A 144,179-nucleotide genomic window follows, 5' to 3' on the forward strand; every position below is an offset into this window, starting at 1 on the left:
CATATATGTTCATAAGGGTTATATCTTCCTGATGGATTTTTCCTTGAAGTATTATGAAATGTCCTTTTTTGCCTCTTTTTTATGGCCTTTGCTGTGTAATATTTTTTATCTGATATAAGTATTGCTACCCCAGCTTTTTTTTTTTTTCATGTCCATTTGCTGGAAGTACTTTTTTTCATCCCTTCACTTTCAGTATGTGTAGATCTTTTGTTCTAAGGTGGGTCTCTTGTAGACAGCATAAATGTGGGTCATGTTTTCTAATCCATTAAGCTACCTTATGTCTTTTTATTGGAACATTTACTCCATTTACATTTAAGGTTATTATTGATAGGTACTTATTCATTGTCATTTTCTCCCTTTGTACTTGTGTTTTTCTCTGTCTCTCTCCGTTTCTTCATCTTCTTAAAGCAGACCCTTTAGCATCTCTTGCAAAGCTGGTTAGGTGGAGATGTATTCTTTTAGTCTTCCTTTGTCTGAGAAACTCCTTATTTCACCTTCCATTTTGAATGAGAGCCTTGCTGGGTAGAGTATTCTTGGTTGTAGGCCTTTGTTTTTCATTGCTTGAAATATTTTTTGCCATTCCCTTCTCGCTTGTAGGGTTTCTATTGAGAAGTCATTTGATAGCCTTATTGGAGCTCCCTTGTATTTTATTTGCTGTTTTTCTCTTGCTGCTTTTAGGATTCTCACTTTATCTTTGGATGTAGCCATTTTAATTATGATGTGCCTTGGAGTGAGCCTTTTTGGGTTCATCTTCATTGGGACTCTCTGTGCTTTCTGGACTTGCATGAGTTTTTCTCTCATCAGGTTAGGAAAATTTCCTGTCATTACTTTTCCTATCAGGTTTTCTATCCCTTTTCCTCCTCTTCTCCTTCTTGTATCCCTATGATTCTAATGTTGTTTAGTCTCATATTGTCCTGCAGTTTTCTTTATCTCTCTTCATTCTTTAAAATTTTTTTTTCATTTTGTTGTATTGTCTAGGAATTTTTTTCTACATTGTCCTCTAACTCACTGATCCAATCCTCTGCTTTGTTTAACCAGCTTTTGATTGATTGTACTGTGTTCTTAAGTTCAGAAATTGTATTCTTCACTTCTTCCTGGTTCTTATTAATAGTTTTTATGTCTTTTTTTAATGCTGGTGTAGTTTTCTTTAAGTTTCCTGTAGCTTCCCTGTGATTCTTAATAGTTTCCTTGGAGTTGCTGGTAATTTCCCTGGAGTTTGTTGTAGTTTTCTTTGAGATTGTCAAGGTCATTGAGCTTCTTTATAACCACTTTTTTGAATTCTATATGTGGTTGTTGGCTTATGCCTATTCCAACTATCTCTCTTTCTGGGGATTCTGCTTTTCCTTTCATTGGGAGATGTGTCTGTGTCTCCCCATGTCGATTTCTTGTTGTTTATTTTTGTTTATTAGATTTGTCTGCTTTGATTTCCTGCTTTTGTGATATGAGATTCTTTATAGGAGACCTGGGGAATTCAGTGGTGTAGTCTCTTTGATCTTCTGAGCCTAATGCTCTTGTGTTGCCCTTTATGCTGCTTGTTTAAGCTTTTGGTTGTATTTCAGTTACTCTTTGGTGGATCCTTTCCTCTGGCTAGTTGACTGAGAGTCACTCTGCCCACCTTGTCTTGAGTTCTTTTGTGGAGATGCTGTTAAAACATAAACACACAACCCAGGCAAGAAACCCACACCTTCCAAAATATTCCCCACCCACAATCCCACTATCAGCAGCAAACAAGCCAGTATTAATATAAATGTAGAGAGGTTAAGACTATTATATATTATAGGAGAAACAGATAGAAGTTGTTTTAAATGAAAGAAAGATAATTTTTGAGAGGGAAGGTGATAGAATAATAATAGTAGCATGTAGGGTCAAGGCTATGCGAGACAGCAAGTAATATTTACATTGTATGTTTAAAAAAGAAAGGAAGAATGCAGAATGAAGTGAGAAAGTGGAAGTGTAGTTTTAGTTTTATATAGCAGTTATATGCTATATGTTTAGTGTGAGAGGGAGGATGAATAAAACAGACAAACAAACAAACAAAAATTAAAGATGAATGATAGGCGGGATAGAAGGTAGGAAACAGATTAAAGAAAGAGTTTTTAAAAAAATAGAAAAAAAGAAAGAAAGAAAAAAGAGAGAAAGAAAGAAAAGAAAGGGAAGGGAAGAAAAAAAGAAAGGAAAGGAAGGGAAATGAAAAAGGAACAAAAAAAAAAGAAAAGTTTTTACTCAGTTCAACCTTTGGGTGCAGTCTTCTTTTCTCTGGATCTGCCCCTGGTCAAAATTCCAAGGGTTTCAAATCTTTTCTGGCTGGTGGCTGTGAGGAGATCCAGCTTGATTCTGGGGTTGCTAGTCTCTTACTCTTGGGCCTGCTGCCGCTCTGCTGTGAGCCACACTTAGTTGAGTCCTCTCCTGCGGTGCCCTCAGCCCTCTTCAGGCTTGTCTAGAAACGTTGTTCTGCTGGTGGTCCAGTGTGTGCATGCCAGTAGTCTCTGCTCTGCCTCCTGTTCTGTCTCTATCCCTGCCTATATGCCCACGTGCGCCACCTGCCAGCCTAGGGGTCCCCACCGAGTCTGCAGTTCTGCCTCAGCTTTTCCATATGGGCCCCTCTTCATGGCTCAAATCTGCCCCTTTGCTTAGTGGGGCCCCGGAGCGAGTGCAATGAGTGCCCAGAGCACAGAGCTTTCAGTCCCCGGTTGCAGCCAAGGGGGTCCCAACCTCATACAGTTTCTCCCAGTCTGAGTTGTTCACTGTCCTCCCACGCCTCCAGCCTTTTCAGCCAAACCCTCTCGCTGACTTCCTGCGAGACTTCGCTGGTCAGTGCGCCCCTGGCAGGGGGAAGCCTCCAAGCAGCTCCTGGCTAACGAGCTGGTCAGCAGTTGCCCCCCTTGGGTGTGGTACGGCAGACACACCAGTCCCGAAGGCCCAGCGACTCAGCCTGGAGTGCGTTGCTGAACTTTCCTTCCTTCTTCACGCTGCTCCCACACTCCCTTCCCTGTTCGCGCTGCCTGAAATCTGCACTCACTCACTCACTGCTCTCCGTGTTTGCACCCCAAGTCCTTCCATGACGGGAGTGAGCAGACAACACCACTCCTACTCCGCCGCCGTCTTCCCTTTCTATAAATTATTTTCATATGTATTCTTAGGGCAGCTTAGCCTTTGGGAAAACATCTAAGAAACTTTTTTGTTTGTCAAAATTCTGTTTGGCTCCAATGATTTTCACTGACACATTTACTTATGACCTCATATTACTAAACATGTTTATATTTTTCTAATATGCACAGACTAAGAAAGCACCATGAAGCAAAGGTGGTGAGCCTGCATCCTCATAGATTTCTATGATTAAAGAAAGCAGACTACATATGAGAATTAATAACAATGATAAAATAATGATAACAGCATTAATTGCATGCTTAATGTGTGCCAAGTGCCAAGCTGAGCAGCTCTTTATGATGTGTTACTTATATACAGAGGTCAACAACAGTTTAAGGTAATATCTGAAATTTAAAGATAACTTTTAAACAAAGTATTTAATAGTCAGTTTATATTAGTAAATAAGATCATATTGCATATAGTGCTCTATGGTCTGCATTGTGCTTTCAGATCGTATATGGTCCACATCCTTGCATGTCAATATCTCAGGACCTAACATTTGGATGATACTTCATTAATATAACTTTTACCTTTTCCATAAAACATGCTTAAAGTAATAAAAAAATACATAAGTGTAACAAATTTGCTTATTCAAACAGATATAAATCTGGCTATAGATATAGATATAGAGGCAGACATAGATAAAAATTATTTTATATTCCATAGCCTTTAAGAAAAGATTTAGGGTGGCAGTAATTTGAACAAAGAACTAAAAACAACTATTTAGTTACTTCATTTTAAAACATATCTTTTTGTAAATAAATAATTTCATAAAGGTGATTAGTTTGTAAATTTCAAATTGTGGATCATTATTTTTATAAAAGCTGCAAAGTGTCCATCAAAATAATCAAAAGGTATTATATGCACACACATTCTCATACATATACACAAGTTCAGGAAGCTCAGAGAGTCCCAAACAAGTTGGACTCAAAGAGGCTTACACCAAGACACATCACAGTTAAAATAACAAGGCTTAAAGACAAAGAGAGAATCCTAAAAGCCACAAGAGAAAAGCAGGTAGTTACCTGTAAGAGAACACCAATTAGACTGTTATCTGATTACTCATCAAAAACATTTTAGGCCAGAAGGGAGTGGCATGAATATTGAAGGTGATGAAATGCAAGGACATATAACCAAGGCTACTTTACCCAGCAAGGCTATCATTTAAAATTGAGGGAGAAATAAGGAGCTTCCCAGACAAGAAAAAACTAAGGAGTTTGCTAGCACTAAACCAGCACTGCAACAAATATTAAAGGGCTTGTTTTAAGAAGAAGAAGAAAATGAGAAGGAAAGAAAGAAAAAAAATGGAGGAAAACAGTCTAACAATAAAATAGCACTACAAACATATCTATCAATAATCACCTTAAATATAAATGGCTTAAATGCTCCAACCGGAAGGCAGGGTAGTTGAACGGATAAGAAAACAAGACCTATATATATGTTGCCTCCAAGAGACCCATCTCAGATCAGAAAGATACACACAGACTAAAAATAAAAGGGTGGAAAAATATATTTCATGCAAATGGAAAAGAAAAAAAAAAGCTGTTGTAGCAGTATTTGTATCTGACAAAGTAGACTTTGAAACTAAGACTATAGTAAGAGACAAAGAGGGACACTACATAAATGATAAAGGGAACAATCCAACAAGAGGATATAACCTAGTAAACATTTACACACCCAACATAGGAGCACCTCAAGATGTAAAACAAATCTTGATGGACAGAAAAATACAATCATAGCTGGGGATTTTAACACCCTAACTGACTTCAATGGATAGACCTTCCAGACAGAAAATCAACAAGGAGACAGCAGCCTTAAATGACTCACTAGATCAAATGGATTTAATTGACATCTTCAGAGCAGTTCAGCCTAAAGCAGCAGAATATACATACTTTTCTTTTTTAAAAAGATTTTGTTTATTTATTTTTAGGGAGAAAGGAAAGGAGGGAGAAAGTGATGAGAGAAACACAATGTGCAAGAGAAACAATGATCTATTGCTTCTCTCATGCCCCCAACGGGGGATCTGGCTCACAACCCATGTGTGTGATTTGACTGGAAATTGAACCAGCAACCTGGTTATCATTGAGCCAGGCAACTGGCTATCATTGAGTAATCTTGTGTTCACCTTGGCAGGGACAAAGCAATTCCTTCTTAGAGAGACACTTCCCAAATTAATAGCCATTATAATCTCAAAACCACAAAGGAATACAGGGATGAGAAAAGTAAAAGAAGAATGTTTTCCTCAAATATTGATGTGGGAGGGGCAGAAAATTTTACATAGAATCACCATATTCATTCATACTTTATTTTTAATGCAACATTAAAAACATCGTAAACAGCTTGATGTCCTTCTCACATGCACCTGCTTTTAATAGTCATTACAAGTACAGCAGAGTATTTAAGTAGTGATTAGATACACTTTTATCTGAAATGCAGTACCACTGAAATGGCTTATTCTTTTTCAACTTGCATTCTATTTAATTTCAGCCAACAATAAATATCTACAAGATGAACTCTTGTCTAACCTAAGGAAAATATTGAATTTTTGCTTTTTTAACTCTTCACTGAAGATCAAAATTTGTTTAATCACAGAGTGAGTTCCCGAAGTTAAGTGGAATTATATTTCAAAATAGCTGCAAGAAGAAAAAGGAAAAAACCTACTAAATCCTATTAAAAAAACAAAATTCAGCTGAGTAAACTGGAAGATCTAATTGGTGTTATTAATGGATTCACAGATTGGGCAGTATCCCATCTAGCAGCTAGAAGGGTGCTCCTACAGGTTGTGAAAACTGGAAGATTTTTATGGAAAGAAAGGTGGGTCAAGAGAGCTACTAATAAAAGAAAGTATTATTTTTAGACCAGGACCTCTTTTGGGGGAGGAGGAGAACTGTAAAGGTTTTTATCATGCAGATTGCCTCTTTTTTCTGTAGGGACTAGAGAGGGCCCATGTGACAGATTGCCTCATGATTTGATCAGCAAACTCCAGACTGGTCAATTAAGTTTTTGTTTCTGGGAGAGATTGAAACAACAATTAGGTCAGGTATTAAATCTAGGTTTGGAATCATGGGCTTTTGCACAAGTGACACCATTTGGGGCCTGTGGTTTTCTATTTAACAGTCCTAAAGCAGGATCGCTCATTCTCCTGCCCCATCCCCTCCAGCCTGCCCTGCTTCGGGGAAGAGGATGTACCAAGGAAAATGACAAGGAAGAGAGAAAAAAACTAGTGAGGAGCCTCAGGGAATCTAAAACTACAGCCAGAAAAACTATACCTACCCCAAGTCTGAGAAATATTTTGAAAAGATGTTCTGGTAGATGAGAGCATTTACTACAGGAAAGTATTCTTCAAAATGTGTACCTTCTAGGGGAAAAGGTAAAAATGATGTGAGAAGTGTTAAGTACTGAAAGAGAAAAGAAGCAAAGAGGGGAAAGTCTTTATCCTGGAAGATAACCAAAAAATTGAAGGGGCAACTCCATCTCCCACCAGCAAAACAGTCAACAACCCACTGAAGTAGCTGAACTGTGCAATTCTGATGAATGAGGGTGACACTAATTCATGATCAGCCTCTGCCTAATCCACAGGGGACCTCTTAAACTCTTAGGGAAGCTGGCGCCAGAGCATGAACCATACTCTGCTTATCTTACTATCAGAGCTTTCTTCCAATAGTTAACAGTGGCAATATTTCCCTTGCCAGCTTTGTGCTAATTACTCACTTTTTCCAAACTAATGTATATTGTTCAGGACATACAAAGATGAAGAAGCTATAAAAATAAAGTGAAGAGAATATTTAACACAAAAACCAGATAGTGGTGTAGTGGTCACTTGTTGAAGTGCAGGGAGAAATTAGTGATTCAAAATGGGCAAGCAGAGGTCTTCAAAGTTATCAGATGGTCTAGTGTGGTCTTGGATGAGTGGTAGGGTGGGAGTTGGTGGGGGGCAGATAATTAATTTTATTAATAAACTTAAAATTGTAGTTCTCTTCAGCATGCATATCACAATAACAAAAACAAGATTTAAAAATGAAATATGACACCTGCAAGTCTAAGTTTTCAATCTTGTTTTACCATTGTTATAAGTATGAACTTAAGAATTTTCTATGTAACAGAACTATTTCCAGGCATTGTAGAGAGTTTATTTTTAGAGTATTCAATGTTATCTTTTTTCAGCTCTATTATAAAAATAACACTTTTCCTTATGTATATCAACCCTGTTTTGAATCAACCCCCAAACATTTTTTTCATTCGTGAAGTGGAAGTAGCAAAGCCAACTTTACCAACTACAGTGAAAAGTAAAATAACATTGATAAAATGACTCACACATAGTAAACTTTCATAAATGTCAGTTCCCATTCTCCCAGTTCTCATAAAATTAAGTTAATATAGATAGGTTCCTAAGAGTTTATCCAGTAGTTTTGTTTATAAAGCGAGAGAAATATGGACATGTATATAGTGAAATTGTAAGTTCTTGATTCACTAGTATGCTCAAAATAAAAATATGAAGTTGCCATATTTTATTTTTAATTAGGATGGATAAATATTTTGAGTTAATGGTGAGAAAAATTACTGTAAAATACTGTAAAATAATAACAAGACTATTTATTGAACACAATATTGTGAAGCAGTAAATGCTTTACATTATCTTCACCTCAATAAAAACAATAAGACTATATACTGCACAAGGGTGTTAAGAACATTAATTAAATTAAGCACTTAGTATTATGCCAGGGTTATTAGTAATATTTTCTAAATAAATTACACACACTATTTTAACTCTCCCACCAATCCGGTGAAGTAGAAACATTATAATCCTTATTTGGAGAAAGCCAGAAAGTCAACATATGGCTAGGACTGGAATCCATGTCTTGTTACTTAAGCATCTGTGCTTTTAACCACTGTGAATCTGGAGTATTTGATGGAAATTATGAATTTGGGTGCTGGATGAGGAAAACAATTGTGGAGCTTAAAAACATCTGATGTTATGATGCTAGGAACAGTATAAAGGACAAATTTATAGAATGTAGATGATTTTGAAAGTCATTGGGCAACATTTACTACTTACAATGCTTTCTAACCCTTTGCCCTTTGTTTCAAAGGCACCAGCCCATTTAAAAGAGGGCATTGTGAATTATTAAAAGATTTTAGTTCTATCAAGTTAATATGTAAAAATTGGTTTATTTAGTCTTGAAACCATTTTCCTATTGAAGTACAAAATTATTTTTCCCCCCAGAGGTCCATGATCTAAATACTGGTGTGTTATTAATGAGATTGCATCCCTCTGGGAGGAGAAAATCTAAATGAGCAGACTGTCACTTTGTGGAAAGTGAAGCAGAAGTGGTTCCATCTACATAGTGGTCTGCCTACATTGCTCTCAGCCAGCTGCCGAGTGATGATGGAACATTATGAAGAGTCATGTTTACTTCTGTGTGAATGAAGCAAACTTTCCTCTTCCTTCAAGGTTCTTATAGCTGGTCTAATAATCAAATAGACAGGAGACAGATTAGCAGGAGAAAATAACCAAATTTAATACATACATATGTATGGAAACCCTGAGAGAGTCAGAGAGCCTACATACATGAGGAATTCAGAGACAGAAAGGAACATGAGTATGTAAGGCATTCTGAGTTAGGGATGAGATAAGGTGTCTTGGGGCTTCAGAAGGTCACTGAGGGGAGAGCACATGTTGAGAAATTATTAGTTTGCCCTGCCATATAGATAGGTTAAAAAGTCAGTTCTGGTTATAACTCTTATCATGGACCAAGCTTCTAATTTAAATTCTTCTGGATAGTTAAGTTAAGGGCAGATGTTTCTCTTGAGCCCCCAGGGTTTCAGTTGCCTTTAGCTCAAAATAATCCACATACCACTGAGGCACATCTTGGGGTGACTTGTTCTGACCCCCTCCACTTCATAAATACAGGATACACTTTTTTTTTCCTTCAAAATTTAACTCTCTAATGGTGAGGTAGTTTGTGTAGTATGGTTGGTACACATTAGTTATTGATGATGTGACATTCTAATTGTATAGTAAAAAATGAGTTCTTGATATGTAATACAATAGTTTGGGAAACACTTAAAAATGTCAAACACAAGATGCTCTCCATTTATTTATTTTTTTGAAACCCTTTTCTTTCTATTACTTATTCATCCATTTGCAGGTTCCTAGGACATTTTATGCCTGGCCTTGTACTTAATACTGGGATATGAAGAGTTCAGATTTGAAGAACCCATGTATACAAGAAGGGTCAGAGAAATATTAATATGCAATCGGGGAACAAAGAGAAAAGAGTGGAACAAAGATTAAGAACAATGCTAGCAAGGCTGAGACACATAATATGTTGAAGATTAAAAAAACAGTAAGACAATTAAAATTGCTTTTTAGCCATGTTGATGTACAAAGCAAGGGAAAAAAAGAAACAAGAAAGAGTCAATCTGTTGTTTTGGGCACGTGGTACAAATACAATAGATGGTATTGGGGAAAGAGAAGCTATTTATTTATTTATTTATTTATTATTATTTTTTTAATTTTATTTTTTGTTATTCAATTACAGTTGTCCCATTTTTCTCCCATTGCTCCCCCCTCCCAGCCCATCCCTTCTCCCACAATTATATCCTTCCCCGTTGTCCATGTCCATGAGTCATTCATATACGTTCCTTGACCTGACCCTTCCCTTACTTATCCCCCTTCTCTCCCTCCCCCCTCCCCCCTACTGACTACTATTCTAGTCTTTGCTTATTTAGTTCGTTTGTTTGTGTTGCTCTTTAGTTTCCTGTATTGGGTGATATCATATGGTATTTTGTTTTCTTTGCCTGGCTTATTTCACTAAGCATAATTGTGGATCAAAAAACTGTGGTACATCTACACAATGGAATACTATGTAGCAGAAAGAAAGAAGGAACTCCTTCCATTTGCGACAACATGGATGGAATTAGAGAGAATTATGCTTAGTGAAATAAGCCAGGGGAAAGAGAAGCTATTTAATAGCTGCTACTTAGCTTTCATTTTGTTTATTAGGCAGAACATCTTCAAACTGCAAGGCATTGAACGAATATGATTAAGAAGGATTTAAAATCATAATAAATGAGGGATCAAATTACTTTAAGCTGAATTTCACAATCACCAATATCATAGTAACCCTGCAAAATAACTACTATCCCTCTCCTGCCTCACCCATCCATTGTATAACCAAGAATCTGCGGCTCAGAGAGGGGACACAGCTCATTTTTGGCAGAGTCAGGACTCCCAGCAAAGCCTGTCTTTCATCAGAACTATATTCTTCCCAATATTTCCCATGGCTCCCCAGAGTTGCCTCAAGTCTAGATCCCTAAGGACTCAGTTCTCAGCAACCCTAAATTTATTCTTAAGTTTTCTAAACTCAGGACCTTGAATTATAGAAGCTCCAAAAACCTCATAACAGAACTCCTTGAGCTGAAGACCCAAAACTTGAGTCCTGAAGTTTGAATCTCCTAAACTGGAATCTTTCAGCCCTAAGGAGTAAGTCATAAGTGCAGAGCTGAGAACAGCAATGGAATCCAGACTCCAGCTTCTAACCCCGGACCTTCAACTTTCAGTTAAATTGAGCCAGGAATCAGAAGGCCCTTTGGGGAGGAAACTCCTGTACATTCCAGCTGTAATATACATCTTTCTGTTTTCTCTGGATTATTGATTTATACAAGTGTGGTTCTCTCTGCCTGGAGGGTTTCTTCTTGTCTTTCCTCTCTGCTAACTTCTCCCTCATTCTTGGAATAAGAGACATCTATTCGTACTTCAAACAGTTGGATCTAGCCCCTGTGCTAGAGGTTGAGAGCATGTTCCAGAGCTATCATTTAAATCCATTTATTTAGCAACATTATCTCTGACAGTCAGCAGTTTGGCTTGTGCTATATGCACACTTTTAGTAATTTTAAATGTTTCTATGACATCACACCCTCCTTCTCACCCTCAGAATCAGAGTTGTTCATTTTAAGTCTCATGTGAGCTTCAACATAAAGTGCAGATAAATGAATCTTAAAGGCTTGTTATTTAAAGATAATGGACTGCTTGAAGTTGAATGTGGGTGTCTTTCCTGACAGCTTAGAGAAGGGAAAAAAAGCTCAGGAAGGTGAGAACTGATGATGCATCAGTGACTCATAATAAAAAAATTTATATACTTATCATTTTCTCTGTGCAAATGTTTCATCAGTGATTTTGAAGGGATTAATCATGGCAGGCCAATTCTCTGATAGAGTGTGTGCTGAGTGCTGTTTTCTTGGCTTCCTGGTCCACTCTCCACCATTTGCATACTGTCCTCTGCCTGGGCAGATAGCAGACCTGTGTGGACTACATGAATATGCTCCAGTGTCCCCAGATTTTGGTTGCAGCTGTATGCAGCTCATGGGAGGCCCCTGTGGGATAGTAAAGGACAGGAGAGTGAGGTCAGGGTGTCAATTCCCCTGGCTCTCTTCTTGAGTGTTGGTTATTACCCTCTTAAATGTCAGACACTCTGTTTAAGTACGCTGTTTAACTTCTGGTAACTACTCCCTCCTTATGCCCCTTTTAGATCTACTCTTATACTGGCCTAGACCTGAGTATTGCAGGCCACCATGCTGAATTTCCCTAACTTCTGCCCACATATTCCTAGAATCTCTTCACTAAACTTCTCAGATTACCCAATTTAGGTATGCTATCTTTTTCCTGCCTGGAATCTGTCTTACACAGAAGTTATCTGTGGAATGGGAAAATATGCTTTATGATGGCTTTTGATAATAGAAGCAAAGGGTTTAAATCTCTTTCTCTGATGACATAATTGGGATACATTTTGCTTATAACACACACAAACTTTAATATTCCCAAGAGTCCTCAATTAAAATAAACGTACGCACCCAGAGAACTACTCAAGAACATTTCAAAGGAGGACTATGTAACACATGAAATAAATTAAACAAAACAGCAGGCTGAAAAGAAACAATGATAGTTCAGACTTTTGTTGTTTTATAAAAAGTCATGTTTCTATAACTGTCCCATTATTTACTCATGTTTTTATTCTCTCACATAGTTAGGTTTCTAATTTATACACACATTGGTGATAAAAATAAACAAGGTAAAAATATGTAACATGCACAAGACATTTTTCAGTCACACTTTTGCTGGTTCCCAACTAAAGGTGACGAACAGTTCAGGTTGATTTGCTTGTAAAGTAATAAGGCGTTCAGAGTGGTGTGATGCATGACTGATCAAATGGAAACTTAGTATTTGATGAAATGGGAGGAGTCCATTGGGAAAATCAGAGCTGATTGAATAAAGGATTGCTATCAAGAAAACTATCTGAGGCTGAAAGAGGTTTAGTAATGTGCTGTGAAGATGGGTGATAATGCTCTGTAGTCAATGTCAAGGGTAGGCAGAAAGAGCAGGAGAGATGAGAGAATACGAGTTCTGCCTTTAAAGACAAGAAAATCTCCATTTCTGGATCAAAGACAAATCAGGAAGATGTCATTTAAAATATGCCTTTTAACTTCCTGCATTTCCTGTTGAGTTTGCTGCTTATTTTAAACGAGTATAAAATACTATGTATACACCAGGAAATTCTGTGTTTCAAATTTTACGTTTTGTTTCTTTTTGTTTGTGTGGTTGTACATAGTAATGATTTGCTGTCAGTTTAATAGAGAACAAACAGGCTTTGAACTTTATTCCTTTGACAAGAGAGATTCATGCATTTGACAATTATGTTCAAAGTACTTGCAATGTGTCTTTCTGTGCATTGGATATCCGGTGGTGAATAAGGCAAAAATATTCTTTGCTCTCAGGAGACAAAGGAAAACTACTTTAATTGGTTAGTGCTCCCTCACCTTGGAGAAAGGGAGACAGGTATGTGACCAGAGGTTAAGTAGACAGTAATAATGGTCTCATTTTTATAAAATTAGAATAAAACTCCTTTTATCATTCAACTCCCTAAAATAGTCTACAAAACTGCTAGTTGTGTTGATTGTTAATTTCTAAATATCCAAGTCAATTTCTTTTCCATGGATAATGTGTATGTAATAAAATATGTTTCCTTTATTTTTCACCTTCCTAGGATGAGTTTAAAAGCCTACTCTTCTGGCTTTTCCATGCTGCCTGGAATAGTTATGTGCCATATACATTTCTAACAGTTCTGCTTTAGTAGAATTGTGGCTTAATTCAGGTCTTTTTAAGTATTCTTGAGGAAAATAATAAAAGTAAGGCTAGATGCTTCATACAGAGTTTAGCTTGTATAGGAGGAGCAGCTTCATTTGGTAAAGATGCCTCATATTTGAACAGCAAGTACAGGAAATTACTGCACATGCTCTGGACTCAAGTACACAATCCATTTGACTCAGAGACTAACTGGTGTTGCTGGAATTTTCAGTAGAGATGGATTATTCCATCTCTCACTATCTGGCACAATAAGCACTATTTTACCAGCAAAAAGATTCAGGAAAATGAGGTATATAAATACTGTTGATTTTTCATAACCTAATCAATATTTGAGTACCATGGGGCAGTAGCTAGTTACACTCTGTTCTACAACTGGTATTTATATGTATTTTGTGTGTGATTAAACAAATTTTAAAAATACAGACATGAAAATGTATGTAACTGAACATTCAACCATGCTAAATATGGCTACCTGGATGAAGAAAAATTCTTAGTAAATATTTTTCTTAAATAGAAGAGGCGACTTTGTAAAAGTGTTCCTTTAGCTGGAATGAAACTACCTCTTTTATAGGCATAGTGTTTTGCACTGTTTTCTAGTAGATGATTTTCTAGGTTGCATAGGTAATTAATGTAGAATGCTATAATACATAACCTTATGAAATTCATTCTCAGAGAGGTAATATAACCTTGTGATGTTTAGTATTTTCTTGAAAGGCTTTAAATATTTGTTACTTAAAAGGTTGTTTTACACATTTTGCTTTTGCATCTGAAAGTTGGGGTTTAAGCAACAGCACTTGTGACAAAATAGTATACATGGAGCCTTTTGCTCTTCTTAGGGAAGACAAGGAGTAGTCATCTTCCTAACTCAATCATAAATGCCTCTATAAACATTCCGCATCTTGTTTTACTGTTGACAGTGTTTGAGAGGATGATAATTTGGGTATTTTTTAAAAAAATCATGATGTCACTGCATATGATTAATATTTGTGGTCCCAACGAAATAGACAGGAGATGCTTTAAAACTGAAGATAATATTTTCTATGGAAATGTCTTTGCTGTTCCTTCAAAAGGATGAAAGTTATAGATATGAAAGTCATGATAGTTTAGAAGGAAATAGGAAAGACTATTAAGATTAGTGGGTTGTTAAAACAGATTTTGCCATTATTCAAATAAATTTAAATCATATATTGTTATTTTAAGATTTTAGAATTAAAGATTTCAAAACTCAGGCTTATTCTACCTCAGTGTAAATTTTGAGGTGTTATATGAACAAATAAAACTTTGGGAACCAGATTAAAAATTAAGACATGAATATAGCTACTGATTATATTTGTTCTTTCCAAAAAATAAAAAATAAAAACCATTTATACCAATTACCATTGGAATTCTTGCCTTTTCATGGGTTTTCTAATTGAGTAACAGCTAAAAAATGATAAAGTCACTGTTTTCTTATTTATATAAAGGCACATTCCTTTAGTTATAAAAAACAATAAAACCTAAATTTAAGCACTTTCCGTATGATAATTTCAATGGACCCTGTAAATAATTATGTGACATAAGCTGGAACAATTATTTCTCCCATTTTTAAGAAGAAAGAGAGCAAAAAACAGGCTTAGTTCTTGGTCTTTTGGTACTTTGTATTATTTTGTGTCAATTTTATGTCTTTTTTTTTTAGTTACATGAAAAGTTTTATTGCAAGTGCTCATTCTCATCACTTTCCTCTCACTTTTATAAATTCCCTAATCCTTGCTCTTTTCTCCATTAATTTTAAATAATTTTTATCAAAGCATTATCTATGTTCAGCAGACAACCCCCTTCCAATTATTGAACTTCCTCTTGTGTACAACCCAAACTATAGAATCTAATATATACAGAAGACAAAAAAGGAAGTGAAAGGTGAAAGAGGTTATTTGTAGCCAGAAAAGTGACTGACAGAGAGAAAGGAAGAGAGCTCAGAAGTTCAGGGGTAAGATGATGGATGGTTGCTCATGTAACAATTTTGGGGGACTTCTCATCTCTTCTACCTCATCTATCTTGTTAACTCAGAAATAATGCTGCTGTTCTGGAAACTCACCTCTTAAGAATCACCTACTAAAATCAACAGTAGAATCTGGCTAATTCTGAGGGAAAATTCTACTGTCTTTGAAAAATATTAGAATTAATAATTATTTGTTTAAATGAAAAGAATAGTATAGAGAACAAAGAAAACTAACAAAAAGCAACTTAGGAGTAAGTTCTCTGAAGTATTCTGATCTGTGTACTCTTTATCACAATATCTCCAGAATTAGATAGGACAAGATACTATGTTTTTGAAGGTAGAAAAAGTGTTATATAAAGAAACATTTAAAGAACAAAAAGATGTTTTTGAAAAATAAAAACATAAGATATATTAGGATCATAAAATTAAAGCAATACCCCAGAGTATAATGTAAAACAGTAAGTAATTAGAAAATAAGAAAAAAATAAAAAATTTAGAAGTAAGTCCAGAGTGTCCAACATCCAAAAGAGTTCCAGAAAAACCACTAAAAGCAGGAAACAAATTAATCAGAAAATAAGCAAAAAATGTTTCTCAGAAAAGGACGTATTTTTCCAGATTAAAAGGTTTACTGCATGTTCAGAACTATGGAGGAAAAGAGATCCCATCCAATAAAAAGATCATGTAATTTTAGGTCAACAAAAAGAAAATATCCAGAATCATACTTCTCAATGGCAACTACAAAAACTAGAATCTAGCAGAACAAGACTTTCAAAGTTATTGTCAACCTAGAATTCTCTACCCAGCCAAACTATTAATTAAGGTTGGCAATAAAGTCATGTTTGGACTTGTAAAATTTCAAGAAATTTACCTCCCATGTATGCTTTCTCAGTCAGTTACTGGAAGATATGCTGTACTAGACCACAGGAATAAACTAAGAAAAAGGAGGATCTGGGGTACAGAAAACAAGAAACCCAACATAAAAGCCAAACAAAGAGAATCCTTGGAATGATGCCAAAAGGAAGATTCAAAGAGAACATACACTCATCAAATCTAGACAGCAACCAGTCCAGTTAGCAACAGATCAGAAGATTACAGAAGAGATTCTTCAAGAAGCTAAAACTGAAAAAACACATAGTATGTTGAATATATTAAAGGAAGGTTTACAGAAGAATTCTTCCCACCTACAATCTTGATCACAATTGCATCAAATTCCCAATAATGTTTAGAACAACACCTAGCAGAATCGAAGCATTAATGTTCCCTTTTAATGAAATCTATGTTGTAGCATATGATTGATCCCTGTCCTGGAGAAAGCTCTCCACCTGCACCTGATCCCTGTTTTACCTTCCTGAACACACTCTCACATGACTCCTACTCATCCTTTTATTTTTGACAAGTTACCTTCTCCTAGAAGCTAGGCTAGATGACCCTGCTATAGGTTTATCATGATAATTAAATAGCTGACAACAAGGTATTGTGGTAAATGTCCATTTTCCCTTTAGGCTACAAGACTTATAAGGACGTAAAACTTTCTCTTTTTTTTTACACATTGGTTATTCTGGGCCTTATATAATGTCTAACCCTGGCATAAGGACTCAAGTCTGGGTTGATTTGAATGGATTTACTATTTTCCTGCTTTCAAAAGAATATTTTCACACTCTATATTATAATGGTGACCGATTGTGGGTCTTTTGTATATCTACACCATCTGTGATTGAAAAACACATATTAATCTCTGTGTGATTGGCACAAGAGATTATGGGAATTGCTGGTCTTAACCCTAAATTAGAATGTTAAAATGTGCAAAGTGCTTGGCTTTCTTAAAGGAAAAGTTCTTGGAATCCATTAACTAGTAAATGCATCTTCATTTTATATTATAGCTGGTCTAGAGACAATGAGACAACATCTAATATACTGCAGGATTGCATTAGATGGTAAGTCATTTGGCACACTAAATTGCTCTTAATATGATTTGTTCACAATTTTTCTATGTTATTACAGCCGAGGCACCGACAACAGACTGGCCCACCGGCGGCAGACAATCCTCCGTGAGAAGGGGAGAAGGCTAGCTAACCGAGGACCAGCATACATGTTTAATGATCGCTCAACAAGCCTATCTGCTGAGGAGGAGCGCTTTTTAGATGCGGCTGAATATGGCAACATCCCAGTGGTGAGAAAGATGTTGGAAGAATGCCTCTCACTCAATGTTAACTGTGTTGATTACATGGGCCAGAATGCCCTGCAGCTGGCAGTGGCCAACGAGCACCTGGAAATTACAGAACTTCTACTCAAGAAAGAAAATCTCTCTCGTGTTGGGGATGCCTTGCTTCTAGCTATTAGTAAAGGCTATGTACGGATTGTGGAAGCCATTCTCAATCATCCAGCTTTTGCTGAAGGAAAGAGGTTAGCAACCAGCCCCAGCCAGTCTGAACTCCATCAAGATGATTTTTATGCTTATGATGAAGATGGCACACGGTTCTCCCATGATGTGACGCCAGTCATTCTGGCTGCCCACTGCCAGGAATATGAAATTGTGCACACCCTGCTACGGAAGGGTGCTCGGATTGAACGGCCACATGATTATTTCTGCAAATGCAGTGAATGCAACCAGAAACAGAAACACGATTCCTTTAGCCATTCCAGATCTAGGATTAATGCCTATAAAGGTCTGGCAAGTCCAGCTTACCTGTCATTGTCTAGTGAAGATCCAGTCATGACAGCTTTAGAACTTAGTAATGAGCTAGCAGTGCTGGCCAACATTGAGAAAGAGTTCAAGGTAAGTCTTTCACATCAGGACTTCACCCTCCATAAGTCAAGGTATACACACTTCCACTGTGTACTCAGTATGGTGCTAGTTACTGTCGTCAGTAGGTAATTTGATATTTTTTTCAACAAGCTCCTTGTTATAATTATATGCAGTAAAAGTGATTGCTACCATTTAGAGATATTCTGTTATATACTAGACATTTTACAGTTATTATGTATAATCTTTATCACAACCTTGAAAAGATATTAGTTCCTTTTCAGATGGAGAAATGGAGGTATAGAAAGGTTAAGTAAGGCCCAAGGTCAACAACTGGTAAATGACAGAGCTGGGATCAGAATCCAGGTGTGCTGTACTCTAAAACCCAGGTTCTTTCGCCTATAAAACCCTTTGTGTATTCAGAGCACGTGATCCATACTGCTGAGGTCAGAAAGATGAACAAGCTGAGGAAACAACCTCTTCTCTAACGTTCATAATAGCTACAGCTTTCCTCTTTCTGTCTAATTTCCTCCTCAAATGTGATTCCTAATGTTATTGCTTTCTATCATAGTCTTTCATAATCATTATATATGTGAAGCTTTATGTATGTATATATGAAATATACATATATATAATTTTTTACTTTAATTTCTTATCACCATTAGGCTCTGGGTATTAAAATATTCTGGAAAGAATTAATTTTACATCTTTTTGTGCATTTGAACAAAACTACATAAATCAAACACCATTTTTTAATATAACAAATATACACAAATCCTGAAAAATAAACTTGACTGTTATGACACAAATTCTTATCGGAAATAAATTTTTAGTGGGATTAATCATGTCTACACTTTTGTTATGTATTTAATGAAAGAGAAAGGCATATCCTGCTAAAAATATTTTGATAAGTAAGCCAGCATGTTACTTTAGTTTTTGCTAATATGCTATATAAATTATTTTTAATTTTATGGTATAAAATTAAAAGAGGGTTTACTGTAGGTAGAATAAATATTTCTTGGTATGATTTGATAACTACCTTAATAAATTACACATATTGAATCTGAAAAAATCACCTAAAAGTTTTATCTATGTGTGTTAGCCAATGTCCTGTGAAAATTTTGAGTCTGGAAACTATTCCAAGTCACATTAAAAAGAATCATCCTTAGTAGTCTTTTCCTATGTTGGCCATTTGAGATGATTTTCATTCTACCTAATGATACATCCTAAGTATAAGTATTCAGACTAATTTAAAAGATTCACACCCACTAAATAAAATAAATAACAAATAAAAGATTCACACATTTAAGTACATGAAAATTTTATTTTTGTATTCAATATACCTTATAGTCAATATTCACTGACTGTCACTTAAGAGGGATGCATTTTTTGACAATTGTTGGATAATGAAGAGGAAAATACATTAAACAAAAGTTGTCATTGTTCCTATTACCACATGGTGCCATATTTCTAAATTCAGAACATTCTAACATGAACCAGCACATTGTATTTCCATCACTGAGTTTTACTTTCAACAGAACTGTGTACTAGGGTTTGTACGAGGGCAGGGAAATTCAGGGACCTTTCAGGATGTGTGGTACTGGGATTAATCATTAAAGGGAGATTACTTATTGCTGCCTACATGGGTGGGTAAAAGTGGGGAGATTTTTGGAAAAGGGCAAAAGATATATTTTGAAGGAAATTACCTTTAGGAAAGTTGAGGATCTAGAAATTGATTCCCTTAAAGCTATCAATGTTCTGGGATCCCATGGAAAGTCTTTGCATATCTGTTTGAAGGCATCTGATCTACTTTGTGAGTCAGAGAATGTGAACTTTCACAAAGATTTCTGTAAGATCTAACATATAGCTTTTCTAAGCTCCTCCCAGGTTCTTTCTTTCCATTAATGAAAGAGGCCAGAGTTGTTGCTACTGAGTATCATGGGCAATTTAATCTTGCTCCTTGAATCTCCTAAACCAAATGAATTGCATTTATCACTAGGTCTGTAGCTGGTTCCATGCAGAGACACAACCAGACTACAGCAGAGAAATCTAACAATTAGGTGAAGCCATAGGAATAAGAAAGAAACTAATAAACTTGAGGAATTGCATGTCTTTGAAGAGAATGGGGAGAAACTAGATTCATAATTTTTCACCCATTCAAATTCAATTTTTGTATTGAATTTTTTTCAGCCACCTTAAACTTTGGCTAAGCCTAAATTTTAAAACAAATACCAAGTCAATAAAAAAAGGAACACCCAGAACATAACTTTTTGATAACAAGAAAGCATGACTGCTTGGCTTCTCTCCTTGACTCAAGATGAAGTTCAGATAAGGTAGAATAATCTTACAGATAAAGAGATCAACACCAGAGATGGTTTTGTCAGCAAATTTATTCTCCCAAATTTCTAATTTCTTTCGAGCATCTCATTATGTACATATGACATATCTCTAAATTTTTTTTGAACGTATTGATATTTTAGGTTGCTTGTGGCAACAATGTTTTCTTTACCCTAAAGTCACCTCTTTTATACTTCAGGGATTGTCATCTTCCCTGTCACTCTGGAGAAGCAGCTTTTCTGGAGCTTTTGCAGATCTTTCATGTCTTCCTGGGATCTGTGCCTAAACCTGCACATGACCCTCCAGATGTCTCTGCTGTTGACTTTGAGAAAGGGGAAGGTAGAGCAACTCCTGCTTCGTCTGTTTTTAAACTGTTGCTAATGTTCTGGTATTCAGATGTTCAGAAATGTTTGGCATTGTTTGAAAGAAATATCCTTTAAGAAATTGATTGAGCTGAAAAGTAGTTTTTGTTAGCAAAAAGGCAGTATGACTGCTGTCAAACCTTAGCAGAGTGACAAAGGTGTCACTTTAGCAAAAGTCCTAAGTAACCTACAAGGCAAAGCATAGCATCAGAAGCCCAGTGCTGGTATCCAGACCAAAGAGGAATGAGGACATGTACCGTTCCTGAGCTGTATGAATTATTCTAAGTGAGTTACACTCTAACTTTATGATACAGCAACATTTAAGTTCTAATTAGGAGGAATTAGCAAAAACCTAGAAAATATAGTGACCTTTCTAAGATTATATAAAGTAGTGGAGCAAAAATGAAAATCCAGGTATGTTTTGTTTCCAGCCATGTTCCTATCTTTACATCACTCAACAACATTTTTGATTATCTACCATGTGCCACACGCTGTTCTAGGATGTAAGGGCTCAAAGATGATTAAGATCTGTAGTAGTCTTTGCTCTGAAGGATATTTGAATCTACTCAAGAGAGGCAGATATGTAAACAAATAAATGCACTAAAGTGTATGAGTGTGTGTGTATGTTCTTGCTTTTAAATTTCCTATCCTAATTTGAATTAGATGGACAGAGAAAATCTCATTGTGACAGAATTTTAGATGTAAGGCAAGTCAGCACTAATGGAGGGAAGTTCAGTGCAGCAATTTGCATCATAAGAGGCCTCAGCCCCGGAAACCACATTTACTTCATTGCTCCTTTGCCAGCTCAGTGGGACCTGAGAATTTTATGCTAAGGGAACAAGAAAAGCTGGTTATCAAATACTGTGTTAAATTAGATATGTAGCCACAGATGATGGCAACAGTCAACATGCAAATCAGTAGCACCTGCCATATCTAATTCACATTTGAAATTGTATCTCATCTCTTTACCTTTTCTCTAGAGTAGTGTAACGTTTATATACCTTGCAACCCTGCCTGGAAGGTCCTGTATAAATACTTGCTAATCATCACATCCGCTGTAACAGAGCTCAATGATCAATGTGACGCTTAGTGACACTAATTCTAAGAACAAGAAAGACCCCATGTTACATGTGATCCCAAGAAGCATGGCTGGCTAACAGATAATAATATTCAATATATACCTTAACCTTCAAGTATATAATGCTATATTACAAAACACCTGTCTTAGTAAGACTATGGTGTCTATCACACAACTAGTGCATAGGATATTTGTTAAAGAATGCATGAAGATGCTGCCCGGGAATCCCAACATGCTCTATATTTGTTAGCACAACGTTGTGCTGAGGGAATGAGAACACCTGAATGTTGTTTATGGATACAATAATAATCCTAATAATTACCAGGAAGTTGGCATCTATATTTGGTATAATTTTCACAGCACCCTGAAAATGGGCACTGGTGTTATCCTCATTTTACACATGAGAATTTTGAGAACTTAAGGGGTTAAGTCATTTGCCTAAAGCAATGCCATTAGTTTCAAAGTGGTTGCTCCTAATTTCAAACCCAGGTCTGCCCTTCTCCAAAGCCCAGAGTGCTGATTAATAAAAGAATTAAGGCATGCTTTTTCCCTGTTAATTTTTATGAAGTAAGCTTCATTTTTTGTATAGAAGGAAGAGCCAGACATTAGAGTACAGATCTTAACATCTACTATGTAATATGCAATTAAGATGAACCTTTGAAAAGATAATTTTAACAGGGACATTTTTATGTCTTATAATCTCTAAGTTCTGTCCTATGAGCCCTTTATCAGTCATCTTTTCTCAACTCAAAGGTTAATAGGCGAGCACCCTCTTCTGATTTTATAGGGTATGGTGTGGATGTGTGACCCAGAGACATGACCCGGCATTAAACCAACATGCCAGCTTCACTTCTCTTTCCAAGGAACCAAAATCACTGCTGCATCCGGCTAATGAACTGCTGCCAGCCTTTCATTGTAAATGAGTTTACATGTCCACTTGAGAGATCTTAAAACATGAAAACCTTTGTAAATGGATTTCCAAGGTGAAAAAAGCATTTATTTCTAAAAGCAGAGTCTTATTCTTCCCTTTTTTTTGTGAAAATGAGTTTTGGGATTTTATTTTCCTTGAGAATTAGCAGTAAATTGGAAACAAGGTATTAAACAACACAAAGCTCCTGCAGTTTACTTTTTCCATCAATGTGGCTTCTCCTAAAAAGCATTACCCCAAGTTGATGGATCATATTCTCTTTTTCAATGTCTAATTTCACCATTAGCCTTTTTAGAATTTTACAGAGTATTAATTTTGACCATTACATTTTTGACTTTAAAATGACTAAGGATACATCCAAGACTGAAAACTACATAGGGGAGAGGTTATGTGCATTCGATTTTGTCATAGCTTCATGGGTTCTCATGAATGTCAGGAAATCACCTATTTTCAGATCCCGCCTTTGATGATATAAAATAAAATAATTATGTTTTATTGAATGCTTGCTATATGCTCACCACCATGTTATGAACTTTGCATGTATGATCTGTTACAGTTATTTAATTTCAGTTTTCTCATCTTAAAATGAGACCAATAATAGTACCTGCCTCATAGAGAGGTTTTAACATATTTAAGGTCACATGGCTAAAAAATGGAAGACTTGGGATGTGATTAAAGGTATACTTAGCTCTAAAAGTCCAAGTTTTTAACTAGAGTATAGTGGACATGTGCAACATCTGCACATCCACACCTCAAAATTTGTCCCCATGACCTTACCTGACTATTTTATGGAAAGAGTGAAGCTGTTTTCCTTGTAATTCTGCTTGTGCTGTCTGATCAGTTACCTTTTAAAACTGGTTTGAGCCATTCTCAGCTAAAAGATAATTTTTTTAAATCAATTTGCTTTTATAGAAACTGTTTTGACTTGCAGTTAGCAAAGTATAGTCTGTTAGTAAGTTCCTAAATGCATTCAATGGTCACTTGGCATGATTTACAGAGAGGAGCCCTAGTAGATGCTTTTCACCTACCTGGTATGAGGCTATTTTCTTGTGGACTTCTCTAAAATATTACCTTATTGACTGACGCCCAGAGCTTATCCTATTTCTCCAACATATTTCGCTCTTGATCTTGCCAAGGGATCTTTTCATTGCAAAACATATTGGTGGCTCCAGGATGGAAGAGACAGCTAACTGAATCTGCAAAGCTGGCTTTAAGAGAATACTCTGCCGCTGCAGCTGTAAAGCTCAGGGGACCTTAGTTTTCTCATGTGCAAAATGGGAGTAGTATTTGCCCTGCTTGCCTCCTAGTTCCTCAAGATAAAAATAGAAAGCATTTTACAAAAAACAGACAAAGTGGCATAAATCTTAAAGGCACAGGATTTAGGGCCAAATGGAATTAGTTTCAAAGCCTGATTTTGATGCTTAGTGGCTGTAGGATGTCGGACACATTATTTGACCTAAGAGAGCAAGAGACCGTGAAAATTAAATGAGATAATATAATCCACTTGCAATGCAACAAGTGCTAGCTAGTTGGCTATCTTGATTAACATTGGGTTATAAATGGTCTTATTTCAATGTAAGATAATAAAGAAGAAGGAACTATTAGAAGGACCTGAGTGAACATGTGAATTCATGCTGTATATAAGTTTGACATGAGTTTTGGTATTTAAATAAGATCTGCATTCTCTAAATCTTGCCAGCATTATACTAGGTATTAGCCATAAATTACAATAAAAGCATTTTCATTAAACTTTCTTTTCTCTGAAGAAAAGAATCTGTAGACTTTACATTAGACTTGCCTTTTGACCATGTGTGTGGCACATAAAATTCCTCAGTAACTGTTTATTAAATATATAAGTGTTATGTGTTTTTCTCCGGAACCTCTCCAAATGTCCTGTTTCTTAAGTTAACCAAAGCAGTTCACAAAGTCTTCCAAAGATCTACCAAATGGCTCTTCAGTGCCTAGCTGATGAAGTTATGAACATAAGAAATATGATGTATGCAAAGTAGTGGGAAAAATTGCTTATTTTAAATTTCTCCTGACTCAGCAGGTAAATTTGACCATGCTCTAAACAAATTTCCTTTTTTAGAATATGAAGAAAATCCTTAGGATGCTAAGGTATTTCGGAGGGCACTCAAAAGATTAGCGATTAAAGCATATTAAAAGAACCGCAAACCTAAAAAAATAAATTTTCCCTTTGTTTTCTCTGCAAACCAAGTTACTGATAAATTCCACTGAGTATCATAGTAAAAGGTGCTGCTTCTACATTATTATTATTTTTTTGTTCTTCTTTGTCTTTCCTAGAATGACTACAAGAAACTGTCCATGCAGTGCAAAGATTTTGTCGTTGGGCTCCTTGACCTGTGCAGAAATACCGAAGAAGTCGAGGCCATTCTGAATGGGGATGTTGAAACACACCATAGTGGTGGAGATCACAGTCGTCCAAATCTCAGCCGTTTAAAACTTGCCATTAAATATGAAGTAAAAAAAGTAAGGTCAGGCATGAAGCCTATTTACATTATTTCAGTTTGTATTGGCGCTAAATAAGGATGAAGGATTGGCATAGTTAAATGAGCTGGGTATTTCTAATTAGCAGTTGCATTAGGCAGATGAATCCTAAGAACCTAATTATGAGGTGTCTCACCTACATTGAATGACAGTCTTTAAAATCTAGATTTCCTTATGCAGTGATACTACTTACCTGTACTTAACTAATGACATAACCATGACTTTTGTACATCCAAATAACAAGGTATTCGTTATATGATGGCAACATCATTAAGACCCAATTCCATTTTTCCATTTATTGTTATATTCCAGTTCCCTCTTCAGTACATTTGAATCTCCTCCAATTGTATCTTTATTTGTGGAATATTTTTACACTTTCTCTATGAAGTATCCTCCTCCTCAAATCCTTGACTACTTTCTTAGGTTATGCATGCCACCTTTAAAATTTTTTTTGAAGCTAAGTTTTATAATAAAGGTAATGCATATTTATGGTAAGTTTTCAAACAGTATAGATGTACCTCCTTTCTGTCTTCCCAGTTCTTATAGGAAGTAGTCAATCACTAGTATATTTCTCTCAACAAATGTATATGTTAGACATCTTCACATATCAGTAAATAAACATCCACTTCATCTTTTCAAAAGATGCCTTGTTATATCATTCTGTTTAAGGGTGTTCATTATTTTGTTTAGGTTAGTTATTGTTATTACAGGATGCTACAGTAAACATACTTGTTTGTATAGCTTGCTGACTTGCATGAGCTTTATCCACAGATAAAATTCCCAAGTGTGCAATTAGTATGGAAAATTTTTATTTTTTAATTTCAAAACATTTGCTTAGTTTCCCTTCAAAAAAGATGTACCAGTTTATACAGGCCAGTAATGGTGTTTGACTGAGCTTATTTCTTCCTCTCACAATGGGTATTATTAAACTTTACCATTTTGAGAAGATAAACATTGGATATTTTTTAATCTTCAAGGTTAACCATCCTTAGGAATTATTCGTAGTTCCTTCATGTAACCTGTCCTTTATTAACCTTTCAATATTCTTTATCAATTTTTTAAATTTTAGGTTGCTGGTTTTTGTATATTAAATAATGTTGCCCTTTGTCCTATGTAGAGATCACTTTTGAAAATAAATATGTAAAACAAATTCATAGACACAGATAACAGTATGGTGGTTATCAGGGGTGGGGTGGGGGTGGGGAGAGGGTGAAGAGAATAAAGGGGTATAGTGATGGAAGGAGACTAGACTTTGGGTGGTGATACACAATGCAATATATAGATGATATATTATAGAATAGTACATATGAAACTTATATTATTTACCAGTGCTACCACAATACATTTAATTTAATAAATTAAATATATGAGAATAAAACCACTCTGTAAAAGCCTTTTGATTGAAAGTTTATAGCCTAGAAAAAGAATAGGCCATCCATAAACAAATATATAAAATGAAAATTTAGTATAAAATAAGTTTACTATTTTATGTCAGCAGAGAAAAGATGATATAACTCTTTAAAAAATATTTAAATATCTGGACTAGCAGCATTGTTTCTAGATGGAAAAAACACATCATTATAAAAGTCCTGTGTAAAACATTGATGAATCTTTTTTTAATATTAAATTTCAGAAAACTTTCTATGCTTTGAAAGAAAGCTCATTTGTTATAAAGGAAAAGTTTAATAAATTGGAATCTTCTAATTTGTATAATACATGTAAGAACATCCTGCCATCCTGCTGGGTGTCTGTCAGCTAGATGTTCTATGTTTGTTCCTTAATTCTAACACTACCTTTCATGGGAAAGCACAGAACAAAACATTAGAACAAAAGAAAATAGTTCATGTTGAACATTTCTTTAATTAACTGTTAAGTGTTTTGTCATTTTCTTATTAGTTTGTAGCTCATCCAAATTGTCAACAGCAGCTTCTCTCCATATGGTACGAGAACCTTTCTGGTTTGCGGCAGCAGACGATGGCTGTCAAGTTCCTCGTGGTCCTCGCCGTCGCCATGGGTCTGCCCTTCTTGGCTCTCATTTACTGGTTCGCTCCATGCAGTAAGGTATGTCTGTGAAGTCTGGACCTCTGAGATCTGCTAGAAGTACGTCTACTTGCATATATCAAAGCTAGTTAGTTATGCATAGAAAATTATAGCTCCCAAATGAAAATTTTATGAAGGTCAGATTGGGCTAAATAATGTTGTTATTTTTAATGTTGCAAAAATAGCATATATTAGCTAGGAAATAGCGAAAGAAATGGAAAGAAGGGAAAATTCACCTGTAATATCATCACTATTATTATGTAAAAGGAAGTCTCAATTCCCATGCTGGTGTATTTCCTTCTTGTCTTCTCTCTAGTCATGTCCAAGCATGAATTTTTATTTGTTTAAATGAAGTTAAGTTATAGTGTGTATTGAGAAGATATTTCAAATAAAATCCTAAAAGATAAACATGCTTTCTCTATTTGTCCTCTGGCAAATTTGAGATGAAAATTTTTGTTTTGCATTTGCTTTAGCTAGTATGACCAGATAAATCTTAATTTAAATAAAAGACAATCATATCAAAACTAATGTAATGGTAGTTTTAGTGCAGAATATTTAATTTAGGAATGGAATACTTTGTAACCTGACAGCAAAAACAGCCTTTCCCCGCACCCAAAATTTATCTGCTCAGGCTTTGGTGAAAATATGTTCAAATGGACCTAGACTTTCTTTAGTGTGACAGAACAAGTTTGAAATTATTCAGATGTTTGAATTCTGTTAACAGGTGCAGACATTTATTTGTCCTGCATTGCCAATGATCTTGTTTTTCCATGCTTTTAAAGCCACATTTCTGGACCTATTTAAATTACAGCTCTGAGAGTCAGACTGAAACAATTCTGAAGTTATATGGCAAAATATCTTCTGGACCATCTATTTATGAGCTCTGCAAAAATGTCAATCGAATCACTTGCTGTTTTTAAACATGGGCATGACACATTTTCAAACATTTGTAAATGTGTGGGTACAAACACAAATATCACCATTACTAACATACTATTTTATTACTTAGTCACATATATGGTACTTTAGCCTTATAGGGACTTTTATCATCACCTTTTGGTCGATAACTGGTGCAAAATCTTTTTTTTTTTTTTAAATATAGTGTGAACTTCATAATTACTTCTAGTGATGATGATCGGAACTGCTGGAAACTGCATTTTCTTATGAGTATAGAACCTATCACCACATTTTCCCCCTTAAACTATATAAAGCCCAAAATTTATCTCTTGTAAATAAAATATAAATGATGAAAATAGCGAGGTTTATTAAATAAGAAATTTAAAGCATAGATTTTCTTCTAGAAAGTTACAATTTTTTTCTTTCCTCTTCATAGCAATCACAGATTCCACTTTGAAAAAAATTCTAAATTGTCCTTATTGGAACAAAGACTACATCTGTGTACACAGTTTCTGTTCTGATTCAACTAATATCTCCTGAGTCTTCAGAGACTTAAGATGAATTAAAAGGGGAGGAGTTTCTGAATTATATCATTCTGTGATCAATTACATTATAATATATTTTCTAAACTGAATAATTGTCCTTTCCCATATCTATTGAGTTCAAAAGCATAATGTCTCCCAGAGTGTTTGGTGTTTTGACACAGATTATTTTTGGCAGTCTTTGGAATTACACGTTTCCTAAATTTTGATTGAATCCTAATTAACTTGATTTCCTTCACTATTTCTTCTTCCCTGGCCATGTTTCTTTCTGGCATCTGTTTTCCATCCTCGTTTATGAACACTGAGGCAAATAATCAAATTTAAAGGACACTGTCAAGGTATTTTCTTCTCATATTACAATCTTTTACTGACTGATATTTAGCCTTTGAAGCATGATGATAAAATCTATTTTATAATTTTTACATTTAGCAATGAACATAAACATTATTTGTATGTTACAGAATTGATTTTTATGGGTGAAGATTGCTTAACATATATTAATGCTTTTATTAAAAGTACTATTTTAAATATTTAAACATTTCTAATACATCCATTCAAGTTTAGCCATATCAAATGGTAGGCCTATGCACCTTGACAGAGTCTTGTTTCTTTTTGGAGTTCGTTTTCTTTCTTCAAATTTGCTTTCTTCTCTTTTCAGAAACTATTTTTGTCCTAACTTGTTTTCTTTTTCCACTGTAACCCAAATGTCAATCATTTTATGCTCATTACAATAAAACAGATCACACTATGATTTCAAATTATTTTAGTTTAAGTTAGTGTCAGCCTTTTTCTATTTTGATATTTAGGAGTTAGGTATTTGGTCATCAATAAATACTTCTAAGAGTACAATATATAATACTTAAAAGAAGTATTTCTTTCAGTGCTTCTACTCAATAATTTGTCAGGTACATTAATTATTTATCATGTTCAATTGACAAGTCCCCTCCTTTACAATTATTTTTGATAAATTTGTTTACATCTCAGAAGATGTAACTGACAAATTTTACTAAAATGGAAAATCACTTAGATTCTTAAAGTCCATGAAATGGTGCCAAAATCTGCCTTTGTTTAAAGAAAAACACTACTCTCAATGATTTTGTTAGCAATGGAAACAGGTGTTAACTTTGGTTCATCAACCTCAGTTCTGTTGAGTTTTTGTTAGGAGAAGAATGAGATCCAAAACTGAAATGATTAGAGAAAGTTTACGTAGGAATGTCACAGAGGTAGAAGAAGAGAGCCATAGAAGATTAGAGGGAAGGGAGAGAGGAAGGGAGGGAGAGAGAGAGAGAGAGAGAGAGAGAGAGAGAGAGAGAGAGAGAGAGAGAGAGAGAGAGAGAGAGAGAGAGAGAGAGAGAGAGAAAGAGAGAAATCAGTGGTTTCCTTCCTTACATGCCCAACAGTCAATTGAACCTACAACCTAGACACGTGCCCTGACAGGGAATCAAACCCATAACCTTTTGGTCTATGGGACAACACTAACATTCTAACCAACTGAGCCATACCAACCAGGGCAAACTTTTTATTTTTTAGCTTTTCTTTTTGGAACTAGAAAGTTTAATAAGCAGCAAAACCACCTGATTTGATTCTCCTTTCTCCCTTCTGAATAAAATAAAGGAGTAATGTTACATAAAGGCCAGTAATTCAATGAAGAAGTCATGCCAGCCAAGTCAGGAGTGAGGCATAGTTCAGAGACCCTGCCCTGAATAAGTGAGCATTGACTCTGGATGTATCCAGGATAGCAACACTCAAGTTCCGGAGTTTTCAGACTTATGGTGCACTCTAATGTAGATAGCTTTATTCTCATCCCTGTTCTATGTTCCCAACATTTTCTTTTCTTCTCTTTCACCTTTTCATTCTCCTTCCCCTTTTTAAATTTGTGCTTTCTGGTGTTTTGGGTAACTTTGTGCAATACTTTGAAGGCTGCCTCTGATTCTTTCTGGAACAAGGCAGAAAATGAATAAATTTTCTATGGATTTCACTACTAATAGTCATTGCTCTAATCAGTTTTCCAAAGCAGTCAAATAAATTGAGAATTTAAAAGAATTGGTTTAATATTTACAAAAACTGAGCAAGATGGCAGCATAGGTAAAGACGGTACTTGCCTCCTCCTGCAAAAACATCAAAATTACAACTAAACATCATTTAGTACTGCCTGAAATCTGGCTTAATGGAATTCCTACAGCTAGGGAATTAAAGAAGAAGCCACATTGATTGATAGGAGGGATGGATACGTGGAATGAGCTGGTCTTATACCCACATGTGGCAGATAAAATTTGGGAGGGATATGTTGGCTGCAGAGGTCTTTTCTGTGGAACAAGGGGTCCCAGCCCTACACCAGGCTTCCAGTGACAGGAAGAGAAATCTTCATAACTTCTTACTGGAAATATCAGCAGCTGAGTAAGACAGAGGGCTTCTGGAGTTATAGGTTTTCCTGTTAAAGGGCCCATGCACAGACTTGATCAAACTCACTCTTTCTGAGCTCCAGCACTGGGGCAGCAGCTTTAAAGGCATCAGAGTCATATGGGGAGGAACTGAATTGTCTGGCATCAGGGCTAGGCTGAGGGGCAACTTTCTCCCAGACAGAAGTGCTGGCAAAGGCCATTGTTCCTTTGATGAACCCTCCCTCCATATAACTGGCAGGCAAGGGCCATTTATGAGACTATCAATCTGGCTAACACCTTTGGCCTTGCCTGGGTGATACCCTGAGATCCCACTCCACCCAACTTTCAGGCTCACCCAAGTTGTTTCCAGTGGCTTTTTCATACAAAAAGCCTTAGACTTTACTAAAATCTCTTAAACAAGCAGCATCTGGCCTCAGCATGCCCCATACCTCTCATTCAGTGGCCCTAGCCCTGGCACTAGTAGCCTTGTGTTGCAGTTTGGCCTGCAGCTTGGCCTTGCCTGCCATCTCCAAGCTCAGCACAAGTAGCAGCTATTTGAAGATCGCTTTGTAGCTCATGGTGGGTGGCCCAGGGCAGAACACAGTCAGAAGCTGACTTTGGGCTATGCCTCCCAAGAGTCCCAGAGCCAGCACACCCAGTGGACATCTTCAGACCATGTCAAAGCATCACCACACAACCTCCTCCACAAACACACATTCAAGAGGCAGAGTCAGTAGGCACTAGAGTCCCACTGAAGTAAGCCCTGGTTTGTGGAGTAAGCCCCTGCGTTGCTGATCCTCCACGGTGGTAAGAGGTCTGTGGCCAGCGATTGTAGCCAGTCCTTGCAGCTGATTGGCCTGGGGGTAAATCCTTCCCATTGATGTGCAAACAGCAACCAAGAAGCAAGTACAAGAGGAGGGTGCACACAGCTGACATGGAGGGGCTGCACCTAAAGTGCCCAGCTTGGGTGATAGGGAGGCTGTGCCACTGGATCCTATGGAACACTTATTATTTTAGGTCACCCTACCAAGCAGTTCTTCATTGTAATATGTAGAAACAAACATAGGGAGGCTGCCAAAAGGAGGAGACATAGAAACATGTCCCAAATGAAAGAATGAAACAAAACTTCAGAAAAAGAACTAACAAAATGGAGACAAGCAATCTGCTAGATGCAGAGTTCAAATCACTGGGTATAAGGATGCTCAATGAACTTAGTGAGAACCTCAGCAGCATAAAAAGGGCCAGTCAGAAATGAAGGTTATACTAACTGAAATGAAGAATAATTTACAGGAAATCAACAGTGGAGTATATGAAGCAAAGACTCAAGACAGCAATTTGGAATACAAGGAAGCAAAAAATACCCAATCAGAACAGCAGAAAGAAAAAAATTTAAAAATGAGAATAGCATAAGGAGACTCTGGGACAACGTCAAGTGTGCTATCATTTACTTCATGGGGGTTGCTGGAAGGTGAATGGAGAGAGCAAGAAATTGGAAACCTATTTGAAAAAAAAAAATGACAGGAAACCTTCCTAACTTGGTGAAGGAAATAGACATACAAGGCCAGGAAGCACAGAGTTTCAAACAAGATGAACTCAAAGAGGCACTGAGACACATCATAATTCAAACACAAAAGGTTAAAGACAAAGAGAAATATCTTTAAAGAAGCAAGAGAAAAGCAATTAGTTACTGACAAAGTGACTCCCATAAGACTGTCAGCTGTTTTCTCAACAGAAACTTGGTAGGCCAGGAGGGATTGCCAAGGAGTATTTAAAGTAATGAAAAGCAAGGAGCCATGACCAAGATCACTCTACCCAATAAAGCTATCATTTAGAATAGAAGGGCAGATAAAGAGCTTCCCAGACAAGAAAAAACTAAACAAGTTCATTGCCACCAAGCCAGTATTACAAGAAATGTTAAAGGGTCTTATTTAAGAAAAAGGGGAAGAAGAAGGAGGAGGAGGAGAGGAAGAAGAAGAAGAAGAAAAAAAAAACGAGATAAAAAGTATTAACAATAAAATGGCAATAAATATATATCTATCAATAATTGACTAAAAAAACAAATAAGCTGAACAGAAACAGACTCACAGATACAGAGAACATTTTGACAATTGCTGATGGAAGGAGTTAGGAGGATGGGTGAAAAAGGTGAAGGGATTAAGAAGTACAAATTGATTGTTACAGAACAGTCGTAGCGAACTTCCCACCAAAATGGAGGCTTAGGCTGACATGCTCAGTCTCCCTCTACAACGAGAAAGGAATACAACTACCTCAAAACAAAAGATAACCAGAAATTCCAGAAAATAAAACTACATGGAAGCCCAACGTACTAAGTTATAAACCAGCATTGCTCGTCGGACAGGTAGGAGAGGCAAAATTGGGTGGTGCTGTTTGCGGTAGCAGCAGGGGGAGCAATCCCGGCTGCAGTTGAGCCCCAGCAGCTCGCGACCCCAACGCCGGGAAAGGCAGCCCCCGCATTACCTCAGACAGTGAGGCCCAGAGGGCGGGATGACAGTCCTGGTCGCACATCAGAGAATAATGGCAGGAATCCATCTTGGACCCCCCGCCCCCACTCAAAGCGCCACAGCACAGGGGGGGAAAAAGGTCGGGATCACCGCTGGTCACAGGGTTGTGACAAGTACACAGGGCTCCGCCCCCTATAGCCGGCCCAAGAAGCAAAGCTGTCAAAATGTGGCAGACAACTATAGAAATCCCGGTGACGTGGCTCACCAGGCAGCAGATGAAGAATCTGACAGACGAACAAATAAGAAACCTTTCAGAGGCTCAATTCAGAGCTATAGTCATTAGGTGGCTTACAGAATTAACAAAAGATAAGAATACTGAAAAGAATGAAAACACATACTGTTATGGAGCATTAGCAAGCAAAGAAGACACGAGGTAATTTAGAAATAAATTTATGGCGTTTATTTACCTGGCCAGGGACAGGTCTTCCCACCTTCAGAAGCAGAAGATGGGAGAGCCCGCCCCGCCTTACAGACTAAAAGGTTTTTAAAGGCAAAAGAACTATACTCATGTCCTTGGGGTAGCCAGATAACAACAGAAAAACTACACGGGTGTGAGAAACTACATATACACACACTTTCTAATTTAGAAGGAGCTTCAGCTGATAAATACTTGGCACAAAACTATTCTCATGTCCTTGGCTACAGCTAGGGTCAGCTAGCAAAGGGGGGGCTCAAGGTTGCTAGGATACGTGAGCAAAAAAAATAACCTGCCACTGGGGTAAAACGCAAAAAATGGCAAAGAGTAAAAAATGACCCATTATACATACGAGGCAAGTGGTGAGGAAATACAATCCAGAGATCAAATCAACAACCAGAACATAGGGAAGGAACAAACAGTCAACCAGTGTGGAAAGAGGAAACAGAAATCAAGGGAAGTGAGGAAAGGATCAGAAATCTCTGGGACAGCTATAAGAGATTGAACATATGGATTATAGGATTGCCAGAAGGCAAAGAAGAAGAACTAGAAATTGAAAAAATTATGTGAAAAAGTAATGAAGCAGAACTTCCCAAACTTGGGGAAGGAAATAGACTTACAGGTCCAGGAAGCATAGAGAGTTCCAGAAAAACTGGACCCTGGGAGAATCACTTCAAGACACATTATAATCAAATTGTCAAAAATTAAAGATAAGGAGAGAATCTTAAAAGCAGCAAGAGAGAAGAAGAGAATCAGCGGATTTCTCAAGGGAGACCCTGCAGGCAAGAAGGGACTGGCAAGAAATATTCAAAGTAATGAAAATCAAAAACCTATACCCACGAATACTCTATACAGCGAAATTCTCATTCAAAATAGAAAGGCAGAGAAAGTGCTTCCAGGACAAAATAAAACTGAAAGAGTTCATTAGACCCAAACCACTATTATATGAGGTGTTAAAGGGACTGGTTTAAAAGAAGGAGGATCAAAATTATGAACATTAAAATGAAAACGGCATCACAAGAACCAACAACAGAAGCTAGGAAATTGAAACAAAGGCAAACTAAGTAGGCAACAAGAGTGGAAAAAGAACTATAGGTATGGGGAACATTTCGGGGGGAGGGCAACAGGGAGAGGGGATGGGGAAAGGGAGGGAGATGGTATAGGAAATAAGAAGCATAGTAGGAGGGAATGGAGTAGACAGGAAGATGTTGAGAAGAACTATATGCACAACCAATGAACATGGACTAAAAGGGGGGGACAAGTGGAGGGAGGGGGGCCACTGGGTGGAGGGGAGCAGAGGGAAGGGAAATTGGGACAACTGTAAGAGTATAATCAATAAAATATATTTAAAAAAAAGAAGAATAGTCGTAGGGATATAAAGTCGTCGTCGGCAGCCGTCCGTCTCGAGAGACGATGGTGTAGCTTCTTAAGAGTCTATCTGCACCGCCAAAAATGGTTGTGCAGTCCGACTCGGGAGTGACACGGTATCTGTCTCCTCCCGTGTTGAATCGACATCTTGCGATGACGCTGGAGTGTCCTCTCCAGTGAAGCTGAAGCTACAGAGCCTGGGCAGGGTGATATGGAGGGTCTGCTGTTGCCCATGCAGCAGACCCCCCCTCTCTTCGCAGCTGAAGGGTCCAAGGGAAAGACGGAGTCAATACAGCTTGGTTTCAGGTGCGCCGCAGGAGTTGCCGGTATTGACTACAACGTCAAACCGCCTTAGGGACTCCGGCTCCGGATTTTCTGTCGGGGTTTACTCTCTTAGCCTTTCCCCTGATGAGGTATGCCGCAAGGCAGCGGAGGTTTTTTGGAGTCAGTTTTCCTTCTCTGATGTGCCCTGACTGGAAGATCGAACCAGTGACACTTAGCTCGCAGGGCGACGCTCAATCCACTGAGCCAAACCAGCCAGTGGCAGGATATAAAGTACAGCATAGGGAATATAGTCAATAATATTCTAATAACTATTAGGTGTGGGATGGGTGTGAGATTTATTGGGATGATCACTTAATAAGTTATATGATGTCTAATCACTGGGGTGTGCACCTGAAACTAATATAATATTGTATGTCAACTTAATTAAAAAATAAAAATGATTTCAAAAATTTAAAAAAGTTTTATAATAGTTTTTGTATGAGGAACTTATTAAATCTTGTGCTACGTTTTTATTTTCTATATTACAAGATTAAAATAAATCAAATGTAAAAATTATAGAATTAAAATTATACATGCGATACCCCATGGAAAAATAAAAATGTATTGTTCATTCGTTTATGGTCTATATTTTTAAAAAACACAGCTAAAGACAACATGCAAAGGAAAATGAAGCATCCTTTGTTTCCCATTTGTTTTAACCTTGCCCTCATTTGATTATTTGAGAGCTCTATTTAAACAGGGTCTAAAAAAACAGTAACAAAAAATACTCTTGAAGTCAAATAATGAGCATTCTTATGGAAGTATGGTTTTTAGGGATGATTTTTATAGTGGATTTTCACAAAGTAACTATGGATTGGCTCAAAATATATCTGTCTAGATATATCCTTTGGCTTAAAACTATATAGGAATATATAGGTACACATGTGTGCGCATGCACATATACCATACATGCTCTTGTGCAAATATTCTGATATCCTGTCTGGCCTAAGATTCTAAATTCAAGAGACAAAGAACTGAACTATATGATTTACTTTAGAGTTAACTTACAAGATTTTGAAAATTATATAGACAAATAAAACTTACAGGAACAGAAAACATTGATTGAATTCCTTCCATAGTAGCATTTAGCATTTTAGAGCCTTTCTAATATTTTTATTTTTCCACGACTGTTGACATTCAATATTTTATTAGTTTCAGGTGTACAGTATAGTGGTTAGACATGTATATAACTTACGAAGTGATCCCCCCCAATAAGTCTAGTACCCAGCTGGTACCATATATAGTTATTATTCACTTAAAAAGACCTTGTTATTTTCTCTAAGAGTTTACATATAACTGTATATGTACATTAATGATAAAATAATAAATTACTTTGCAAAGCAAATTACTCTAAAACAAGAATGCCTGGGTTCAAATTTCAACTCTACCACTTATGAGTTGTGTGACCTTTAAGCAAGTTTCTGAACTTCACTTTCTCAGTTTTTTATCTATAAAATAGGCATTTTACTATTTTACTATTATAATGATTACACGAGTTCACAATAAAACACTTAAAATAGTACTTGACACATAGTAAATCTGTATTGTTGGTATTTTAATTAATTTATAAATTTTTCTGTAATAATAAACTCTTTTGGAAGGCTGTTGAAAGCTATGGGTCCTCTCCCAAGGGAAAACCTGCACACACATATTGAGTTTTGCTCACCATTTCAGTGGATGGACAGAGCTCTTGAGACACATCCTGTTCACATACTATTCTTCTGCTCCAGCTAGAGTCTGTGCGTCTCAGATAGAAATGAATCCTGCACTATAGAGGCACAAGAGGTTTTAGTGTCTCCAGATTTCATAGGAAAAAATTTGATTTTCATATAATTTAGGAAATTCACTTATTTCCACTTAGTTAATGAAGGAATGGAGCTAGAGCTTGAACCTGAAATGTTGGACTTTAAATCCAATGTCAGTCCAGGACATTGTTCTGATACATTATGGGACCTGCCCTGCTGTCCTCTCCTCAGTTGGAAGTCCTTTTCTTGGTACTCATGACTTATACTCCATTTACATCACCAACATAGCACCATCACCTGAGGCCTGATTGTACCCAAGTCAGTGAAATATACATGGGGACAACAAGCAAGGCTAATATCCAGCCAAAGATCTGTGCATTGCAAAGTAGATTCAGTTTAATATATTTATTGCTACTTCCTTAATACTTCATGCCAACTAAATTAATTTGCTTTTTATGAATAATGATGATACTATGCTTTGCTTTTTGTCATTATTATATTAGTGAAAAATTTCATCAGTGCTATGTAATGTCAGAATTTAAATATCATTTAATAGAAAAGTCAATTTATTTAATTATCAGTCCAGAACATCAACATATGTAGATGAGGAATGTGATGAAAATTTTACAACAGCATAAATAATTATTTTATTACTAGCTATATAAATATACATCATTACCTTAGGAGAATATTGCAGTACACGTGTGATTATTCTTGTGTAAATGCTTGTGTGTTTTGCAAAGCATACAAAACAAAGCTAAATTTTTCTTTTGTTGTGTGTTTTGGCAGATGGGAAAGATAATGCGTGGACCATTCATGAAGTTTGTAGCACACGCAGCCTCCTTCACCATTTTTCTGGGACTGCTAGTCATGAATGCAGCTGACAGATTTGAAGGCACCAAACTCCTTCCTAATGAGACCAGCACAGATAATGCAAAACAGCTGTTCAGGATGAAAACATCCTGCTTCTCATGGATGGAGATGCTTATTATATCCTGGGTAATAGGTAAAGACTGATTTTCTGTCATCATGTATTTTTGCAGCCTTAGCAGTTGGACTGAATGACACAGATTTCTTCACGCATCAGCTATACAAATGTATACAGCATGATACAGTGCACCACACAGTATGATTTTCTCTGTGTTTTTAAAACAGTGTTATCTTGGGTGCATCATCGGTACTAGGTCTTTTCACTTGCCCCAAAGAAAATCCAGGAAGAAAATAAACAGGATGGTGTTAATCAAACACCATCAGTGATGAAAAACCACCATTTATATTTTGGGAGAGCTATTACTTAAAGCTTAAAAACAAGCACATGATTTTACATTAAAATTTAATAAGAACCCATTTTTGGAACATTACATACCTGAAATTGTTCAAGGCACTTTATATACATCAAATCACACAATCTCTCTGCCTCTGTTTCCTATTCTGTAACATGATAACTACATCGACCTTACAGCATTTATGTGAGGATTAAGTAATTTACTTTAGTGCTCCCAGATGGTAAGTGAAACAGAGGGAATGCAGTGCTAACTACTATGCTATTTGTCAATCAGTCATACATATGACTCATCATTAAATATAATGCAAATGGAAAGGTCTTTCAATTGGATATTTATGAATGAATAAATCCAATAGCTATTGAGTGCCTTTGTTAAGTAGTGAGAATATTGAGGTGAATGAGACACAGTCCTTGTGCTCAACGAAGTTAAATCTGGGGACAGGTTGATAAGTAAATCGGTAATTAAAACCTATGTGAGAAATACTATAACTGAGGAGCTGTTTGGATGCTGTGAATGTACACAGATTGGGCATCTCAAGCTGAGTGAGGTGGAATGCGGAAGGGGCAAAGAAGGCCTCCTTGGACTGTACCTTCGGTCTGAGACCTTGAAGATAAGGAAATGTTAAGTGAGTCAAGTGTTTAGGGTTTAGGAGGGAGCAAGGGCACTGCAGGCATGGAAACGTTAGACTCGAGGCTGCGGAACTAGGAACACACCTGGTACGCTTGAGATGTTATTAGTCAGGCCCAGCTGAAGCACAGGTGCTTTTGTGGACGTGGCAGACGGGAGATGAGGGTGGTGTGGTGAATGGAGAATGGGTGATTTTCAGTATTTGTGATGTGATCAGGTCATTCATGTTTTATAGAAGTCACAGTGGTTTTGAGGTAGAGGGTGGCTTGGAGAAGGGATGAGTCTGGAGGTGAGAGATAATTAGATTCCCGTGAGGATGAGGGCTGGAAATAAGGGGGTGGGGGAAAGGACATGAGAGCTTCTTAAAAGATGCACTTCAGAAAACTCAGTGGAGAGGGAGAGCTGAGGATTCCACCTTGGATGACTTGGTGGTGACTGCAATTCTCTAAGAGGGAAAATGTAGGAGAAAATGCTTGGGTCTGGGAGGAAAAATAGCTGTTTGGTTTGGCTTGTGATTGACTTTGAAGTGCCCATGGAACTTCCATGTGAAGATGGCTACTAAATAATAGAGTATACAACCCCTGGGAGAAGTCTGGGTTATGGATAAAGTTTCAGCAACTATTTCCTAGATGGTACTTAAGGCTCTGATTGTGCATGATATGACCTATAGTAGAAATATACAGAGTGTAAAGAGAAGAGGGCTCAAAGAATCTTCATTCAAAACCTTTAGTTAATTAAACTATGAGCTTTATTTCCCCCCAGTGGTCTGGAAAAACATCTACAGTTAATTTTGTGTCACTTATGCAGGGATCCCCAACCTCGAGGCTGCAACCTGGTCCTGGACTGGGCCTGTTAGGAAACAGGCCTCACAGCAGGGGAGGAGCTTGAATGTAATGCACTTGAATCATCCTGAAACTAACCCCCCAACCCCAGTCCATGGAAAAATCGTCTTCCACGAAACCAGTCCCTGGTGCCAAAAAGGTTGGGGTCCGCTGATTAGGGCAGCAGATGTCTTCTTGGTTTACTCACACTGGAGCCCAATAGGATCATCATACATTGAAATATTATGAAGCGCTATGCAAATCACCATATGATTATTTTAAATGCACCTGGGGTAATTCAACAACATTGTTATTCAAAACTTCTGAAACATCTTATTTCTTGGCTATGTTTTAAAGAGAAAAATGGATAGTGGCTTACAATGTAAATTGTATCTTAGATAAAGTGGAGGACTTTGAATTTCCACTATTTCTTTTCTAATTTAATATTTACTTCCCACCACTAAACTATAACAGATTACATTTTATCTCCAATACTTGATTTAAAATAAGAATAAACAATCATTTGAAAATTGCCTTTATCTTATCAGACTAAAAGCCTGTGTGTTATAGTTTATTTTTTCTATGAACTAGTATATGTGAAGTACATGATACAGTGTTCAACACACAGGAAAAGTTCAATAAATTTCAGATAATTATTATTAAACTCTTCACTAAGAATTCATATTCTACTTTTAAATAAGAATGGTAGTTCCTACTGAAAACATATCAAGAAAGTTAGCCTATTTCAATGTAAAGCTTTGAAAAATTATATCAAAGATATAATGAATGTTCATTTTATTCTTTATCACACATAATTCATTCTCCTTATACTAATATTTTACTATAAACTTAGACATTTTCCCTTTTTCACATAGAAACCTAAACAAAGACTACTAGAATAATTTGCAATTTTATGAATACATACGTCTTTCTTCAAATATTAGCTGCTAACCTGTGTTTTGATTTCAAATATTTTCTTACAGTGTTTATTTAAAAGGTAAACAATTAACGACTCAGAACAGACGACTGATACTTTATAGCATATATTAGACTTCTTGTTTGCTTTCTGACACTGGCATTTTTTCTTTTTGAACTTATTCTTAAAAGAAAGTTGTACCTTCTGGAAATATTAATAAGGGATTTACTTAGGTTGATGCCAGTGTCTTGAAGGAAAAGATTCTCATTATTGGTCACAGAAAGCAAATTTATCTAATTTTTGTTGCTAAAAGTCAAAGGGCTGAATGACAGACTTGACAGTCCAGTAGATCTTGACATGGATAAATGGTGAGTCCAAACCGACGAGAGGAGGTGAAGCAAGGACATGGGGGGAGACATGCTTGATGCTGCTTCATGTGAAAAGGTCCAAAGGAGCACTTTTTACTTAATGTCCAGTGTGAGCTGCTGAGGAAGCAAGTGCAGTGCTGGCTGACTCTTCAACCAAAGGACGGGACTGCAGTCAAGGGCTGTAATTAGCCAACCCACTGCCCCATAGTCTGGCTGGGCTACACATGCAGGATTGTGTGTGACTCTGGGTACCACATGTAGGCCATGGGCACACTGGGGAGCATCCCAGGGAAAGCAACCAGAAGAGTGAGTGCCCCCCAACCCCTGGACTTCACTTGAGGGGACCAAGGAAGCTTACCCTGGAGGATGGGGGAGGAGTGGAGCCAGAGGCTGTGGAGCCTGAAGATCATTTGTTTGGAGAGCCCCACTTAGAGAAAAAGAAGACAGAACTCGGCTTTAGAAGGAGCCCAGGTGAATAAGGCGTCTTGAAATTTAAACTTCATTAGCTTCATGGTAAACCTGTCTGCTGGAGAATAATAGATTTAATGAGCACACAGGTGTTTTTATTTTATTCAAAAAATAGAAGCAGAGGGAGCAGACTTTTTCTCTACTGCCCTAGAGAGCAGAATTAGCACCAGGAGGTCCACACAGAGAGGATACTTCCTGCCAATTCAGCAATGGGATGGGCAGCCTTCAGAAGTAGTAAGTATCTCACTTACAGACATGTTCAAGCAGAGGCTTGGTCCCCATGGAGAAGCCCCTTGCTTGGAAGAGAAGTTGGACTAAATGGGGGATTTCAACTTATGATGGCAGCTCCTGAGGGCTCTCAGGGGAAATAAGACAGAGACTCTTGAGGTAGAATAGGTCACTGTAATTGTTTGTTTTTAAGCTTTGGTAAGATATTTTTATCAATAATTTTATGAGAGAAAGAGAGACAGAGACAGAGAATATGGAGAAATGAGAGCATGAAGGGAGAGGAAGCTTTGAAAACAACCAGGCAAGTTCAAATGTCCCATTAATCCCTATGCTTCTGTTCTCTAAACTATCCTTGTCTTCTATTGAAGCAACTGGCAGAATCTCAGGGGCCACAGAAAACAAAAGCTGCCTTCAGATTTTTTTCATTCCTGTTCATAGTTTTGGGGGTTAGGGAGGAGGTATGTGTTTGTGTGTGCAGATGCTGTATTTCCTGTTTTAAATTTGAGGAACTAAAATATGTATAAATTTAATCCTAGTCTCCTCAACGTGGAAAAATTCAAAATACAACAATTAAGTTGTATTCTCATAAAACCATGTACTCTGTGCTGCACTGAATGCTAATTTGGAGAAGAGCACAGTAAATTAGTGAGTAGAGACCATTCACAAGGCAGGTTCTCTGTTAGAGGTTCACGACAAACGTGAGAATTTGGGGCAGGAGGTTGCTATAAGGAAGGGGAGAAGATTAATTTCAACTAAGGGACTATGAAAGACTTCTTGATGAAGGTAGGTTTTAACTGAGTGCTAGAATCCAAAGATTTTATCCTTCGCCTGGACCTTGGAGGAAGCAGGACGTCAGAGAATAGGGTATCTTAAAAGCAGTTGGAGTAAAGTCACTCTTTATGATAAAGTAAGGTTTTTCAAATTAAGAAAGAATATACATGCAAATCATAAACATTAAAAAAATTGTAAGTGCCCAATAAATGTTAGTCATTACTTTTCCCAATTGTCAGACACTGTGCTATGTTGTTTACATGTATGATTTTATTTGTCTCATGACAATTCTATGAAATAGGTGCAAACTCCTATCATACTCAATTTACAAAGTGAGTTTTAGATTTAAGCAAGTTGCCAAAGATTATACACAGCTAACTAGTGGAGGGACAAGTTCTCAAACCCATGTCAATCTGATCCCAAAATCTACATTCTGAAATACTCCATTAAATTTTAGAAAGAACATACAATATTATTAGTAATTTTAGAAAGAATGTGCAGAAAGAGACAACTACCATTAATAGGATCCCAAATTCTTTCAGCTCTTTTATTGTGCTTGCTTTAAACATAAAGTCATAGGATACGAAGCATATTTGACTTTTTTACTTAACATGTTTAAATGCTTATGACAGACATCTGCCACCATATTAGTCCAGGGCTTCCAAGAAGCATGTGTGAAGACTGGACTAAATATATGACAATTTTATTAAGGGAAGTTGAAATTCTATTAAGGGAAATTTTATGTGAAAGAAAATGGAGAGGGAGTGAGGAAGGGTGCAGGGGCTGTCTCTGGGATGCAGGTGTGACCATGAGGGAAGGAGAGAGGGAAGAACAGTGGGGAAGAAGCATCCTCGATCATCATGCAGTTCAGGAAAAGTTCAGTAAGGTTCTCAGGAAATCCTTGAGCCAAAATCAGCCATTAGAGGACTCCCATGACTCCTCAAAAAGTGTGTTCTCAGTCATTGGCCGGGAGTTGCCCACGGGAAGCATGTTGTGGGACAGAAGTGACAATAATTTTCAGAATGCAGTAGCTGAGGTCCATGGCCAATTAAATTTCTGTAATTGGAGGTCTGTGAGTGAGGTACATTCTCGTGGCCACTACCCCATGGCAATTAAAATATCATACCAAATGGCTGCATAATACTCTACCTGTGGAAGTCCCATATTTATTTCTACTTTGAGTGTGTGTGTGTATGTGTGTGTTTTGGTTATAAAGAATCCTACAGTGAACATCTTTTCAATATATTTTTTACGTGTAGAATTAATGGATCAAAAATGTTTTTTTAAGCATCTTCATGAACTTTGTCAAATTGCTCTCAGATAATGCACTGATATTGATGGACTATGGGATTTGGGAGGAGATGGGAATTATGGATGAATGGTTGATATGGGACCAAATGTTGAAGGGTTTTCAATATCAAGATGAGAACTTTGAAATTTATTTTGTTTTATTGAAGAGCTAAGGCTGGAATTAAATTTAACTGATATTTTAATTTCTTTCCAAATGAAGGCATGATATGGGCTGAATGTAAAGAAATTTGGACTCAAGGCCCCAAGGAATATTTGTTTGAATTGTGGAATATGCTTGATTTTGGTATGTTAGCAATCTTTGCAGCATCTTTCATTGCAAGATTCATGGCATTTTGGCATGCTTCCAAAGCTCAGAGAATCATTGATGCAAATGATACTTTGAAGGACTTAACAAAAGTCACACTGGGAGACAATGTCAAATACTACAATTTGGGTGAGTTTACAGTACACAGTCAATATAAATTAATACAAATGTAGAACTTTTTAATAAAAATACAGTCAATAGTAGTTTGGTTACTATCAATTCTCATTATTGGCTAGTTTTCAGCTTCTTCAGAGTATCTGGATCTGAACAAGCATGCTTTTTGCTTCTTTGTTCTACCTTTCTTCTGGCTAGAAATCTCTCTTAACCACAAAAAATTATCTCCCTTATCTCTTGGATCAATTGGCTAACTACCAAACTCCATGCATAATGCCTGTCTTATGTCTTGGCTTTATGTTTTTCCTCTTGTCTATTAAAAGTACACATTTGAGTACCATTTCTATTTAAGACATATAAATTATTTGAAAACAAGGGAATTCTTGGATTCTCTGAAAGGGCCCCCAATAAATAACACCACTATTTCCCACTTAGGCTTTGAGCTAGTTGAGAAATAAAGCCAAAGTTAGGAAGCCAGATCATCACCTCTAATCTGCCCTGATAGAAGTTTAGGGTAGATGATACAGTTTTGAGTCATTCCTCAATGGGCTCAGCAGTACTGCTCCCAGAAGTAGGCAGATAAATCCTCCAGCATCCAGACAGTAGAGTACAGGCAGTCATCCCCAAGAGGCATATGGCAGCATGTCCCTGAGCGTGAGATCCCTCTGTGGAGGGCCCCAGGAGAATTCTCAAGAAAAAGAGGGCAGAGCTTCACCAGGTATGTTTAGTTATCCATCCTGATTTAGCAATCTGATAAGCCATTTTATCTCCACAGGAGGAAAGTGACTAAAGGATGGAAATAGGTTCAGTTATTTGCCTAAAGAAAATCCCTTCTCGTAGAAACCTGGAGTGGGAAAAATTCCCGCTGAATACTTACTTTAAATCCTCTGATAAGAAATCAGTTAACACATTCAACTGATATCTCTACAGGCTTATTTGCTATATCACATAAGAATTTTTTTATTATTAATTTAAAATATTTATTTTAACATTTAATTAGTTTTTTTAATATACAGAATTTTATAAAGTCAAAGCTGTCTATCTGTTTATATGTGGTACTTACAGTCAAAGCACTATAAAAAAAGAAACTGCTTTTATTAGTTTCTTGTATTCTTTCTTAATTCCACTTCCCAGCAAGAAAGCAAAGACAAATTTATAGTAATATTTTTCCTTTTTTTATACATTGTTTTTGTATTTTTCTTCATGATTTTTTTAATTGGGTTTTTGATAACCTGACATAATTACTATATCAGATCATCAAAATTAATAAATGAATAATTGCTCATTTTTATGATAAAAAGACTGGAGTGACCCATAAAATTACTTTAGTAAGTTTAAATAACTGCAAGTATTTCACAAGCACAAAATTACATTATAGTATATTTATAGTTTAAGATTATGTAATAAATGCTACCATTTATTTAGTGTCAAGCACTTTTTAACCACAAAATATATGTTGACTTATTAAATTCTCAAAGCAGATGAGAGAACTAAGAGTGATATCTCATTTTCAAGGATGGGAAAATAAGGATAAGAGAAGTTACATAATTTGTACCAGTTTTTCCAGTATATCTACTGCAATTTTTATATATACTGAGTCCATAGCTTGAGCTCTTAACCATTATGATATATGTACCCAGCAAATCAGGGGGTCATTTTCTCAATAAATTCACAGCTCAAATATACCTGACACTTAAAGAAACCCTTGAAGATCAGAAAGTTCCATTGGGAACTAGATTGCTAAAGTAATTACATCCTTAACCAGGAGAAGTTACCTAAATAAACAACTTAAAGAAACTCATTTTAACTCTTGTCTTTCCTTTTTTCTTAGCCAGGATAAAGTGGGACCCCTCTGATCCTCAAATTATATCTGAAGGTCTTTATGCAATTGCTGTAGTTTTAAGTTTCTCCAGAATAGCTTATATCTTACCAGCAAATGAAAGCTTTGGACCTCTGCAGATATCACTTGGAAGAACAGTAAAAGACATCTTTAAGTTCATGGTCATATTCATCATGGTGTTTGTGGCCTTCATGATTGGAATGTTCAACCTCTACTCTTACTACATTGGTGCAAAACAAAATGAAGCCTTCACAACGTATGTGATTTCAGATATTTTGATGATGATGATTGCATATTAAATAAATATGAACTTAAATGATTACAGATTTAATATATTATGTAAAACAAAATGAGACTTTCATGATGTAGGTGCTCTCAGAAGTTTTGGTGGTGAAGATTGCCAATTAAATAAATGTTGGCTTAACAATATTTGTATATATCCACAGGATAAATAATGCCTTGATAAAGATTTATTTGCAGTTCCTTTTTAGCAAAATGACAGGAATTCTAAATTAGTTGCAATAACTCAAAAATATAGGAACCTTCCTAATATAAAGTAATAACAGCTAACATTTTTAGAGCCAGATACTATAATAAATCAGTCACATGTATTATTTCATTATCTCCATTTCACAAAAAGAGGAAACTGAAGCTCAGAAAAGTTAAACATCTTGCTGTGAACATTATTTGGAAAAGCTGGAATGTAACCCCTTGTCCATGGCCTTTAGCACCTGTGCTGTTAACTGTTGCACCCTTCTGCTTGTATGATGCTTGGGATCTGGCTATGGGAAGATCTGTTTCTTAATTTAATTTGTCGGATCTTATTGAGAAGATCTGAGTTACCAACAGTGACAAAAGTTTTGACTTACATTTACCATAGGCATGTGTTTTTTTAAAAATAAAGTATATTTGTAATCGATTACTTAAAAATTAGGTATTCCGTGTCATAATCAGAGTCATCGACTGACGTGTAACCTATTGCTACCCATATTTTTTGTTGGTACAGTTTATTAGAGAAATGAGACCACCTGGGTTAAGCAGAGGAGCTTAGCTTTGGTCAGTGATTATGCCTAAAGCATTGAAATCGCTACCAAGACATTGCAGTGATTTGAGCAACAGTTTATATATATAACAATCTATATTTATATTGTCATATTTCTCTTAGGACACATACTATCAATATTTACTGCATATAAGAAGAGTACGTATAGATGAGCAGGAAATCTAAAGGGACTCTAACACATTATATTATTTGTATTAAGTAATACATTTAACTCTTCCATTGCCAAAGCTATGGGTTATTTAAATGTTAACATCTGTAGTTATGAAGTTACGTTAATAACATTTATTGAGTGCTTATTTTATGTTAGATATTGAGCTATGTCTTCATATGCACAATAATAGCTCATTCTTGCAACCATCCTGTAACTTAAAGTATCTATTTTATAGAAAAAAATGAGGTTCAAGGAAGTAAAAATTTTCTCATGAATACCTAGTAATTTGTAACAACATTAAGTTAACTCAATTTTATTTTGGTAGCACTGCCACTTATTTATGCACTTCATTATTTCTTTTCTCTCTTTATTTTTTCCCAGAGTCGAAGAGAGTTTTAAGACACTGTTCTGGGCTATATTTGGACTTTCTGAAGTGAAATCAGTAGTCATCAACTATAATCATAAATTTATTGAAAACATTGGTTATGTTCTTTATGGCGTCTACAATGTTACAATGGTCATTGTTTTGCTAAACATGTTAATTGCAATGATCAACAGTTCATTCCAGGAAATTGAGGTATAATCTCTATATATTTGTGTACTCTGTGCCTACTGTTTTAACTTTTCTAGGGACCAACTCATCAGTGGTGGTGAAAATGTGAACTGCTTTCTCTCCTTTGTTCTTTCCTTGTTTTATATAATTGTTTGACCAGTAACCTAGGAAATTTTAACTCTTTGCTTCCAGATGTAACATCAGTGTGTGTGGTGGGAGAGTAAGGCATGAGAAGGAGAAATGCTGTCTGATTTTTTATTGGTAAAAAAACTAGAAATATTATAGCAGTTTTAATTTACTCTATCCAAAAATATATTGCTTATAAATACCACTGTTCTCTGAATCTTTTTGAGTGATGTTCAAAATTGACCTTTTCTCAAATTTAGAGTGATAGTAAATTTTTATTCCAGAAACCTCGGTTTTCTCCTGAATTAATCAAATAAGTGATTTGTTGCAGAATAAGAGTGAATAATTTTTATAGTGTTTTTCAGAATGTAGGAAAATACATTTGTATCTTTCAGTGTATTTATCAACATGTGCAAGTTTTGAGATCTGTAGTCCTGTAAGCCTGATACAGTTTTAGACAGATTGCGGAAAGAGGGTGTGTGTAGAACCAACATTTTGGAAAAATCTAGGAGCTGTCTTAGGGATTGAGTGTTTGCAGCCATCGTTACTTTCATCTAGGCACACACTGTTGGGAGCATTCCAGTGATTTTGTTTATGCATCTCCTTGCTGAACTGTCATGCGTATTTGTACAGGATGATGCTGATGTGGAATGGAAATTTGCAAGGGCCAAACTTTGGTTTTCATACTTTGAGGAGGGAAGAACTCTTCCTGTTCCCTTCAACCTGGTGCCAAGTCCAAAGTCCCTCTTCTATCTCTTACTGAAGCTTAAAAAATGGATTTCTGAGCTGTTCCAGAGTCATAAAAAAGGTTTCCATGAGGATGCAGAGATGAACAAGGTAATTTGACTTGATAATTTTTTATTATATTTTAAATGATGTGGCCGTTAGAACTACTGTATTACATCCCTTTAAAAAGAAGCAGAAGCAATTCATTATGACATGTCCATTTATTCTTTTAAAAAATTTTTAAAGTATATTTTATTGATTATGTTGTTACAGTAGTTCCAATTTTTTCACCTTTGCTCCCCTCTGCTCAGTACCCCAGTTCCCTCCAGCAATCCCACCCCTCTTAGTTCATGTCCATGGGTCATGCATATAAGTTCTTTGGCTTCACCCTTTCCTATATTATTCTTAACATCCCCTGTCTATTTTGTACCAACCAATTATGCTTCTTAATCCCTGCACCATTTCCCCATTGCTCCCCCTCCCCCTTACCAGCTGATAATCCTCCAAATGATCCCCATACCTATGATTCTGTTCCTATTCTGGCTTGCTTAGTTGGATTTTGTTTTTATTTTTTAAATTCAGTTGTTGATAGTTGTGAGTTTGTTGTCATTTTAGTGTTCATAGTTTTGATCTTCTTTTTCTTAAGGAAGTCCCTTTGACATTTCATATAATAATGGCTTGGTGATGAACTCTTTTAGCTTCACCTTGTCTGGGAAGCACTTCATCTGCCCTTCCATTCCAAATGATATCTTTGTTGGATAGAGTAATCTTGGTTGTAGGTTGCTTTTCATCACATTGAATACTGCTTGCCAGTCCCTTCCTGCTTGCAAAGCATCCTCTGAGAAATCAGTTGATAGTCCTATAGGCAGCCCCCTGTAGGCAACCCTCCGCCTCTCTCTTGCTGCCCCCAGGACTCTCTATCTTTCACATTTGGTATCTCAATCATGATGTGTCCTGGTGTGGTCCCCTCTGGGTCCAGCTCACTCAGAACCCTCTGCGCTTCCTGGACCTGTATGTCCATCTCCTTCCCAAAATTTGGGAAGTTTTCCTCATTTTTTTTCCAATTCCTTCTTCCTCATTTTGCACTGGCTGACTGTTTTTTTCTTCCTTATGTTCTGAATCACTGATTTGAACCCCGGTTTTCTTCCCTTCACCATTGGTTTGTGTGGATTTTCCTTCGTTTCACTTAGCATAGCCTTTACTTCTTCTCTTATGCGTTTGCCATACTCAAGCATATCTGTCAAGTCTTTGAGCATCTTTATCACCAGTGTTTTGAATTTTGTGTCTGTTAGGTTGTCTATCTCCTCATCTGTTAGGTTGGTTATCTCCTCGTCGCTTACTTCTCCCACTGGAACCTTGATCTGTCCCTGTTTTGGGCCATACTTCTCTGTCTCCTCTTTCTGACAGGCTCCTGTGTTTGTTTGCATCCCAGGTAGAGCTGTCACTCCTGTTATGTTGTAAGGAGCAGAGCCTTAGGGATTCATCAGTACAGGGATTCATCATCACCATGTTGTGGCGCTGTATGTTGGGGAGGGGTCTGAGAGGGGACAATGCTGCCTTCCCAGAACTTGCGCCTTTTCCAGGCAACTTTTCCTCTTTTGCACCAGACTGGCACCCCTCTAGCTGCTGCCCTGGCCATCATTTCCAGAGTAGGTGGGTCTGCGGATGTTCCAGGGCCATGGGGGCCCTTTAAACAAGCAGACTCTGCTGAGATCAGTAGTTTCTTTTCTGCCCCTACCCCCACTGGTTTGCACAGTCAGAAGAAATGAGGCTTGATTTTCCCCAGTGCTGGGACCATGAACTGCTATGTCCCGTTAGGAGCTGGGAACGCTCCCCAGGTGTCCCTCCTGACCTTTTAAAACATGTGACTGCACTTTCTGGCAGCCTCCTACTGCCACCACATTGAGTTCTCTCTGCCCCGGCTCTGCCTCTCCTACCTGTCTGGATGAGTATTTCTTCTTTACATCTTTGTTTGCTGGACTCCCATGCAGTTTGATTTTCTGGAACTTCTGGTTGTTTCTAGTTTTGAGGTAGTTGTATTCCTTCTTAGTTGTGGAGAGAGATGCAGCATGTCTGTCTATACCTCCTTCTTGGCCAGAAGTTCATTTATTCTTTATGTAGTCAGCTAGCTTATGTCTGTTTAACAGGAACACATTGGACATGTCCTACTCAGAGGAATATAAGAAAAAAATTATGAAATACGACTAACGTAATACATTATTTAGAGCAGATACTGAAAGGGAGAACTATTCTGAGACCTGTTTTTTGCTGTTGTGGCTACATGTCTCTCACCTCACCTTCAATTCAAACAGCTTGGCAAAGCATCAGTAGTGGATAATGACTTGGGGGAATTTGACACTTAAGTAACTTATACATTGAAAAGTTCAGAAATCAACTGCTCACCTGCCTTATGGGAGATTAGGCTTGGCAATACATAGTTCAAGAAAAAAAGATCTAAGTGCACTAATTGGTAACAATAAATCCACAAGACAATGCAATTTCAAGAAACCATAAAAGAGGTATTTTGCTTAGATGAAGGGATAGGATGATCATAGTATGTTCATAAATGTTTAGAGCATGTGTAAAATGTTGCATATAACTGTGTCTGTGAGGTGCTTACTCTATGCAAGAAACCCTGCTGGCAGCACAACTCTACACCCAGGAGGAGTAGATGCATCCGGAAGAGTACCCTGATGGGGACAGGCATGGATAGGGTGTCTGTCATGTGATGGAAAATTGAAGGAGCTGGCTGTTTCACCTGAAGAAGGAGGATTGAAGAGGAAAATGAATACCTTTAGAATTCCCACTCACTAAGAAATACAACTGTTTTTGTCCCTTCACAAATAGGAAGAGAGGCAAGGGTGAAAGTTGCACATAGTTCAATTTTGGTTCTACGTAAAAACCAATGGTAACAAAATCTTCCCAACAGGATGGTGGGCTATCTTATGCAGTAAATAGTGCCCCATCATTGAAAGTAATCAATATGCTGGGTGACCAACCTTGGAATATATATAGATCTTCCTACACTGGGTGGACAATTGAGCCAAGTGATTGTAAAAATTCCTTGCCACTACGTGTAAGATTCTATCACTGAAGAAAAAGGAAACTTTCTAATTCTTGCCCTGTTTGTCACGTACTACTTAGGATTCTTAAGTGAGTGATAAACTCTCTGAGTCCTAGTTTTTTTTAACTGCATTAAGGGAATAAAAAATTATAATTACATCATGAAAATAAAAACAAATAAATATTTAAAGTGCTTTGATAATTCCAAAACCCTCTTTTTTTTTTCTTTAAAAAAATTTATTGTTGTTCAGTTCCAGTTGTCCCAATTTTTGCCCCATGGCTCTCCCCTGCTATACCCACCCACCCCGACTTCCACAGTCAATTCCCACCCTGTTGTCCATATCCATGGGTCCTTTATTGTTCCTTGACTAGAATCTTCCACTTTTCTCTCTCATTATCCCCCTCCCCTCACCTCTCTCCCTTCTGGTCACTGTCTGTTGGTTCCTTATTTCCATGTCTCTGGTTCTGTTTTGCTCATTTGTTTGTTTTGTTCACTAGGTTCTACTAATAGGTGAGATCATATGGTATTTTTCTTTCACCACCTGGTTTATTTCACTTAGCATAATACTTTCCAGTTCCATCCGTGCTGTGGTGAATGGTAGCCACATATTTTTTTATCTACTCCTTTACTGATGGGTACTTAGGCTGTTTCCAGCACTTGGCTATTGTAAATAATGCTGCTATGAACATTGGGGTGCATAGGTTATTTTGAATTGGTGTTTCAGGAGTCTTAGGGCATAATCTCAGCAGTGGAATCACTGGATCAAAAGGCAGTTCTATTTTTAGTTTTTTTGAGGAAATTCCATACTGCTTTCCACAATAGCTGCACCAGTCTGCATTCCCACCAGCAGTGCACTAGGATCCCCTTTTCTCCACATCCTTGCCAGCACTTGTTGTTTGTTGACTTGTTAATGATGACCAGTGTGAGGTGGGATTCCATTGTCATTTTTATTTGCATCTCTCTGACAGCTAGTGATGTTGAGCATTCTTTCATATGCATATGGACCCTCTGCACATCCTCCTTGAAGAAGTGCCTGTCCAGGTCCTTTGCCCATTTTTTAATTGGATTGTCTGTCTTCCTGGTGTTGAGTCATTTGAATTTTTTTATATTTTGTAGATCAAACTTTTGTCTGAGGTATTATTTTCCCAAACAATTGATTCCCTTCTCATTTTGTTAATGTTTTCTTCAGCCATGCAGAAGCTTTTAAATTTTATGTAGCAATTTTGAGAAAGAAGAACAAAGTAGGAGGAATCACAATACCTGTCATCAACCTATATTACAAAGCCACTGTAATCAAAGCAGCCTGGTATTGGCATAACAACAGACATAGGTCAATGACACAGAATAAACAGCCCAGAAATAAACCCAAGTCTCTATGGTCACTTAAATTTTGACAAAGGGTGTAGGAGCATACAGTGGAGTAAAAATAGGCTCTTCAATGTATGGTGTTGGTAGAAAAGGAATGGTACATGCAAAAAATGAAACTAGACCACGGGCTTACACCATACACCAGAATAAACTCAAGATGGATAAAAGACTTAAACATAAGCCATAACACCATGAAAGTCCTAGAGGAAAACATAAGCAGGAAAATTTCAGATATCCTACACAGCAATATTTTTGCTGATATATCTTTTAGGGCAAGTGAAATAAAGAAAATAATAAACTAATGGGACTACACAAAACTCTCTTTAGATATCGTTATTATTATGAGTATTTTGTGTTGGAATTTTGGGAAAATTTGCTATTTATGATATTTTTCTATATTTATAATATAGAACTCAGTGGGTTGAGTAACAAAAATTTTCCTTGCTTTACTTAATAAAATTAAGTGTATAATTTAGTTCATAAAATTAAGTTGTCACTAGAGTTCCAGTGTGAGAAAATTAAATGTTCAAAGGAAATGTCTATGCACTTACCAAAGGTAAGACCCTGGTAAAAGCATTTTCCTCTTATTGAAACTTGCTGGAGAGTTAGACCTGGTGTCTTTTAAAATATAGAATAAAGAATGAATAAAATTGGTTTTGTGATTACAACTGTACAATCAGCAATTATACTCATTTTATTATTTATCTTTAAAAGAGAAACAAAGAAAATAAATTTGGAATTTTAGGAAGTCATGAAGACCTTTCAAAATTATCACTTGACAGAAAACAGGTAAGATCATCTTTGAAAATATGAAGGCATGCATATTATCAGACTTATCTTTTCAGAGAAAAGAACAAATGTTCTGAAGTGACTTCAAGAAACAGGAATCAGACACATTAAAGAATTTAACAATGCTCAAAGAATCTATTACTGAGAGGTGGAAATAAACCTATGTTCAAATAATCAGCAAAAAGAATTATGTGTAATTAAGACATATTGAACACATATTTTTGGGAACTTATGAATGATGGAATATAGGAGTAACATGTAAAGAGGGAAAAATTAAAATAATAGAGGAACTTGTCAAGGATTGATGGAGATATGATTCAACTATTCACAGCTTAAGTGGAGCGTAAGCACATCTAGCAGAACCTCCTTATTTGTCAGTGATCAAGAAGCTGTCAAGGCACCAGGAGAACTCAATGGCTATTGTAGTTGGCATAGTTCATAATGAGCAATGTGCCTCCTAAATGTATCATCTGCCTAATTTGGAGTGGCAGAATCCCCAGTGATGAGGATGTTTGCTTCCTTCTTGCAGCATGCATATAGAGGTGTAAGAAATGCTTATTGATGAAAGGAAATTATCCATGAATTAATTAAGAGAAGGCCAATGTATCAGGTAGGACTTGCATTCAGTTGGACATAAAAAAACCCAAATCATGGCATTTTACAAGACAGTTGTTTTCTCCCCTTCCATTTAACTCTGCAGAGTTAGGCACTACAGGAGTGTTGCCAGAGATGGGTCTCTGTGATTTTCTTGGATTTTGGTTTTTTTGTGTGTGTGTATGTGTGTGTGATAGTAAGATGTAAGATGTCAGAGAACTTCACATCCAGCCATCACACCTGCTTTATAGACATGAAGACGAATAAGGGCAAAGGAAAAGTGGGGCATGCCATCTGAGTCTGCCACCATTCTCAGAAGTGCTCCCCAGCAATTTCTGTTTTTATATATTATTACCCAGAAGTATTCTACAAAGTCACTCCATGGGACTCAAATTCTGAGGAGGGGAGCTTTTTTGTTTTGTTGTTAAGCTAGCTATCTTACCTCCACCAACACAACAAGAATACTCATAAGTGTTGACATATTGATAGTAAGAACATCGAACTAAGTTCTTTTATCTCATCTCTGCCCTTTTAGCAATTTGTTTAGCTTTTATGAACTTCAATTGTCTCATCTATAAAATAGGGATGATCAAGTTATGCAATCCAACACACAAGACTGTTGGGAGGACTAAATTGGTGCTTTGTAAATTATAAACACTGTATAAATGCAAAGTACTTGTCATAGAGAAGTGGCTTTTTTGTTATTTGGGTATAAATAACTCAATAAAATTTTTGCAAAAATAGGTCAGTCTAAGTTGGACTTTATAGTTTTATAGTAAGAAACTACTTGTGCTGAAATTGTGATGAATGCATGACCCCAAAAATCATTAGACAAATATCAGAAAAATTCAAGGAGAATTTAATATTTTTTTATGATAGAAACTATGGTATCTCTCAAGTCAAATAATATTAATTTATTTGGAGTTTCTCCAAAAATGTAGAAAATTAAAATTTGTTTTAATCATCTGAAAAATACATTTTATATTTTTTAAACAAGGTGTGGATCACCTTATACTTTCCAATAGCACATACTTTAATCCTATATTAAACTCTTTAAGAGTAATACTGAGCATGTAGTATCTGACCCTGATTGTATATCAATAAAACGTTGATTCTAATATCAGTTTAATCATGTAGGGACCCTTCTGCATAACCATTTACTGCGGTACCATGGAGATGGGCCATTCCCACCTCTGTCAGAAGAGCCTGCTTCAGGTGTGGTGAGCTAACAGCCTTCAGCTGCAGCGCCTTTGGAATTCCCCCTCAGCTTTCCTACAGTGGCCATGCTCTTCAGGTCCAGGATGTCACAGGACCCCTTTGGGGGAAGTCCTTGCACTGGATTCCCCATTGGGCTGGCTGACTTTCACAGGCACTTTTTTTTTTACCTCTCCCTCTTTCACAGGGGAGCTGAGCCTCACAGTCTGAAAGCTTTTTTTTGCCTTCTCCTGCTGCCATTCTCCATTATCTTTCAGATGCAAAGTTCTAAGTACAGTTTATATTTCTAATTTGATCTTGGAGTTTGGTTCCTGGAGGACCAACTCAACAGAAGTGTCTGCTTTATTTTCCCTTATCCTGTAAGCTTGTGATGAGCAAAAGTTGAGGCACATTTCACATAGCTTGCTTTTTTTGTGATACACCAACTATACATATTTCTGAGAAAATGTTTTTTAAAAGCAACCATTTATGTGTCCAAACATTTTTGTCTATTGTTACTGAGATAGGCTCTGACATGTTCTAAGAATAAACAATAAACTCAGGATTCATTCTTTCTTAAATTCACATGGCTTTTGCTTATTCCTTTTCATTAAGTCTATGTCTAAAATAAGAGTTAAGTTTCAATTTTACTCAGTTCTTCTAACTCCTTGAAGGTTATTGTGGTTGGGTTGCACAAACACTTTCTTCACATCTGATTCAAGTACACCATGGAAATCAGTAGCACGAGCAATATAAAAGTACTTTTGAAGCAAAGCAAGCAGATCTGTTTGTTATTTTCGATTATAACCCCCTGGAGTCACTTGACTTTGGCTATTGCTAACATTAGCTTTTCAGATATATAGTTTGAAAGGACAACATACATTAAAAGTTAATCTCTGCCATCTATACTACATATGTAAACCTAAAAATGCCAAATAACTTCTTGAGTAACTGCTGTGTGCCCGGTCCAGAACAGATCACTCTCAAGTCGCCGGTGTTAGAGCAGGTGTTTGCACCTGACACAGTAAGCCAATGTGGAGCATACACACGTTATTTTAGTATTTTGGTCTGGATTGAGTGAGAAGTATAAATTTTTTAAAATCACTTACATATCCAGGAACTATATCCTTTTACTTTGAATCAAATAAGAGGCTATCTTTTTAATCCTCTGATGGAACAAGCACACATAGCGGTTTCAGTTTGTCACTATCACCAGGATCATTTCTCTGGGTGACTTTTGTACAAATTCCCAGTCCTGGTCAGGCCTATCAAGTTACAGTCTCTGGCAATGAAGCCTGGGTATGTGTATATTTTAATAAGACCTCTGGAGATTCTGATGCTCATCTGGATGTGGGAGTCACTGAATATTTCATTCCCTGCATAACTTAATCATGACCTTGGACATGTCAGTAAAAAGCAATATTTGCAGAGTGTGTCCAGAATAAATAAACTAGATTAAAACAAATCATGAAATAGGCCTAAAGCCACATAGTAGATATTTATAACTTTTATATAATAACAGCTACTGACACTTATAGAACACCTACTGTACGCCAAGCTACATATTCTACAAAACTTATCTCTTTAATCCTCACATTAGATGTATGAGGTTGGTAATACCATTTGATCTATTTCATACATGAGAAACATGAGGATTAATAGAGGTGAAATGACTTGCCCAAAGTCGCATTTCAGACAAGCGACAATTCCCATCTACTTGATTTCAAAGCGAGAGGTTTATGAGCACTGTACGTACTGCATGGCTTCACTTCATGTCTGCATTTACTGCTGCTCAATATATTGCTTATACCTCTTCAGTTCGTGGTTTTACTCCTGGCCTCAGGCCATTTCATGCTGTAGAGAATGGGAGACTCTCAAAACTGTTGCTATGGTCGGCCCCATAATAAATTCCGAAGGCTGAACGAAGCTTACTTGTTCCTCTTAATAACAAAACAAGTTTGTGTTCCTCACCCTAATTTCTACAATGCAGCTACAAAGTAATTATTAGAAAATGAAACAGAGAAAAAAACATAAAGAATGAAGGAAATGTGGTAGGAGGTATATTAAGAATAAGGATAGGCAATGGGAGTGTATATTTATGCATTAATCAGGAACAAAGCTTATACCCAATCCTTCCTGCTTCTATTCAACCAGCTTCCCCTTCCCACGCCTATCACATTATATTAATAGTTGTTGGAACAATCTATAATTACCTATTTCTTAAGGTTTAAATATTATTCATGTTGCAGGTTAAATTTCCTTAACTTTCTAGTCTACTTTAGTAGTGTACATAGAAACAATTATATATTAGAATTTTCTGCCACCAAGTGGCAATATGCTTCTTTGCACCATTGGGTAAGCTTCTCCTTGCATGCTGTTTTTGTATTATTCAATTTCTGCATGTATTCATAGAATACCTATTATGTATTAGAAAATGATTAGAAATTGTTCTTAAAAATGTTATATTTGCCTTCAAATTTGTATCACAGATTTAGAGCAGAACTAGTTGCACAAAAAATGTTCCAAATACCTTTACAACTGTTGAGTCGTATATCATTTAACTATTCTGGTGGTTCCCAACCAGGGGTTGTTTTGTCCTCCCCTCATGCCCACCAGCTTCCCTGGGGTGCATTCATAAAAGCTGGAGACATTTTTGGTTGTCATTGCCAGAAAGGATAGCTGTTACTGGCATCTAGTGGGTAAGGGGCATGGACGCTGCTAAGCATGCTATAATACACAAAAAGCCCCCCACAATAAAGAATTATCTAGCCCGATTGAGAAACCTTGAACTCTGTCCACTGAGTACACACATGGGAGAGCTGCATGTTGGGCTGAAACTGTGTGAACACACTGTAGCTATGGTCATTAACACTGTAAGAGCTATGCTATGGAAAACCCACAATCATACACATTCTCAAATAAACAGAATACCATTTTCTGGCTTTCCCGGCACTGTTACTTCTTCTGTGCGACCCAGTGTGTTACCTGCCTTATGCCTTAAAACCAGTTCACCATGTTTTAGACCTATATTTATCATGTATATTAGAGGCAACCAACTGGCTCATTAACATAGATCGCACATAATTTGCATAGCAAGGTGTCCGTTCGTGACCCAAGAGTACTTTTTCCTTTGCTTAGTTCACTGGCCAACAATTGTGAGCACTTGCCACACGCTGGGAAGTGCTGGCACTAGGGTCATTGGGATGAACTAAACACAGTCCATCGTTCCATACAGCCTAGAGAATGTAGATAATAAACATGTAACTAAGCTAGTGAATATAATAATGGTTAGTTGTGAAGTATGTTAGGAAGGAAACAAAAGGCTAGCTTGCTCAGAGCTATTTTTCACGGAGCAGGCAGGCAAAGCTTCTCTGAGAAGCTTATGTTTTAAGCAAAAACCTAAAAGATGAGACAGAGCTAGTCATCTAGGCAAAGAGCCAGAAAAAGAGTGTTCCAGAAATTGGAAACAGCAAACACAAAGACCTTAAATTAGGAAAGATCCCTGTGTGACATTACTATAATATTGTTTCAAAAAAGAAAGGATTATCTCCATAGGCATGGTGTGCCATGGAGCTGCTTTAATTGGGGAACATTGGCATAGCGATTATTAAGTACCACACATTTGCCTTCAAAATATCCCTAGGAAGCAAAAATTTTCACTTTCTTTTTTTTATGAACACCTCTGGATGTACTAGTAGCCTCTAATACATAAAAATGAGACATCACATTAATGATTAGCAACCATGAGGTGTGAATTCATGAATGGGTAGTACAGTATGTGCGAAGATATCATTTGTCTGGATCTTTTCCCTCTAATTATGAACTGGTTCTCACCCTCCATGCTTTATCATAAAAAATGGGGTTGAAAGGATCTTGAACCTGGATGTCACATTTAATGATGTCCTTAAGGTATAAGTTACAGTTTGAAAGCCAGAAATAATTATAGCATTAAAAAAATAAATGAATAATTATATTATTTTCAAATAAATTATATTAAAATTATATTTAAAAATTATGTTATTAAAATATGCTTGTTTGCATTAATTTCACATGTTCAAGAACTTGAAGGATTATAGAGGTCAAATAGGCCACTCCCTTCATTTTTAGAAGAAATAATAGTTTTAGCATCTTGCCTACTGTTCTACGGCTAACTTGTGGCAGAGACAGATTTGAGTCTTCATGTTTCCATCAAGTGCCCTTAAAAATCTAAACTGCTTTTCTTTGGTTAATTTGGTCAATTGTATAATTTCATCTTAATTTTGTTTAAAGTTAGTATAAAATAAATTAATGTACATTTTGCTGAAGTTTTTAGAGAGGGTGAAAGAAAAAGGGAAATTAGCTACGTGAAAAAAAGATGCTATCTAAACAATATTATCAAAATTATATATATTTTATGGAGTTTGTCAGCCTTGCTATTTATTCTTATTATTATAACTCAGCTAGACCATAATTGTTTATGTCCTTCATTAGTACCCATAACCTAGCACAGTGGCACCTTACGCATAGAAGACACTCAATACATACTAATTCAGTGGATGAATGTGTACATATCTGTTTTAATTCAGCATGTAGGCATTTAAAAATAAAAGTATTGAAGTAAAGGATTTTAATTGAGTCTCACTGAGCTGTACTTACATCAACTTAGGTGTCATTGGGAAATATCTTTGAAGACAGTCTTAAAGTTCCTCATCCCCTGTAAACAGTTGTATACCCCAACATACAAATTTGGAACTGCTCTGTTTCACTCAGGTTATCCTTTTCTTCCTTTGAAAAATGACTTGAAGACTTTTAAAATCATCCTCAGCATGTTAACGTGATTTGTGGAAACTTTTATTGCAGATTGCTTTAATTCTTTGTTAAATGTTTGCCTGTTCAAGCAAACATATTGCTTGAAAAGTGCTTCCTACATTGGATACTACACAGATGCTGAAAGTCAAATGGATTAATTAGTTTTCTTGGAACTGAATTGTGTCTCACAACAGTCTCATCCTGGCATATCCTACTGCTGGCACAGATGTAGTCAATCATACTGGCCTGTTGATCCTTCATCAATGGACTTCCGAGGTCATCGATATTATTTTCCCAACTCACTTGTCTCTCCCTCTATCATAGATTTGTCTGTGGGAAGGTTAAAGTGTGATTGCCATGACAACATGATTGATGCCACAAAGTCTAAAAGGCTCCGCAGACAACCTCTAACAGCCATTGAGAGACTGAACTCACCTGAAGTGCCTATGATTTGTCTTGGAAGATAGAATATTAAGCAAGTGAAGTTAAAATGGCACTATATAGAGAGAGATAAGATTATTTATACATAATATATATGACTATTCATCTATAACCAATAAATCTCATCACATTTTAAAAAGATAACAAAATCAGTTTCTAATATTTTCAAATTACAGCTTGGGCATAGTAAACAATCAAGTATAAGAAGCTCAGAAGATTTCCAGTTAAATAGTTTCAATAAGCCTCCAAGACAATATCAGGTAAAGATGACTTTTTTTTTAACAAAGAGAGGGGAAGGAAGGGAGACAAGGAGGGAGAGAAACATCTATGTGAGAGAGAAACATTTATTAGTCTCCTTCCATACACACGATGACCGGGGACCAAACCCACAACCCAGACATGTGCCCTAATTGGGAATTGAAACAGTGACATTTTGGTTTGCAGGATGACACCCAACCAAATGAGCCATACCAGCTAAGGCTAAGCATGATATTTAAAGAAATGAGATTAGTTATTTGTAATATAAAGAATATCAAATTATGCAATCAAAATGCATTAATTCAACAAATTTTTATTAATTACCATGTGCCAGGACTTTCTATTTTATTTTTTATCCTCATTAGAGGACAGCTTATTGATTTTAGAGAGAGGGGAAGGGTGGGAGAGAGAGAGGGAGAAAAACATCAGTTGGTTGCCTCTTGTATGAGCCCTGGGACTGAACCTACAACCTAGGCATGTGTCCTGCTGGGAATTGAACCCCACAACCTTTTGGTTTACAGGATGATTCTTTAACCAACTGAGCCACACCAGCCAGGTCCAGGCACTTTGTTATAAGTACTAGAGATGCACAAGGAAAGAAAATAGATGAAGTCTTGGCATCATGGAGCTTAGAGTCTCCATGTTCATTATAAAAAGTCTTTCCTTACTAAAAACATTAAGAAGTGAGTAAAATTCATCTCAAACCCTACCACTGAGGAATAAAAACTACTTATTTTGGTGAATATTCTGTCAGATGATTATATGTATGTGTAGAATTTTACATATATCAATATTCATATATAAATGTACATGGTCTGTCTGGAAAAAATCCTGCCATTATTAATATAATGAGAACTGTTAGTGCGACATCCATGTAACCTGGTAGCCAATGAGAGTGAACTGGAATGTGTATGTATGAATAATGACAACTTTAGTGTACTAGTCAGTGGGCATCGTAGATGCTGTTATGTGAGCATGTGTACTGTGTGGCCATTGCATTCAAAATGACTGAGTGAGTAGAGCAATGAATCTGCATGAAATTTTGCATTAAGCTTGAACATTTCTCTGCGGAAACTATTTGGGTGATTCAGAAGGCCACCGCTATGGGCAACTGGTGATTGGTAACTTCATCATGATAACGTGCCTGCTCCTGCATCATGTCCCTTGCAAAGTTTTTTGGTTAAACATCAAATCACCCAGGTGACTCAGTATTCCTTTAGCCTAGATTTGACACCCTGCGATTTCTAGCTTTCCCTAAAACTAAAATCACTTTTGAAAGGGAAGAGACTTCAGACTGTGGATAAGATTCAGGAAAATACGATGTGGCAGCTGATGGCAATTGGGAGAACTGTGTGAAGTCCCAAGGTGCCTCCTTTGAAGGGGACTGAGGCATCATTGTTGTATGTATAATGTTTCTTGCATTTTGTATCTTCTTCAAAAAATGTCTGTATTTTGGACTTCTGGCCAAGATGGAGGTGTAGACAGACACACTGCATCTCCCTCCACAACTAAGAAGGAATACAACCTCCTCAAAACTAGAAACAACCAGAAGTTCCAGAAAATCAAACTGCATGGAAGTCCAGTAAACAGAGATATAAAGAATAAATACTCATCTAGACAGGTAGGATGGACAGAGCTAGGGCAGAGAGAAGATAGTGTTGTGGTGGCAGCAGTGGTAGTAACAGAAGGCCAGCAGAAATCGCAGTCACACATTTAAAAAGTTGGGAGGGACACCTGGGGAGTGTTCCCAGCTCTTCACCAGACCACGCAGCTCACAGACCCAGCACCAGGGAAAATCAAGTCTCATTGCTTCTGACTGTGCAAACCAGTGGGAGTTGGGGTGGAGGAAGAAACTGCCAGTCTCTCAGCAGGGTCCACTTGTTTAAAGGGCCCCCTCAGTCCTAGAATGTCTGCAGACTCACCCACTCTGGGAATGATTGCCAGGGCAACAGCTAGAGAGGCGTGAGTACCATACAGAAAAGGGAGAAATGCCTGGAAAAGAGGTGAGTGCTGGGCAAGCGGCATTGTTCCCTCTCAGACCCCTCCCCTACATACAGTGCCACAACGTGCTGACACAGATTGCCCTGTACTGATGAATCCCTAAGGCTCCACCCCTTAGAATGTAGCAGGAGCGACAGCTCAGAAGAAGACACAGAGGCAAACAAAGAAAGGAGCCTGTCAAGATGAAGAGACATGGAAGTATGGCCCAAAATAGGGAACGGATCAAGGTTCCAGTGGGAGAACTAAGCGATGAGGAGATACCCAACCTAACAGATGAGGGGATATCCCACCTAACAGATGCAGAATTCAAAACACTGGTGATAAAGATGCTCACAAGCTTGACAGATATGCTTGAGTATGGCAAATGCATAAAAGAAGAAGTAAAGGCTATGCTAAGTGAAACGAAGGAAAATCCACACAAAACCAATGATGAAGGGAAGAAAACTGGGGTTCAAATCAATGATTTGGAACATAAGGAAGAAAAAAACAGTCAACCAGTACATAACGAGGAAACAAGAATCGCAAAAAATGAGGAGAGGCTTGGAAGCTCTGGGACAACTTTAAACATGCCAACATCCGATTCATGGGGGTGCCAGAAGGAGAAGAGGAAGAGCAAAAAATTTAAAGTTTATGTGAAAAAATAATGGAGGAAAACTTCCCAAATTTTGTGAAGGAAATAGGCATACAAGTCCAGGAAGCACAGAGTCCTGGGTGAGCTGGACCCAGAAGGGACCACATCAAGACACATCATGATTAAAATGCCAAAAGTTAAAGATAGAGAATCCTAAAAGCAGCAAGAGAGAAGTGGAGAGTTGCCTACAAAGGTGTGCCTATAAGACTATTGGCTGATTTCTCAAAAGACACTTTGCAAGCAAGAAGGGACTGGCAAGCAGTATTCAATGTGATGAAAAGCAACCTACAACCAAAATTACTCTATCCAACAAAGATATCATTTGGAATGGAAGGGCAGATGAAGTGCTTCCCAGACAAGGTAAAGCTAAGAGTTCATCATCACCAAGCCATTATTATATGAAATGTCAAAGGGACTTCCTTAAGAAAAAGAAGATCAAAACTATGAACACTAAAATGACAACAAACTCACCACTATCAACAACTGAATCTAAAAAATAAAAACAAAATCCTACTAAAAAAAGTCTATTTTTCATATTGCATGGCTGGATACCTTCTGGACAGACCTTGTATATATAAAATATATAAATAAATTAATGCTTATGTAATGAGCAATAGCTTTTCACTTCACAAAGCATATTCATATTAATATTTATGGGTACATAATATTCCTTTGTATAAATATATGATAATCTATTAAAATAATCCCTTGATGGACAATTAATGTTTATTTTCTACTATTATATAGTACTATTATGAACATATTTGTCCATGAACCTAATTATATCCTTGGCATAACTTCTTGCAATTGGAATTTTACTGTCCACCATCTCTTTTGGGCTTAGATTGTAAGGTTTGCTTTAGCTATATCTTCACTCAGGACTTCCTGCACATGTGCTGATCCTCCTACTTTTCAAGAAAAATATCTAGTAAAGGCACATCCCCATGCAAGAAGCCCTGGAGGAGCTGTTTTACATTGTAACTGACCATTCATAAATTACTAGCAAGCATAAAATCAAAGCTGGCTACATTTTTCGATAAGGGAGAAGGGAAAAAATGAATGAGTTTTTGCCCGTTTGCTTAATTTTTCATTTCCATCTGCAGTACCACATACCTGTCTAGTGGAAATGCTGTGCTTGCCCTAATAATTTTCAAATAAAATATAGGCAATGAATCAAGGGTTAGATACTTATTCTGAACTTGCTGCTTCCTGAAAAATTAATTTTTTAAAAATTATTTATTTATTTGTTTAATTTTATTTTTTTTAGAGAAAGGGGAAAGGAGAAAGAGAGAGAGAGAAAGATCACTGTGTGGTTGCCTCTCACTCGTGCCCCTAACTGGGGACCTGACGTGCAACCTAGTAATGTGCCCTGACTGGGAATCGAACCAGCGACACTTGGCTCATAGGCCGATGCTCAATCCACTGAGCCACAGCAGCCTGGGTGAAGAATTAATTTTTGAGTCATTAGTCCAGGTGATGTGAAAATCGCTTTAAAAAATCTAGAGATAGTGTGCATTCCCTGATGGGTGGATCCTCTTAATCTTTGATAGCCTTCACTTGGAAAGTGCTTACTAAAGAGAGAATGACTCAAATTTATTCCAAATGAGAGATTTGTCATGAACTGAGATGGATTTTTTTCTCTCTGCAGAAAATAATGAAGAGGCTCATTAAGAGATATGTCCTAAAAGCCCAGATTGATAAGGAAAGTGACGAAGTGAATGAAGGTGAGTTGAACACAGGGACAAGTCGACACTGAGCTTGAACCAGAATGCAGAGCTGAGGGGGAGCTGGAAAGAAAGGCATGGGAACCCTGAGCTTCAAGGGGAAGAGAAGACAGATTCTCACCAACCCTCAATACCATTAACTTCTCAGGAAATATGCTATTTCTCCACAGTTGAGGCAGATGCCAGTAGTTAAAGTAGCTATTGTTTTTATGGGGGTCTTGGAGAGAGGAGAAAGTGGTTGGGAAAGCTGGGGGCTGTTCCTCCCAATCCCTCAAACGTTTGCCACCTGTGTTTTCCTTTAACTTACTTTCAGAGGACTTTTGTTATAATTTTTTCTATAATCTTTTAACCAAAATACTTAGCTGACAAAATAGAAACTTGCTCATTAGGAAGTTATTTCCTTCAGGAGGATTCAAAATACAGATGTGTGTGGAGTTAGGGCTGATTCCACTCTACCCCCAAATTGCTTAGTTTCTCTGCATTATGTATTTATAGTTAACTTCTTATTGCTCTTGTTTTTCAAAGGGGAACTGAAGGAAATTAAACAGGACATCTCAAGTCTCCGCTATGAACTCTTGGAAGAAAAAACTCATAATTCAGAAGACCTAGCAGAACTTATTAGAAAACTTGGGGAGAAATTATCAATGGAACCAAATCGAGAGGAAAGCAATAGATAATGCAGACTTTCCTAAAATTATATTTATTTGTCCACTTGAAACCATATTATTTTCTGATTTATTTTTTTAAGGGCCAGTGTGACCACCTTTTAAATAAGAAAATGTTTAGAAATAACTTGGGTAATACTGTCATCTGGAACAACAATATTTAATATTTTTCATGGATAAATTTCATTGAGGCTAAAGATTTCAGATTATGATAAAAATTATGCCCAGTTGTTTGGTGCTTGTTTTATTGACTGCTTTCTTGGTTATAACTATTGTGATGGTGTGATTGCTATGTAGTATCTGCCTGGGAATAATCTCAGTTGGCAAGGGACCTACACATTATCCTGTGACATTGATTTTAGGCAACTTCTTGCCTGCTCTGTGGAACCCCTGAAATCTAAAGGAAAAAAAAAAAACTATGGTCATTTAGAGAATGCTATTTAATCATCTATCCTGCTTAGCCCCCACGGAATATGATTGATAATGTCTGTGCAAAATAGGGTTAAATGTTTCCTAAACTTTTTGATTCATCTCTTTGAAAATATTATACTTACCTGTGAAAAAGTATTTCCTCCACTGAACCCTAAAACATGCTTCCGTTTGTGTTGTATGTATGTGTGTATGAAATGCTTACCCTGTTTTCTTTTGCAGTTAATATAAACCCTCAGAAGCTTTTTATGCTGTAATTTTTTATTGTGACTGAAAAATTGTTGACCAAGTAAGAACCACTTATGGAGAAGTACCAAAGCCACAAACAGTTGTGGTCATCTGGTCCAATTATAGCACAATTTTGTGCCATTTCCAAGGGGCTTTACAGGTGAATTCCCACATTTGGCATTAAATATAAAGAAAGAAAAAGTACTGAAGGAACTTGCAAATACTTATCTCTTATAGTAAGTATGTTCTACCCTCCTTTCAAAATAGAAAACAGAAATTTGCATTTGTGTTAATTCACTGAGAGGTTATTACTGACTGATGATGTGAGGCAGCAAAACAAGTAAAAGAGAAATGAAGGGTCATCTGTTCAACTACCCAAAGATCATCAATATTTAGTTTAATGCTGGGCATTAACTGAAAGTGCAGCTTTAAATTCAATAAAGGGCTTCAAGTACAGAAATATAACTTAATTTTAAAGATAAAATGGTCATAGAAAATCTGTTTAGCCTCAAATTTGACTGAATTTAAATCAAAAGACTTTTATGTAACCAGCAGTAAATATAGCTGAAATTTTGTGTTCAGTGATTTTGTATTTGTAGGTATTATTTATTAAGCTATTTAGTGATACAAGAAAAGGTCTATTTTCAAATGTCGTGTGACAATAGTTGAATTAGAAGTTGCAAAAATCAACCTCATACCAAAAACATTATCAGCGAATTAAAATAATGAAAAATTCACAAAGCTTGTGTTTTGGGCCATGTGTGAGATTGGCCTCCATGCCAAGGAGTCAGCGGATTTTCCTCGGAGTGCAGCTGGACTGGTACCTCTTCTAATTTCTTTTAATTGAAAGATGAAAAGAGAAGCCCACCATATTCTTAAGAAAGGTTTTTAGAGAGCTTAATTAAAGTCATATTGTCAAAGAATGGTCAAGAACACCATCATCCTTCATTAATCTCAAGACTACTGGCTTTAAATTTTGTATTCATGTTGCAGTCAGTTTAACCTCTTGAAATAAAGTGATTAGTAAGTTGAATATCTAAACTGCTGTCTCTCTGTCATATTTCCCCTCTCCGATTTGGTGCTTTCTGGAGGCTTGGCTACCAAAAGAGGACACAACAGTGATACCTAACACTTCGACCACTTAGCTGCTCCCTGGGGGCCAAGCCATGTTCATGCTCCTCATGACAGACCCACCACCAATGAACAAAATGACGTCCCAGTTTTTGTACATCAATGCCTACTCTTACTCTCTGCCATTCTCATTATTCTGAAACTGAGAAATAACACAAATTCAATATGATTTTACTAGGCATATAAAGTGAATTACCAGACTCTACTGTCTGATTAAAACTTTGCCAGGTACTCAAAGGAATAGAAAATTAGTGTCTGTCCCTAATGAACTTGCCACCAAGTAAAGAAATGGGAGTTAATACAACTATGAGAAATATTGACTGAACACCTACCCTGGCCCAGGCACTGTGGTAAATGCTTTCCATGCATTATCTAACTTACTCTTACTCAATGCTAATGACAACTGAATAAAGTAAAAACCATTTACCTTAGTAAATAGAGAAAACCAAAGCTTTTGGAGGTTAAGTAACTTGTACCAAGAATTATGTGTCAGAGCCAGGAACAAAACCAGGGCCTGCCTCACAGCAGAGGTCTCACACTTACTTGGAGTCTTGACTGATCACACTAGAGTGTGATTATCTCGTTGTGAAACTTACATTTCAATCTCTGAATGAGAAAAAGTGGGCTGTACATGAAAACCCTAATTTCCATTAAATAACCATTCCAGACACAGACAATAGCGTTAATCAAAGCTATGGGTAAAGAAGATTTGCTTTCAAAAGGATTGTAGGTATAAAAAAGAATGAAAGATGCAGATGTATAATGAAGGGGTGGGAATAGTGTGAGCCAGGTCAAGAGTTGGGCATGAGTAAGAAAGCTTTTCAGAGAGAATAGTATATTCAATGACTGTGACTCATGAGGAAAACAGATTGACTCTTCCAGGGAAGTCTATCCCACCTATCAAAGGTTATTCCAGTATGAAAGAATTTTATCTCCATGTAAGTAGTAAAGCAAACCAAACATCCCATTAAAATGCAGATACTATTTGGTAGTATATGCCAGCCAGGTAGACTGACAGAGGAGTTTCCTAATAGAATCACTGTCAGGACCAATTTCCAGCTTCAGGCCAAAGAAGAGATGTTTCTCCATGTGCCATATTTGAAGAATGGCCTACATCTGTTCTGACTCTAACAAGCAGATACAGCCTTCTTCTTTACTCTGAAAGTTTCCTTTGTCATAATGCTCTGGGGAGGTAATGAGAGTAATGCCAGTTGTCCCTACAACTCTGTTGAATGGCACTGAATATAAATTCCTATGCTGTCATTAGTCTCTACCCTTTGAGGTAGAGTGTGCAGGCTAAATTACTGGAGGAGCAGAAAAGAATATGAATTTCTGACCTAAACTTCTACATTATATTCAGGAAATGTCTAATTAGCTTTCTGAGTGAGCAAATTAATCAAAGGCTGTGTAGGAGTGAAGCCCAGCTTCCTACCGTGGATGGAAGTTGAAAATTATCATACAAAATATAACTCATAATCTGAGTTCTAACTTTTTTCTTTTTTAAAAAATTCTCACCCAAGGATATGTTTTAGAGAGAAGAAGATTGAGAAAAAGAGAGAGAGGGAGAAAAATATTGATTGGTTGCCTCCTGCACATGCCCCAACAGGGATCAAACCTGCAACCTGGGTGTGTGCCTGACCAAGAATCAAACCCTCAGCCTTTTGGTGTGGGGGATGATGCTCTAACCAACTGAGCCAGTAGTCCAGGGATGAGTCCTTTTGTATGTAACTAGCTGAGGTGAGGAATATACCATGAACTCTCTGAAAAACTTGGAAAAAATTTTTTTTTCTTGAATCATTAGTGTCATTGCTTGAATTTTCTTCTTTACTCTGTATTTACAACTACAGCCATAAAATCTTCCACAGACACTTTAAAAAACATCTTCCCAGGATGAATTTAATGATAACACCTCTTCACAAGTCACAAAAGGCTTTCATTTTGGATTCAGTTTTTGCAGAGATTTTTGTACAACTAAGTAGATAGCTAGAGACACTGACTAGCTATGTGATAGTTTTATTTTCATATTAATATCATTGATGGACAATCAATTTACCCAGTGTAAGTGATCATAGGAATATTGATTCATGGTTTCCAAACTCTTCATGAAAATTATGTATCAAGTTGTCATGTTATTCAAGGTAAGGAGAATTATACCTACTAAAAAGGTCATATATTAATAATAGTCATAGTGTTCCCTAAGTATAATTTTATCTAGGACATTGGAGTAAAAGCCAGCGGAAAATTGGTATGCATAGAATCCAAGGATTTCTCACATTTTTTCTCTTTCCAATGTCTACGCTGTAGGCTGTAGGCTTTTCCCATTGTCCATTGATGAAGTATTGGAACTGTGTGTAACAGGTAGACAGCTAGGTGTATCCCCTAGGAAGGGCACAGACATCATGAATTTTGTTTTCTTAAATCATTAGAGAAAACCTTGATGATGACATTTAGAAAATAAGTTTTGAACTTCATTACCCTTAATTTTTGTCCTAACCATTGTCCATGAAAATAGACTTTTATGGCATCACAAGAACAATCTCAGAACAAGGCAAGTTTATGTATCATCATGTCTCAGACTAAAAGAATGATGGGGATGCTCTGCTTTTGCCTTAACCTTTTCAGTATTCTGTGATTCAGCCATCTGACATTTACCCTTCACTGTTTTTCAGAAAATGGACTATCCCTCAGAATAATTGGGAAAGGTCAAATTTTAGTGTTACCTTGTATTTCAAAAAAATGTTAACATCATATTGTTGCTATTTGTTGACATATAGAAGTATATGTACACACACATATAGTTTGTCATGATGTATGATAATATAACCATGTAATGCATATATAATATATATATATATATATGTTATGTTATATAATCAAAGATATTCTTCAAAATATTGTTAAAATCCTGGGGGGAAAAACATTGTGCTACAAATATATTTTTTTGGTTCTTTTTCTCATTTGTCATGTTCTTTCTTTTTTAATTTCAATGATTTCCATTTTTTTTCTAGTCTCTCTATAATATCTACCTTTTCTGGTAAGTTTTTTCAGCCTTGTAGTATAGAATCTGGAGCCAGAACATGTGGGCTGGAATCCCAGCTCTAACAATTAATTACCAGCTGTGCATTCTTCACTAAGTTTCTTAACCTTTCTGTGCCTCATTATCCAATTCTACAGAAAAAACAAAACTAACATCATATTTTGCATAGAGTTTTTGTGAGGATGAAATGAGTTAATACACCTTAGGATCAGAAAATAGTACTTGGCATATATTGTATAAGCATCCAGTCAGTGTCAGCAAATATAGAAAAAGGATGTGGCTCTCAAATTCCCTTTTCTACTTTGTCTTAAACCTCATACAATCTAATGAAATTTAGGTTGCAACTCAATGTTTCTCTGACTAATTGGAACATGGTGTCTGGACCACTGCTTTAAGAAAGATCCCAAGGCCCCATCAGGATAAGTAGGAAAGAATGACTAGAGACAATTAACAAGGTGTGCCATGGACATGAAATGATGGTCCTCAGGCCATATATTTTTCATTCTTGAGAAAAATGAATCATTTGAATAATTTTTGGGAAAATTTCAAGACATATTTAATCACTTTTGATTGTAATAATTTTATATCATTCTGTAATAGTATTATAAGCTGGTTTAGAGCATATTAGATCCCACTCATAACATTTTTATTTAAAACTTATTATAGTTATTGCAATGTGCTGAGTGATGCCAATAGCAGTACTAGAAACAGAATACAAGTTGTCTACTTATAAGCCAGAGACTTGATTCATACAAGCTGGTTCCATTAGGCCTATTTTAATTTATTCATCCCAGGTAGCTACAGAAAGCTTAAGAAGAAATTTTTCAGCGTCTACAAGATAGAAAGTCAAGCCTGGACTCATTTGTTGGTTTATTTTACCTGCTAGGTTTTGTGATTTCATTTTATTTCTTAGAGGATGAACCAAACCCACATAAGAAAATTTGGGCACTTCCTAGTCATTGGGTAGTTTCTGATTGATTTTCATCTTCCTCTTGGAGGGTAAGCAACTTGATTCATTCACTTCATACTTTCGTTTAATACAAAATGTATCTTTTGACTCAAGAAGTAATAGGAATAAATTAACCACAACCAGCTGCTTCTTACTAATTCATTTATGTGACTAGTCCAGCAATTTTCCACTAGTGTTCTGCAAGAATTTTTAAAACATGCAATATCTGACTATTTAGTCAGGGGCACTGACATCTTTCCCCTTAGACTGTCAATTTTTTTTAAAAAATGGCAAGAGCCAACACAACAATAACTGTCTGGTGTGAATGAATCAAACTTAATACCTATTTTTTTTTTGTCAGATCAGCAAAAAATATATATTTTTGGCATGCTGCAGGATTTGAGTAATTAGTTTATGTGTGCCATGAGATGGAAAGGATTGAAAATTGCTGGTGTAGCCTATCCAATTGCCTCACAGACATTATCCAGTCATCTTGCATGATTGACTATTAGGATAGAGTTAACCCTTGCCTGGTGCCATAAGTTCCTTTAGCCTCGTTCATGAGGAAGACACAAGGTGGTTGACCCAGTTTGTGGCTTCTGCCTGATGCTGTTCATTCTGAGACCTAACTACTTCTCACAAATCCCCAAGTCAGGTAGGTTTGACCCTGAGCTCTTCTCTCTTAAACCAATGACGTAAGAGCTCAGAGAGTCTTTATGAAGAAAACCTTGGTGTGAGGAGCAATTAAGGTGCTCTGCGGCCTTTCGAATGACCATCTCTCAGGACAAATCAAAAGTCCTGAAGTCTTGTTTGTGGTTAGTAATAGCACTTAATATGTCACAGGATCAGCAAACTAAAAAAAAAAGTCTCCCCTAAGCAGTAGACTGAAGTTCCAACATTATGCAGAAGTAATGATTTCTTCCAGCAATTCACTAATGCCCAGTGTTAGAGAAATAATTTAGACATTAACTGTAATTTAGCTGCTGGCTGCCACCAAGGAGATAATCTGCATCATCTCATTGCTCCCCTTCCTCCAAGCAGGGACCAGGCCTGCAGCCTGCTAGCATTTTGCCAATATTTCATCAAAATTGCAAGACCATTCATACCAAATGCATGATCAGAAAATTAATGCAGTACTCAGTATGTTTTGACCTGTGTTTTACAAGAGTATTTAATGTTACTTTCATCCTAATCGCTTTTCCATGCACAAAGGAGCTCCTGAGACTTTGTGGGTGCCCAGCAATACATGATTTATTCAATCATTTCACTTAAAAATCAAACAATAATCAGAACACAGTCCCTACACTCAAGGAGTTTTTAGTCAGACACAGGAATCAGCCATGTAGTCCGTTAAATGCCGTAAAAGCCCCCGGAATGAGCGTAAGGAGGGGTGCACATGTATTTCAGGTCAAAGAAGCTTCTGGTTGGAAGTAACATGTATTTTGGAGGAACCTGCACTTAAACTGAAGCATTGGTACTTTTCCCCTGAGACAATGATTTGGCATGTTGCTTGTCTTCATGTACTCTTGAATAGAGTTCCCCAGAAAGAGACCTGATATGAGGACGTGCAAGTGATTTATGCAGAAAGTGCTCCCAGGACTAGGAGAAACTGATAAAAAGCTAGGGGAAGCAGAACAGTGGCATAGATTGCCAAACAACTGTGCGATTCAGGCAAAATCTTGCTAAGAGTAACTTCCACCTAGTCTGGCAGAGGAATCCTGAAGTTCTGCCTCTGAGCTGGACTTTCACACTCCTTGCCCATCAGTCCCTGACTAAGGGCTGGCTGGGGGATGTAACCTCCCAGGCACATTCAGGAAAGGCTCCAGCAGCCTGAGGGCCCTCTCCCAGAGAGCAGCAGGCACATGAAGCAAAAAAAGCATGCTGACGTTTGGCAGGGACATGCTGTGCAGGGGCTGCCAGCATCTGTAGACGTCACCCACTTAGTGTCCAGTGCCAAGGACAGTAGTCATTGTAACCATGGATTGCATCAGGCTTCTAAAATGCTATCTGGTTTTCCAATAGCATTTTTGAGAAATCCGATAAATTGTAACTTTTTTTGAGTCTGTAGAGGAGACAGATGGGATCCTCTTGAAATCAAAGAACATTTGGGTTACTTGGGGTTAAACCAAGTGATGTCTGTGTCCTCCAGAAACAAGGCTGCTTTCACAGGTGGCTGCTCACTCCATTAAACTAAATGATGTATGTTGGGAGTTACACACATATCCTGGACCAATGTACCTGTGAGGCAGGTAGGCCCTTCATACTGCCCATCAGCTGTCGTTTCTTTGAGTGGAGGTATAATATGTTGCTTTGAAATGTAATTTTAATAAGGGTGATTCAGTAACCAATTATGAACTTTATCTTGAATAGACATATCTGGACCTCTAAATAATGAGACCCAAAATTGATAACTTTAGATGAGGTGGGTCTAAGAAAAAGTCCATACTATGGAGCCATTCAATTAAGCTACTTTATAACCATAGCAGTATTGCTGGCCGAAGACAAAGCAGAAATGTAGTAGCTATGGGGGATGCAAGAGCCAACGGCAGCCTTAATAAAATGCATCAAGGAGCACCAACGACTAATTTTCCCTTATATGGCCCAGTTCACCATACTCATGTTCCTTTCACGGTCCCCTCCCCCTGCCCCCCAAAAAGAATTTGCATGACCCTTGGAGACCTATAACAAACAGATTTATTGCACACGCATTTTGAAAGTTCCAAGAACATACTGCATCCTCAAAAAGTATTTGCTGAATGAATACATTTTCTGGATAAATTCTGCATTTGATGCCACTTGCTACTTCCATAGGACTCGCAGCCACATCCTGGGAGAAGAAAAATAGGACAGGTCCCAGGCAGAGAAACTCCTGAGGAAAACCATTTTAAGTCTTGCTGGCCAAACACCTGGACCATTTTTCAGGCTCTATCAGTATCGAGACCTAGTGAAGGGCATGCATCTCTTAACCCCTGGGGAAGCTCTTTCTGTCTAGCTACCATAGATCTACCCACGGACGGACAGAAAGAACACACAAATCTGCCTTAATTTGTGTTCCTTTTTTTTAACTTTGTGAGGACTTTATTCTGGTCCCTGCCCTCTGGGTATGACCTTTCATCCTCACTGGAAGACAAATGAGGGGCGAGAAGAGGCTGCCTGGGTGACACAGCATGATCCCAATTGCTGGGGAGAAAGAGGCAGCAGGAAGCAGCCTGTCTCCACTTTCCTGGCTCCCTTCAGCAGAAGAGGAAGGGAGTCACTCATGCTCTTGACATCCTGAGATTATATTGAGGTCTAAAAATGATGTCTCTTAAGTGTTATAAAATCACTCCTCAGAGCAAGGCAGCCTCCCTGCCCAGAAACCCAGCAATGGAATTCAAGTGATGGCATTCTACCCACTAAAGGTTGTCATTTGCTTGGAATAATTAAGATGATCGTCTAACAAAATCCCACAGGAAGAGATATTTTAATGGAAATAGAACAAATATCAACCCAGCCTTTGACTGGTTTCATGGAAAGAGATATTCTTTGGGTCCTCTGACCACTTTGGCTTTTTCCTCTCATAATTCCTCCTTCATTTTTAAAAAGTTGAGATACAATTGACATATTATTTTAATTTCAGGTGTATAAGATAATTATTTGATATCTGTATATCTTGTGAAATGATCACATAATAAATCTAACCTCTGTAACCATATATAGTTATAATTTTTTTTCTTCTGAGAACTTTTAAAATTTACTGTCTCAGCAACTTTCAAATATACAATGAGTATTATTAACTGTAGTCATCATGCTATACATTAAAGTGGACTTGGGCTCTTTTTATTCCCATTATGCCAGGCTGTTAGCCAAACTACACCAATATAATCCAGACCTGGGTAACACTGACACAGTTCAAGCAGGTTGATGACAGGACCTGCAAGGAACCAGGCAGAAAGTGCCCAGTCTGCTGGCACTCACTGATGTCATGTTACAATGTGGTTCAGAAAAATGTACATAGCTTCAGAGACAGATCTGGAGGAAAACTCCTATACTGTCACTTGCCACCTCCCATTTGAACTTGTACCAATGTTGAACCTTTCTGTGGCTCATTTTCCTCAGCTGTTCAAAAATATCTTTCTCATGAGGTCAACGTGAGGATATATACAAACATGTATGAGGAGCACTTGGCCTCTGATGATCTTACAATCTCTGTCAGGAATTGGTTGATACAATCTTCAGACATCATTTACCTCTTGTCTGCCCAGATACCCAACTTAATTTTGAGAGACCATTCGTGCCTGTAAAATAATCCCAGGAAAAGCCTCAGGATGTGTATTTGGGCCAATGAAGACCAAGCAGAGATGTGAACTGACTTTTGCCAAGCATTTGGGGAAGAGGAGCAGCATAGAGCCACATCAAGGCACACACACCCCAATCTTATCTATAACCCTTGGGTAATCTGGGTCCTAAGATTTGCCTCCAAACTTCACACATATGTTGCCTTCAACATATGGCTGTTCTCTCTCATGCGGACAGAGCTCCATGCTTGGCTTTATTTTCTGATGCCCCTGGGGTCCTGATGGGAGGGGCTTAGTCATTGGACTCCCAATCTTATGCCTATTCCTCAAAGTCAGTTGGGTGACCACCCCACAGATGGAAGGACTCCATTGTTAAGTCTTAAACACATTGGCACTCTACAGCCGGCTGGATTAGAACCCCATCTTGATGTGTGAGCCTCTTGTGCCAGGATTTAGGATTTCCTGGAGCTTCTATGCTCATAGATATGGTGCTGAGAACAGTGAATCCAACATTTCTTGTTGTACGAAAAATATGCACCAATGGCCTAATGTGTGTGAGGCTTTGATCTGGGTGATGGAGAGCCCAGGGCAAACCTCTGCCTCCTCATGGGCTTGCACTCAGGAAGGGAAAAGCAGGCAAGCAAAATAAGTAAGTGAAGCATGTAATGTGTTAGAAGGTGATATGTGCTATAAAAAAATAAAGAAGAGGTGAAGGGGTTGCAATTTTAAGTAGAGTGGTCAGAAAAGACCTCCCCCCCCAAAATCCCACTAACCAACCAACCAAACAAACAAACTGCCCTGAAGGAGGACAGAGAAGGAGCATTCTAGGCAGGCAGGGTGAACTTGAGCACAAAGACGTTGAGGCAGGAGCACTTCCAGTGTGTTTGAGAAATAGTGAGAAGAGGGGAGTGGGACTGGGACAGAGGGAGGGAGGGGGTGAGCAAGAGGAGATGATATCAGACAGGAAACAGGTCCTGGCCAGGTACTGGAGGGCAGTGAGGGCCGCGGAAGGCTGTGGCTTTTACTCTGAGTACAACTGGAAATCATAGCAGGATCTCGAAGTTAGTGAAAAAGAAATTATTCTCCAGTTATCTCTCTGGGCCTGTTTCTTTCCCTCATTCTGCAGCAGCTGAGCCCAGGCTTTCTGGATCTTACCATTACCATTATCACCTGAATGGCAATTTGGTGTGGACATGTGGGGAGCATAGGAACATCTGGGTCAAAGCCTTGCGAGGTGATGTCCGCTGCAGACCTCTGCTCTTGCCATACCGGTAGGAACGGAACTGATCAATCATACCCATTTACACTCTCTGATCATAGCGTACACTCCCCACTTTCTGCCTCATGCCTGCAAGCTTCCTTCTCCCCCTTTCTCCTTCCTTTCCCCATAATGCCCTTGAAATGGACTATTTTGCCTCTACATGCCCTGAAGCTTGCACCAGCCTCGGGGTTTTCTAAATACCTACTTGTAGCTAGTGAAAGACACCAAGCTGCCTGGGGATTAGTGGGAAGATTCCGTGTCTTCCCTCTGCCCATTTATTATCAAGAAATGATGATAAAAGCAGCATAGTGCTTGCCTCAGGAATTATAGGCCAAGCAGTGAATTTATTTTTAAAAAATTAATTAAAAAACCTCTTCTTTTCTCGTCTTCAAATTCTGATTTCAGCCACTATTTGAGGGCAAATGAAAAGCGCTTTTAGTTCTGAAGCAAACCTGGGCCAGTAGGAGCCACATTCCTTAGCCGCTGTCTGGCGCCGCTCTGTGGCGGAGCTGGGGCGATGCGTGCAGCTCTTCAGCGGGCCGGCGCGTCCGAGGAGCAGTGCGGGTTCCAGCTGCTAGCCGCCTGCCGGGAGGCGCGGAGCGCGCCCACAGGAGGCTGGATTGATGGCTCTAATTAACCATGCACATAATCATGGCATTTGAGATGGGGCCCCAAAGACTGAAGAGTGAATGCAATTACGGCCAAGCACAAGTTTTTACGTCACATTACCTTCGCCAACAATGAGTGGGACAGTGCTGTGATGTTTGGATTTTGCAAGTAACTGTTCAAACATAACCAAATACATCTAAGCTTATAAAGATTTTTTAATTAGAACTATTACATTATATCATTGAAATGTTTTATTGCTTAAAGTCTATTACTTGTGGAAGATTTAGTAATATTAATCAGCAGTGTCATCTATTCAACACACAAATGTATCATCTCATGTAACCTTCATGACAACCTTTAGATTAGATATTATTGTTTTTTCATAGACAAAACATTCAAGTTCAGTTAGATTTACAAGTTTGCCCAAAGTCATACAGTTACTATGTGGTAGGGTCAGGATTTAAATACAGATCTGTTTGAAAACTACGGTGAAGTGGAAAGAGCACAGATGCTGGTGTTAAAATGCATTTAATTCACATAGCTGTGGCCACTTTTGTGGACAGAGGATGATCTGCATGTTTAATGGCATTGCACAGGGGATGTATTAGTGTTCCACAAATGGAGGAATATACTTTTGGCTCCCACTTCAGTTGCCACCCCATGCACTATCACAGCCCATCGACACACTGTTTCCTTGGGGAGGGTGTGGCAGCAGACATCTGCAGAAGCCCACGTCACAGAGAGGGCTTCGGCTCTGCACTACCCAAAACATAAAGCTGACGTAGATAGTGGCTTGTTCAGATGAGACTTTTGCTGATAATCCAGTTTGAATTCCCTTCCATTTTCTTTTTAAGATTTTATTTATTTATTTTTAGAGAGAGGGAAAAGGAGGGAGAAAAACATCAATGTATGGTTGCCTCTCGCACACCCCCAGCTGGGGACTCAGGCCCGTAACCCACACATGTGCCCTGATTGGGAATTGAACTGGCAACCCTCTGGTTTGCAGGCCATCACTCAATCCACTGAGCCACAGCAGCTAGGTCTCTCTTCCATTTTCTTATCACATGTGTTAAAACAAACCCCAGCTCCTTAGTAAGAAATTGAAGCCTGATCCAAGTTGTACACGGAAGGTTCTTATAAGTGTGTAGAGTAAGTTGTGCCTAATTACTCAATACTTCATAAAAATGACTAAAATATCTGTTAAGAATCACTGTGCCCTTCTGATTATTTTCATATATTTGGGTCCCATTTGACTATTAAAGAAAAAATAGGTCAGCAGCCCCCTTGGGGAATACTTGTTTAATGTACTATTTTTCTCCTGCTGTACTTCCTGTGCTTTCTTAACATATTTGTTTATTTTAATTCGCACAGCAGTCCCCATATTGAGATTTAGAGAAAAGAAGTAGCAACCATTATTCTTTCTTGAATCCAGGATTCTGATTCTAATACCTTTTTTTTTTAAAGCCAAGGCCAGTACTTTATGCGTGCAAGACGTTAAGTGTTGGACTAATAATCATCATACTCTGGTCAAGTTGCTCCTACCAGCGGTGAAGTTGGATAAAGAACAGAGACTCAATTTACCAGGCAAGGACAGCAGCAAAAAACATCTTGACAAGTCAGCCACTAGGGGGTGTCATTGCCCCTCTCTGTGGTGTGGTGGTAAGGCCCAGCATTGCCCAAAGGGAAAGGTCCCGGAAGAGGCTCCCAAACTTCTGAAGACATAAGGCCCCTGTATCCGTGTTCCATGAAATTCAGCACATGTTTAAGAAAATTTACCTTTAAGCAAATAGGGAGCTATGGATACAATTAATTTGATATCTTCAAAAGTGTCTTCAAAGCTTTTTAAAAGATCAGTAGAAAATACATAAAAATGAGTAAATGACACCTAGGAGGGAAAACAATCGTTCATGTTGTCTTTCTTGAAATAGCTTTACTTTAATTGATTGATTGATGATTGATTGATTGGCAGAGAAGATTAGTTTGTCAATAATTAGCTTTTCCCAGTTCTATCAGAGTCAGAGAGTTTAAACTTTGATACAGAATGAGCTTTAATCTCACCCCCCAACCACCACCACCACCACCATCACTACCACCAGTTCATAATTCTCATGCAGCCACCTTATTCAGCACAGAAGTAAGATAGCAGACAACACAGGGGTTTCTGTCCACAGTGAGCACCTAATAACTACTGGTTGATGGACTGAATAAATGAATTAGTGAAATCTCAGCTTAAATACCCTCAAGAATAACAAGGTGGTAATCACCTTCCTCAGCTACCCTCTCTGGTCATGGTCGTGAGTGCATCAGTAGTGATCATGTGGAAGATCAGGCACAGATGATGTTTAGATTTGTCCTTTTGTTGCCAGTGGTTTCAGACACAGCCTTATGCTCATAAGATGCTTTGTAGACACCTGATGAATTGAGTAGTAGGTACTGGCTCTAATTAGGAGTAATAGGTGAAACCAAGCCATGGAAAATTGAGTATGGAGCAGTTTAAGGGGGAGAGATTAATAATAAAATCTGCTCGTGTGTGTAATCGCCTTCCATCAGTAGCAGTGGCTGTCCCCAACATTAATTAAGTTAGAAAAAGAAATAGTTAGGCCCAGAGGCATTCTTGCAGGGATGCAACAAGCAGAAGAGAGAGGCAGAGGAAGTACAGCAAAGATGCCCTAATGGGTTTTCCATATCTAGGTTGATTGACTATTGAGAAAAGAAAGAACAGTTTGTACTATTCTGGTTAGCATGAGCACTGTAATTTGTGACAGCTATAGGTCATGTATCTACTTTTCTGTTTGACAAGGACAGGGAGCAGCTGGTAGCTGGTACAAACTCAGATTGGCTTATTTGGGCTGTGAACTATGGAGACAGAGCCTCAGTTTTCAGGCTGAGCTATAAAGGAGGTAGGGTGTGTCGTTAATGCTTGCAGGTCTGCACAAACTTAACTGGAAATAACAGATTTCTGGCTGCAGGTGGGAAAATAAAGCTTAATGATTCCAAGAACTGTGTCATTAATTTCTTTCCAAGTATAAAAAGAAAGTAGGTTTTACACCTCTGTCTTTCCCCTCTCCTCTCCCACTGTGGACACCTTTGATTCAATGACGTCTAACAAACATCAGCTGAGCTTTTAGTAATTACCTGGCACTGTGCTAGGCCCTGAGGAAGTGAGATGAATGTGTCATGCTACCTGAGCCTCCAGGATGAGTCTAATACACAGGACAGGTAAGTACTCAAACAGGGTGGTAATTGTGATCATGTAACAGACCTATGCACAAAAGTCACAAGATGCAGATAAGGGAACAATTTACTCTATTGCTGTAGAGTAAGAATTGTAGAGAACGTCTCAGTTTATGGAAACAAGAACACCATATTGGGGAATGCAAATGGCTTTCCAGCACATAATTTGAATTTTTCCCTCCTGTAAATTGATTAGAAAAGAGCCGATAGGTGAAAGGACTGTGTCATCTACTTGGTATAGTTCTTTCCAGCATGCCCCCAGTGCTCCCCTACCCCTTGCTAAGGGATAACCCTCTGGCTTTGATGGGGGCCTCTAGCTGCTTCACTCAGGCCCCAGCACGGTACCATTAGGGTCTGTATGTCCAACTTCATTTAATTCCATTGTTTTTTCTCCTACAAAATTGTCTGTGATTTCATTTTATTTCCTTTGGACATAAAAAAATCCTGGAAAATGCATTCAGCTACAGTATTCTTGTCTTTTGCAGGCCGGAAGTGTCCAAGGTTCTCTTAGGAAAAGGCCGTTGTTAAAGATTTATGTAGTTAACTCACAAGGTGAATGCACAACAGCTACAAGATGCTGCACAGATAAGGGAGCGATTAAATGGGGGCTTTAGATAGTCAGCCGTCCATCTCGAGAGACGATGGTGTAGCTTCTTAAGAGTCTATCTGCACCGCCGAGAATAGTCAAATACACGAAGTTTCCTGTTATCTTCTTGTTGTTTACAAGCTCATTAATTCTGTCCTCATTTCCCCTAAGCCTTTCTCAACCATGCCTTCCACCAACGGTGGTTTTACAGGTCCTCTCCCTGCCAGCCTGCTTGCAGTACTTCAACGAATAGGCCTCCTCCTGTAAACTGTCAAATGACAAAACTGAAACAGTTTAGTAATGAGTTTGGTGTCAGTTATTCAAGGGAAAACAATCCCTGAACTGGGGGAGTGCCGTGCCTGAGAAACAGTGTAGAATTTTCCCTGAGGGATTTAGGCAACAGCGAGTTCTGTAAGCCTGGGAGAAGTAGAGCAGAAATGGCAGCATTGGCTGGGAGGTCGGGGATTTCCTTATAAGGCCAGCAGGTCCTATTTTCTAGGGTAAGGTAAACTAGCCACAGATGAGTTGGGGGATTGTGCTTGGTGTTTGCTACATTTCTTTGACAGTGAGGCATTTCCCATAAATTCAGGCTGACTTAGATTTAGATTTGTGACATGGGCTGGACCACTGAAGTGGCCTCTGTTTCATGGGTCTCAATATATACATTAACTTTATTATTTTTTAAATTATATTTTATTGATTATGCTATTACAGTTACCCTGATTTTTTCCCCTTATCTCCCTCCACCTAGCAACCCCCACAGCCTCAGGCAATCCCCACACCCTTGTTCATATCAATGGGTCATGTGTATAAATTCTTTGGCTATTCCATTTCCTATACTGTTCTTTACATTTCCATGATTATTCTGTATCTACCTATTTGCACTTCTTAATCGCCTCACCTCTTCACCCATTCCTCCCCATCCCCCTCCCATCTGGCAATCATCAAAATGCTCTCCCTACTCATGATTCTATCTCTGTTCTTGCTTGCTCAGTTTGGTTTTTAGATTAAATTATTGATAGATACATATTTATTGCCATTTTATTGTTCATAGTTTTGATCTTCTTTTTCTTAAATAAGTCCCTTTAACATTTCAGCAAAGTTTCTTTTGAGAAATCAGCTGGCAGTCTTATGGGAATCCTCTTGTAGGTAACTGACTGCTTTTCTCTTGCCACCTTTAAGATTCTCTCTTTATCTTTAACCTTTTGCATTTTAATTATGTTGTGTCTTGGAGTGGGCCTCTTTGCATCCATCTTGTTTGGGACTCTCTGTGCTTCCTGGACTTGCATGTCTATTTCCTTCACCAAATTAGGGAAATTTCCTTTCATTACTTTTTCAAATAGAGTTCCAATTTCTTGCTCTTTTTATTCTCCTTCTGGCACCCCTATGATGTGAATGTTGGAATACCTGAAATTATCTCATAGGCTGCTTATACTATCCTTGTTTTTTTTTTTTATTCTTTTTTTCTTCTTGTTCTTATTCATTGTTTTTTTGCTTCCTTATTGTCCAACTCATTGATTTGAGTCTCGGCTTCATCCACTCTATTGTTGTTTCCCTGTAAATTGTTCCTTATTTCAATTAGTGTATACTTCGTTTCTTACTGGATCTTTTTTATGCTCTTGAGGTCCTAACTAAGGCTCGATCCAAGTCATGAAAAGCAGGGACCTACAGTCAAGATTGCTCTACCCAGCGAAGCTATCATTTAGGATCAAAGGGCAGATAAAGAACTTCCAAGACAAGAGAAAACTAAAGGGGTTCATTATCACTAAATCATTATTAGATACATTAACTATAAGTACTGTGACATTTATCCAGAAAAAGTGGCAAAGAGGAAAGTTGTAACATTCTATTGCTATAGGAGAGGTAATGTAGTTCACTTTTTGGGCACTTGATGTGGAAATGAATTTGTGTGTCTGGAAAAATATCATATTTGTAAAATAAATCAATGCCCTTAGATCCTAGTGAAAAAAATCAACCAATGAATACATAAACAGAAAAATATTGAAATAAATCCTCAATATTTTATGAAGGAAATTTATGGAGATTTTAAAAGAAATTGCATGTAACCACTGAATATTCCACCATGTGGCAGCAATTTCCTATATAATCCTAGATAGTCCCCTGAGGCTAGTATCCCCAAGTTTGCCATGGCGTATTTAAAAACTGAATTATGTCCAACTGTCAGACGTAGCTTCAACACCACAAGAAAACCAACAATAAATGCTCCTGCAAGGGTACTACTCCCAAAGCCCAGATTCCCTACAATTTGCTTTGAGTATCAGCCAACCACTTGAATTTTTCCCATTTGATTCAGGCTGTCTTTCCTCCTTGGGTCTGGCATGCTCATCTATGTGAAAATGAGCCCCTAACTCCAGAGAGGAATTGACAAAGATATTTGTGCGAAAGCGATCCAGGTTGTGGTTAGATGACAACCCATCTCAGGAAGCCTCTGCGTGTATATGCATCCTGGAGTGCTTTGCTAAACAGTGGGTTATGATGTACAGTAGGTTTGTATACAAACCACAACTCAGGAGGCCTTCAAACAGAAGGGCAGTCTGGACTTTTGGATCTTACAATGTGTCACACAAACAGGGACAGTTTATTTATCAAAAGCTTGGAAGTTTTAATGTTGCCAGAGGGGATATTCAGGGACATAATCTATTACCCTTTGTTTCTAAATGAATTCAAACTGTGACCTGTTTTTCTCAGCCACCATGAGCTTTGTTTTCTGTTGGGATCCAATTGTATCTGGGAAAACAGAACAAAAATAATGAACTGTACACCCCACAGTCTGGATCTTGCAGTATGTAAGGCTGAAGACAGTGACTAAAGTTAAACACTTATGTTGCCAGAGAAGCATCCAAGGCTTTAAAAAATCAAGTTGTTCCCAGTCTTGATGGCTTTGGCTGCAGGCAGCTCCGTGGAGAGGGCGACAGGGACCAGACTCATTCCAGTTGAGACTTTTTATGAGATGGAGGTCGGCACCTCCATTCTTTTCACCACTCAGCCTCGAATGCCAGTCCCTGAGGCATTACTTGTGGAAAGTTATCCTGCAGAAATCAGGATGGACTCACTGGGTTTTGTGGTAACTACTCTTGGCAAATGTTACATATTCTATCTTCCTCTTGCAGATACACAATGCTCTTCATCATCTTAAATACACTGAGAAGTCCTGAAGCCAACCGGTGCTTTTTTTTTCTTTTGTATGTCATGACTTATTTTTTTTAGTTCAGCATTTTGAAAACTTATTTAACCATTGTTAAAAGATAAACTAAGGCATATTAAAAATGTTGAGTTTGTTTGAGAAAAAATCAATTTGAATCAGGCACCGACAAACTGAAGTGGTCAGGAACACTTCAACAAGAGCCAGGGGAAAAACATATAGAGAAAGTGAGGGAGAAAACAGGGGAATTATTTGATTAGTTATAAGCTAGCTTCAAGTCCAGCTGGCTGTTTGTGATTGAATGTCCTTAGGTTTCTATTTCTTAACCTTGAGGCATTTATAAGCATGGATTATGGTTTGCTTACTTAGTCCCCCACAGCATTAGAGCCACCTCAGCCTAATGACTTTCATGTTTAATTAATTAATTTAACCCCAGCAATCAATTTTTTTGCAGAGCAATTGTTACTATCCCAAGGCATCAGTGTTTGACAGTACGCATTTTGGAAAAGGCACACAAAGTAATGTGCGCCTCACACAGCAAATTAATGGATACAACTCCCTGTCAGTCAGGCGGGGGCTATATACAATATCTGTATAAAGACATGGCCTTGGAGAGTCAGGGATTGCTGTGATAAAGGCAGTCCCCAGTGGCCAGCTTATTCCTTGCTTACAAGTGAGTGTATACTTGGTGGAAGTCATTGTCAGTTTCAGCTCAAATGGAAGGTGATTGGCACAGGGTGCTCTCACCTCCAGAGCCTGTCTTCAGACTCCCAGGGGGCTCTTTCTGTCAGCCTTGGACAGGACAGATCCTGAAATCTTATCAGAACCACACCATGATTTGTCTAGGGTGGCCATTTGTGGATACAGGCCCGGTGGCTCCCTACTGGGCCACCTACAACACTATTAAGAATAAAAGTAAAGGGAGGCATAGAAGGAGAGACCACACAAGACTAAGATCAGCTTTTGTTTTAATGATCACCAATTAAAGCTGATTTGGAATGGGAGGCTTGAGGATAAAATGAGAGCCCTCTGGCCTGGGAGGCCTGACTTGGAGCTCACATTCTTCAATCTCTGCCTCCATCAGAGTTATAATTTATAACATTGCTGTGGAGGGAGTAGCCTCAGGAAATAGTTCTGAGTCTGAGAGTGTGGGGGTAGCTTGGGGACAAACAACTCACTATTTAAAGCTGTTTACTGAAGATTGGGTGAAAATATCCAGGAGAAAAAAATCCCCAAGGAAAACAAGTCCTTATGGAGTTTCACACTCTTTCTGACTTTTTTTCCTTATAGACTAATACCAAAAGGCTCCTCTATGTTAGTTTGGACCCTCTTAAAGGCTGATATAAGATGGGATTAGTTTCTCAAGAGGTTCATGGAAGAAAACACCTGTAAAGGTAAACAGGAGGGGAAATTGAGAAGGTGGGCACCTGTGAGGGAAAGGGGGAAGGACTTTTGGGTGGGAAGAGATTCGGCCTGCAGCGAACTGCAGTACAGCCCTCAGGAAGGTTTCAGCCAGGCCAAGGGGCAGTGCTGCAGCCAAAGGTGCCTGAGGAAGTGGTCCTGTTTCTCACAAGAATGGACCTGGAGTTCAGCCCCACTGTTATCAGTCATGGACTGGCACAGCCTTACACAAGTGTGACCTGTCCAACGTTATTGCTTTGTGGCTCTGATAGACCCAACTAATATGGGGCAATCTAGCATGCATGGTTATTTGGTGTCCCATGGTCAAGTGTTCCATATCAGGAGCCGTTTCTCAGAAGCTGTGTAATGAATTCTCTGCTGTATCCTTGCCCCAGAATACAAAGAGTCTGGTATGTGTTTCTCCCACTGGATTTACCATAAGTTCTGCGATGAATATCTTTCCACCACTGGCTGGATTGCACATCCCACAGAGTTAGATAGACTGTATTGCCCAATGGACAGGGCTGCTTGCTCTGTCATCTGGGCCTACTGCCCTAAGCTTCTGTCACGGCTGGTAGTCTTCTATGTCGTCTGGAACCTGGACAAAATCAGCATTCCTACAGGTGGAATGTGTTGCCTCTAGACTCCAAAAGGCCTATTGAGCACTGTGCTTCTTTCTTTGTGATAGGAGAGGCAAGACACAATTTATCTTGTACTTTGGAAAGGCTATCTCAGCATACCCCAGACCACTGGATTCTGAGAAGTATCACTGAAATTGCAGGTCCCTGAATCTTCACAGTGGTTATCTCCCACTCTCTGAAGTGCATGTGTCTCCACTGTAGTAGGCCCTTTTTCTTTCTTTCTTTTTTTTTTTTTTGTCTCCGAACCAGGATCCTATCAAAACCTTCCTCCTCTTCCTTCCTGAACCAAGTCTGCTTAATCTCTAACTACAACCCAAAGTACTCAGACTCAAGATAAATCAGACTACTGACTATTGTTGGAACAGATTCTGGAAATTCCTATTTTTCTGCCTTTATTCATATTATTTCCTTAGCCTAAGGCGTTCTCCTTCAATTTCCACTTCATGGTGGTCATTCTCCAGTTTACCTCTTCAGATCCACTCTCTATGATGCTCAGAGACTTGAGAGGCTAGCCACTTTGGGATGCATCACCTGAACTTGTTGTCCTCTGACTACTTGTTGAGCTTGAACATTGGGAGATGTTAGCAGGAGATGTCAAAGTGGGAAGAAAAGATATAGGTGTTGTTTTATTTGGGGGGATTTGGGGGGAGAAAAAGTGTCTATGATCCCCTGTCCAAAACCACAACTCCCATACTGTAATAATTCTTTCTTTGAATTACAGTTATGACTCTCTCACCCTGACTTTACCAGCCTAAGAAAAGTAATGACATTGTTCTTGTTTGTCCCTGGATGCAATACATCCCTCATGTGTCTCCTTAACCTTAACCCTGCCTGAACATATGTTCTAGTCTCTTCATTTGATTTAAAAAAAAATTTATTGTTATTGTTTTTCTATTACAATTGTCCCACTTTTACCCTCATTACTACCCTCCACCCAGGCCACCCCTTCTCCCACAGTCGATCCCAACCCTGTTGTCCATGCTCATGGGTCATTTATATTAGTTCCTTTACTAAACCTTTCCCCTACTTGCCCCCCTTCCTCCCTCCCTCCCTCCGATCCCTTGATAACTGTTACTCTGTTCCTTGTTCAATTTTGTTCATTTGTTTATGTTGTTTATTAGTCTCCTGTATTGTATATCATACGGTATTATTCTTTCATTGCCTGGCTTATTTCACAAAGCATAATTCTCTCTAGTTTCATCCATGTTGTTACAAATGGCAGGAGTTCCTTCTTTCTTTCTGCTGCATAGTATTCCATTGTGTAAATGTACCACAGTTTTTTAATCCACTCATCTACAGATGGGCACTTAGGCTGTTTCCAGCACTTGGCTATTGTAAACAGTGCTGCTATGAACATAGGGGTGCATAGGTTCTTTTGAATTGGTGTTTCAGGATTCTTTGGGTAAAATCCTAGCAGTGGAATCACTGGTTCAAAAGGCAGTTCCATTATTAGTGGTTTGAGGGAATTCCATTTTGTTTTCCATGGTGGCTGCACCAGTCTGCATTCCCACCAGCAGTGCACTAGGGTTCCTGTTTCTCCACATCCTCGCCAGCTCTTGTTGTTTGTTGATTTGTTGATGATGGCCATTCTGACTGGTGTGAAGTGGTATCTCATTGTGGTTTTTATCTGCATCTCTCTGATGGCTAGTTATGTTGAGCATTCTTTCATATGCCTATAGACCCTCTGTATATCTTCCTTGGAGAAGTGTTTGTTCAGGTTCTTTGCTTATTTTTTAATTCAGCTGTCTGTCTTCTTTGTGTTGAGATATGTAAGTTCTTTGTATATTTTGGAGATCAACCCCTTATCTGATGTACCATTGGCAAATATGTTTTCCCATATGGTTGGTTCACTTTTCACCTTGCTGATGTTTTCTTTTGTTGAGCAGAAGCTCTTTAGTTTGATGTAGTCCCATTTGTTTATTTTTTCCTTTATTTCCCTTCCCTTAGAAGATGTATCAGTGAAAATATTGCTATGTGGGATATCTGAAATTTTCCTGCCTATGTTTCCTCTAGGACTTTTATGGTGTCACGGCTTACATTTAAGTCTTTGATCCATCTTGAGTTTATTCTGGTGTGTAGTGTAAGTTGGTGGTCTAGTTTCATTTTTTGCACGTCCCTGTCCAGTTCTTCGAGCACCATTTGTTGAAGAGGCTCTTCTCATTCCCTTGTATGTTCTTTCCCCTTTTGTCGAATATTAGTGGACCATAGAGGCCTGGGTTTATTTCTGGGCTCTCTATTCTGTTCCACTGATCTATATGTCTGTTCTTATGCCAGTACCAGGCTCTTTAGATTACAGTGGCCTTGTAATATAGTTTGATGTGAGGTATTGTAATTCTTCCTATTGTGTTCTTCTGTCTCAAGATCGCTGTGGCTATTCAAGGTCTCTTTTGGTTCCATATAAATTTTTGAAGTATTTGTTCTAGGTCTGTGAAATATATCGCTGGTATTTTAATAGGGATTTCATTGAATCTATAAATTGCTTTGGGTAGTATGGACATTTTAATGATGTTGATTCTTTTCATCCATGAATATGGCTTATGCTTCCATTTATTTGTATCTTCCTTAATTTCTTTCTTCAGTTTTATGTAGTTTTCTGAGCACGGGTCTTTTACCTCCTTGGTTAAATTTATTCCTAAGTAATTTATTTTTCTTGTTGCTATAGTAAATGGGATGTTTTTTCTAGTGTCGATCTCTGATATTTTATTTCTGGTGTACAAAAATGCCTTTGATTTCTGAAAATTAACTTTGTACCCTGCTATTTTGCCAAATTCACTTATCAGGTTTAGTAGTTTTTTTTTTTTTTTTTTTTTTTTTTTTTTGTGGAGTCTATAGAGTTTTCTATGTATATTATCATGCCATCTTTAAATAGTGGCAGTTTTACTTCCTCTTTTCCAATTTAAATGCCTTTTATTTCTTTTTCTTGTCTGATTGCTGCAGCTAGAATGCCAATACTATTGTGAATAGGAGTGGAGAGAGTGGACATCTTTGTCTTGTACCTGGTCTCAGGGGGAATGCTTTTAGTTTTTGTCCATTGAGTGTGATGTTGGCTTCGGGTTTCTCGTATATGGCCTTTATTATGTTGAGGTATGCTCCCTCTATTCCCACTTTGCTGAGTGTTTTCATCATAAATGGGTGTCGTACTTTATCAAATGCTTTTTTAGCATCTATTGACAAGATCATGTGGTTTTTGTCTTTCATTTTGTTTATGTGGTGTATTACGTTTATTGATTTGTGAATATTAAACCATCCTTGCATCCCTGGGATGAATCCCACTTGATCATGATGTATGATCTTTTTAATGTGTTGCTGGATCCGGTTTGCCAATATTTTGTTGAGCATTTTAGCATCTATGTTCATCAGTGATATTGGCCTGTAGTTTTCTTTCTTTGTTGTGTCTTGACCTGGTTTTGGAATTAGGGTAATACTGGCTTCACAGAACGAGTTTGGGAGTCTTCCCTCTTCTTGGATTTCTTGGAATAGTTTGAGAAGGGAAGTGTTAGTTCTTCCTTAAATGTTTTGTAAAATTCGTCCATGAAGCCATTCGGTCCAGGGCTTTTATGTGCCGGGAATTTTTTGATTAGTGTTTCAATTTCACTTTTTGTTATTGGTCTGGTCAGGCTTCCTGCTTCTTCTTGATTTAGTTTTGGAAGATTATATGTTTCTAGAAATTTGTCCATTTCATCTAGGTTGTCAAGTTTCTTGCCATATAGTTGTTTGTAGTAATTTCTTACAATCCGTTATATTTCTGTGATATCAGTTGTGTTTTCTCTTTCATTTCTCATTTTGTTATTTGGGTCCTCTCTCTTTTTTTCTTGATGAACCTGGTTAAAGGCTTGTCAATTTTGTTTATCTTTTCAAAGAACCAGCTCCTACTTATGTTGATCTTTTGAATTGTTAGTTTAGTCCCTATGTCATTTAATTCTGCTCTGATCTTGATGATTTCCTTCCTTCTACTCGCCCTGGGCTTTGTTTGCTGTTGTTCTAATTCTTGTAGCTGTAGGGTTAGATTTTTTATTTGAGATTCTTCTATCCTTTTTAGGTAGGCCTGTATTGCTATGAACTTCCCTCTTAGGACTGCTTTTGCTGTGTCCCATAGGTTTTGGGCTGTTGTGTGCTCATTATCATTTGTTTCCAGAAACTTTTTGATTTTTTCCTTTATGTCATTGTTAACCCATTTATTATTTAATAGCATGTTATTCATTCTCAATGAGTTTGAATGTTTTTTAGTTTTTTCCTTGAAATTGATTTCTAGTTTCAAGGCATTGTGATCTGAGAAGAAGCTTGATATAATTCCAATTTTCTTGAATTTGTTGCGATTTGTTTTGCATCCTACCATGTGGTTTATCTTTGAAAATATCCCATGTGCATTTGAAAAGAATGTATATTTTGCTTCTTTGGGATGAAAAGTTCTATGTATGTCAATTAAGTCCATTTTGTCTAGAGTGTTGATCAATGCCTGAATATCTTTGGTGTTTCTTTTCTTCAAAGATCTGTCCATTGTTGACAATGGGGTATTGAAATCCCCTACTATGAGTGTGTTGTTGTTGATATATTTTTTGTAGTCTTCCAATATTTTCCTTATATATTTTGGTGCACTTATATTGGGTGCATATATGATTATCAGGTCTATATCTTCTTGATGGATTGTTCCCTTAAGTATTAAGAAATGTCCTTTCTTGTCTCTTTTTATGGCTTTTACTCTGAAATCTGTTTTGTCTGATATAAGTATTGCTACTCCAGCTTTTTTTCATGTTCGTTTGCTTGGAATACTTTTTTCCATCCCTTCACTTTCAGTCTATGTAAATCTTTTGTTTTGAGGCGTGTCTCTTGTAGACAGCATATATGTGGGTCATGTATTCATATCCATTCTGCTATCCTATGTCTTTTGATTGGAACATTTAATCCATTTACATTTAAGGTTATTATTGACAGGTATTTATTCATTTCCCTTTGTACTTGTGTTCCTCTCCCTCTCTCTTTTTATTCTTTTTATTACAGCATTCCCTTTAGCATCTCTTGTAATGCTGGTTTGGTGGAGATGTATTCTTTTAGTTTTCATTTGTCTTGGAAACTCCTTATTTCACCTTCCATTTTGAAAGAGAGCCTTGCTGGGTAGAGTATTCTTGGTTGTAGGCCTTTGTTTTTTATTGCTTGAAATATTTTTTGCCATTCCCTTCTGGCTTATAGTGTTTCTGTTGAGAAGTCAGTTGATAGTCTTATCAGAGCTCCCTTGTATGTTATTTGCTGTTTTTCTGTTACTCCTTTTAGGATTCTCTCTTTGTCTTTGAATGTTGCCATTTTAATTATGATGTGCCTTGGAGTGGGCCTTTTGGGGTTCATCTTCATTGAGACCCTTTGTGCTTCCTGGACTTGCATGACTTTCTCTCCCATCAAGTTAGAATAATTCTCTGTCATTATTTTTTCAATCAGGTTTTCTATCCTTGCTCCTCTTATTCTCCTTCTTGTATCCCGATGATTCTAATGTTGTTTAGTCTCATGTTGTCCTGCAGTTCTCTTAAACCCTCTTCACTCTTTTTCAGTCTTTTTCATTTTGTTGCATTGTTTGGGAATTTTTTTCTACATTGTCCTCTAACTCACTGACCCAACCCTCTGCTTCATTTAGCCTGCTTTTGATTGCTTCTACTGTGTTCTTCAGTTCAGAAATTGTATTCTTCATTTCTTTCTCATTCTTATTGATAGTTCCTATGTTCTTTTTTATGCTGGTGTAGTTCTCAGTAAGTTCTTTTTAGCTTCCCTGTAGTTCTCTGTAGTTTCCCCAGAGTTCTTTATAGTTCCCCTGGAGTTTGTTACAGTGTTCTTTGTGTTTGTTGAGTTCATGAGCTTCCTCATTACTATTGTTTTGAATTCCATGTCAGATAGTCTGCTTGCTTCTATGTCATCTATCGCTCCTTCTGGGAATTTCTTCTTTCCTTGTGGGGTATTATTCTGCCTCCCTATTTTGGGCACTGATCTTGTTTCTGCTTCTTAGATTGATCTGCTTTTATTTTCTGCCTTTATGGTGTGAACTTCTTGTACACAGTTGTTGAGCTGCTGCCTCCAGCTGATGCCACTTAGAGGGGAGCAGTCTGCTTAAGTGATTTCTCCCATAGTACTTGGGATGCTTCTGTACTGGGACCTAGTCCACTGCTCTCCCAGCTCTTTCTCGATAGCCAGCACCCAAACTTATTACAAAGTGCCCCTAGTTCATTTCACTGTCCTTTGGCCTCAGCCAGAGGCAAGTGCATTCTGTTGCACAGGCCAGGGGCAGGTTGACCCATTGTGCACCAGGATAGGCAAGTCCAAGGATGACTGGTTGCTCTCCTGTTCCAGCAATGGAAGAGGCCTCTATGCGTCAGTAGGCGAGTTTATTGTGGGCCTATTGGGGTGGCCGGTGTGTTGGTTTCACACCTGTTGGGGTGGATCTGGGTGGCGCCTATACACCGTGGCCAGCGCACTGGTCCTGCGCCTGTGTGCGGTGGCTGGCGAGTTGGTTTTGCACCCGTTGGGGCAGGGCCACAGGCACATGTGCACAGTGGCGGTGGGCACCTATGCGCAGCAGCTGGCCTGCTGGTCTCACACCCACTGGGGCGTGCCTGGGTAGCTTCTGGGCAAGCATCCGGCACATTGGTTTGGCGCCTATTGGGGCAGGCCAGGGGTGCCTGTGTTCTACAACTGGTGAGTTGGTTGAGTGCCTGGGTGGGCAGACTGGGGTTCTTCCATGTGCATGCTCGCGTGACCTAGGGAAAGGGTTGGGGCCCTCTTTCTCATCTTGCCTGATCAGCCTGATATCATTTTTGGAATGGATCAGTGTGATGATGTCTGCTACTCAGCTGAGCTTCTGAAACTCTGCAGTCTATTTCTAGGCTCCCTCTTTCTATAGAGACCAGACTGGCAAGTTACATGAAGACATAATACAGTCCTACTTCAAGAAGCAAAAAGAACTTCAAACAAACAATCTAATCTTACACCCAAAAACACTAGAGAAAGAACAACAAACAAAACCCACACTAATAGAAGGAAGGCAATAATAAAGATTGGAGGGGAAATAAATAACATAGAGATGAAAAATAATATGAAAGATCAGTGATACCAAGAGCTGGTTCTTTGAAAACATAAACAGGATTGACAAACCTTTAGCCAGACTCATCAAGAAAAAAAGAGATAGGACCCAAATAAATAAAATCACAAATGAAAGAGAAGTAACAACTGGCAACATATAAATACAAAGAATTGTAGAAAAGTATTATGAACAACTATATGCCAAAAAACTGGACAACCAGAATGAAATGGATAAATTTCTAGAAACATAGAAACTTCCAAAAATGAGTAGGAGGAACAAGAAAATCTGAATAGACCACTTACAACTAATAAAATTGAAGCAGTGATCAAAAACTCCTAGCAAACAAGTCCTGGACCATGTGGCTTCACAGACAAATTTTACCAAACACTCAAAGAAAAACTAACACTTATTCTTCTCAAAATACTCCAAAAATTTCAAAGGGAGAAAAGACTCCCAATCTCATTTTATGAGACCAGCATTATCCTAATTCCAAAACCAGATTTGGCACTACAAAGATAGAATATTACAGGCCAATATCCTTGATGAACATAGATGCAAAAATTCTCAACAAAATAATTACAAACTGGATTTAGCAAAACAGTAAAGAGGTCACACACCATGATCAGGTGGAATTTATTCCAAGCACGCAAGGTTAGTACAATATTGCAAATCCATAAATATGATACATCACATAAACAAAATAAAGGATAAAAAATCACATGATCATATCAATAGATGCAGGAATGGCATGTGATAAAATCCAGCACTCATTTATGAGAAAAACTCTCAGCAAAGTGGGAACAGAGGGAACATACCTCAAATAAAAAAGGCCATATATGAGAAATCAACAGCCAACATAATAAAGAATGGGCAAAAACTATAAACATTTCCCTTAAGATTAGGAACAAGACAGGGATATCTTTTTTCACCACTCTTATTCAACATAGTATGGGAAGTCCTAGACATACTAGACACAGCTATCAGACTAGAAGAAGAAATAAAAGGCATCTAAATTAGAAAGCAAAAACTAAAACTATCATTATTTGCAGATCACATGATACTCTATATAGAGAACCCTAAAGATTCCACCAAAAACTACTATAACTGAGAAATAAATTCAGTAAAATAGGATACAAATATCAATATTCAGAAATTGGTGGCATTTTATATACCAATAATGAATTATCAGAAAGGGACACTGAAAAGACAATCCTATTTATAATTGCAAAAGAATAAAATAAGGGACCTAAGAATAAATTTAACCAAAAATGTAAAAAACATATCTTTGTAAAATTATAAGATACTGAAGAGAAAATCCGAGGAAGACACAAATAAGTTGAAGCATATATCATGCTCATGGGCAGGAAAAATGAACTTATTAAAACATCTATAGCAACCTACAGCTTCAAAGCAATTTCTATCAAAATACCAATGATATACCAAGGTCTGTCCTGAAAAAATCCAACCACTGTTAATATAATGAGAACAGTTTGCACGACACCAATGTAACTTGGAAGCCATGGAGAGTGGACTGGAATGTCATGCGTGAACAATAGTGACTTCATTGTACTAGTCAGTGATACGGGGTAGGTGCCACTAAGTGAGAATGTGTAATGTGTGGCTGTCTCATTCAAAATGACTGAGCAAGTAGGGCAATGACTTTGCAACAAATTTTGCATTAAGCTTGAAGATTCCTCCATGAAATCTAATCATCTGATTCAGAAGGCTGCAGATATGGATAGCTGGTGACTGACAGATTTATCATGACAACATGCCCACTCATGCATCATGTTTTGTGCCAATTTATTTGACAAGACATCAAATAACCCAACTGATTCAACCCCCTACAGTCCAGATTTGGCACCCTGCAACTTCCAGCTTTTCCCCAAACTAAAATCACCCTTGAAAGGCAACAGATTTTAGACCATAAATGAGATTCAGGAAAATACAACAGAGCAGCTGATGGCAATTGGGAGAAATGTGTGAGGTCCCAATGTGCCTACTTTGAAGGAGACTGAGGCCTCATTGTCCTATGAACAATGTTTCTTGTATCTTGTATCTTCTTCAATAAATGTCTCTATTTTTCATAGTACATGGATAGATACTTTCTGGACAAAGTATTTTGTATTTTGCAGAACTAGAATAAATATTCCAAAAATTTATAAGGAACCACACAATACCCCAAATAGCCTCTGCAATTTTGAGAAGAAAGAACAAAGCTAGAGGTTTCAACCTACCTGATATCAAACTATACTATGACCATAGTAATTAAAATAGCACGTGAAAACAGACATGTAGACCAATAGAACAAAATAGAGAGCCTAACAATAAACCCACGCCTTTATGGTCAATTAATATTTGACAAAGGAGGAAAAAAACATACAATGGGGTAAAGGCAGTTTATCCAATAAATACTGTTAAGAAAACTGGACAGATACATCCAAAAAACAAAAACAAAACAAGACCGCCTCCTTACACTATATACAAGAATAAAATCAAAATGAATTAAAGACTTAAGTGCAAAACCCAAAACCATAAAAATCCTAGAATAAAACATAAGCAGTAAAATCTTGGATATTTTTCATAACAATATTTTTCTGATATATCTCCTCAGGCAAAGGAAACAAAATAAAAAATAAACAAATGGAACTACATCAAACTAAAAAGTTTTTGCACAGCAAAGGATACCATCAACAAAACAAAAAGACAATTCACTGCACGGGAGAACATATTCATCAGTAACACATTGATAAGGGACTACTAGCCAAAATTTATAAAGAATTTACGAAGCTCAACACCAAAAAAAATCTAATTAAAAAATGGACAAAAGATCTGAATAGACACTTCTCCAAAGAGGACATATAGATGGCTGATCAACCAAAGAAGGGCTGACAAGGATGTGGAGAAAAGGGAACCCTTGCACACTGTTGGTGAGAATGCAGACTGGTGCAGCCACTGTGGAAAATAGTACAGTTTCCTTAAAAAATTAAAAATGGAGCCACCTGACCCAGTGACACCATTTCTGGGAATATATCTGAAGAAATCCAAAACACTAATTCAAAAGAATATATGCATCCCTATGTTCATTGCAGCACTATTTACAATAGCCAAGATATGGAAGCAGCCCAAGTGCCCATCAGTAGATGAGTGGAGAAAAAAGCTGTGCTACATTTACACAATGATATAATACTCAGTTGTAAAAAAGAAGTAAATTTTACCTTGTTCTGTCAGCATGGATGGACCTAGAGAACATTATGCTAAGTGAAATCAGCCAGTCAGAGAAAGACAAATACCATATGATTTTACTTATATATGGACCCTAATGAACAAAAATAAACAAATAAAATAGAAACAGATTCATGGATGGAGAGAAGAGACTGACTGATGGCAAAGGGGAGAGGGATTCTGGGCTGAGTGAAATAAGTGAAGGGATCATATACACACACACAAGACCGCTCATAGACACAGACAACAGTATGGTGATTACCGGAGGAAAAGGGGTGTGGGGCCAGGTAGAAGAGGGTAAACAGAATAATGGTGATGGAAGGAAATGGCTTTGGATAGTGAACATACAATGTGACATACAGATGAGGTATTATAGAATTGTACACTTGAAAACTATATAATTTTATTAACGAATGTAACCCCAATAAGTTCAATCATAAAAAAGAAATATTATTTAGCTGCAAAAGTAAATGAACTATCAAGTCACAAAAAGGCATGGAAGAGACTTACATGCCTCTTGCTAATTGGAAAAGGTAGTCTGATAAGGCTACATATTGTATGAACCCAACAATATGATATTCTGAAAAAGGTAAGACTATAAAAGAGGCAATGAAGTTTTCGGTGGTTACCAGGTGTTCAGGAGGAGTGAGTGAGTAAGGACCAGGTGAAGCACAGGAGATTTTTAGGGCAATAGAACTATTCTGCATGCTGCAGTAATGGTGGATACATGGCATTATGAATTTATTAAAACCCACACAACTTGATGAAAGAGAGTGCGCCCTAATGTAAACTATGGAATTTAATTAATAATAAAGTATCAATATTGGTTTATCAGTTGTAGCAAATGTATCAAAGTAATGCAAGTTGTTAATAATAGAGAATTATGTGTGTGTGAGGAAGAAGGGGTACATGGGACTCTGTACTTTCTGCTTGGTTTTTCTGTATTCCTAAAATTGCTCTCAAAATAAAGTATATTAATACGAGAAAAATTAAAGATAACTAGAACAACAGCCTCTGCATTTTTAAGGTATTTCATTGTGGCACCATCCCTTCCAGGATAAGATACGTCAATCAGTTCCACATCTGAAATAGGACTTAGGTCTGGGAACTGAGCAAACAATCTTGGCTTTTAATTGCAGTAGCTGTCCTCAGCCCCCTACTCCTTCATTCTAACATTTTTTGTGCTGCCATCTATTTTGCTCCTAGGAATAATATGCTCAATTAGCCATCTACAAATCTCACTGAAAATCAAGTCCCCTTGACTGCCCTCTGTTACTGCCCATTATGGTAATTATGGCCTTCTGCCACCACCCAAATGCTAATACTTCAAGGCACCATCATCCTTATGGATATTAATAAGCCCAGTTCTGTCAGCTGCAAGCCTGCCTCTCCCACTCCCAGCCCTGGCCTGCTGAGAAGAGCCACCATTAAACTCAGTGATTCTGCTGCTGCTGGCCTTGGTGAATGGTGTGTCCTCTGGACTTTCTTGAAAAAGAGAATTCTCTGTTGAATCATCTGATCTCACATAATATATGCATGCAGGCATGCCCACAATCCCTCTGCCTCTTATTCCTTCCTTTACTGTCTTCCAGGGTAACTCAAGTACCTGCACATTACTCAAAATGTGCCCCCATTTTTTCTAGGCTTTTTATAGACACCCTAGTAGTGAGTTTGCCCTTTCCCTAGAGTCTTTGCCAGGATGTTAAATTCAGTGTCTTTGGAAAGGTCCCCCAAGTAATAAATTTTTTCTTATTCCCTCTTACATTCTTTATTTAAAGATTTTATTTTTATTTATTTTTAGAGAAAGGGGAAAGAAGGGAGAAAGAGAGGGAGAGAAATACAGATAAACCTGGCCTGCAACCCAGGCCTGTGCCCTGGTGGGAATCAGAATTAAACCGGTGACCTTTCAGTTTGCAGGCCAGTGGTTAACCCACTGAGCCACACCAGCCAGGGATCCCTGTTATATTCTACCACCCTTGATCAAACACTCTCCAAATGCAATAGTGACATAGGCTAGCTAGTTTTTACAGCTCCTCTCAATACATAATGTCCCCCTTCTGTTATTGGGACCAGCATATCTTTCAGCAGGTTATGAGTCTGTAAGGAGAGGTGAGTGCTGTACACTCTGGGGATTGTCGGGCGGGCTACGGTTTGTGTGCAGTGCCAGCATTCATAGGATATCCATCCAGAGCCTCTCATTGCATTTTTCAGAGTCTCAGATTTTATCCAAGTTTTCCAAGCTTTCTGAATATTGAAACATCTTAAGAGCTCTGACTTTAATCTTTAGAGATCTGCTCAGGTACTTAGCCATGTCAACTTTTCCACTGAAGAAAACAAGCTACTCAAGAAGCCCTCTGGTTCTCATATGTAGCCATTAAATGCTTGATAAAGGCCCTAAATTTTCATTGTCTCTCTGCCAGACATCAGTACAGCTTAGCAGTCACTGACCAGCCCTGCTGCCTTATAGGCATTTCACTTCCATATTGTTAAAAAGCTTGAATCATTGTACCTGCAATGATGTTTCCTTCCACTGGGGAATTTCTCCAGGTCACTACTTGGGAAATCTTTAGCATGAGATCCCACCATATGCCATGGACTACCCTTGCATCATAGACCATTTGCCTCCTGGGTCACTGGACAATGAGTAAGTCAGTCCCAAACTGCCATCTTACTGACTTTTTCCTGGGTCACTTTGGGCTCCACTTGTGTTAGTTTAGTTCCTGGGAGAAGCAGATGTCAAGATGGAATTCAATTTATTGAAGGAGACACCAATTAAGGCTTAAAGGGAAGATAGCAGAGAAGGCAGAAAGAGACTTTAGTACATGATAATCTTTAAACTTGTGAATGCAAGGGGATGGTAAAGGGAATTGAGTAGCAAGAGTTTCAGACTACAGCATAATTTTAAGAAAATTTCAGCCAATTGAAAATTCTTAAGCAAAGCTGCCTTGAAGTATAGAACATCATTCAGAGGGACAATGAAGTCTTGTTTTGCGGGAATACTTCTGCTTAGTTCTCTGACCATACTCATTTGTCAGCCAGGAGGAATCCATGGGAAGCATGGCCCTATCATACATCCCAGAAAGGCAGCAGCTGATGCCACTAGTTAGTTATGTTCCCTGCAGCAGGAGGTATGAATAGAACATTTTTTGTGGTATCACATCCTCCTGGTACTGTGTAGCTCCCCCTAAGACCTGTCTGACAGGGAAGTGGCATTCTGGAGAAGTCTGTGTACACCTCAAAGAGGCCTACTTTTTAAACCACAAATTACTCCATAGGACTGACTCTTATCAACGATTCTCTAAATAATAGATGGGAGGAGCCAAGGCACAGAAGGAGAATGTAGGATAAAGTGATGAATAAAGAAAGAAATCAAAATTGAGGGATGTAGCAGTGCCTCTTCTCTGTAAAATGAAAATTCAAAAGTGAAGTAGAAGCCAGAATATGAAACAAGGATTAGTCAGGTTAGCCAGAGAAGTAGGAACAACCAGCAGAGAGAGGACTGCCTTTACCCTGGACTGCTGCCTGCTTCTATCCTGCCTTGGCATACCTTGGGAGTGAGAACTTTAGAAAAAAGAAGAAAAGGAAGAGTCCCAGAGGCAGATCATGCTTCTTCTGACACAAGCTGAGGAGGCAGGGAAGAGGCTCCCACTCCCTCTTCCACCCACCTGACTAACAAGAGAAACAGAGAAGCAGGTTAGTTTAATCCCTACTAGGAAACTGGAATTTTAAACTCAATAGACTTTCAATAAGACAAAAATGACCTGAGTGTTAAAGAATCTGCCCAAAATGTCATGAAGAGCCCTACTTTATGAGAGTCAATATGGACTACCAGCAGTGAATGGAGAAAATTAAAAGCATCAAGGTCATACCCCATCAAACTGAGACACTCCAAGCAGCTAGAATTTGATGTTTTCCTCAGGGTAATGAGGTGACATTGAACTCTTTTAAGGAAGAAGGTAGTCTGATCATATTCACACTTAGAGAGATCACTGGTACAATATGGAAAATGGGTGGCAGGTGAACTATTTTTAATAGATAAAAGTAGGTGCATTTTGAAATGTGAACTGAATTAATGTGACTGGGGTGGAGGAAGGAGTAGTCAGAATAACTTCAATCTTTGCAGTTTAGCAGCTGGGTAGATGGCGGTGCCATGTAACTAGATGAGGAACGTGGGGAACAGCATGTTGGAAGAAAATATCATAATTTCAGTTGTAAACCTGCTGATTTGAAGTATTTGTGGGACTGTCAAATGAAAGATGATGTTTGGTTAGCAGCTGTCTGTATTGATCTTCAGTTGGGAAGACCAGGATATGATGGGAGATAGAGACTTTAGGGTCATCAGCTTATATATACAGTGTTCCCTCACTTATCATGGGTATTACATTCTAGACCCCCCTGTGATAGGTGAAGATTTATGAAGTAGGAACTTTACATTTATTTTAGTATTTATTTATATTTTAAGGCTTTATAAACCCTCCCCACACACTTATAAACCATTCTTAGTCCCTTATTAACCATTTCCAGTCCCTTATTAACCTTTTCCACACTTTTATAAACACTACTTATGTTCTTAAACATATTATACACTCTTAAACCTACGTAACTTAAACAACATAGGTATATAGTGCCGCAAAATCCTGCAATATAGCAAAAAATCCACGATAAATAAATAAATATAATATTTTTTAAAATCCCGTGATACAGTGAGGCCATGATAAGTGAACCGCGATATAGAGAGGGACTACTGTAAGAGTTAGGACAATGGGCATGAATAAGAATAACCAAGAAGAGTGAGAAAGCAAAACGGTACTTGGACAGAACTCAGATGAATGGCAGCATTGAAAGGATGGACAATGAAAAAGAAGCTGAAAAGGAAACTCTAACGAGGAGTTTGAGTTAGGGAGAGTGGGATGATTTCAAAGTGAGAAGGAATGGTCAACACTTTCAGTATATGGTCATTTAACATCTGAATGTACAAGGGACTTTAGATTTAGCAAAAGAAAAACTCATTGGTGATCTTTAAGATTATAGTTTCAATGGAGCTGAAGAAGCTGGAGCCAGATTACAGAGGGTTGAATAGTAAATGGAAAGTGAAAAAGTGATAATAATTGTAGTAAACCACAATATAGTACCTGGAAGATTATTCTTTTGGAGAGAGGTTATTATTCTTAATATAGGAGAAATTTAAGCATATTTAAAGGCTGATGAAGCACAAGTTGAAGAGACAAGAGAGATGGGTAAAGTAGAAATAAGTTACCTGTGGAAATAGGATGTGCAGTAATACCGACGGAGAGCTAATCCTTAGAAAGGCAATGCCTCTTTATTTAATGAGAAAGCAAGGATACAGATGTGGATTCCATAACTGTGTGAGTCTAACAGGAGAGCATTTAAAAAGTTAGCATCTAGATCATTCTAAGAAGCACCAACAAACAATAGGAGTCACAAAAATGGGGAGACAGAGAAACAACCCCCCCATCGAAAGGAAAGGTAGAATCCCCAGAAAGAGTGCTAAATGAAATAGAGGGGAGCCAACTATCAGATATGGAATTGAAAGCACGGATTATGGAGAAGCTCAATGAGCTCAGCAGAAACTGCAAAGAACTCCAGAAAAACTACAGTGAACTCCAGAAAAACTACAAGGAACTTACTGAGAATTACACCAGCATGAAAAAGGACATGGAAGCTATCAATAAGAGCCAGGAGGAAATGAAGAATACGATCTCTGAATTGAAGAACACAGTAGAAGGAATTAAAAACAGGCTAGAGGAAGCAGAAAATCGGATCAGTAAGCTGGAGGACAATGTAGACAAAAACTCACAGACAATGCAACAAAATGAAAAATGGCTGAACAAGACTGAAGAGGCTCTAAGACAGCTGCAGGACAACATGAAACGTAATAATATCCGTATCATAGGAATTCCAGAAGGAGAAGAAGAAGAGCAAGGAATAGAAAACCTCTTTGAAAAACTAATGACAGAAAACTTCCCTAACATGAAGAGAGAAAGAATCATGCAAGTCCAGGAAGTACAGAGGGTCCCAATGAAGATGAACCCCAACAGGCCCACTTCAAGACACATCATAATTAAAATGGCAACATTCAAAGACAAAGAGAGAATCCTAAAAGCAGCAAGAGAGAAACAACTAATAACATACAAGGGAGCTCCAATAAGGCTATCATCAGATTTCTCAGCAGAAACACTACAAGCCAGAAGGGAATGGCAAAATATAATCCAAGTAATGAAAAACAAAGGCCTACAACCAAGAATACTCTACCCAGCAAGACTCTCATTCAAAATGGAAGGTGAAATAAGGAGTTTCCAAGACAAAAGAAGGTTAAAAGAATACATCTCCACCAAACCAGTATTGCAAGAGATGCTAAAGGGTCTGCTTTAAGAAGATGAAGAAACAGAGAGAGACAGAGAGGAACACGAGTACAAAGGGGGAAAATGACAATGAATAAGTACTGAAAGAAAGAAGGAACTTCTACCATTTGCAACAACATGATTGGAACTAGAGAGAATTATGCTTAGCAAAATAAGCCAGGCAACAAAAGAAAATTACCTTATGCTATCACCTGTTAAAGGAAACTAATGAACAACACAAACAAATGAGCAAAATTGAACCAGAGGTATGTAAACGAGGAATAAACTAACAGTAACAAAGGGGGAGATGGGAGGGAGAGAAGTGGTAAGAAGGGGAAGGGTCTAGTCAAAGAACATGTATAAATGACCCATGGACATGGACAACTGGATGGGGACTGAATGTGGGAGAAGGGAGGGACAGGGTGCAGAGAAGCAAGAGGGGGAAAAAAGTGAGACAACTGTAATGGAAAAACAAACAGAAAAATTTTTAGTGGGGGGGAAAAATAAAAATATAAAGAATAGAAATGCAAGTTCAGTGAATATTAGAAGGACAAGGTTTTTCCTTCACACTGTAGATATTTTCTCCCTATCTGATCCCTCCAGAATTTGGCATTCTAAAGAAGTAAGTAATGACCTAAGTTTCTTTGCATAAAACTAATAAGACCAGTTGTTAATAACGATTTTTTTGACTAAGACTTTGACTGGAATGTCATGCCTAAAGGAGACATGCTTGGGCTTTGGTTGTTACCAAAAAGCCCTGAGCAACTGGGACTGACCTTCAAAAGTAATAAAAGTCCACGAGATAAAAGGCCTGGTACCTTGGATGGATGAGCATTCCATAGCAATCTTTCCAGGGAAGGAACGAAGGTTGTTTTCCTGAAAGATGGCTAGAAGGGACCTTAAGGCACAATGGAAAACCAGGAGGACCTGGAAAAGACAGGTGTTTACAGGCAAGGCTGAATGCCAGGTATGTGGCTCAACTTCTGTGCCCTGAAGGGCAGACTGAAGGTCACCCTAAATGTTCCTTGCATAAGTTCCAGCAAAGCAGAACTAAAGATCATAAGTGATCATTTTCTGCTCTTGTTGCGTTTATGCAAATGAACAGGATAAATTAAAAATGAACTTAATGCAGTCCCTTTAATGACAAGGAGGGTAATCTTAGGGAGAAAAATCAAGATTCAAGGAAGATCACAATGCCCAGTGGTAGACTATAAAGTAGTGCAGCTAACCGTCTTTAAAGTTTCTTTTCATTTAAAATTTGTTTTCATTTGAAAGTTAAGCTATGACTGTGGCATTATCAAAGATGTTTAATTTACAGGCAAGAAGAACGTCAAATGCCTTGCAACTGGATGTCTATCCGATAAGACAGTCCTACAGATTTAGAGACATGTATGTGGGTTATGTTACATAAATTAACATGTGTTTTCTGTTTTCAAAGGGCATAAGCCTACAATCTCATTACCTGAGTGATTGTCTGTACGTATAGGCCTCACTTAATCCTGTCTGCATTGCTGCCTCCTGAGACGCAATGGTTTGGCTGAACTAAGTGGCTGGGTTGGTGAAGAACGGGGTGGTCTGTGGGCTTCACTTTAAAACTGGTTTCTCTTTTCTGTCCTAATGGCTTGGACAGAAAGAGCCCAGCGGCCTGAGAGGGGGGATACCTAAAATATTTCCCTCAGTCCAAACTAAGTATAATGGGCAAAAGGGTTTTGGACAGGTGAGATGTACCTGGCATACCTTCCTACAAAGAAGCCCTTCTTTTCCCTAATGTGGGACATTGAAAAATTAATACCTGTCTTTTGTCATCTAGTGGTTACGGATTGAATGATGTCCTTTAACCCTGTTGCCCCCAGAATACAACAAGGATGCCAGCCTGTTAAACCAAGCATGCCGTTGTCCAGAGACAGCCAACCAACCTGGAGTCTGCACGATCCTTTCCCTTGTGGGAAGGCCACCCTCCCCTCCACACCCCCACTCTTATTAGGGATTTCTTGACCCAAGGGTAGGTAGGACAATGACCATGTCCAGCTTGAAGCAGCTAGAGGAGCTCGAGACCTTCGTCCATTGTCCTTTATAAGATTGTAAAGGGTCTCAAGTCTGAGAGGGAGGGATTGTTATTTTTTATTGTTAAAATATTTAACTAATTAATTAATTATTTTTAAAAAAAGAAGAAGAAGAATATATGAAAGGGTGAGCCATGGGCATGGACTTGGGGAGGGGATTGTCGGGGAAGGGGGGTGCTGGGCAGAGGGGAGCAAAGGGGAAAAAATTGGAACTATTGTAACAATATAATCAATAAAATATACTTAAAAAAATAAAAAAAATAAAAAGTTAGCATCTGTTGGCTTTAATTTTCTCTTTAAAATTGGGGACAAGGGAAAGTTCTTATTCCCAAACCAGCCTGTTGCTCCTATCCCTTGATCCTTATTTTAATTTTTCTCCTTTCCCCAATATTTACATTGAATCTTCTATAATTTTATATGGATTTTAAAAACAATATCCCCCTTTTCTAGGATGACCACATTTTTCTTCCAGACTAAGACACCTTGGACTGGATTTGTCCTGGACAAACATAAATGTAGGGTCAATTCCAAGTATATACTCACTATTTTTAAAGAACTGTCCCTAAACCTCTTTGACCTAAATCATAGGAACTTTTTCTAAAGGTGTCTTTCACAAGCACTGCTTATTCTCTTACATTTTATATAAAAGGAGTTCAGAGGTGTAGCCAGCATCCTCCTGTTTCCTCAATGATGTTTTCATGCTATAGTTCATGGTACTATTTGAGACTCACACATGTGACCACAGTACCTTCTCATCATCTTCTCTATCACTAGCCACTCCCATGGTTATACATTAGAACTTGGTCCCATCTGAAATTGTTCCACTCATACATTTTAAACCTTGAGTAATCCTGTAAGACATCAATCATTGTTGCAACCCCCTCATAACTTTACAATTAGTGTAGCTTCTTTTCATCAGTATGACTTAAAATCTCTTAACAGTATAGACCTTCTTTTCATCAGACTGATGGTTAAGTGTCCATGAAACATTCTAGAAAAAGTGGCCAAAATTAATTCCCCAAAAATTCCCCCTCAAAAATCTATAAAACTAATTATCTGACCTAAATGCAATAAAATTAGAAAATAATTCCAAGTAAAAGTATAAAAACAAACAAAAAATTCCAGCAATTTAACTGAAGAAGTCTCCTAAATATGTTTTTCAAAAAATAAAAAACAAAGTTCCAAAACATCTAAGACACTAATAATTTATATACTATATATAAAAGTCAACTAAATATGACTGAACCTGAGACCACCAGGAAAATTCATAGCTTTCCAAATGTAGTGTTTTCATAATTTTTAGTGATATAAGTACTCAGCTGAAGAAACAAGACAAGAGCAACAAAATGAATACAAGAAATAAGAAGAAAGGCAGTAATAATAACATCTTAAAAACTACTGAGTCAGATAATTGAAAAACAGTAGGATCACCAATACATGTATGATGTACTTTCAAGGTACACAGAATAAAATAGATATGACAGTAGCTAACCTAATTAAGAAAAAAAGAAAATATGCACAAAGACAAAAAAATTAAACACTAAGAGAAATAATGGATTCTATCAGAAATTATTGAGTATTGAAATACATGCAAACAGATTTGAATAGGCAAATGCAATGGAGGAACTTAAGGAAATATAAATGATCTATCTCATGTTAGGTTATTTTAATAAGTTTTTGATTTCTTGCAAAGTTCTTGATCTATTTAGGTTTTTTAAGGAGTGAATTCCTCATAAAAGACCTGCATAGCCATTAAAAGGTTTTAAGTCAAGGACTGAAGTGACTAGCATTGTATTTATAAAAGATCACTCCTCCATCTAAGCCCTTCCTTATTCTGTAGCCAGAGATCATGTTGGCAGACAGTCAACAAAGTTATTGCAAAACACAAAAGGAGGAGGTAGTGACAATGAAGTTAAAGAGATGTGCACAGATTCAGAAGGTATTAAGCAGAATCAACATGACTGGTGAATGAGCAGATGAAGGGAAGGGATGGGATTGCACACAGCAAACTTCTTATATTCATCTCTTCACATCTCTTTCCCTTAATTGTCTTCATAGCCACAGGGTGGGGCAAAAGTAGGTTTACAGTATTCATATGGAAAATAGTACAATAATTAATAAATAATAATGCAAGAGTAAATTCCATGTTTCATTTGCTCCACCTTGTACCTATTCTCAAATAACAATGAAGAGATGCTGATTTATTTCCTGGGTGTTCCTACTTGGACAATAAAGGTTATAAAAATTATCTAAATGTAAAAGTAGCTAAGGAAATAAAGAGGTTTGAATAAACAAACCACAACTCTTAAGTTTTCATTAAGAAGGACTGTGGTGAATGCATTACCAGAATTCTAAGAACTTGCATGGTGTGGGTGACATACAGGTGGCTTTCTTCCACAGAAAAGACTAGCAACTCAGACTTATGACCCTATTTGCATAGAAAGTAGAAAACATCTTTTGGTTTGTCCATGCTTGATAAAAACATAAACCCATATGGATGAATTTGAAATGATTTCTGGGATTTTAAAAGCATGTTAGAAGGTACATAATGACTGAGCACATTAAAAATCCAATAGACTGAGATTCTACCAGGATACAATAAATCTCAAGTTGTACTCAAATACATAAACTCTATTTTTTTTTAAATTTGCGTAACTGAAAGCCTTCTCTGCTGCCCTAGACAGGATTCCTTGACCTTACATGTGAGTGCTTCACTATCACAGTACTTACACAATGCATAAAAATAATTGGATTTTTAGTCAGCTTCCCTTTATTTGAATCTGAACTTTCTAAGGACAGCAACCATGTATTATTTATTTTTATGTCCTGGTGGATAGTATTTGGCATACAAGCAATGTTTAATAAATTTTATGTAACTGGAACTCTGTGTTCACTGCTCCCCTCCCCACCTCAAATACTTTGGATTGTCAAAAGAATGGATGAATTGGGAGAGAGGTGCAGTTTAAAAATGCTTCTGTTGTTTTTATTATGAGCTACTGCTAATTTCAGGTGTATTCTTTTATGATTTAGCCATGTAATTTCTTTACTTTTATTGAGGGTTTCTCAATCTCAGTACTATAAACATTTTGAGTTGGATAATCCTTTGTTGTGGGGGCTTTCCTGTACATCATAGTTTGTTTAGTGGCATCCTTGGCCTCACCCACTAGATGCCAGAGCACCCTCCCTATTGTGACAATCAGAAATGTCTGCAGACATTGCCAATGTCCCCTGTGGGGTAAAATCATCCCAGGTTGAAAACCATTGCTTATGTCTGCCAGGGATTTCACAGTAAAAAGTAGCAAGGAAAACAAAATAAAGCAAAGCAAAACCAACACTTGTTGAAGATAAATCAATTGACATGTACAAGTTTACAAGATTGAAAAGTGAGAGAGCCAGAGCCCAACCCTCGGCTGGGTTGCAGTGAGAATAAAGCCTACTCTGAACGTTGATGGTGACAACTACATGTAATAAAACATGAAAGAATGTCTGGTGTAGTTCTGGGACCATGTAGGTCTTGGGAAATCACTCATTGAATCTGAATGTTGATGTAGGATGGCTTTGGAAAGATATATAACTTTGCACAAACTAACTGGCAACACAAGAAATGCCTTTAGCATGGTCAGCTGCTTTAGTGGTGGTTTCATATTCCAATATTTCTAGTTTCCATCCTCTGAATCTTTTCTCCAATGTCCCAGTTGCTGCATGTAAACCACGCAGAAATCACAGCATGTCTGTCAGTGTGCCTAGGTAAACCCCCTGCGCACAGTGAGGAAGAGATGCCTATTAGCAATGTAAGCATTTCATTATAGCTCACAGTGTCTGCAATCATGTTGGTGCATCAACATGTGAATAATGTTTTCTTAAGTTTCCTCTTGGAAATAACATAAGACCACTATAACTGACTTCATCTTTAGGACAACTTTCAAAGGAAGGATTATATTTATTTCAATGCAGAAGATTGTTGGTAATGCAGAAGGAAAGAATAAAATGGCCTGTTTTTAGTGTTTGGGATCCTCTCACTTCTTTATTTTGAATTATCATTTAAAGCAAATAGGATGATAGTCTCAATTATTTTTAATGGAATTGTTCTCTTTGGTCAAATTTTAATTTAGGCATTGCCTTATTAAAATTTGTTTTGACATAAATGAAACCTCTTTATCACCAAAGTCAACATATAATAGTCATTACATAAACCTAAATACACTATGTCTTCTAGAATGCTTTAGCTATTTTTAGTTTTGACTTTGACATGAAAAGCAAATTAGGGAGAGAAATTAAACTTATGTTTGTGAACAAGTCAGTGAAGAAGATAGTAAATGATTAACCAAAGGGATACTGTCCTTTAAGTTTCAGCTTTCAAAAATCTGTCTCATGTCTAAATATTTACATTAATCAAATCTAAAACAAAGTGAAGCTTTTAAAAAACACATAAATGTGCAACATACATTTTTCTAGAAACCTGAATATGAACTAATTTTTCAAACTGGATACATAGATGAAGTGGCAGATTCTGCTCCATTTGCTGACCCAGGCTTGAACGTGAAAGGTCATGTTGTCCTGCAGAACAGGTCTCCATGGCCTTGGGTGTACTTGCGTTTTGCTGTGGGAGAAAAAAAGAATAAAGAGCTTTTCTCCCTTGCATTCAGACAGGGCAGCTCATCTCTTGGCAAGCCTGCTGCATTTTTTTCCTGGTTTTAGAAGCAGCCCACACAGAATCCTGGAAGCCTTACCACCCTGGGACTTTTCTGAGCCCTAGAAGCATTTAAGATCATATTTGAGATAGAAGCTATACATAGGCTAAAAGGCAGCTACTCACCCCTGCACAAGTATCTGAGTGTTCAGGTCTTGACTTTCCACACACACACACACCCGCCCCTTTGCAAGCCCTCCACCCCTCTTGCCTTGGAGCAGATGCCTTAAAAATATGTCCTTCTTCCTTCCTTAGGGCTGCCTCAGGGACCTTGTTACAGCTTGTGCTCTTCCCAGCTCCCTGATTGCTCCAGACACTGCTTCAATCTGATCCCTGCTGCCTGCCTGCCCCATGACCTTGACCTCTTGCTTCTCATGGAAGCCCTTATAAAGAAGCCTGGTTTTCCTTTTCTGTGTACTCAGGGAGCACAGTCGTCTGTGGTTGAAAATTTGCTCCTTTGGAAGGGGGCATTTGTAAGAATTGTGTTATGCAAAGGTGCCTTGCATGCTGAAGAACTATACCTTTCTTTGCAGTTAGTAAGAATCTAAAACCTTGCTTTTATAGTCTTCGGTCTGGAAGTCGTGTTCACTTTGATTTAAGCTTAAAGAAAGAACCAAATACTATTCCCATTTGAGATGTTGTTTTGGAGAAAAACAGTGCTGTTTCTTGTAATGTTTTCTGTATCTGAGATGTCTGCACCAGGCATCATGGAGATGGCAAGACGTTCTCTTGATAGCAGCTGGATTATCGAAGCTGCTTATTGTTGCAGGGCTGCTCACTCACAGCTGAAATGAACTGGAAAGAATGAGAACTCAGAGACAGACAAGCAATGATAATTAACAATTCCATAGATAATGTCTTTTTAAATTCTCATATAATCTTTTTAAATAGGTATAACTATTATCCCCTATTTCAGCCAAAGCATAAAGTAGTTAAGCAACTTGCCCAGTGTCTGTCAAAAGATAAATAATGGAGGCGTGATTAACATGGAGCTCTGTCTGATTCCAACGTCTGTGTTCGCCGGCCCTAGGCTCTGCTGCTCCAGACTACCGAGGTTCATATAAGTCCAGGCTCTGGAATTTAGCTGTTACTTCACTTTTCTTTGACTCGGTTTCTTTACTCATTTAAATAATATGTGGCAACACCTATCAAAAGAGAACTTTAGTGGAAATAAGAGGGGTAATGGACATGGAAGTGAAAATGCTTAGATATAAAGATACACTATTATGGGATGACAGGACGTAGTGCGGTGTCGAGCTTACGGTGATGCTGTGGAGTGGGTTCCAAAAGATGCTTTTAAAACTGAATTTAAGAGACTGTCTTCTATCTTTGTGCTTTGATCTTTTTAGAAACTCAATCTGTGTTACACTGTGACAGAGTTGAGTTTTAAACAAAACACCTTGACGCAGGCTTTGTCAGCCTGGATTAATAGTCAGTTTGTCACTCTGATCCTTGAAGAGGAAATAGCAAAGGTTGGAATAACACCTGGCATGTTTATCATGGGCAGTTTTATGCTCAAAGCAAATTGGGAGCCCTAGTCAAGGTTTGTGTTTGCAGAAAGGACTTAAATTAATGCTACTTAATATTTCAAAATATTGGATACTAATGCTTTTTGAATGCTGCTGTGATTCAGCAAAACAACTAGGCATTAGAAATACCAGATGACCAACACCCAAGGAAATAAGATCTAAAATAAGAATGGCTGAAAAAAAATAATGAAGTTCAAGATCTGGCCTATATGAAGATCATGTGAATGCCATTTCACAGGAAGAAAAAGATTCTCTTCTCCAAAACTGACCAGTGCAGTTATTACAATCACTGAGATTCTATGTTAGAGAGTATTTCTTTGGTTTAAGTATTGCTCTCTTACTGATTTTACCTGTTATTTAATTAATTTATTTTTTATTGAATTTCTTAGGGCGGCATTGGTTACTGACATCATGCAGGTTTCAAGTGTACAACTCTGTAACACATCATCTGCACGCTGCATCATACATTCACTACCCAAAGTCAAGTCTTCTTCCATCCCCATTTTTCACCCCTTGGTTCACTTCCACTTCACCCCGCCCACCTTTCCCTCTAGCTGTCACCATACTGCTGTTTGTGTCTGCATGTCTATAAAATATATATATGGTCTGTCCAGAAGGTTTCCAGCCATGTACTGTGAAAAATAGAGACACTTATTGAAGAAGACACAAGATACAAGAAACATTGTACATAGAGCAATGATACCTCAGTCCCCTTCAAAGGAGGAACCTTAGGACCTCACACAGTTCTCTCAATTGCCATCAGCTGCCCTGTTGTATTTTCCTGAATCTCATTGACAGTTTGAAATCTCTTCCTTTTCAAAGGTGATTTTAGTTTTGAGAAGAGCCAGAAGTCACAGGGCATCAATTCTAGGCTGTAGGAGTGCTGAGTCTTCTGTGTGATCTGATGTTTCACTAAAAAAACTCTACAAGAGATGCGATGCACAAGCAGGCACATTGTTATGGTGAAGCTGCCAATCACCAGTTGCCCATAGCTGCAGCCGTTTGAATTATTTGAATAGTTTCTATGGAGGAATGCTTCTATATTTCTCTCTATATATCTATACTTCTGTTTCTATTTTTTTGTTTATTTTGTTCATTAGATTCCATATATAAATTAGATCATATAGTATTTTTCTTTTTTTTTGACTGGCTTATTTCACTTATTGTAATAATTTCAAGGTCCATCCATGCTGTTGCAAAAGGTAAGATTTTCTCTTTTTTATGCCTGAGTGGTATTGCATTGTGTAAATGTACCACAGCTTTTTTATCCAGTCATTCACTGATGGGCACTTGGGCTCTTTCCAGCACTTGGCTATTGTATATAATGCAGCTATGAACACAGGGGTGCATATGTTCTTTCAAATTAGTGTTTAGAATTTCTTCAGTTATAGTCCCAGAAGTGGAATCACCGGGTCAAAAGTAGTTCCATTTTTAATTTTTTGAGGAAACTCCATAGTGTTTTCCACAGTGGCTGCACCAGTCTGCATTCCCTCCAACAGTGCATTAGGGTTCCCTTTTCTCCACATCCTCACCAGTACTTGCTATTTGTTGATTTTCTCTTTTAAAACATAAGCCTTTATGGAGGGTTCTACTGGATTTATAGTGATTTCTTCTGTTTCTCAGATTATTTTACTGAAAATGTCATGTATTAGAAATAGAGCTTGTTTCTAAGTCAAAATAGCTGATTGCATTTCAAATTTCAGCTTTGCCACTTTCTTGGTTTGTGTAAGCATTCTACATCGCAATGTGCTCCTCTATAAACATAAAATAATAACTACATTGTAGATGATGTAATTATTACAACACACTGGAGGGAAGGCCTGTAGAGCAGGGCTTCCTATGTAAGAAACACTTGGTAAAATTCTCCTGGCTCCTCCTACTCCTCATTAGTTCCCCAAGATTATTCAATTTCAATGTCAGGGAGTCTGAAGGAAAAGGGAAATATGGACTTGGAAATGGCTATCATCTTAGGAATAATCATGTCAGTTATATCCAAATTTAACCAACATCATCTTTCTTGGGTTAACTGGAATACTCCAAGAGTATTCTTGGAAGCTCTCTCATGTGGGAGAGAACAATTAGTATTAACTTAATTTAAATATTTAGTTAATTTAGTATTAGCAGTTAAATGTAGGAACAGTTAGTAGTTTTTAAACAATGTATCACCTCTAGCACCCTGCCAGTGCAGCCCCCAGCTTTATATTATAGAGATGAATGAGACAGAGCACCTTCCTTCAAGGAGACTAGAGTCTTTAGATAGCAATTTTTAAAAATTTAGGTTTCACACAGGCTAGGCAAAATTTGTTTGCTTTTTTATTGGACATAATAATCAATAGGTAGTATCAAATCAAACCATATTTCTTTCTGTTTTTGAGTCTAAAGTCCCTCACTTTACACAGTGCAAAATTCTGGAGCCCCGGCAAAGGAGTCAGTGTTGGAGAAGAGATGATCCCCTTCCTGAGGATAGTGCCCGTCAGTTCCTCCTGCTTCCAGCTTCCCTCCTCCTCATGCTGTGGTGGGGCATCCTGCCTTTTGTCAGGGAAGTCTACCAATGCTCTCAGTCTTCTCCAGTATTATGGCAGCCTGGCCTCTTCTAGACCTTGGAAATACACCACCTGATTCTCTGTGAAACCAGCACATTTTCTGTACTTCAAGAAATTCAATTATGTGGTAGGTGTGACAGAAGTAGTAGTAAACAAGACGTAGCCTGTCATATAGGTAGCTCACTTTCTAGTTAGAGAGCATCAGGGAATAAACAAGAAAATATTAGAACCTGGAATTATTTCCTTCAGGGCATTTAAATAATTAATATGGGGCTGAGAAAGGAAATAAACAGAAGACATTTTTCTATTATAAATAGAGCAGTCAGAAAAAATGACATTTCAGCCTAAGAAGAGCAAGTCATACAAAGGGCTAAGGAAAGAGCAGCCCAAGTGGAGAAGCTGATGGATTAAAGATGCTGAGGAAGAAAAACTTGGTGCATTCAGAGGAAATGCAAGGGGCTTGTAGGTAATCTGGGAGAACAGCATTTGGAGAAGGAGGCTGAGAGGTGGTTTGGGAATGGAATCTTAGGGAGAGAAAAACATACCTTGTAGCCCTCTTTCCTTTCTTCATTGAACAGAGTAAGTGAGCATGTCTTCACATAAACCTCAGGTCAGGACGTCTGGTTCTTATTTGGGGGTTGGGTTTCAGAAGGTAAAGGTCACCAGTGCCATCTGCCATATTGGTTTCCCCTAAAGATACCAGAGGGCAGGTAGGATGAAATAGGCTGCCTTGACCCTCTGCACAATTCCTTGAAGAAATCCCTCTATCTGTGAGACCTGACCCAACTCCTTGAAGGTGCTTCTTTTCAGTCCAACAGAGCTTTGCCTCAGCTGATAACTGAGTCAAGAGAATAAGCAATGAAATGGGAATGTTTTGGTGTTGGGTGGCTATTCAACAGTATAGCTTAGAAGGAATATTAGAATCTAGTTTATTGAAGTGAGGGTATTAAGGACCATTTCTGCAGTGTCTAGGAGACCCAGGTGTCTTTTGCTCCTTCCAGAAGTGCTTTCCTCATGTCCAAGTGTCCAGAATTCTCCCATCTACTCTGTGATTGACTGTTCTTTGCTGCTAGCTTAAATCTGCCATCACTGGGCAATTTTCAATAATCTACAGTCATCCATCCCTACTGATCTATTACTATCAAATCTCTTCCACAGAGAAAGAATGATAATTGTAGTTTATGGTTGATGTTAAGGGTGGAATTGGGGAGATGGCTTATTAAAACATATCACACTAAGACATAAATAACTGAGATTCCACTTCATACCTCCCAAAGACATTTCCACTTTTGGAGAATTGTCTAATACCTCACAAAATAACAATGCTTTAATAGTAAAATTCTAGAAGAGGTAAGTTTAACTTTGTGTATGTTAAACTTGACTGGGTTCAATAAAAGATTAGAAACTACTGATGAGATTTCAAGATTCACCTCTAAGTTTCGATTCTGTCCTCACCTAGAAATTACCTGCTTCAAATATGATAAAATATTATTTTTAGGTGAAGACAACGTTAATGAAAGAAAGTTGTCTACAGTTAAATGCCTAGTTTTCTTCCAGGAAATAACCACACATATTTGGGAAACCAGTGCAGACTTCACTTTGAAAAGGTTGTGAAGCATTAGAAAATGTGGGCCATTGATTCACTGTCTGAACGATCCTTTGTAATTTTTTTTAATTCTCTGGGTCTTTGTCCTCATTAGTAAAGTGATGGAGTTGAACTAGATATAGAATTTGGGGGACAATTAGAATGTCTGATCTGTATTACTTATGAGTCTATGAAATACATGAATTTTGTAAAATGCTCTAGCTAAGTCATATAGGCTGCTCTTAATACACAGCTGTTCAATAGATGTTCACCTTAATCAAAGCATTCTTCTTATAGTCAGTTGAAAATGTTATTAATCTAAAATGTATAATTGTTCTAGTAAAGAATGCCTGAATGTTATGCCAACAATAAAAATAATTTTTAAGTATAGCAGTAAAAAACATCACACATAATCATGAAATTGTTTACCAAATATATATTTTTATATTTGTTTTCTATTTGAAAGACAAGACACTTAGTTGGCTTCCTTCATTTGCACAGCGAGATGTTTTAATGCTACAGAGCACGGTTAGAAACATTCTGCAGCGGCTGGAGAGCTGATGCAGAGCCGCTCTCACAGCCAGGCAGTGGTAGGGCTTGAAGACAATGCCAATGTAATTTGAAACTTTTCATAGGATTGGCTGAGAAGCACGACCCAAAAGTTAAAATGAGCCAAGATGTTGACCAGATTAGATTTCTGATGATAATGAAAAAAAAACTTTGGGAGCAATTCTGAAAGAAAGAAGCTTTTTCCTTAAATCTGCTATTTTCATCCTTTCCTTCAACAGTTCACCATTACCCCTCATGCCAGACATTTCTGTTCATGAAACTTGCTGCATCCCTTCTTCAAAAATTTATCATCTAGCCCAAGTCCTCAGTAACAGTATTTGGATTTAAACTTCTTTTCTTACCTCAAACAGAGTTTTTATTTTATATTTTTTGATTGTCTGCCCTAACATCCTTCCAAGTTGTACACTTTTGCCACTTTATCTTAGTGAGAATTGTTTCATTTTCCCAGGGGAATCTCATCTTTTTATCTCTGAATTATCAAAAGCTGGACATCTTTTTAGCCTGTGGAACATTAATTGCTATGAGGTAACTAACTCCTTAATTCCTGAAATTTCAGGCTGTTAGTTTCAGAAAAGAAGCCAAAAATAAAACTGAAATTTTTCCTGCATGAAGTTATTCTTCTCCTTACTAAACTTTGTTTTTCTTGTATAAAGAGTAGAAATCTTAAGCTCCCTGTAGAAATTCTACACTGAATAGATGATCCTATATTTAAGCTACTTACAATTTTTAAAGAAAGAAGAAGATAGCTCATGTGCCCTACCATCTCTTCTGGGGACTAAGTCTGTTTAGACATGGCTCAAGGCACCAGATTTGGTGTGGAGCAACCTTAGCACAGCCACCAATGCCAAACATGCCTCCTCTCTCCGTGTTTAAGTACAAATGGATAGTCCCACCAGTACTGTTGTGATTAGTACTGTGTATCAAGTACTGAACTAAGTGCTTTATTGCATCTCTTTTAATATTCACAGCAGAGCATCGTTTTATGCTTCAGTTAAGAAAAATGAGGCTCAGAGAGGTTAAGTAATGTGTCAGTTAAAAAGAAATAGAGTTAAAATAGAACCAGAGGCATGTAAACAAGGAACAGGCTGACAGTGACCAGGGGTAATGGGGTAGGGGGATAAAAGAAGGGGGAAAAGAGGGAAAGAAGAGGAAGCATCTAGTTAAGGAACTAATATAAATGACCTATGGCATGGACAACAGGGTGGGGATTAAATGTAGGAGAGGTTGACTGGGCAGGGTGGGGGGAGTAATGGGGGAAAAATCAGACAACTGTAATAGAAAAACAATAAATAAATAAAAAGAAAGAAAGAAAGAAAAAAGCAATAAAGTATGTCCATGGCCCTACCCCCACCAAAAATTAACTTGCACTTAGAATTAAGTTATATGCCATCCCCAGAGGATGTTATTCCAAGAATACTTAGGAACACAGAAAAGTAAAGCTACATTAGCTCTAGGGACCTAGAATTAAATAATTTCAGTTTCCTCATTGTTTTTAATGCCGTATCATAGTCCTAGAACTCCTTCCATCTAATTTTCCATTCTGACATAGTAAGTTCAAATCACATTCAAGGCACACTCTTCAGGTCTATTTTCATTCAGTCCAAATTGCCCAAGCTCAAGGTAAAATTAAGTTGGCTTTCAGCAAGTTGAATAATTGTTCCATGAATACTCCTATATTTTGATTCATAGTTTGCAAATCTTTTTGCTGCAATAAGCCTCATTCAAATGGGCACAATGAGAAAATGTATTATGTCACATAAGAATAAACTCAGGAGTAGTGTGTGCTCCCAGATGGTGTTCCATTCTCCACACTCCCATCATGTACACAGACTCTTCACCTCTTCCCCTCAGTAGCAAAATTCTGTTGCAATGTCAGGAGTTAGCTCCAGAAAAAGAAGAGTCTAGTGGCAGAAGAGAAACAATGTCTCTACATTGACCTATCTTAGGAGCAATAAAACTTGTAGATGGGGGATGGAAATCTCATGGCTGGTTGGGGTATAATGGGCATTGGACAATCAAGAACATTATCTATTTCAACTTGTAGACTAGGTGCACCTAGGAAATAATTTATGCTTAGCCATAGCTCTCACATATATAATTTTATAGCAATGCCATTACGTGGATATTACTAGATCCCAGTTTTACAGATGCAGAAACTGAAGTCCAGAGAGGGTGTCTGTCCATAATGAAATTGCTGAGACAGTGAATGGAACCTGAAGTGCAGGCTCTTAAAAAAAAAAAAAAAAAAAAGCGAGAATAGTAGCTAATTATAAAGTCATTCTCTTTACTTTCAGAAATGACCCCTGAATCCAAATTTTCTCTCCAGCTCTATGGCCAGAATAAACTGTATAAAACAAACTTGTGAATGTAATTTTTTCCCTACCTTTTATTGAGAAACAAAATTCAAAACCAGTGGCTCTCCACCCAGGCTGCTCATTAAAACAATAAAATAAAATAAAATAAATAAATAAAACAAACAAAAAAACACTGGGAGCTTTATAAAAACACTGATGTCCATGCCCTATCTCATATAAACTAAATAAAAATCTTTGAAAATGAGATATAGAATTTTTTAAAAGCTCCCCTAGGTGATTGATATAATTATTTAAATATTAAGATTTGAATCATAATCTTAAAAATAAAACCCAAACTTCTATCTTGAAACATAAGACTCATCATGACCTGAGCCCTTCTTCTTGTGTTACCAATGAATCTCTTGTCTCTGTAACCTGGCTCCCTTGAGGGTCTATACTGTAGCAGTACAACCTGTTTCCAGACTCCTAAGTGCATCAGGCTTTCTCACAATTCTGAGCTTTTACACATATCTATATTTTTGCCTGAAATCCTCATTCAACCATTATCTGTCACCCACTATAGCAACTTGATGAACTTCAATTCAGCCTCTCTATTGTAGCTCAGATATAACATCTTATGGAAACTATTTCTGGATCACATCTTTATAAATAGAGACGACCACTCTTTCTACTGTGTTTTCTCATTTTTCACTTACTCGTTCAAGTGCAATACCAAATTCACACACAACCTGAAGTAAAATTGAGTGTCATGTTGTCTCTAATGAGCCAAGGGTTTTTTAAGGACAGAGACTGCGTTTTATTATTTTGGTATCCTCGCCACTTAGCATAATGCTTAGCACTAAGGAAACACTTAATAAATGTTTATTGAATTCATTTCTTTTAGTTATTTTTTTCAATTTAGAGAAAAAAATTCTTTTATTATTATTATTTCATTTGAAGGAGGCATCCTTTCTTCCAGGCATTTCTCTTAAAAAATAAAAACAGAGCAGGCATATTTTTTATTTTATAATTCACCTGTATATCGTCCAAATGTTCTTCTTGCCATTTATCATTCAATCAGCCAAAGAATGGTGTGCTAACTTCCTCTCTAATAGCTAGCACCACTAAAGCAAATGGAAAAGAAATCACAAAATCATGCTGCCACCAGTCTAGCAACTTGATAAAAGTCCATTTGTTCTTGTCAATCAGTTTTTAAGTTTAGAGCAGGCTGGAAAACCTGACAGTGAAAGAAGAAAGTAGTGTTGTCTGAGTGCTATCAATTGTTTTTTGTAATATATTATTGAAAGTGGTAATCTGATTTTGACTACTCTGCAAGACAAGTGAATATTGCCACAGAAACATTTCAATGCAAGCTGTATATTGAGAGCTAAGTGCAGTTTTTATAGTCTTCCAGTCTAGTTTTTACAGGAAGACTCTACCAATCAGGAAGAAAAGTCAGTCTGCAATCCAAATTGAGAGGACCTGTAAAGCTATGAATCTAGAAGAAAGAAAAATCATCTAGAATGGCAAAAGGATTAATGACAGGGCATGAATTCCTCTGAAACATAGATTTAATTGTTTATAAAGGAAGACTGAAGACTATTTTACTGGTCTTGGAAACAATTATTTGGCTATGACACCAAAAGCAAAGGAAACAAAAGAAAAAATAAACAAGTAGGATTATATCAAAAGAAAAAATTCCTGCACAGCAAAAGAAATCATCAAAAAAAGAAAAAGAAAAGGCAACCTGCAAAATGGAAGAAGATATTTGCAAATTATATCTAATAAGAGGTTAATATCTAAAAAATATAAGAAACTCATACAACTAAAGAACAAAAACAAAACAAAACAAAAAACAAGAAAACAAATAATCCAAGATAAAATTGGACCAAAGACATGAATAGATATTTTTCCAAATAAGACATACAGATGGCCACGGTTATGTAAAAAAGGGGTGCAACATCACTAATCATTAGGAAAATGCAAATCAAAACCACAAGATATAACCTGACATCTGTTAAGATGGCTATTATTAAAATGATAAGAGATAAAATGTGCTGGCAAAGAGTGGACAAAAGGTAGCCCTTATGTATTGTTATTGCGGATGTGAAATGTTATAGCTATTATAGAAAAAAAGTATGAAGTTTCCTCAAAAATGTAAAAATAGAACTACCATATGATTCAGCAATTCCACCTCTTGATAAGTATCTGAAGAGAATGAACACCACAAAATGCACTCTCATGTTAATTTCAGCACTATTTACAATAAAAAAACATATGGAAACAATGTGTGTCAACAGATGAGTGGATGAAGAAAATATGACGTATGCAGTGTGAGGCAATTGTTTATATGGAAAATAATACAATAATTAACAAATAATAATACAAGAATAACCTGTGTGTTGCATACTCATAATGGTCAATCTACTTTTGCCACACCCTTGTATATACAATGCAATATTATTCATCCATAAAAAGAAGGAAATCCTGACATTTATGACAACATTGATGAACCTTGAGGATATTATGCTAAGCAAAATAAGCCAGACACAAAAAGACAAATTCTGTGTGATCTCATTCATATGTGAAATCTGAAAAACTCACTCATGGAACCAAAAGCATAAGGGTCTGGAAGGTGGCGGCAATAAAGAGATGTTGGTCAAATGTTACAAATTTTCAGTTGTAGGATAAACAAGATCTGGAGATCTACTGTAGGGCATGGTGACTATAGTTAATAATACAGCATTTTATTAAAATTTGCTAAGAGTAGATTTTGAGCATTTTCTCCACACAACAAAAGTAATTATGTGAGATGAGAAATGTGTTAACTAACTTGATTGTGGTAATCAGTTCACAATGTATAGATATACCAAAATCATCATGACGTGTACTTTAAATAGATGCAATTTTATTTGTCAATATAAAGAATAAAACTGCAATTAAGGTATACATTATTTCCTCACTTATAGCGGGTATCACATTCTAGACCCCCCTGCGATAGGTGAAAATTCGCGAAGTAGGAACCTTACATTTATTTTAGTATTTATATATATTTTAAGGCTTTATAAACCCTTTCCACACACTTATAAACCATTCCCAGTCCCTTATTAACCTTTCCCACTCCCTTATTAACCCTTTCCACACTTTTATAAACACTACTTAAGTTCTTAAACAATATTCTAAACTCTTAAGCCTATGTAACTTTAACAACATACGTATACAGTATCACAAAACCACGTGATATAGGGAAAAATCTGCAATAAATAATTAAATATAATATCTTAAAAATCCCACGATACAGTGAGGCCATGATAAGTGAACCATAATATAGAGAGGGACTACTGTAAAACAAGAAGGGATGCCAAGTGTGATGATGGATGAAGTCAAGGTTCGCCAGAGAAATGTAACCAATAAGATGTATGTATGTGGGAGGATCCAAGATGGCGGAGGAGTAAGTGGAAGCTACACTAACCTCCTCCCAGGACCAGTCTGGATTTACAACTTAATTTTGGAGAAATCATCTGGAATAACCAACGGAACACTAGCTGGAAAGAAGTCTTATAACCACGGAGAGACAGAAAAGGCCGCTACATCACAACGTGACCGGTAGGGAGTGCGGAGACGCGGAAGGGCTGGCTGGGCTCACACGGGTGGCTGCTGAAGGGACTGAGAAACAGCTCAGCAGCCGGGGATTCCCCCTGAGAAGGGCAGGGTCTAAACCCCCAGCTGGGCTTCCCAGCCTACAGCGACAGAGTGGAAAGTAAAATAGTATCAGCTGTGAAAAGCGAAAAGCCACAGGCTTTCTTGCTAGCCGGAGAGAAACAGCAGGAGAAAAAGAGCTCTTAAGTGGATCACATACGAAAATATTTTGGCCACCACTTACCCTGGGCTCAAGCAGAGGGAAGGCAGAGAGGACTGGAGACACTTGGGGAGAATTTGGCACGGTGGCTTTGAGGGGAGAACTGGAGGAGCAGCTGACTGGGTCCCAGTGCTGACTCATCCCCAGTACTGCGGGTAGACCATTCCCCTCCAAGTGGCGTCAGCCTGAGGGGAAGCAAAAGCCCTGCCTACAGGAATTAAGCTGCCACACCCACAGTCCTTAAGCCTGACAGCTAATCACAGATTGAATAGATTAACAATCAAAGAAGACAGACAACAGCAGTAGATCCCTGGAAGTCTCCAACAGGCTGCCTAGGGCCAGACTGGTACATGATCTGACGCCACCAGAGGCAGATCCAGGAAGTGCAGATCATTCCAAGAAGCACCAACAAACAATAGAAGTCAAAAAAATGGGGAGACAGAGAAACAACCTCCCATCAAAAGGAAAGGTAGAATCGCCAGAAAGAGTGCTAAATGAAATAGAGGGGAGCGAACTATCAGATATGGAATTCAAAACATGGATTATGGAGAAGCTGAATGAGCTCAGCGGAAACTTCAAAGAACTCCAGAAAAACTACAAGGAACTCACAGAAAATTACGTGAGCATGAAAAAGGACATAGAAGCTATCAATAAGAGCCAGGAGGAAATGAAGAATACGATCTCTGAATTGAAGAACACAGTAGAAGGAATTAAAAGCAGGCTAGAGGAAGCAGAAGATCGGATCAGCGAGCTGGAGGACAACCTACACAAAAACTCCCAGACAATGCAACAAAATGAAAAAAGACTGAACAAGACTGAAGAGGTTCTAAGACAGCTGCAGGACAACATGAAACGTAATAATATCCGTATCATAGGAATTCCAGAAGGAGAAGAAGAAGAGCAAGGGATAGAAAACCTCTTTGAAAAACTAATGACAGAAAACTTCCCTAACATGACGAGAGAAAGAGTCACGCAAGTCCAGGAAGCACAGAGGGTCCCAATGAAGATGAACCCCAACAGGCCCACCTCAAGACACATCATAATTAAAATGGCAACATTCAAAGACAAAGAGAGGATCCTAAAAGCAGCAAGAGAAAAACAACTAATAACATACAAGGGTACTCCAATAAGGCTATCATCAGATTTCTCAGCAGAAACACTACAAGCCAGAAGGGAATGGCAAAAAGTATTCCAAGCAATGAAAAACAAAGGCCTACAACCTAGAATACTATACCCAGCAAAGCTCTCATTCAAAATGGAGGGTGAAATAAGGAGCTTCCAAGACAAAAGAAGGCTAAAAGAATACATCTCCACCAAACCAGCAATGCAAGAGATGCTAAAAGGTCTGCTCTAAGAAGATAAAGAAACAGAGAGAGACAGAGAAGAACACGAGTACAAAGGGGAAAAATGACAATGAATAAGTACTTATCGGTAATAACCTTAAATGTAAATGGATTAAACGCTCCAATTAAAAGACATAGGGTAGCTGAATGGATTAGAAAGAATGACCCACATATATGCTGTCTACAAGAGACCCACCTTAGAACAAAAGATCTACACAGACTGAAAGTAAAGGGATGGAAAAATGTATTCCAAGCAAATGGACGTGAAAAAAAAGCTGGGGTAGCAATACTTATATCAGACAAAACAGATTTCACAGCAAAGTCCATAAAAAGAGACAAAGAAGGGCATTTCATAATACTTAAGGGAAAAATCCATCAAGAAGATATAACCCTTATAAATATATATGCACCAAATTTAGGAGCACCCAAATATGTAAGGAAACTTTTGAAAGACTCCAAGAAAGATATAGACAACAACACACTCATAGTAGGGGACTTTAACACCCCATTGTCAATAATGGACAGAACTTCGAAGCAAAGAAACACCAAAGATATGGAGGCACTGAACAACACTCTAGATCAAATGGACTTAGTCGATATATATAGAAGTTTTCACCCCAAAGAAGCAAAATATACATACTTCTCAAGTGCACATGGAACATTTTCAAAGATAGACCACATGGTAGGACACAAAACAAGCCTTAACAAATTCAAGAAAATTGAAATTATATCAAGCATCTTCTCAGATCACAATGGCTTAAAATTGGAAATCAACCTCAAGGAAAAAACTCAAAAACATTCAAACTCATGGAGAATGAATAACATGCTATTAAATAATGAATGGGTTAACAATGACATCAAGGAAGAAATCAAAAAGTTTCTGGAAACTAATGATAATGAACACACAACAACCCAAAACCTATGGGATACAGCGAAAGCAGTCCTAAGAGGAAAGTTCATAGCAATACAGGCCTACCTAAAAAAGCTAGAGGAATATCTAATAAAAAATTTAACCCTACAGCTACAAGATCTAGAGGAAGAACAACAAGCAAAGCCCAGATCAAGTAGAAGGAAGGAAATCATCAAGATCAGAGCAGAATTAAATGACATAGAGTCTAAACTAACAATTCAAAAGATCAACAAAAGTAGGAGCTGGTTCTTTGAAAAAATAAACAAAATTGACAAGCCTTTAAGCAGGCTCATCAAGAAAAAAAGAGAGAGGACCCAAATAAATAAAATCAGAAATGAAAGAGGAGAAATCACAACTGATACCACAGAAATACAAAGGATTATAAGAAATTATTATGAACAACTGTATGGCAAGAAATTTGACAACCTAGAGGAAATGGACAGATTCCTGGAAACCTATAGTCTTCCCAAACTGAATCAAGAAGAAGCAGAAAGTCTGAATAGACCAATAACAGCTAGTGAAATTGAAGCAGTAATCAAAAAACTCCCAGCACACAAAAGCCCTGGACCGAATGGCTTCACAAGTGAATTCTACAAAACATTTAGGAAAGAACTAACTCCTATCCTTCTCAGACTATTCCAAAAGATACAAGAAGAGGGAAGACTGCCAAACTCATTCTATGAAGCCAGTATAACCCTAATTCCAAAACCAGGTCAAGACACAACAAAGAAAGAAAACTACAGGCCAATATCGCTGATGAACATAGATGCTAAAATCCTCAACAAAATATTGGCAAACCGGATCCAGCAACACATTAGAAAGATCATACACCATGATCAAGTAGGATTCATCCCAGGGATGCAAGGATGGTTTAACATTTGTAAATCAATAAACGTAATACACCACATAAACAAAATGAAAGACAAAAACCACATGATAGTATCAATAGATGCAGAAAAAGCATTTGATAAAGTACAACACCCATTTATGATAAAAACTCTCAGCAAAATGGGAATAGAGGGAGCATACCTCAACATAATAAAGGCCATATATGAGAAACCTGAAGCCAACATCATACTCAATGGGCAAAAACTGAGAGCATTCCCCCTGAGATCAGGAACAAGACAAGGATGTCCACTCTCCCCACTCCTATTCAACATAGTCTTGGAAGTTCTAGCCACCGCAATCAGACAAGAAAGAGAAATAAAAGGCATCCAAATTGGAAAAGAGGAAGTAAAACTGTCATTATTTGCAGATGACATGATAGTGTACATAGAAAACCCTATAGACTCCACAAAAAAACTACTCGACCTAATAAGTGAATTCGGCAAAATAGCAGGATACAAAGTCAATATTAAGAAATCAAAGGCATTTTTATACACCAACAATAAAAACTCAGAGATAGAAACTGAAAGAAAAATTCAATTTACCATAGCAACAAGAAAAATAAAATACCTAGGAATAAACTTAACCAAGGAGGTAAAAGACCTGTACTCAGAAAACTACATAACATTGAAGAAAGAAATTAAAGAAGATACAAATAAATGGAAGCATATACCATGCTCATGGATGGGAAGAATCAACATCATTAAAATGTCCATACTACCCAAAGCAATTTATAGATTCAATGCAATCCCTATTAAAATACCAGCAACATATTTCACAGACCTAGAACAAATACTTCAAAAATTTATATGGAACCAAAAAAGAGCCCGAATAGCCACAGCAATTATGAGGAAGAAGAACACAGTAGGAGGAATCACAATACCTGATATCAAACTATACTACAAGGCCACGGTAATCAAAACAGTCTGGTACTGGCATAAAAACAGACATATAGATCAATGGAACAGAATAGAGAGCCCAGAAATAAACCCAGGTTCATATGGTCAACTAATATTTGACAAAGGGGGAAAGAACATCAAATGGAGTGAAAAGAGCCTCTTCAACAAATGGTGTTGGGAGAACTGGACAGGGACATGCAAAAAAATGAAACTAGACCACCAACTTACACCATACACCAGAATAAACTCAAAATGGATCAAAGACTTAAATGTAAGCCGTGATACCATAAAAGTCCTAGAGGAAAAAATAGGCAGGAAAATTTCAGATATCCCACGTAGCAACATTTTCACTGATATATCTCCTAAGGCAAGGGAAATAAAGGAAAGAATAAACAAATGGGACTACATCAAACTAAAAAGTTTCTGCTCAGCTAAAGAAAACATCAGCAAGATGAAAAGGAAACCAACCATATGGGAAAATATATTCGCCAATGACATCTCAGACAAGGGATTGATCTCCAAAATATATAAAGAACTCATACGACTCAACACCAAGAAGACAGACAACCCAATTAAAAAATGGGCAAAGGACCTGAACAAACACTTCTCCAAAGAAGACATACGGAGGGCCCATAGACATATGAAAATATGCTCAACGTCACTAGCCATCAGAGAGATGCAAATAAAAACCACAATGAGATACCACCTCACACCAGTCAGAATGGCCATAATCAACAAATCAACAAACAACTTGTGCTGGAGAGGATGCGGAGAAACGGGAACCCTGGTGCATTGCTGGTGGGAATGCAGACTGGTGCAGCCACTATGGAAAACAGTTTGGAATTTCCTCAAAAAACTAAAAATGGAACTGCCTTTTGAACCAGCAATTCCATTACTGGGATTATATCCGAAAAATCCTGAAACACCAATCCAAAAGAACCTATGCACTCCAATGTTCATAGCAGCACTATTTACAATAGCCAAGTGCTGGAAACAACCTAAATGCCCATCTGTAGATGAGTGGATCAAAAAACTGTGGTACATTTACACAATGGAGTTCTATGTAGCAGAAAGAAAGAAGGAACTTCTACCATTTGCAACAACATGGATGGAACTAGAGAGAATTATGCTTAGCGAAATAAGCCAGGCAACGAAAGAAAAATACGTTATGCTGTCACCTATTACAGGAAACTAATGAACAACACAAACAAATGAGCAAAATTGAACCAGAGGGCATAAGCCTATGACCGCATTACCTGAGTGATTGTCTGTACGCATAAGCCTCACTTAATCCTCTCTGCAGCGCTGCCTCCGGAGACTCAACAGTTTGGCTGAACTAAATGGCTGAGTTGGTGAAGAATGGGGTGGTCTGTGGGCTTCACTTTAAAACTGAATTCTCTTTTCTATCCTAATGGCTTGGACAGAAAGGGCCCAGAGGTCTGAGAGGGGGGAAACATAAACTATTTCCCTCAGCCCAAACTAAATAAAATGGACAAAAGGGTTTTGGACAGGAGAGATGTGCCTAGCACACCTTCCTCCAAAGAAGCCCTTTTTTTTTTTCTCCTAATGTGGAACATTGAAAAATTAATCCCTGCCTTTTGCCACCTAGTAGTTATGGATTGAATGATGCTTTTTAACCCTTTTTGCCAAATCTGTTGCCCCCAGAACACAACAAGGATGCCAGCCTGCTAAACCAAGCACGCCGTTGTCCGGAGACAGCCAACTGACCTGGAGTCTGCACAATCCTTCCCCATGTGGGAAGGCCACCCTCCCCTCCACACCCCCACTGTTATTAGGGATTTCTGGACCCAAGGGTAGGTAGGACGACGACCATGTCCAGCTTGAAGCAGCTAGAGGAGCTTGAGACCTTCGCCCATTGTCCTTTACAAGATTACAAAGGGTCTTAATATCTGAGAGGGAGGGGTAGTTATTTTTTACGAACCATGGGTATGGACTTGGGGGGGGATGCTGGGGGAGGGAGATACTGGGTGGAGGGGAGTAAAGGGGAAAAAATTGGAACTACTGTAACAACATAATCAATAAAATATACTTTAAAAAAAAAAGATGTATGTATGTGTACACACATACACGTACAAAGAGAAAGATTTATTATAAGGAATTGCTTCATGTGCTTGTGGAAGCTGGCAAATCCAAAATCTTCAGAGTAAGCCTGTAGCCTAGAGACCTAGGGAGAGTTGATGCTGCATTTCAAATTTGAAGGCAATTTACTGGTAGAATTCCCTCTTCCTCAGAAAATGCCAGTCTTTTTCCATCATGGCCTTTAAGTGGTTGGATGAGGCCCACTCATGCTATAAAGGTTAACCTTATTTACTCATAATCTCATCTAAAAATAGCTTTGGGGACTTCCAGCCAAGATGGAGGCCTAGACAGACACACTGCATCTCTCTCCACAACTAAGAAGGAATACAACTACCGCAAAACTAGAGACAACCAGAAGTTCCAGAAAATTGAGCTGCATGAAGTCCAACAAACAAAGAAATAAAGAGGAAATATTCATCCAGACAGGTAGGGGCAGAGCCAGGGCATAGAGGACGTGGTGTGGTGGCAGCGGCAGCAGTAGGCCAGTAGAAAGCACAGTTACACATTTTAAAAGGTTGAGAGGGACACCTGGGGAGTGTTCCCAGCTCCTGACTAGACCATGCAGCTCAGGTCCCAGAGCCGAGGAGAATCAAGCCTCATTGCATCTGACTGTGCAAACCAGTGGGGGTTGGGGAAGAAACTGCCAGTCTCTGAGCAAAGTCCACTTGTTTAAAGGTCCCCCATGGTCCTAGAACTTCCACAGACCCACCTACTCTGGGAACGATGGCCAGGGCAACAGCTGGAGAGACTCCAGTCCCACATGGAAGTGGGAGAAGAGCCTGCAAAAGGGGCAAGTGATTAGCAAGTGGCATTGCTCCCTCTCAGGCCCCTCCCCCACATACAGTACCACAGCATGGTGAAACAGGTTGCTCAAACTGGTGAATACCTAAGGCTCCACCCCCTACAACATAACAGGAGTAACAGCTCTACCTAAGACACAGAAGCAAACAAACACAGGATCCTGTCAAGATGAGGAGAAATGGATGAAGTTTACAGAGAGTGGGAGAACTAAGTGATGAGGAGATAGTGAACCTAACAAATGAGGAGATAGTCAACCTAACAGTTGCAGAGTTCAAAGTACTGGTGATAAAGATGCTCACAGGCTTGACAGTATGCTTGAGTATGGCAAAAGCATAAGAGAAGAAGTGAAGGCTATGCTAAGTGAAACAAAGGAAAATACTCACAAAACCAATAGTGTAGGGAAGGAAGCCAGGGTTCAAATCAATGATTTGGAACATAAGGAAGAGAAAAACAGTCAACCAGTACAGAATGAGGAAACAAGAATTGAAAATAATGAGAAGAGGCTTAGGAACCTCTGGGAGAACGTTAAACATGTCAACATCCGAATCATAGGGGTGCCAGAAGGAGATGAGGAAGAGCAAGAACTTGAAAACTTATCTGAAAAAATAATGAAAGAAAACTTCCCAAATTTGGCAAAGGAAATAGACATACAAGTCCAGGAAGCACAAAGAGTTCCAAACAAGCTAGACTCAAAAGTGGACCACACCAAGACACGTCATAATTAAAATGCCAAATGTTTAAGATAAAGAGAGAATCTTAAAAGCAGCAACGGAAAAGCAGAGAGTTACCTATAAAGGGGTGCCTAAGAGACTATGAGCTGATTTCTCAAAAAACAAAACAAAACAAAACAAAAAAAACTTTGCAGGCAAGAAGGGACTGGCAAGAAGTATTCAATGTAATGAAAAGAAATGACATACAATCAAGATTACTCTATCCAGCAAAGCTATCATTTAGAATGGAAGGGCAGATGAAGTGCTTCCCAGACAAGGTGAAGCTAAAAGAGTTCATCATCACCAAGCCATTATATGAAATGTTAAAGGGACTCATTTAAGAAAAAGAAGATCAAAACTATGAACACTAAAATGACAACAAACTCACAACTATCAACAACTGAATCTAAAATATAAAAAGAAAATTTAACTAAGCCAACTGGAACAGAAACAGAATCATAGGTATGGGGATCATTTGGAGGATTATCAGCAGGGAGGTGGAAGGGGGAGAAATGGGGAAATGGTGCAGGGATTAAGAAGCATAATTGGTTGGTACAAAATAGACAGGGGGAAGTTAAGAATAATATAGAAATGGTGAAGCCAAAGAACTTATATGCATGCCCATGGACATGAACTAAGGTGGGTGGGATTGCTGGAGAAAAGGGGGTACTGGGCAGAGGCGAGCAAAGGGGAAAAATTGGGACTACTGTAACAACATAATTAATAAAATATACTTAAAAATAAAAAATAAATAAAAATAGATTCAAAAATTTCTAGAATAATGTTTGATCAAATATCTGCATACCATGGTATAGCCAAGTTAACACATAAATTTTACCTTCACAGATGATATTTGAGGAATTCCTGGACAAAAATAAAAGCAATCATATTCATTCAGATAATAGAGAATTGTGGTCCAAAATATAAGGAGAAAAACAATGAGACTAGGGTTTTCCCAGAATCCATTTTCTTCCCCACAGTAGCACTGAAAAGTTCAATGAACAGGAGGGAGCCCTTGTGCAATAGCTAGGGTTAATAACTTGGTCACTACATTCAAAGCAGGTGGACCAATGGCTCCTTGCCTTTGCTGAGTTGAGCTAAGCAATTGGCAGCAGCAACATTAGCTCTTATGTTACAGCTTTGCATGGTGTAGGAAGGGCAACACAGGAAACCTCATTAAGTTCTGACCTTGGCAAGGTGGGAATCACATACCCTCAAAGTCAAACTGAAGGACTCCACATTTAGTGGAACATTTCACACTTGACCATAATCACATAACAAGCACCTACCAAAAGAAAAAAAAATTCTCAAATTCAGAGATAAAATCACAAAATTATCAGCCATTTGAACAAGGCATGCAAGAAACTGTAGAAGAAGCAATTTGACTAAAGAACAGAATGTTAAAGGAAAATGTGGCATGAGATGACATTGAACATTAGGGAAGGAGATCACAGAGGCTTTCTTATTAATTCCCTTTCCTTTTTATTTATTTTTATTTTATTTTTTCTATTTGTAAAAACAAAACTTTAATTTTATTTTTCCTTTAATTCATAAACTTTAATGTTCTGAAGTGATCTTTAGTGGTGGTGTCACATATTTATCATCCTTAGGAATTTTGTTTCCTTTAGAACTGAAAAAAAAAAAAAGAATGTTTATTCTATTACAGTTGCCCCAATTATTTTCCCTTTGCTCCCCTCCACCCAGTCCACCCCACCCTCCCTCAAATAATCCAAACTTCATTGTCCATGGCCATAGACATGTTCTTTGATTAATCCTTTCCCCTTCCTCTACCATTCCCCCTTTCCCTCCTCCCCTTTTATTGCTGTCAGTCCGTTCCATGTTTCCAGGTCTCCGGTTTTATTTTGCTTGTTAGTTTTTTTTTTCATTAGATTTCAGTTATAAGTGAGATCATATGATGCTTGTCTTTCATTGACTGGCTTATTTTGCTTAGTGTAATAGTCTCCAGTATATACAATGGAATACTGCTCACAGAAAAAAAGAAGAAATTTCTACTTTTTATTTTATTTTTTATTGTATTTTTCTCCATGAGGATTTATCCTCCTTATAGTCTCTTCCCACTGCAATAACCACACTGTTGTCTATGTCCATGAGTCCTTTTTCCTTTTTGCTCAATCCCTCCACCCCCTAACAACCACCCCAAGAGCTGTTTGCCTGCTCTCTATCTATGAGTCTGTCTCTATTTTGCTTGTTAGGTCAGTTTGTTCATTAGATACCGCATATGAGTGAAATCATATGGTATTTGTCTTTCTCTGACTGGCTTATTTCACTTAGCATAATGTTTTCCAGGTCCATTCATGCTTTCGCAAAGGGTAAAATTTTCTTCTTTTTTACAGCTGAGTAGTATTCCATTTTATAAATTTCTTATAGCTGTTTTACTCATTCATCTACTGATGGACACTTGTGTTTCTTCCATATTTTGGCTATTGCAAATAATTCTGCAATGAACATAGGGATGCTTATGTTTTTTCAAATTAGTATGTCAGGTTCTTTGGATAAATTTCAAGAGGTGGGATTGCTGGGTCATAAGGCAGTTTCATTTTTAATTTTTTTGAGGTATCGCTATTCTGCTTTCCACAGTACTGGCACCAATCTGAAATCTCATCAACAGTGCAAAATGGTTCCCCTTTCTCCATATCCTATCCAGCACTTTTGTTTGTTGATTTATTGATGATAGCTATTCTGATCAGTGAGAGGTAATAATCTCATTGTGGTTTTAATTTGCACTTATTGATGATTAGTGACATTGAGCATCTTTTTACATGTCTATTGGCCATCTGTATTTCCTATTTGGAGAAGTTTCCTCTGCCCATTTTTAAATTTGTTTGTTTTTGTGTGTTGCATTTTGTAAGTTCTTTAAATATTGGATGTTAACACCTTATCAGATGTATTGGTGAATATGTCTTCTCATTGAGTGGGCTGTCTTTTTATTTTGCTGATGGTTACCGTTGCTGTGCAAAAACTTTTTAGTTTGATGTAGTCCCATTTGTTTATTTTTTCTTTTGTTTCCCTTGCCTGAGGAGATCTGTCAGAAAAATATTGCTACCAGCAATGTCTGAGATTTTTCTGCCTATGTTTTCTTCTGGGATTTTAATGGTTTCAAGTCTAAGATTTAAGTCTTTAATCCATTTTTAATTTATTTTAGTGTGTGGTGTAAGAAAGTGGTCTAGTTTCATTTTTCTGTTCAATTTTTCCAACATCATTTATTGGATAAGCTATTTTTAGTTCAACAATAAGCAAAACCCAAAGTGAGTAGAAGAAAGACAATAAGAAAGATCAGAACAGTAATAACTAGTCTAAAAAAATACAAAAATCAATGAAGCCAAGAGATGGTTCTTTGAAAAGATAAACAAAATTGACAAACTTTTAACCAGCCCATCAAGAAAAATGAAAAAGGACCCCAATAAATACAATCAGAAATGAAAGAGGAGAAATAACAAAGAAATACACAGGATTTTAAGAAAACATTATGAACAAACAACTATAGGCCAACAAATTGGACAATCTGTACAAAATGGATAAATTCCTCGAAGCATACAATCTTCCAAAACTAAATCAAGAAGAATCAGAGAATATGAATATACAGATTACATCTAGTAAAATAGAAGTAGTAATAAAAAAAATCACAACAAAACAAAAGCCCTGGACCAGGTGGCTTCACAGATGAATTTTATGAAACATTTCAAGAAGAACTAACACTTCTTCTCAAAAGATTTCAAACATTTTATCTTTATCTTGAGAGAAACAGAAATCTGTTAATGAATTGATATAACATGAGAAATTAAAAAACAAAATGAAACAAACCAGATCACATGGTTGCCAGTAGAAACTAGTTTGGTGGGATTTTCTATTTTCAGTAATGACAGACTTGGGAATAAAACCAGACTGCTCACTAAAAACAACTAAAAGTGCTACATAAAATATAAAGGTCATCAATGAACTAGAAAGAATAGTTGGAACTTGAGGTCAAATCCACATGGAGTCAGGAACCCATATAGATAAAGGGACACAGAAACTAGCTTTTGGCCTCAGTTCAGCTGAACATGCAGAACTTGGGCTTTGTTCTTCATTCTTTTTGGGTACAAGCAAAATAAGACACAGGTAAGCCCACCCAAAGTAAGGACAATCACAGAGACACTACCCTTAAAGCTACTACTTCAAAAGGCACACTGCCAGTATTAGAGAACATTAGAAATAAGTTCACCACCTCCTAATCCTTCTCTTGTCAAGAAAAATTATCTCTTCCAACCATAGCACTGAGTGAAAGGGGAAAGTACTCCTCTGAAGTGTGACATGAATTGGATCTCTCATGGATTTGCACTTCAAATTCACATTGCCTGAGTAAAGCAAAATACATAAGTGTGATTTTAGTTCATGTGTCCCACATAGGTAGTGCCTCTAGCTGCCAGAGAGGTAAAGCAAATCTGCAATGAAGGAAATTACCTTTACCCTAAGCATCAAAGAATTCCCAGTGGAGTCTGTGCCACTGGATCCTACAGGACACCTACTACATTAGGCCACACTACCAAGACAGGGAGTCATTGCAGCTCTACATAACACATACAAACAAACACAGGGAAGCTGCCAAAATGAAGAGACAAAGAAACCTGGCCCAAATGAAAACACAGATCAAAACCCCAGAAAAAGAACTAAACAAAATGTAGATAAGAAATCTATCAAATGCCGAGTTCCAAACGCTGTTCATAAGGATGCTCAAGGAACTTAGTGAGGATCTCAATAGCATAAAAGAGATCCAGTCAAAAACAAAGGATGCACTATGACATAAAGAACAATTTATAGAAAAACTGTAGATTGAATGAAGCCAAGAATCAAATCAGTGATTTGTAACATAAGGAGCCAAAAAAAAAAAAAAAAAAAAATCAAGAATAGTGTAAGCAGCCTCTGGGACAACTTCAAGCATTCCAACATTTGCATCATAGTGGTGCCAGAAGAAAAGAGAAAGCAAAAAAATGGAAATCTATTTGAAAAAATAATGAAAGAAAACTTCTCTAATTTGGTGAAGGAAATAAACATGCAAGTCCAGGAAGTACAGAGAATCCCAAACAAGAAGGATGCAAAGAGGCCCACTCCAAGGCACATCATAACTAGAATGCCAAATGTTAAAGATAAAGAGAGAGTCTTAAAAACAGCAAGAGAAAAATTGTTGCCTACAGGGGAGTTCCCATAAGACTGTGAGCTAATTTCTCAAAAGAAATGTTGCAGGCTAGAAGGGATTGGCAAGAAATATTCAAAATCATGAAAAGCAGAGACCTATGGCCAAGATTGTTCTACCCAGCAAAGCTATCATTTAGATTCAAAGGACAGATAAAGAGCTTCCCAGACGAAAACCAGAAAACAAAAAACAAATAGACAAAAACTAAAGGAGTTCAATAGCACCAAACTATTATTATATGAAATGTTAATGGGATTTGTTTAAGAAAAAGAAGATAAAAATGCTATGAACAACAGAATAGCAATAAAAACATATCTATCAACAATTGCATCTAAAAAGCAAACTAAGCAAACAAGAAGAACAGATACACAATCATGAATACGGAGAGCATTTTGGTAGTTATCAGATGGATGGGGAGTGTGGGTGAATGGGGGCAGAGGTGAGGGGAGTAAGAAGTACAAATAGGTAGTTACAGAATGGCCATGGGGATGCAAAATACAGTTAGGAAATGGAGTAGCCAAAGAACTTACACGCATGACCTGTGGACATGAACAATGGTGGGGGGATTGCCTGAGCGAGTTGATGATGCTTGCTGTGGGGAGGAAGGTAAAGGGGGAAAAACTGAGACCATTGTAATAGCATAATCAATAAAATATAATTTAAAAAGTAAAGAATTCCCACTAATGAACTTACAAGAAAAATGAGCAACTAACAGTAAAAGTACTATAAATATAAATCACTAATCTCTAAATGAAAACCAGTAGAAACAATAAGCAGTTGAAACAGGCCAGCAGCAAATATAAAATAATGTTTAGCATATTTAAGGTAATGAAAACCAACAAATATCAATGAAGGGAACAGGAAACTAAAATGACCTAGAAAAGTAGTATAAGGTAGAATTTTTCAAAAAAATCAATAACTAATATTTAAAATAATGAGTGGATGGTTATAACAGCAACTTAGACAAAACTAAATAATATGTGAACTGAGAAGTATATCACAAAAAGAAATCTATAACAAAAAAGCCAAATTTTTGAAAAATATACATGGGAGATTTAACATACATATATCTCAGTCCAGACCTCAGAAAAAGTATTGGACAGAGGCAATTGGAAGCAATAATGATAAAAAATTTTCAAAAATCTAATAAAAGCAATCACAAACAAAAGATGTTCAATAATTCCCAAGCAAGATGAAAACAAGTTCATATTTAGGCACTCATAATGAAAGTAATGAACCAAACATGATGATGTATATTAACAGCATACAAACATAGAGCTTATCAAAGGATAATAGTTATATTGAAAATGACATATCAATAGCAACACCATGGAAGTAAAAATTCAGTGAAATAGTATCGTCAATATGTTGAAGGAAAATAGCAATCTAAAATATTTGGTAATTGCAAAACAGATTGTTGTTAGTCAATACAATTTGAAGATATCAGAGACCTACCCATGCAGCAAGGAATTGAGAAGCCAAGCCCAGCTAAGTGATCTTGGCAGCCACTGTCACGTTTCTCACTGAGGCATCTTCTGACTTGGGTGCAGATGCTTAGTGGCTGAGAAGCTGAGAAGAGCTTTCAGTGGGCTTTATAGAGCTGGGAGAACAGTAGAGCTCAGGGGCAGAAAAAAGTGGGGGCTTGTTAATCACCCATAGCTGTCAGATGGAAATTCCACAGGTCTACCCTCTAGGAATAGAGATGAATTAGAAATAAACACAAACCTTGAAGCATTGTTTGGTAATGGTTTTAATCTCTGATTGAATTGAAACTATTTGTCCCAACCTTAACTGCTTGACAGAAGCCAAGTAAACATATGCAGGAATTATTTTTCAAAAAAAAAAAAGAAAGAAAGAAAAAAAAAAGAAAGAGGAGGATTAGTCATCAGAGATATATAAATTAAGACAACAATGTGATACCAGTATATACCTATCAGAATAACAAAAATTAAAGGGACTGACAATTCTGGGTTTTGGCAAAGATGTGAAACTGCCATATTTTGTTGCTGGGAGTACAAACTTGTGCAAACACTGTAAAGTTATTTGGCAGAATCTAAAAGAACATGCACTAACTCTATGCCCAAGCAATGCCACTCCTTGATATATAACCAACAGACCACTATATGTGCAAAAAAGGATATGTACAAGCATGTCATGCAATATTATGTGGAATAGGTCCAAACTAGAACAATTCAAATATCCATCAACCATATATAAAGGATAAATAATTTCTAGAACAATATATTCATACAATGGAATCTGTAAAGAAAGAAAATGACCAAATTATTGCTACACACATAGATGAATTGCACCAACATAATATTGAACAAAATAAGGGAGAAATGAAAGACTACATAAAATTATTTATATAAAACCTAAAACGGGTGACACTAATCCATGGTATTAAATATCAGGAGAGAAGTCACCTCTGGGAAGAAGGGAACTGGAAAGATCAACAGGGGACTCCAAAGTATTCTCGTCTTAATCTGGGCAGTGGTTACTTAGTGTTCAGTTTGGGAGAGTTCACCAAACTTAATACTCATGAATTATTAATTATCTGAATATTTCAACAAAGTTATTTTAAAAATCATACACAGTGAAAATATATTTTAAAAATGATGGCAAAATAAAGATATTTTTAGATAAATGTACCATAGCATGTAACTTGATACAGCAAACCCTGACCAAAGTAAGTTCTAAAGGATGTACTTCACTTAGAAGGAAGTGATGCCTATTGGAATGTCTGAGATGCAAGAAGATATAATAAGCAAATAAAGTAGAACCACAAGCATGGAAGCATGGAACAGACTGAATGTGACCAGAGGGGATGGGGGAAAGGGATAATGGTGGAAAGAAGGAGATGGGACTAGACAAAGAACATGTATGAATGACCCACGGACATGAACGACAGTCTGGGAATTGACTGTTGGAGCGGGCAGGGGGAGGGGTGGGATGGGCAGAGGAAGGTAAAGGGGGGAAAATTGGGACAACTGTAATAGAAGAACAATAAAAAATGATTTAATAAAAAAAAATTTAAAATTTAAAAAAGTTAAAATTCAGGTTAGTTTTAAACAGGAGTCAATTATTAGACAAATGTAAAGACCAGGTTAGTCTTATGTTAAGCTTGAAATATCTAAGATAAACTAATGTGTTACAGTTTGTCTAGTGTTATTTCCTGTTATGTCATTAGAATTGAAGTTATAGTTAGGTTTATGACTCTAGGTTGAAGTTAATATTTGAATTATTATTACAGTCGGAAAGAAGTATAACACATGGAAAAGGATTACATTTGCTATGAAGTTTGGTTAGAGATAATAATTAAAGTTAAGTTTGCAATAGAGCAGTGAGGAAAGTAAAAAACAGTGTTTGCTTTAAGTTAAAATATGTATAGCATTAAATCTAGTAAGTATGTACTTGAAAAGCTACAAAACACTTTATTTTTCAATGAGAACAAGTAAAAAAATGAACCATTTTTAAAGTGATTTGTAAACTATGATTGTTACAGTTTTTACACTGTAAAAGCATTATGTTAAGTGACATATTTGAAATAAACAAGCTTTTTGATCAAAAACTTAAATATATAGATACATGTAAACAAATATTGAGTGTTAATAATAAAAATAAATAATACTTTATTAAGTTTTTTAAAAGGTGAAAATAAATGTACTAAACAATAGCATATATTTTGGGAATGGGGTTAAATCAAATTAAAGTTTTTCCTATATTTGTATTGTTTAAAAAGCAAGTAGAACCTTGACTAATTTTAGATTTTGAAATGTTAAGATGCATGCAATAATTTCTAGGCCAGTCTCTCAAAGAGTAAATAAGGTGTAGGACTTCCAAACAGAGAGAAATAAGAAAAAATAATATTCAATCAGACAAACAGAAAACTAGTGAGGAAAGTAAATAAAACATAAAAAAAGAACAAAAAGAAAGCATAAAATGATACAGTATCTACACACCACAATAATCAGTCATCACAATAAATATAAATACCTTAAATTCCTCAGTTTAAAAACAAAAGAAAAATACAAATTAAATAATATAAAAAACAAACATAAGTATAGACTCTACACAGAAAAAATATTTAAAAGATAAGGATAAGAAAGTAAAATAATAAAAAAATTATATTTTAGTCAAATGTTATCTAAAAAATTGTTGAAAAACTATGTAAACATAGACTTGGAGTAAAAGCATTCACAGAAAATGAGACACTAACTTGAGAAAAACTGCAAGTTCAATTCACCAAGAAGAATTAACTATTTAAAAAATGTAGTTACTTATGAGTGGAAGGTTTGTGCATGTGTTTGTCTCCTCTGTTCTGTGAATTTTCTTTCTATTTATGTTGAGAATATAATTGTGTATTTGCCTACAAAACTGATAGATTAAACATATAAAAATCAGTGAGGTCTAGGAGATCTGAATAAAATAATAAATAACTTTGATGTACACAGCATACAGAACACTGAACCACAGAAAAACAGGATATACTTTTGTTTTGTCTAGTTTACATAAAACATTTACAAAAACAGACTGCAGAGTGGACAATAAAACAAGACATATTTAAAAAAAAAAAAAGGACCACAGAGATTTTTCTCTGACACCAATAACATTAAACTAGAAATAATGATAGATAGCTAAACAAATATATATGTTTGGAAATTTAAAAACATACATCCAAATGATTCATATGTCTAAAGGAAATCATGCTCTGACTGGTGTGGCTTGGTTGGTTGTCAGCCTGCAAAGCACAAGGTTGCAGGTTCAATTCCCAGTCAGGGTACATGTCTAGGTTGAGGTTTCAGTCCTTGTCGGGGTGTGTATAAGAGGCAATCGATCAATATTTTCACATCAATGTCTCACTCCCTCTCTTCTTTCTTTTCTATCTCTCTGAAAAAAAAATAAGTAAATAAAGTTTTTTAAAAAATAAAGGAAATCATAATGAAAATTAGAAAGTATTTAGAATTCAATAAAACTTTATATCAAAATGTGTGTGATGTGGTTAAAACAATAAAAGGAAATTTTATAACCTTAAAGCTTATATTAGAAAAGAAAAAAATGTCTAATATTTATTGAACTAAACATCCATCTTTAGAAGTTAGAAAAATACTGGCAAAATAAGACCCCAAAATGGATAGGTAGGAAAAAGTCCTAAAAGTGGTTGCAGAAACAATTCAAAGATTAGTGAGATGGTTAGTTGGACAAAAGCTCCTCAGTGAAATTAGAACTGGATAAAAGAAGACTAAATCAAGAAATACTATGAGGCAAAAAAAAAAAAAAAATCTCTGTAAGTCAATTGATATAAAAGAGTGAGAAGAGGAGAGGTTCTAAGTATTATTTCCCATTCTGGAGTTAATTCAAATTCTCTTCCTCTTTTCGACTGGGAATTGATAAACAACTTGTTTAAGTATAGGAAAATGAAGCTGACTGCAAACATAGTCAACACTGGGTCTTTTATTTTAATCCTCATTAGAAGATATGTTTACTGATTTTTTTTTAAAAGAGAAGAATGAAGACAGAGAGAGAGAAAGAAAAGAGAGAGAGAAACAGTGATTTGAGAGTGAAATATCGATCACTTGCCTCACACACACTGCTATTGAACACTGAGCCCACAACCTAGGTATGTGCCCTAGGGAATCAAACCCCCAACCTTTGGTGTACAGGAAAGCACTTCAACCAACTGAGCAACACTGCCACGGCTACATATTAGGTCTTATTAAAATTCTCATGACAGTCTGTGCTCTGAAGGGCAGACTGAAGGTCACCCTAAATGTTCCTTGGGTAAGTTCCAGCAAAGCAGACTTAAAGATCATAAGTGATCGTTTGCTGCTCTTGTTATGTTTATGCAAATGAACAGGGTATATTAAAAATGGACTTAATGCAGTCCCTTTAATGACAAGGAGAGTAATCTTAGGGAAAAAGAAATCGTGATTCAAGGAAAATCACAATAGTTGCCCATGCCCGTCCGTCTCGAGAGACGATGGTGTAGCTTCTTAAGAGTCTATCTGCACCGCCGAGAATGGCTGTGCAGTCCGACTCGGGAGTGACACGGTATCTGTCTCCTCCCGTGTTGAATCGACATCTTACGATGACGCTGGAGTGTCCTCTCCAGTGAAGCTGAAGCTACAGAGCCTGGGCAGGGTGATATGGAGGGTCTGCTGTTGCCCATGCAGCAGACCCCCCCTCTCTTCGCAGCTGAAGGATCCAAGGGAAAGACGGAGTCAATACAGCTTGGCTTCAGGTGCGCCGCAGGAGTTGCCGGTGTTGACTACAATGTCAAACCGCCTTAGGGACTCCGGCTCCGGATTTTCTGTCGGGGTTTACTCCCTTAGCCTTTCCCCTGAAGAGGTATGCCGCAAGGCAGCAGAGGTTTTTTGGAGTCAGAGTTTTTCTTCTCTGATGTGCCCTGACTGGAAGATCGAACCAGCGACACTTAGCTCGCAGGCCGACGCTCAATCCACTGAGCCAAACCAGCCAGGGGTAAAATCACAATGCTCAGTGGTAAACTATAAAGTAGTGCAGTTAACTGTCTTTAAAATTTCTTTTCATTTAAAATTTGTTTTCCTTTGAAAGTTAAACTACATCTGTGGTATTATCAAAGATGTTTAATTTACAGGCAAGAAGAATGTCAAATCCCTTGCAACTGGATGTTTTTCCAATAAGACAGTCTTACATATTTAGAGACTTGTTTGTGGGTTATGTTACATAAATTAACATGTGTTTTCTGTTTTCAAAGGGCATAAGCCTATGATCTCATTACCTGAGTGATTGTCTGTATATATAGGCCTCACTTAATCCTGTCTGCAGTGCTGCCTCCTGAGACTCAATGGTTTGGCTGAACTAAGTGGCTGGGTTGGTGAAGTATGTGGTGGTCTGTGGGCTTCACTTTAAAACTGGTTTCTCTTTTCTATCCTAATGGCTTGGACAGAAAGAGCCCAGAGGTCTGAGGTGGGGTGGGGGGGGAACCAAAATATTTCCCTCAGCCCAAACTGAGTATAATACACAAAAGGGTTTTGGATAGGTGAGATGTGCCTGGCACACCTTCTTCCAAAGAAACCCTTCTTTTCCCTAATGTGGGACATTGAAAAATTAATACCTGCCTTTTGTCATCTAGTGGTTACGGATTTAATGATGCCTTTAACCCTGTTGCCAAATCTGTTGCCTCCAGAATAAAACAAGGATGCCAGCCTGTTAAATCAAGCATGCCATTGTCCGGGGACAGCCAACCGACCTGGAGTCTGCATGACCCTTCCCCATGTGGGAAGGACACCCTCCCCTCCACACCCCCACTCTTATTAGAGATTTCTGGACTCAAGGGTAGGTAGGACAATGTCCATGTCCAGCTTGAAGCAGCTAGAGGAGCTCAAGACCTTTGCCCATTGTCCTTTATAAGATTATAAAGGGTCTTGAGTCTGAGAGGGAAGGATTGTTATTTTTTATTGTTAAAATAATTAATTAATTATTAAAAGAATAATAATAAGAAGAATATATGAAAGGGCGAAGTGGGAGAGCTTGTATGTACAACCTATGGGCGTGGACTTGAGGGGTGGATTGCTGGGGGGTGCTGGGCAAAGGGGAGCAAAGGGGAAAAAATTGGAACTATTGTAACAATATAATCAATAAAATATACTTAAAAAATAAAATAAAATTCTCATGACAGACCATTAAAATGCATCTGTTAATATTTTATTTGAATTAAGGCCTTAGATCTATTAACTAACCCAGTGGTGGCTTATGTATAAATAAGTGAAAACTTCAACTGGGTCTTGCATTAAAAATTTTTTTTTCTAGATTTCGTTTCAAATATGTTTAATTTGAGTTGTCAGAAAACTACCTAAGAAATCTGGACAAAGTGCATATGATCTATTTTTAAAAAAGGCAAATATAAGGTGAAGATATATTTGAAATGAACAACTTCATCAGCATGAATTGAATCCGACATCTTTTTTCTTATAATTCAGTTAT

At 37.5% G+C, this 144,179-nt stretch overlaps 1 protein-coding gene across 1 annotated transcript; it reads left to right on the top strand.

Annotated features, from left to right (window-relative positions):
- Positions 1–11,341: 11,341 nt before the first annotated feature.
- On the top strand, positions 11,342–66,986 carry TRPC6 (transient receptor potential cation channel subfamily C member 6). The gene is made up of 13 exons (XM_090267325.1): positions 11,342–11,553; positions 17,271–18,045; positions 25,022–25,207; positions 27,122–27,286; positions 38,249–38,465; positions 44,455–44,688; positions 46,505–46,769; positions 48,109–48,304; positions 49,040–49,243; positions 54,279–54,353; positions 61,547–61,630; positions 65,909–65,984; positions 66,510–66,986. Exons 1-13 carry the CDS (start codon positions 11,342–11,344, stop codon positions 66,659–66,661), a joined length of 2,841 nt encoding a protein of 946 aa, XP_090123451.1. The 3' UTR covers positions 66,662–66,986.
- Positions 66,987–144,179: the final 77,193 nt, after the last annotated feature.

Source organism: Furipterus horrens, unplaced genomic scaffold, assembly GCF_987537825.1.
Source record: "Furipterus horrens unplaced genomic scaffold, mFurHor1.1.pri manual_scaffold_2, whole genome shotgun sequence".
In the NCBI taxonomy this organism is placed as follows: domain Eukaryota; kingdom Metazoa; phylum Chordata; class Mammalia; order Chiroptera; family Furipteridae; genus Furipterus; species Furipterus horrens.

Excerpts from the sequence above, each read along its gene's own strand:
- TRPC6 (XM_090267325.1), top strand. The coding sequence starts at position 11,342 with ATGGCAGGCCAATTCTCTGATAGAGTGTGTGCTGAGTGCTGTTTTCTT. Across the intron at positions 27,287-38,248 it reads GGTTCGCTCCATGCAGTAAG|ATGGGAAAGATAATGCGTGG; the intron begins GTATGTCTGTGA and ends GTGTTTTGGCAG. Across the intron at positions 65,985-66,509 it reads AAGTGACGAAGTGAATGAAG|GGGAACTGAAGGAAATTAAA; the intron begins GTGAGTTGAACA and ends TGTTTTTCAAAG.